We start from the raw sequence: 144,179 nt of genomic DNA on the forward strand, positions 1-144,179 counted from the left end.
AGATCGGGTCCAGTGAAGACCTCTGATGTGAATATCTAGTTATTTTCACAAGAATCCGGCCATTCATTTACAAGAAAACCTGTAAGGACAAAAGTGTTGGTCAAGTGGAGATAGAAGCTAATTTATATGATAACGAGAATAATGTTACCAAAATCATTGGGAGTCATCATCTGGGATCCATGGATATCCAGAACAAAGGTCATGGTAATCTGGACCAAAGTGTCTGACGGACACACTGAGCTTTGTGGGCACTGTCCCAAGCACCAGCCCTTCAGAACAGGGGTGGTGTCATTCGACTTTACATAATCTAAATGAAAACACAAACGGATCCCTCTCTGACTGACAGCATCTCTAAACTTCCAAGTTCCTTCACCGTGATGCATGTTCCTCGCCTAGCCTCCCCCTCTGTCCCCCAAACAGAAACCCCAGATCGGTGCAGATCGAGCAGGGACGCATCAATACTGAGGCCAGAAACAGGCTGAGAGTAGAGAGACCACGTGTGTGGAGGGAGAGACTCTGGGAGAACACTAGAAAGTGCTCAGTGTGCGTGTGTTTTCTGGATGTACGTGAGTATGTGTGTGTGATTAGTGTATGTACGTGTGTGTGTGTGTGTGTTTGCTCAGGGCAAAGGGTGTGTGATAAAGGACATGACCGTGAGTGTGGGGAGAAGGAGCGTTGGCTAAAATTGCTTCCAGCTTTAAAAGAGAAGAGGAAATACTCTTGTGAGAGAGAGAGCCTCTGCGTCTGTGTTCAACATCATTGTCATGGTTCAGGTCCGCAGACTTTAAGTTGAAACACCTGCTCAAAGAGACCCTGTCAAGCTGAACGGCTAGTTTTACCGTGGTCATTATTGAAGTTTGTCTTTCATACAGAAGGATTTCGACTGGAGAGAGCTGTCATGTAATGGCCTCAGTTAACCTACTGGGGCCGTTAGAACGGCAGGAACATTCCACAGACTAAAGCCCCTCGGCATTTTGAGGAGAAAAATCGCAAAGATTTCTCTTGTATTGACCATGTGCTGCGGTCTGAGTCTTGAACAGTTAACCCCCTTTTCAAGGCTACTCTAACGACTGTGCTGTTTTTACAACTGGATGTAGAGAGGTGGCTTTCAACGCGCTTCCATAATCCCAAACTGCTGAGCCACTTCCTCACTACTGTCGGTCCGGTCGATTTAACAGACTGCGTCAATGCACAATCGCAGCAATCACCTGGTGTCATTTCATGTGTTTCTTGACAGGAGTGTGATTGAACTGATTCACAGGTTGTAAGGCACAACTCACATTTAGCATACAGACGTCTGCATTGTGGTGGTGGCTGTGGAGGGTTTCACAACCTGATGCTGATGTTGTGTAGAATTAAATTTAGGTGGAAATCAGATAATAATGTTTAGTCACTACATCAACTTCTATTTACAGCCTCGGGCCTCAGGTGTAGTGTGTAACTTCCTGTCATGTTTTTGTTTGGTTGTTTGTTTGTTATTGGTGTGGTTGAATGAAATACACTTCACCACCAGCTTTGTTTCCTTGGGCTGCCTTTTACGCTTACATGGACACGTTTTTGGTAACTTTTACATTAAAATATAAGACCTATAGTTGAACTGACCTTTAAATAATTTCATTTAATTCTCCACACTTTTTTTGTACACAAATATAAACTAAAATTACTTTTTCTGTATATCTATAGTTTCTAAAGTTTTGTTCTGCTACTTCTACAGCAACAGTCTGGGCTCCTCTTGTTGGAAACTAATTCACCTTACATCTTAGTTGGACTAAGAAATGTGTCTGGTGATGATCAAACAGTATAACTACACCAGTAGGTCCTTTTTCTAAAAAACAAACAAAAAAAAAAGGTCAAACAAAGCAGGAAATCCCCAAATCCTATTGAAAAAAGCTACATGTAGTACACTGGACATCTGTATTTTAAAAATCCCTGCATACCTGGAATTCAAAAATCTGGAACATATTGTGTTAATTCATTCAGCTGAGCAAAGATTGATTTAAAGGAGCCATTGAAGCTCAGCTGATCTAAAGCACAAATGCATTTTTGTGCTAAAACATATAGAAGCGGCTGAAAGGCGAACTCCACTGAATAGCTCCATATAGGCCAAGAAAAAAACAGTCCGAAGATATTTCCTGAAAAGGTGCTTGTTGCTGAGATAATCAAACACAGGTGGTGTATACAGCACCGTACCAGATACCGAGTACAGATGTATGACTGTCACACTAAACAGAAAACCATCTGGGACAAATGTTCTGTTTTGGCCGATCACTGGACAGGCTTTGATGCCTTGTGATGATCACTCAGTGGAGCACAGAGTTCAGCCGCCCACCTGGTCTTATCTATGATTCTTTTCCCTCTTCAGCTGTATAGTGCACACGCGATCTCACCAGCGGCCATTTGGGCCCAGACTGCAGCGCCAGATGGATACAACAAAAACCGTTAAGACTGCGAAGGAAAAAGAACATTTTCTAGCCGGTGAGATAAGAGGCAGGATGTTTAGAAACATCCAACTACTTCAAACCAAATGTCTATTTATAAAACCAGCCTCACTTGTCATAAAAGATTCATTTTCATATACTTCAAAGAGAAAGGTCAGTCTGATTCTTTGCAAGGGCAAGGAGGATAATTAAGATTTCCCGGATAATATGATAAATGAATCACAGTGAATGTATGAAATGACCCTAAAAGCATAATTTAAAGAGTGAAGATAATAATGTCACAAATGCTGGAGGTGCTTGTGAGGGAGATGAATAAGAAGGTTAATAATGTGACATTGTCCTGCTCATCTTATGCTGTGAGCTATTTATGAGCAAATCACTGAATATGTGTTCTGTCATAATGCCCGTAGAGCTCAGGACTGAAATATCTTACCACTCAGCTGGAGCCATCTCAATTTTTCCTACTGTAATATGAATATTCCTTCCACATGAGATATGACCCATTCATTTTAAAATGTGTCCTATCTCATGTAGGGCTATCTAGTGGAAGAGGTTAGGTTTTTTGGATATTATGGTGTACGTGAACAGGTATCACACGCCAAGTTAGACAGGTAGGTAACATACAGAAGGTCAATGAGAGCAAAAGACACAACCTTTGAAAACAAAAACTGTGACAAAACATGTGAAAACTGAACGACCTGCCTGCATCTGCAGAATCACACACTGAATGCTCCCAATTTGTAAAACATTATCCTCCAACACCAAGAGTATATCTTCCTTAGAAGCTACAGTAGCTGCTTGACTTGTTGCACCAATAAGCAGCACCTTGCATTTCCATGAAGTCATGTCTCTGTTACCTAAAGAAGCTGGTTCTTAATTCCAGCCACAATCCCAGCGAAAACTAGAAAAGAAGCAGCAAAACAGTTGGGACAAACCAACTGAGGCAGCCAGCCCCATCTGTACCCTCCGCACTTTTATTATTTCTTATTTCTTTTTACCTGTTGTCCAGCAGCAGGTTGAATCCAAAGGCATTTTTATCATCTCCCAGTTGTCTTCTGTCTGCCTAGAAAGGCAAAATGTTTGCCCAGAGTGAAACCTCATATTCATTTAGATCCACGCAGAACTCCAGCTCCAGCGAAGAGGAGGAAGAAGAGCAGAACTGTGGCCTTGCCCCCGGACAGAGTAGACATTTGTGAGATCAACAAAACACCCTGAAAGATGCAAGCCACTGCTGGATAACAGGTTACAAAACGTTTCCCCTCAGATTTCCATATGTGACCGGATATTGGAGTAACAAACAGTCTGTTGCTGAGGTCACACGGGGGGCTCGTCTCCATCTAAACTCAGAAGAGTGTTTTGGTGAACACAGCACAAATTAGGCTCAAATTTCACTCCCGAAAACTAGACGGAAATTTTACTTATTTTTGTTAGAAGCCTAATAAAATAAAATGAATTTCAAATCAGTTGCCAAAACCAACACTGCTTCTCAGCCTCTAAACACCATTGTATAACCTTTGCTTGCCTCTGCAAAGAGCTGTTGCCATGTTGCTGCAAATAAAGCTCTTTTGTGTGACTTTTAAATTGATGTATAGCTACATCCTCAGTGTGTCCTCCTGTTCACCCCAAGGGGCCTCTGAATAGATGACATTCTGCAGTGTCTCCCTGAGCCAATCCCTCATATGAAGAATAAGCAGTGTGAGGGCAGTGGCACCCATTGGTGGCACAATTAACCTGGTGAGTCTGCAGTTATAAGCAAAGATATGAGCACTAGCCCCTCGTTTGGCCTCATGGGACTGCGGCTAGGTGAAGTGGCGCCTGTCAGGAAGACGAACGAAGTGTTAACAAAGTGAAAACATGAGGGCTTGAATTTGATCGTGTGTGGTGACTGGTCATCTGAAATGCTGCTTTCTCCGGGGTTTATGTGCATGGAGGCACTTAGGGGAGCAGCAAAAGAAAGAGACCAGGGGAGTGAGATGAGGTTCTGACGACAGGTCATCAGGAGTATGTCAGGTATAAGTCAAAGGCAGGATAAGGCTGCTGACAGGACTGTCATACAGAGCAGTGTCATGCTACACACACACACTTTGATTTACAGCTCACTCGCCCTTGACAAACCGAGGACTGTCAGGAGCAGAGTTTGAGTTCGCTCTGCAACAATGCAAGACCTCTCGACTAAAGGAAGTCTGAAGCTTATTTTTATAGCCAAGGCACAGTTTAGTGCACATATTGAGCTAGCTTGTAAACTGTCTCTGCTGACCTCCCTCTGAGAGTCACAGTTGCATTTCCTACCTGGTGAGTGCCATGCTAGTTGAATCAAATTATGCTCAGTTACTATCTCTTATAAGTGCACCATGACCCTGGGGAAAATATACATTACTGCAGGGCTCATAGGAGTGGGAGAAGATGGGACTCATTCTGACAATCTCCAGAAGAGTGTCTGGCGCAGATAACACCCACAACCCCACAGTGTGTCCAATTTTTCAAGGTGTGCCAGGGTTTGGACATAAAAACACTCCCCCGAGGCAATCATACTGACTTGATTTCTATGCCACAGTATACTCTGACTCTATAAAATCCTTGTGTCCTTTCATAACTGGCATTGCTACACAAGCAGCAGTGTATTAGGTTTTTATTGATGATGATGATTAGGTCTTTTTCTTTTCCTCCAGCCACTTTCTAGGCTCCTGCTTGCAGCAAGCCTCACAAACAATAGGGGGTTAATGTCTTTTCATAATAGTGGCTTCATAACTCCTTTCTGCGTATTAAGATTAGGTCCATTACTATTGCTCTCATAGCTGCACTGTCATCGTCAAAGTTTCCCCAATTTAATGATGCACAAGCAGCACCGATGGCTGTAGTACAGGGTTTCTGCACGTTCTGAGTGTACCTGAAACAGTTTGCCTCAAGGGGAGATAAAAAATAACTGAAGAGCGACCTGTTGTTTTATGATCCTTTTCATATTTGTCAGAAAAGAAACTCTGGATGACTTTCAGCTCTTACTAAAACATTATTTTCCACTGAATTCTGCAAACCAAATATTGCTGGTTACTGGAAGCAGTTTACTGGTTTTATTGGATCTAATGTCTAACTCCAGATTTTGTGGGAAGAGTTCTTCTGACGTCTTGAAAACATAATGCTAATTGGCAATCTTCATCTTGAAAATGCACTTTACAAATTTTGGTAATGTGGTGGTATAAAAAAAAAAAAAAAAATGAAAGGAGTTGACCAAGCTGAAAAGAAAAATCTCCCTCTGCATCGTCAAAAGTAGTACTGCAGCATGAGGACTATTGCTCAGGATTTCTCAACTACATCAAAGGTCATTTTGACCAAGGTCTGCAAGTGATTTTCATCATCGATTGATCTGCCAACCGGTGAATAATGCCAGACTTAAAGAAAATTCCATCCCACGGATATGCTGAAACAAATGGTTTCACACTGTGGGAGATGCGTGTTAAATGTGAAGCTACGTCCGGCAACTGTTTGTCTTAGTTCAGCACAAATACTGTAGACAGGGGAACAGCGAGCCTTGCTTCAGGTTTTGAACATGTTAAACCGTCAAGGTAGTACAACGTATTAATTAGTGAGCTTTAGTGGATTCTGTTACATCTGGACCGTGGACGGATTAAGACACAAGTAGACCTGTTAGTAATCCATCCCCAGACCCAGGCTAGTTGTTTCCAGTTCTTGTGCTAATCATGCTAACTGGCTGCAGGCTGAAGTTCCATATTTACTGTGCTTTGTCATTTAACTCTCAGAAAGAAGCAAATAAGTGTCCTTCCCAAATTCAGGCCAAGACCTTTTATAAAATTTTAACGGGGACCTGTCTAAACCAGGTGCTTTGCCAGAGGGCATTTAGCGAATGGCCTCCCATATTTCCTCCTTGGTAACCTAGAACATTTGGAGGAGCTGGTGTTTATATTCCGACACAGCGGGAGAGAGCTCCTGTCCAAGTGTGTCGTTAAATCTCCTCCTCAGCATCTTTTCACTCTGAGGTGAAGCAGGCTTTAAAAATATCCTGAAATGTGCTCCTAATAACCTGGGGAGAATAAGTCACATGGTCTCTGTAACAGGTCCCTCACTGTGATTCTGAGCTGATTTCAGAAAATTTTTTGCAGGGGTTGGATTTACTTCTCTGCACTTCAACAATCAACTAAATATGGAATCTGTCCAAACTTTTGCCTACAACTTTATGATATTAACCTCGAACAGTGTTGCCTTGAAGGCAACGCTTCCTATCGATTCATATTGTGTTACATTCATTTTTGGGTTACAGGTCATTTAAAAAAAAACAAAAGAACAAACGCTGTTCATTAAATCTTTTTCCTCTGTGTGGGGGTGTAAGCTAACGTCATCCTCTCTGTCCTGCTCTGCTCCATTTGGGTTATCAGCTGAACAGGGTTGTGTTAGAACAGAGTAACAGTCTGGTCACACTTATCATTCCAGGATTAAGAACAACAACAGTGCTTTTGCTTGATTTACATGTCTTGCACATGGACCACCAGCTGCTGAGGATCCTGACTTTTTGTCTGGACATGCAGCTTTAGTCTCAGTCTTTTAGCACAAAATCATGTCTGTATCCATCAGGTGCATGTTAAAGACTCTTTACAGGATTATCGATTTAAAACAGCTGCAAATAGTATAGTCATGCATTCAGACTTTACAAATTCACCTGGAAGCTTTTTTGCACAAACAGTGAAACGTTTAATCATCAGATCAAATCTAGAAACTGAATAACACAGTGTAAAGACTATAACATTTCCTCTCGTCTGTGACAGCCAGCGGTGTAAAATTGCTGTGTCCTACCTCGGGTTATAAGAGCTAAAAAAAGTGACATGGAAGAAAGCTGAAGTAACATTAATGTTTTTGATACACAGCCACCTTATAAACAAGCTGGTAGTGAGACACAACACTGTATTTCTCTTTTCTCTATAGACAGCAGTTATTTAAATAATGTATTTATTCATTTCCCATTCATTTTCAGTTCCAGTTTCCTGTTAAGAGCTAAGTAGCTTGGTGCGAATTCAAGGGAAACTACAGACAATATTTTTAGAGTTACTAGAGTTTAGTTTAGTTGTGTAGCGTTTATAAGCAGCTGTTGATTTCCAGATGAATTCTGGTAACAGCGTCAGTTATTTTAGAAATAATTAGAAATAATTGTAAGTGTACCAGTTCGAGGCTGTCTCCATTTCATTTATAATTAGAACCAAATCAGCAAGTCTTTTCAGGAAGCTTGCTGTGAATTTACAGTTTGTCATCAGTGCATTCCTATGAAATGATGGAACATGTAAAATAAAGTCTTACCCCGACCAGAAACATGCAAATAGATCCGACATCTCTCATGTCGGCAGACCCAAAGGTCTGGACGTGAGGTGAGGACGTGACGAAACCAGAAATCCTGATGTTGATGATGATGTTAGTGAACTCAGCTTGTTCTTTGCACTGACTGCTGGGAATGGAGGGCCTGGATTAATGCAGCGATTGACCCAGAATGCGGCTCAGTGCAATTTATGTTAGTGCAGACATTTGTTAACACATATGATAAACCTATAATGTACATGGATGTATTTAAAATAGGTATTTCAGCAAAAAAAGCATTGGAGGTCGGGTGTAACTTTTAACGTCAGCATCAAACTTCTTTGGCTAAGTTCTGTGCCTATCTGCTCACTCTACTGGGCATAGACTACAGCCCCTGGTGTTCATTGATATTTTTTCTCTCTTTGCCCTGCAGAAATTTTTTCTGCAAAAAGTAGAGCGCAGAGCTAAAGCCTTCTTCGCCTGCAACGGCTCCATCTGGGCACCGAATGATGAGTGGGTGGAGAGAGAGAAGGAGAGAGAGAGAGAGAGAGAGAGAGAGAGAGAGAAGTATGCAAAGTGGCGAGAGTCCCTCCCCAATGTCAGCTCTGTAAGAGAGACAGATTGCAGTGGGAGGGACATGTCCCATTTCTGAGTGTGAGTAACACTGAAAGCAGATGACAGCATGATCTCAATCAAAGAGGCTGTCAGGGATGGAGAGAGGGACAGAGAGAGAAAGAGGCGCAGGGCCAGAGATTCAAATGTAACACTGCACACACACATGAAAAAAACAAAAAACAAAAAAACAACAAAACACTGGCGGGATCTGAGATCTGTTGTGGTTTATTGGAGAGTCATGTTGCTGACTGAACATGCTGTTCTGTCCAATAATAACTTAAAGTCCAAGTGAAATTTGAATTCTCCGCACATGTTGTGTAGGGAAATCTAAACTAATGATACTGCAGCTGTCATACACATCGTTCACTTTGTCAAAAGAGGATGAATGCTCTTCGTTGACATGCCGTTTGTGGAAACGATGTCTAAAGCTCTGGGTGGGTGCTAGCGACGGGAGCACGTCAGACGTTTTAGTCTCGCAACGCTGATACCCTTCTTCTTTCAGTCTACATGGTGTTAGCTGGCAGCCATTACCAACAGACCTTTTACACAGCAGACATTTTGACTCGTGCTGTAGCAGGAAAAGCAGAGGTGAGGCGAATCTTATTAATGATGGCTCTTTTCCATCAGGTGTCCCACTAAGCCCTGCCAGTGAGCCAACATGCACCACATCAGGGCCCTGGAACCAGCTCACCCAAACGGAAAGCAGTCATTTTTAATGTAACAGTTACCCGTGCCAATCCTGCTATGAGCAGCTAAAACGTCTGCTGTCAACGAGGACTGGTTAGTCCAGACATTTGGGAGGAGCCACTGTGTTGATAGGTTTGTGCTCCACTCACAAAGCTGAAGCTAGTTAGCGTAGCTTGATACTATTAGCCCACCTTTTGTTCATGTTGTTTCAACACCCCAGAGTCATCAGCAGCTCCTGCACCCTCAGCACTGTGTCTGTCCAACGGTAAGGAGGGGACTAGCTAGCATTAGCTGTCTCTTTTTCACGGGTCCAGTTGTGTGATGGCAAATGACCAGACTGTCAAAACTCACAGCTACAGGTGGTCCTGAAACCTCAGCACTACAACTTACACGTCTTTCTTTTTGGTAATAAGCGCACAAATCAAAACTAACTCCAAAGGTCCGGTGCACAAATTCAGAAAGTGGGACAGGCCAATACGTCTGGCCAATGAGTCTGCTGCGAAAAAATGTATTACTATGTTAGAAATACGGAGACTGTTCACGATTAAAAAACACTAACCCTCTCTGACCACCCAGGAACCCAACACACTGGCATCCATGTGGTCCGGTGGCACCAGCTGAGGGATTGTGATGTTCCCACTTGGAACGTCTCCCCTGTAGCTGGCTACACCACTCATGGCCCAAACATTTATATTTTTTTACATTTTTACTCATGTTAGATTTTACGCATTAGATCACGCTTACTAATACTAGGTCTAATGGATAATACTGCAGCATTGATAGCATGATAGCCAAGTGATGCCAGCAGCTGTTTGGTTCAAAAGCCGGCCGCACTGGATTCGTTTCAACAGACTGGGAGCAATTGAACATTATAAATGTCAGATATCACTGTTTGCTTTTGGAATGGGGATTAATGATGATGATGAGCTCAGCAGTCCTCTTAAATCCATCAATTGAAAACACAGCAAGGTATTCACACAGACAAACACACAGACAAACACACACACACACACACACACACACACACACACACACACACACACACACACACACACACACACACACACACACACACACACAGACATATCCTAGTACATTGATTAAGTTGATACTAATTATATTGCATATTGATGAAATTAGTTCCTGCAATCAGGAAAAAGCAAGAAACCAAAGAAAAAAAAATCAGTGTAGGATCACAAACCTGCTGAGGACCTAAGGATCACTGTCACTCTCCACAGACAAAGATGAACACTGATTGTCTGCAGTGTGCCTACCCTCTGTATGTTCTCATCTCTCATGTTCTTCTGTTCAGAAATAAAGGGACTAATAAATGACAGTGTAAACTTTGGGCCTCCATCTGCATGCAGACATCTGTCTGTTTATAGTTTGTTCATCTCCTGGACAGGGTGTCCAGATTCAAATTATCCAATACATAGATAATGTAATATTGGCAAATATCTTCGGCTGTCTGTTTCAGACAAGTCCGATCTTTCAAATGAATACATCGTCAAATCATGAATACTCTTTTGATAGATTTGTTTGAACCTACGCTGCTGAATACAAACAACAGCGCTCCCTTTGGCTGAATTTATTTGCTCCGGCATTTTGATGTGAATCGCTTCACGTCACGAGACTGCACATCGAGAAAACCCAAACAGAGAACAAAAGTCTGCTCTCCCAACTGTGGTCAACAGTCCTCACAAACCTGTCTGGAGTTAGATGACTTTTTTTTTTACTGTGCAAACAGATGGTTCAGTGAGCTGCTGTCATGCTGCTCAACTCTTCTATCTGCCCCTCGGCTGAAATCTACCAACAACCCTGTTAAAGTCATATCTGCTGAAATGTAGTGATTTTGAAACATGTTTAGGGGTAAATTTGGCAAAAACTTTCAACATATACAACATCTACAGTACATATACATATATATATATAATTATCTACCAGAGTTCAATCACACTCACACTACACTTGGCTCTAAAAAAGGCCACGATGCAGTAAAAGACCAGACGATGTGACCTTTAACATCCTCTGTGCAGGGATCCAACACAGAGACACACTGTACATCATCCCTCGTCCCTTTTGGCAGTTTGGGTCATGAGTCAGGGTCAAAAGCAGCAGGTGAACTTCGAGTGATGCAATCACATGTGTGTAGTGACAACGAGCACACACACACACACACACACACACACACACACACACACACACACACACACACACACACACACACACACACACACACACACACACACACACACACACACACACACACACACACAATTTTGCCTTTGCATGCCCAGGGCCTTTTGCTTACAATTAACATATTTAAAGGGTTCTCATGTCATAACACCTTCGTTTTGATGCGATCGTTCATCTGAGAAGCATCTGCGTGATAATGGTTTCCACCTGGCATGATTATTATCTGGCCTGGGCCAATTTAGCTCATTCCATTTCCTACATTTCCATTTTAGATGTGTAGCCTGTGTTGCTTGTATGTGGAGCTGCTTACAGTGAGCACTGGAGAAGGCTTACTGACATTACCAGCAACGGAAGTATGGAAACATAATGAAAACGCTGAATGCCATTATTCATAAATCTTGCTGCAACAGTCCAACACTGATATCATCAACAATTGCCTGTAAAGATATAAGATGTAAGAGCCACTTCAGCTCATATTAGTAATTGGTCAACTGTTTGTGTTGTCATCACATGTTCTGATGTTATGTTAAGTTCATACAACAGTTTATGTACATTTTGAACAGTGTATTATAGGTGGACTGTGCTAAGCTGATGTTTATATTATCCTGTCTTTAACTGCCAGGGTACAGGTGGATACATGTCTATTTACGACAGGTGACTTAGCGCACATGGTTAAAGATGTTTGGGGACAACATGGCGCCGGTAAGATGTGGTTGTAAACCTTGGACTGAATCAAGCTTTTGACTGTGTAATACCCTTCTGTGAGAACACTGCTGGCTTTTCACAACAAACCTGGATTTAATTCGGTGGAACTCGACTCAAACCTGAGACGCTGTGCAGACTGAGTAACTGAGGAATGATACAGTGTATTCACAACTGACTCAGCTCTACGATCTTCCTAGCATCTTTCAGCTCGTTGTTTTGAGCTAAAGGAACCACAGCTATACATAAAATACATGTATATAGATATAGATATATATATAAACATTTATATATTGTATGCAAATCTTGCTCTGTCTTTTAGCCTCAAGGAAGTTTTAGGACCAAGAAGATGTGGGGTGATTTAGCCCTAAAAAAAGCAAGCCCCCCAGTAAAAAGTTCTTAATAGCTGAGGTTATGTCACCCTCCCCCCAATTTCATGTCATTTTTAATTGAATTCCGTATCAGTTTTAACATTTTAGCTTATCAAGAGGGGAGCAAACGGAGTTAGGGTTCTGAACTGACGCAAACTGTCAGTGTAAGATTGCCTTGTTGTCCCGGTACATTTTCCTTTTCATCACTTAAGATAAAGTGACAAAAACTTTCTGTCTGCGAGGTCTTGAACTGCTTCACACCACATAAACCTGCCAATTCAGGCACGTTCTAAAAACCACATGAGGCCCTGAGGAGCCTGGTAATCTTTGCCGACAGCTGGGTTACTGTAGTCACACTAAGAATAAGAACAAAACTCAGATGTCAGTGTAACGTAGCATTCATTCATATGCTAACTGTGACTGGTCTAGGCTGAGCCACTTCTGCACTCTGCAGTCTGCTTTACAATGTTCCTGTGTGAAGTGGTGCTTTGCTCACAGCTAAGAACCAATTCAATCAATCATAATTGCTCAAAGCAGGATGGTAAGTGAATTGCTCATCTATCTGCTGTGGCATTTCCCCTCACTGCTGAACACCATTCAGCTTTTATTCAGCAGTGTGTTGAGATGGAGACGGGCAGCGAACAGCAGCCACAATGCTCGAGGTGGTTGATCCATCACTGAGAGGATTCCCACCTTAACATCCGCTCCGTTAAAACATATTATGCCATAATGCTCACAGCACTAATATATACACACACACAACACACAACGTAACACACAAAATCTATATGTTCCCTCTGGGTCGGAGCTCACGTCCTACTCCTTATTTCTTCATCACACCGACATTTGAAGAGGATGGAGCAGATACCATTAGACCCTGACTGGTAAATTATTCATCAGTTGGCAAACACAGCTCTCTTTCTCTCAGTGCTTCTTCACCACAACATTTACAAAGAAATTACACTAACTATGAATAATGTATTGGTGGCAGTAATTCTCTAAACACAACACATGCGCACATGTTGCCTCCAGTGTTACTGGATCATTTGGAGTTATAGAAATGGTAATTATCACTACAATTTGCAACATTTTTTACAATTTCTTCCCTGACTCACACTTTCACTGCACTGAAGGTTAATTAGGCATTTTTGAAAAAAACAAAGCTAAACTAAACTAAACAAAGAAAAAAAAAAAACACTTGACCTTCTTGCCAAGAGAGAAGATACCACTCAGGTCAAATGCAGTAAATATGAAACCGCTTAACTTAGCTTTGCCTACAGGCTGGAAACAGAGGGAAACAGCTAGCATGACTCTGCCCAAAGGTAACAAACAAGCAGCTCTAAGGCTCACATTATATCCACTATTTATAACCACTCATTGACTGCCACTGATCTGGAGTCAGGCTAACCAAGTTAGTACGGACTTCCTTCTCCCCAGAAAACCTCCAAAGGAAAGCGCCTAGGAGGACTGTGATCAGATGTTCAAACCATCGCAGCTAACTCCTCAAAGGCTGAGCCCAGACGCCCAGCAAAGGAAACTCACTTCTGACACTTGTATTATCGGTCTTATTCTTTTGGCCACTACCTTAAGCTTGGGACCACGGGCGAGGGTTGGAGCGTAGAGTCACTGGTTTCATACTGGTCCATTACTAGTCACTTTACTTTTGACTCCGCCCCAATCTATGCTCCATTTTACCCTCACTCGTGAATAAAACCCTGAGATACTTGAACTCCTTCACTTGGGACAGCAACTCGCTCCGAACCCAGAGAGAGCAATCCACCAGGAGAGAACCATGCTCTCAGACTTGCAGGTGCTTAATCTCATCCAGCAGCATCCTTGGTCTGAAAAAGCCAAGGCCAGCACCAACTGGAAACCTCTTTGAATTTCTCTCAGGATCATTGATACAGCTCTCACAGTTTGTTTAGTCTGTTTAAAAACCGAAGCGCACAAACGACACATTGTGGTTTTAGCAGGGATCATACGTCGGACTATTCCGTGGCTGTATGCAGTAAATCCCCGTTTCCAGTCTTTATGCTAAACTAAGCAGAGGCTGCTGGATCTGGCATGATATTTACCATCCAGATATTGGAGTGGTATCAAACTTCTCATCTAACGCTCAGCAAGAAAGTAATTATTTTCCAAAATGTCAAGCTATTTCTTGGAGCTTAGAGTATGTCTCCCATTTCAGAAAAAAACTCAGATACAGACACTGTGTCTCCACACAAACTGCATGTTTTTTATATCTTGTCATTAAGTGTAGGAGATGGGACGTGGCCATTGCCTTCTTTAGAGGCAACACTGCCAATCGACTTACTTCCGATTTTGCGGTGAGGATCAGCTTCAGCTTTTTGGCCAGTGGGTGGCTGCATGGTACCAATGTTTACCCCATACAGGAAGGGTGGAAACGTTTTAGTGCAGAGCACAGACTCTGTCAGAGCCGCTGTAACCACAACCAATCACACGGGAAAATCTCCCCAAAGCCATCTGTGTGTGTGTGTGTGTGTGTGTGTGTGTGTGTGTGTGTGGAGTGAATTAGCTTCCATTGCTCCGACTTTGAAGCTCACAGTTTCTGGTCTTATCAGATCTACGGGGTGGCAGTGCACAGCTGTTTTTGACGTTGCAGTGGTCATCTAGAAAATAAAGTCAGTGTAATACTGTGTGTTCTGTGGTAGATAGCTGTTTGGTAGATAGGTGTCTACTGAAATTCACTTGGGGCAAAAGTATACAGTACACGGATATAGTACATGAGTATATAGAATATAGTGCATTGATTGACTGAACTAATTCCCTTAGAGACCAGTTTCTTGTGTAACTAAAATCATTTTGATGTTACCATAAATGCTATGATTTTGATGGTAAGTAGAGATGTTTAAAACGCGGATCATGTGATTCTTTACCAAAACATGATGTGTGAACTAAGTGTACTCATCTTTTGAGTCTTCTCTCCACATTGTGTGAATCCAAATTATTACCAGGCTCAAACATTCTTGTGTCCTCATGTCATGTGTCGGTCCAGTGGTCCGGCCCATAGAAATTTTCTTCATATTGGACTGTTGGGCACATTTAAATCCAATGCCAACACCAGCGAAGGAGGTAGTGTGTCCGACAGTATATATAGCAACATGAAGTAGAAGAAATAGAGTTGTGTCTTTTTGTTGTTGTTTTTTCCCCAAACCAAATTATGTATTTTTCAGTTTGTGTTCTACTGTAATTGTAGCCTTTGTGACTAGGGGTTATGTTTGTAGAGACTGAGGAAAGGCAGAGTTTGGAAAAACCTATATGAAAACCCTTAATGAAATCAAGAAATCATGTTCTCAAATTGAAAGACTAGCAAGTAAGATCCCTATCCAGTTAACTACAACAGGTACATCAGCCCCTGCCCCCTGAAAAGCTTCTATTCATTCGCAGGTTTCCGTTCTCAATAGGCTAATTCAAGCTACAGGTAGCTGTGGTTTTTGACACACCACGCTCATCTTTTACCTGCACGTTTCTCTCTCCGTCCCGGACACAGGAACCCTATTGATTCTGCAAGGTGAATCTGGTTTGTTGCTGGTTGTGAAGCTGCCTGCACCACTAAGCTTATTATGTAAGTATGTGGTCTGTTCTCAGCGATGGCAACGTGTGGGCTGTAATCGGGTTATTTTTATACCAAGCCGACCCATTTCTGCTGTTTGTGTCCACAGTTTAAACATGCCGGTGCCCAGCTCCAATGACGCTCCAAGGCAGGGACACTGGCATCGTGGCTGGGTTGACAGAGATCCACTCTCTGCTTTGTGTTAAAACTTGCTAGATTGAGGTGCAGTCAGATCACTGATGGAGCCAGAGACCCAGATGTGCTGATTTCCTTTGTCACTTTGTCCTGAGAGCTGAGCCAAGCCATGATTCGAAATGGCAAAATTAAAGGGTTTTACCTCAGTGCACATGCAGTGCCAAATTCTGTTTGGTGAAAGGACTTCACGTGTGGGAAAGCATGAAAACTGTAGAGGGACTTTCTTCAACAGCTGGCAGCCTTGCGTTAGATTATCTGTGTGAAAATGTGAAAGGGTACAACACAAGCAGTGATAGATGAGCCAAAGCTTTTCATCTTTTCTTGCAGTGAGTGACTAAATGTGCATTGGCAGACTTGAAATCCAAACGCCTATAAATCCTCTGAAAAAGGAAAAATCTGAGAGATAAAGAGACACATATGAAACAAAAATTTGAGTAGAAGTTACAACAACCACAAAGCCAAGCCTGGAGATGAGATTTTCATTGTACTCCCACATTGCTACTTCCATTACTACAACCCACAACACAACAACTAAGAAACATTTTTTAAGGAAAATATCTTTATATACAGTGTTGTGAGATATATAAAGTACCCGGAGCCTGGCATGGAATATACAAAAAGTAATGCTGATGAGAGCCGATAGCCCATGGTTTGGAAGAGTTTCCATGTGAAAGAAAGCAACCCCATCAGAGTGAAAAGCACCCTGACATGATTTTGGGTTCAGAATCGAGTAAAGTGGTCCAACTGTGAGAAAGGCTCTTGTTGGACTGGGGCAGTTATTTCTTACTGGACTGGATTTTCCTTTCAGTTGGCAGCAGCAGGCCATACGATAACACAGCAATCAATCTGAGACCTTGTTTAGAGAGCAGCCTCTCTCTGTGCTTCCAACCAGACCCCGTAGCTTCATCTGGACAGAGAACGTGAACGTGATGATCCCACCCAACCTCAGGAAGAGTATCAGCAGTTGAACATGCCCGGACGTGAAGTTTTACTCCCATTTTAACGTACCTTAAATGACACAGACATTTTGGGGCAAGTCTCTGTTTAAATTATCAGGCGGTGCTCCGCGGCACATTGCTGGCCTCTCTTCATTTTATCTTCTCTTTATTTCTCTGCTCAGAGAGAAGGGCAAACAGACGGGAGGCTTTGGACTCGTGCTGCCAGGAGATCCAGGAGGTCTGACTGGGAGCAGATGCAGCAGTTATGAGACAGTGTCATGTTTTGGAAGGAAGGCTTTCAGGATCCTGGCAAAGCTCTGCACTGGTGGGAGGACTAGTTGGGAAAGGCCCGAACCTTTCAGAAAAGGGGATTCAGGATTATCGAGTGGGAGAGGAAATCTTGAAGAGGAGGAGAGGAAGAGAGAATTGGGAAAGGAGAGAGGAAGCCAGGATGAGAAAATGATTCAACCAGCCAACAAACTTCTAAATGAGCACAGGGAGAACAAAGACGGGAAGTCAAACTTTCACACTGGCAAAATGACTGTGAACTGTTATCACAGCTAAGTGCAGTGAATGAATTCAGTCCAGAGGATGAAGAGAAGGGACACAACTTCTGTGTCACTGCTTAGCTGACTGCCCTTTTCAGCTGTGTTCATGCAGTTTAGTCACATATTCAACCGGTGTAATGCAATTTACACATCATTCCCACTAATGGTAAAGGAGTCCACATCTTGTCCTTGTGAAATGTGTGTGCACGTGGTGGGTAGAAAACACATGGGGAGATGAAAAGTTACTTTTTTGCCATAAACTGTGCCATAAAGATTTCCACAGCAACGGGTGGAAGTCTTCGAGAAGGAAGTCCACCTTTAAGCTGAGATCAGAATTAATTAGCAACCTGGTCAGAGGCCAGGGTTTTAATATGTTGGTGGAAACTGGGGAGGAAGAAACGCCTTATGAAAGGGCAGGCAGCTCACACTGTTACTGCGTGTTTATTGCCGTTTGAGGAATATTGAAAACATTTATCAGGCTGTCCGACCAACGCCGAGGCGATCAGTTTGATGTGTATTTAGACCTTTAGTAGCGGATAGATTTGGCAGCCTGATGGCTTTGGACAGAAAATGCCTCAAGTTGTCTCTTTTCATGATCCTGTGTGGCTGATAAATAATACTAATACTTATTAACATAGTTTCTTGAAGGAGAAGTTTTGCCTGTATGACTAGTGTCATCTAATACAGTATATCTAGAGGGTGGTTTATTTTGTTCAGAGCCGGACTGATAAATTAGCCAAGCCCATGTATTAGTGCAGTATAACTGCAAGTTACAGCTGTTTTCACAGAAATTAAACATTTCTATGGAATAATATTTTTTTTAATAGTAAAACTTTATATTATATATAAAAAATTGACTTAATATGTAGTTACTGCACTTTACCTTTGCAGGCCAGTGTCCTTCCCCCCCTCTGTTTTGACTGAGAGGAGGACACTGGCGTAATCTCGGCAGTGAGCAAAAACGGGAGGTTGTCACGCTGAGTCGTCGGTCTGTGGGGGAGTCTCTGTGTGATTTCAGTGTCTGTATTCTCATCAGCATGAGGTAAACCAGCGGTACCTGTGTCTTCCGTAAATCTCTACGCTTTTAACAAGGGGCTCAGCAGTTTATGAGTCGGCAGTCTGCCTCGCTCCGCACAGTGCGAACTAATGTGTGGGTCAGCAGACCTCTGCGTACAAACACATGCTTTATGCTCACAACCCGTGATGGACTGTGTCACATGTCGGCCCCGCACAGACACACACACACACACACAGTTTGTCACTTTATTGACGTACACTGATGTACACTGTATTGACGTATAAACTGTCTCTGACTCACGGTGAGAATGATAATGTCAAACAGATAATTGTGATAAACAGTTGTATTCCTGACTGTAATGTTTCTGATGTTTTTCAGAACTTTAAATTGAGTTTTCCATCTAGTTTGACAGAGTGATGTGTCAAACTGGTACTAACCTATTAATAAAGTACTTTAGGTTGACAGTCGCTACACACCTCCTCTCAGACTCAGCTGAGGATAATATGCCTCTTACATTTTCAGTACAAATTATATGGCGTGGGCCTCATTATAGCTGCTTACTCTCTGAATCAACACGGTTGATATGCTGTCTAATACGACCTGCAATAAACAGCACAGTGGTGCTGAAGTAGAGCAGACACAACATTTGTCCTAGCACAGTAAATCTAATTAACATCACCAGCTTACCTGCAAAATGTAATGTATTTTCCTTCAGTATATACCAAGAGTAGACCTCTATATGTATCCAGTATTCAAACATTTACAGTTTTCCACTATTGGGTGTTGAGCACCTTTCAAGCCACAGAGTGCAGGGCACACTCTTCTGTGTTCTTCAGTGTATGAGCTGCAGTTTGCCATGTAGGGAAGCATGGAGGGTAATGAGTCTGTACAAGAGCTGGTATGAGCAGCAGTCCAGTCCAGTCCGGTCCAGTCCAGTATACAGGGTTGTAGCACCGAATGGTCTCAGTGGAGAGAGCACGCAACGATGGTAGCCCCGAGGGGTCGGTCACCACTAGGGCTGTAGTCAACCTAAGAAAATCTTGATGGATCAGCCACAGTGCAGGGTGCACTCTACCTGGCAGCCTCATTAGCCTAAAGAATTTTCAATAAACATGAAAACATATTACATAATTTTAACCTAATCATTTTATACTGAAATGATAACAACAGACTCAGAGTCGACCAGTATGCACCTGCCCATATTCATATAATTTCTGAAAATAGATCTGTATCAGCTGCTGGTCCCAGCACAAGAACCATTGAGGAATATACACTCACAGTCTCCGGCGTTGAAAAGGAAAGCTGACGTAGCATCGTAACACAGACAAGTTACCCTACCGTTGTTAGATGATCTGCCGTGTTGGTAGTTCAGTTCAATTCAGTTCAGTTTTATTCATATAGCAGCCAAATCATAACAGAGTTTATCTCAGAGCACTTTTCATGTAGAGCAGGTCTAGACTGGACTCTTTATAGTTATATTTACAGAGACCCAACATTCCCCCATGAGCAAGCACTTGGTGACAGCAGCAAGGAAAAACTCCCTTTTAATAGGTAGAAACCTTGAACAGAACCTGGCTCATGATGGGGGGGTCTGCCCCGACCGGCTGGGAGCAGAGGGGGTGGGGGGGTATAGCACAGTACAGGTACCACATAAAGATGTATAATATTAATAATAATAAGATGAGACTAATCATACAACTAATCATCATAGTAATAGGGTGAATAATAGTACTAATAAAACTAAATATAATAGTAATGATAATCATAATAACTGAAGCAGTTGGTCTTGAGCAGGATCATGGGGCAGTAGGTGGTTTACAGTCACAGATCCAGACTCTCTAGCAGCAAGTGACATGAAGAGAGAGGAGAGAGATGAAAAAGTACAAAACTACAGGAGAGAGAAGAAGTCAAGTTAGTAACGAGCATTGATGCCATATAAATGCGTACAGTTGGACAGGAAAAGGAGGAGAGAGGAGCTCGGTGCATCATGGGAAGTCCCTTGGCAGTCTAGGCCTACAGCAGGGTGTACCACTAGGGGTGGATCAAGCCAAGCCTGAGCCAGTCCTGACTGTAAGCTCTATCAGAAAGGAAGGTGTTAAGCCTCCTCTTAAACGTGGAGACGGTGTCTGCCTCCTAGACCCAAACTGGAAGATGGTTCCACAGTAGAGGCCTGATAACTGAAGGCTCTGCCTCCCGGTCTACTTCTGGAGACTCTAGGAACCACAAGCAAACTTCCATTCTGGGAGCTCAGTGTTCTAGTGGGGTAATAGGTACCATGAGCTCCTGAAGATATGATGGTGCCTGACCATTAAGGGCTTTGTAGGTGAGGAGGAAATTTAAATTTTATTCTGAATTTTACAGGGAGCCAATGCAGAGAAGCTAACACAGGAGAAATATGATCTTTTCCTCGTTCCTGTTAGTACTCGTGCTGCAGCATTCTGGATCAGCTGGAGAGTATTTAAAGATTTGCTGGGATAGCCTGATAATAATGAGTTGCAATAATCCAGCAACAAAAGCGTGGACCAGTTTTTCTGCATCTTTTTGAGACAGGATGTGCATGGTTTTCACAAATTTACATCGGTGAAAAAAAGCAGTCCTTGAAGTTTGTTTTATGTGAGAGTTAAACGACATATCCTGATCAAAGAACTCCTAGATTCCTGACAGTGGTGCTGGAGGCCAGGGCAAAGCCATCTAGAGTAACTATATCATTAGATAATGTTTTTCTGAGGTGTTGGGGGCCAAGTACAATAACTTCAGTTTAACAGCAGAGAGTTGCTGGTCATCCAGGTCTTTATTTCCTCCAGGCATGTTTGAAGTTTAGCCAACTGATTGGTTTCACCAGGCTTCATTGAAAAGTACAATTGGGAATCATCTGCATAAAATGGTAGTTTATAGAGTGTTTCCTAATAATATTGCCTAAAGGACACACTTAAACCATCTTAAAGTGGTTCATTTAATCCCAATTAAATGTTGTAGTCTCTTTGATAGGATGTGATGGTCAATGGTATCAAATGCAGCACTAAGATCTAACATATTGATTATATCTAGTAAAGATGTGCTAAGTAAGGGTAAAACTTCCTTAAGCAGCCTAGTTGGGATGGGGTCTAGGAGAGAAGTTGATGGTTTAGATGAAGACATTATTGAAGTTAGTTGGTGAAGGTCGATGGGAAAAAAAATGTCTAAGTATACATCAGGTTGCACAGCTGTTTCTAAGGTTCCTGTGTTTGAAAATAAATCCCTCAAGAGCAGGAGGTTGTGAATTTGGTCTCTAATAGTTAGAATTTTATCATTAAAGAAGCTCATGAAATCGTCACTACTGAGAGCTATAGGAATACATGGATCAATGAAGCTATGACTCTCTGTCAGCCTGGCTACAGTGCTGAAAAGAAACCAAGGGTTGTTTTTATTTTCCTCGATTAAAGATGAGTAATAGGCTGCTCTGGCAACAGAGGGCCTTCCTATATGTTTTAAGACTATCGTGCCAGACTAAGTGGGTTCTTCCAGTTTAGAAGAAAATCATATGCTTTCAAGTTTTCGCGTAGTTTGCATTAATATGCAGGTTTGGGAGTTAAACCATGGAGCTAACCTCCTTTGTTTTATTATCTTGTTTTTTAGAGGGGCAGTAGAGTCGAGTGTCATTCTCATTGAGCCTGCAGCTCTATCAACAAGATGGTCAATTTGGGAGGGACTGAAATTAGCATACGAGTCCTCTGTTATATTGAAACATGGCAGTGAATTAAGTGCTGATGGAATCAATTCCTTAAATTTAGCTACAGCACTGTCAGATGGACTTCTAGGAAAGAGAGTTTACAAACAAAATGCAGCCACACTGGTGACTTCTTTGACATGGTGTCAATTAGTTTAGAGCCGACTGCATGTGACTCCATGTGAATGTTAAATAAGTTAAACCTAGCAGTCTCTCTTGGGTTGGGCGAGTTCAAAGTTGTGAAAACTACCCATTTTCACAGGTAGTCTGTTCTTCCAACAGCCGCAGTAAATAACGGATTAGTCCTGGAAGGTTGTTGATGTAGAGCTTTTTCCCCATATGAAAATAACAGGGGCGGTTGTCTGAGCACTGCGAAATTGGTTGGACGAGAGCATGTTGACCAACCAATCGACCGGCAGACTACGGGCCTAGTCACCACCCTCACTGATTAAAGCTAAACATTGTTGTAGAGTTTGAGACACTACTTAAGGTAGCAATGCATTTTCTCGTTTTTCTTCCAGCGCCAACTGACACCTGTGGGACTGGTACCAGTGACTAACAATGACAGTGGCAATAAATAAAACTGTCTCCTAAATTTTAACAATAAACAAACACAATTCTCCCCATTAACACACATAAACACATAGAAAACTCTTAAAAACCAACATTTGGAAAATTACTTGATTCAATAACTAACACATGACTTATTGGGCCACGTGACCGGTGACAGTTCCTCAGGGGAGGTGATGAGGTGTGTGTGTGTGTGTGTGTGTGTGTGTGTGTGTGTGTGTGTGTGTGTGTGCGTGTGTGTTTGCAATTGGATACTGAGACCTCATCAATAATGGTGATGCTTAATGCTTAATGGTGTGGCTCACCTAACTTTGCTGTGGCACACACTCACACACACACACACACACACAGACACACACACACACACACACAGTCAGACCAACACAGACACACACAGTCACACACACGCCGAGCACACGTACACACACACACACACACACACACACACACCCAGACACACACATGCACCGCATCCCTTGGTGTTAGTCCAAGTGGAGAATCATTGATCCGGCTCATTAGATCAGACTCGTCTCTGTTATCTGAAGAGATCAGAGAAAGGCTTTTTCATTAGTATTGTGGCCACAGGTCAGTGTATAGTTCTTTCACCAGGCAACAGCACTGACATGACAGATATTTACTGTTAATGCATGTGACAGTACCAGCAGCCTAAATGAATGTACAGAAGACTGGACCTTGATGAAATGCGTTCCTGTAAAAGCAACACATCAGCTTGTCTGCAGTAACTACAGTGACGGCCCTGATGGCGAAGTCATCACCTACCGGAAGCCGGGCTGAGACACAGAGACACGGAGCAGGATTACTAAATCCCACTGACGGTTATGGTTATCTGAAGGGAGCACCGAGCGTATCATCGCCCTCTGCTGGAGCTGAAGCATTATAAAATAAGCAAACAGTAAATAACACCCGCACACAAACACAGTGATACAACGTGCAGTTTTGTACCGGAGGAGAGAAAAAATGAAAAAATAACAATGAATGTATCCACAAAAAAAAACCCCAACCAATATAAAGAAACGATGTAGAACTAAAGCATCGGTCCTTTGAAGACTCTGCTGTATCCTCTCATATAACTGACAGTGTCTTTAACTCACTGAAAGCCGATATTAAAGCAGTGCTTCAACCACATTTTGTCCTGATGTAGGTCATGCTTGCTATAAACCATGAAACTAAGCCTATTTACTGCAGTCTTCCCGTTTTTAATTGAAAAGTATGAAAAATGGGCAGAATAAGCCAGGTGCAGCAGCTTCCTTTACCTGCAGCCTAATGTTCAAACTGTGCTGGGACAGCAAAGTTTCTAGCTTGTGGAAGCCTCAGAACTCCCGATTTGCGTGGGCTTTTTATTTGGCTTCGGTAGCTTGAAAATGTCGGCTATGATGTCCTGACAGGAAAAGCATTTCACACACAGACTGTCAGGATGAGGTACCGCTTTACAGGACTTTACAGAGTGGTCTTAGAGGACAGACTGGTTCTAGAGGAGGACAGACTGGCCTTAGTGGACAGACTGGTCTTGGAGGACAGACTGGTTCTAGAGGAGGACAGGTTTTAGTGGGGGACAGACTGGTTTTAGATGAGGACAGACTGGTTTTACAGGAGGACAGACTGGTTTTAGAGGAAGACAGACTGGTATTAGAGGGGAAAGACTGGTTTTACAGGAGGACAGACTGGTTTTAGAGGAGGACAGACTGGTTTTACAGGAGGACAGACTGGTTTTAGAGGAAGACAGACTGGTATTAGAGGGGAAAGACTGGTTTTACAGGAGGACAGACTGGTTTTACAGGAGGACAGACTGGTTTTGGAGGAAGACGGACTGGTTTATGAGGGCAGACTGATTTTGGAGGACAGACTGGTTTTAGAGGAGGACAGACTGGCTTTAAGGGGAGACTGTTTTTAAATGACGCACTGCTTTTATGGGAGGACAGACTGGTTTTGGAGGACGGACAGACTGGTTTACGAGCAGGACAGACTGGTTTTAGCGGAGGACACACTGGTTTACGAAGAGGACACACTGGCTGCGGAGGGGAACAGACTGGTTTTACAGGACCGACTGGTTTATGAGGGTAGACTGGTTTTAGAGGGGACAGACTGGTTTACGAGCAGGACAGACTGGTTTCAGAGGAGGACAGACTGGTTTATGAGGGCAGACTGGTTTTAGCGGAGGACACACTGGTTTACGAAGAGGACACACTGGCTGCGGAGGGGAACAGACTGGTTTTACAGGACCGACTGGTTTATGAGGGTAGACTGGTTTTAGAGGGGACAGACTGGTTTTAGCGGAGGACACACTGGTTTACGAAGAGGACACACTGGCTGCGGAGGGGAACAGACTGGTTTTACAGGACCGACTGGTTTTATTGGAGAATCGGGAAGACGGGTGGGATGGGGGCTCTCGGTGCGCACATGCGCACTCGGTGGGAAACACGATAGAAAACGGGCAGCTATGCCGCGCGGCGCAGGAAACGGGCTGGACTCGTCCGCTTGGAACAACGGCCGGTGTACCGGAGGACTGACCCGGGGACTGCGGGGCCGGGAGGCTGCTGACAGGCGTTGACAGCTGATCTTCCCCCCCGGGGATAAGCTCCTCCTGAAACCGCGGCGAAAGCAGCCGACTCCGCTCCGTCTCCCGCTTCCCTCTCCCCTCGTCCGCTCGAGAGACTCCCAGACTTCGGCTATGTCGCCGCTGAGCGTCTAGGATCTACTCTCGTCGTGCGTCGGTGTGTAGCGACCGTAGACAAAACCCAGCAGAGGCAGCGAGCGACGGCAGCGGGTCCACTATGGTTTTACTGGCGCTCCGCAACAGAAGATGTCTTCACGGCTGCTGTGTGGGGACGCTGTGTGCGCAGCTGGTGCTGTGGATTTTATGCTCCGTGAACGGAGAGGAGCAGCCGTTCAGCGTGGAGGTGAGAACCGGGGACGGTGTTTGTCTCGGCCTGTTAGTCCGCTTTGCGGGGGCTTATTTGGGAATAACAACGGAGCTCGGACTCAACCGACTCCGGTTTGAATCTGGGTCCATGTTTCAACAACAACGGGGTCTTTGTGAGATGCCCGGCTGGGCTGTAGTCCAGTCCCTCTCCCCACTCCCAAATTCTCTCAGACGGAATGTGTATCACAGATAATAATAATAATAATAATAATAATAATAATAATCTAGTTTCTTTCTTCTCAGAGTGGGCCGGCATCCACACAAGAAGCAGCCTCACTTCAGCCTGATATCGTTTGACAGAAAATGTCCCCAGTAGACCGCTTTCATTTGAGCCAACTCTCACACTCATGTCTCCAGGCATAAAAACAAACAAACATGTAATTCAGGACTAAGTCAACAGCAGCAAATCCTCCCGTAGAAGCCAAATATTCAGAGTGGCTCCACGGCCAGATGCTTGTGTTTTTAAGGGTCCGGGACTTGAAAATCTTGAGACAGGACGTGAGAAGCTCCAGCCCAGAGCATCCACACGGTACCACCTGTGTCACGGTGACAAAAGCAGCACACGGTCCGAGGGGTCGCAGGCAACAATGTGGGCAGACAGAGAGGGAAGACGTCCGTTCGTCCCGATCTGATATGCCAACATGAGGGACTGCTGAAAGCCTCGGGACCACAAGGGTCATGCCAGCAAACTTTAACGCTCAGTCAGCCTGTAAAAAGAAATAATGTTTATTCTCTGTGTCTGCGCTTCAAGACTCTGCAGGACTAACACAAGCTTTGCTCCCTTGGGAAAAGAATGAAACCTGGGTTTTTATCAGGGGGTCATGCGACTGTTTTGCATCCTCCCTCCTTTCCAGAGCAAGTCACGGCTGTTCGAGCAAAGCCGAATGCATAAAGCGGTCATAAAGGGCAACGCCGCACCCCACACAACCCCTCTCTGTCTCCCTCTCTCTCACACTCGGCTGCACACACACAAACACAGACACCACACGGGAACAACCTGGCATGTCTGCTGACAGTCGTGCACGTCTACATCCACGTATCCACATGATTTGCAAGATTGGCATCCTGCGCTGTTCCCTTTGGAAGGCAGAGAGGCAGCAGATTCAGTCCAGATGTTAGAGGTTAGTCAGTTAAAATGTCCGAGCTCACATGACAGAAAGAGGAAGACAGTCGGAGATATATGAAGACATTTGCTCTTTCTAGTCTCCAGGTGTATCGTAATTTATACACGTTAGTTGACTGCTTTTCTCGGAGCCGGTCAGAAGCGCCAAACCCCTGCTTTTCCATAAGACCCAGCCTCGTTCTCTATTGTAAGACATGATTCACGGTGTCAGTTAAAGTGCGGAATTCGTAAGATGGTCACCGTCGCACTTTAGAGCTTATTGTAAATTCCCGAGTTGATTTCACGTTTGCTCCCCCAGCTTTTCTCTGTTGTAGCTTCAGTGTAAATATGGTCACGGCACTCTGATCTTCGCTGTCCCTTATTGTCGGACGCGTGCCGAGGTCCGAGGGCGAATCGTGAAACCTCTGCCCTGAGATTAGGTTTTCCTACCGGTCAGCACGTTTCTGCGTGTCTGAGACTGAAAGCATCATGAGGTGAGATGCCCCGAGTGGACGTTGGAGGCAGCCTCCTGCCGAGAGTCACGGAAAGACAGGGCTGCGCTCGCACAGAGAATGGAGGGTTGACCAAACACTGAGCTTAATGTGGTGACGGTAGTTTCATATCTGTGATCGCTGAGATTCAGCTTCCTGACACGATCGAATGTGTGCAGCACGTCAAAGCCCCACATGTCAGCAGGCTTTCCTCTGTATAAAGTGGGCTTTTCGCTGTAATGTGAGACTTTTATGGCCCCTAAGGAAACCGTCCTGCTTGTCCTGAGTATAGAGGGGGTGAGAGGACTGTTGGAGCTGCTGGAGAGCGTGTGACTAACGTTTACCCTCTGTTACCCACAACTGTTGAGGTTGAAACTTTGACGGTTTAAGCATCGGGTTGGCTTTAAACTGACCAGTTGTTCCAGCGGAGCCAAAGGAATCAGAGGGAGACGTGGGCTGGGAAAGGATCACGGTGCGCTGCAAAGCTGGGAATGAACAGTACCGGTTTATCAGCGGTAACTGGAGTAGGGCAAAGTCTTAGGCTCAGAGCAGTGTGAAGAGTGTGGCGAAGCATGTGTCCCGCCTCGCAGCCCGGTCCAGTAGAGCGGTGCTGCACCTACGGAGCATTATGCAGCCAGTAGGAGGATGACTGATGTCTCTCCGTACGTCGTAAACAGCCGCTGGTCTGGAAGACCTGTGGAGATGGAACTGACTTCTGGACTTGTTACGACTGTGTTCATGTGTGTTTGTCTGTCTGCGCTTGCACCACGGGTTATAAAGGGTAATGATGAGCCGAGACATGAGCATTTACTCGAGATCACAGCTCTGGTTTGAGCTGGGAGGTCATCCTAAACCTGCCCAGTCCTTGCTGGTCCTGCTGTGGTCTTGACTGGTTCAGGCCACATGGATTCAATATGAAACGCCAATGATTTCATGGGACAGTGAAGTCCTTTTCAATGCATTCTCCGCGAGGCCACATGGTGTAGGTGGGCCGGGTGAGCTGTGGAGCTATCTTGAGTTGCTTCCATCATTAGTTTGTATATAACACGGAGTAATTAAAGAGAGATAACCGATGTTTTCTCAGACACAGAATTCCTGAACTGTGTTCAACCATCCTCTCGTGTTGTGTAGAGTGGTGGCTCTCAGCTCTTCTCTGAAAGCTTTAAAGCTTTCAGTTCTGGGCACATCACCACCTTCAAAATCTTTTAAGGCAAGTGAACTGCTGAAACTGTTGCCCCTGTGCGTTGGATTGATGCTACCCTACAGTAGCATCAACACAAAGCACCAATATGTACATTTTAAGAATCAGCGGTGAAACGGGAAGGTGTTCACCGTAAATGCCTTTGTTTCCATCTGTCTCACAGCTGTTTACGTGCTCTGTAGTTTACCGTCTCTTCGTTCTGCTGGGATTTGAGATATTTTATCTCACAGGGGATTTTTTTCTCACCACGGTAGCCTTCTCCAGGAACACGGCAACGACAACAGCAGCACCGCGAAGGCACCGAAGCCTCACGAGCAAGGCCCCGCCTGGGTTACACTCAGCATCTCGCAGAGAGGCATCAGGTGCAGCGCTGCGCTCTGAGTCACATTAAGTGTTTGACTCGTGCCACTGTGCTCACCAGAGACCGAGCACAGAGGTGATCTGCTGTACAACGGAGAGAGGGCAAAGACTCTGCACTGTACTCCCGTCTGTTAACACACCCTGTCTCAGGTGGAGGCCGTCTGTCTGTCTGCTCTGTCTGTCTCTGTTCTCTCTGTCTTTTCCAATTCTGTCTCTGTCTGTTCCATCTGTCTGTCTGTCCTGTCTGTCTGTTCTTTGTGTCTGTCTCTCTGTCTTTCCGTCTGCTCTGTCTGTCTTGTCTGTCCTTTCTGTCTTTTCCATCTCTGTCTGTCTGTTCCATCTGTCTGTCTGTCCCGTCTGTCTGTCTGTCTCTCTGTCTCTCTGTCTGTCTGTCTGTCTGTCTCTGTCTGTCTGTCTCTGTCTGTCTGTCTCTCTGTCTGTCTGTTCTTTCTGTCTCTCTCTCTATCTGGTCTGTCTGTTCGATCTGTTCCGTCTGTCTGTCTGTTCTTTGTGTCTCTGTTCTTTGTGTCTGTCTGACTTTTCCATCTGTCTGTCTGTCTTTGTCTGTCTGTCTCTCTTACTATTCCGTCTGTTAGCTGTCTAAAAAGTCTAAGAGCAGATTTCTATGAACTGTAGTGGACAGACCCAAAGGACCTGAGTCACAAAAGCAGAGCTGCTGCTAACAATTAGTGTCATTATCCATCAATCTGACGATTCTTTTTTCAGTTAATTGATTAGTTTTAAGCTTTTTAAAGCTTTTTTTTAGTTCACCGCGACAGGAGACTGGAAAAAGTGGCGAATCCTCCCACAGCAGATGCTGGAACCATCAAGTGTTTGACATTTTGCTTAAAAATGGACATAAATGATTAATCAATAATTAAAATAGTTGCTGATTTATAAATGGTTGCGTTATTGTCACGGCTGCCTACGTGCAGTCATGGGATTGTCGACTGATTTCCAAAACGATGACTCAATGATAGGCCTAATTAAAAATGGAGAAAAACTGACTTCAGGTGGATTATTTCCTCTCCTGTCCAAATCAGGGGTTTGGGATAAAGACTTTGCTTTGTTTTTGAGTTCGCTGATCAGACTGACACCACTCTCACGTGTAGTCTCACACAGTGTTGCACACCTAACATGAAGCTACAGCCAGCGGATCTTAGCTTAGCTTAGCATTAAGACTGGAAACAGTGGGGAGCAGCTAGCCTGGTTCTGTCCAAAGCTCAAGCTGCATTCCCCGGCACCTCTTTTCTCTTGTTTGTTCAATCCCTACACAAACAGAAACTACCAGTTGTGGCTTTAGGGGGAGCTATCTGCTGAACTTTTTGTTAACCACAGCAACCGCAAACCGCAAACTTGTGGCGTTTACATTTTCGTTTGTGTGTGGATTAAACAAAGGAGATGTAACAAGTTCATCAGTGAGCGTTAGAGTTGCTGCAGATTTTTTCTTAAAACTTCAGACAGAGCCAGGTTCCGCTCTTTATGCTAAGCTAAGATAAAGTGTTTCCCAAAATGGTGAACTGTTCCTTTAATGACTCCAAGCAAATTACATTTCAGAACCGGCCAAATTAATTTATTAAAGTTTTGTGTGAAAGGTATGGACAGAGCAACAGAGCTGACTGCAGGACCTTCAGGTTTAGTGTGTGTTTGTATATTAGAATATATAGACATGAAAAAACGTATTCTCATTAATATAAAGGTTTTAATTTTGGACACACAGCACTGTAACTACTGACGCTGTTTTCAGCACTGTGCCAATGCAAACTCCTCAGTGCTGTTGTCACTATGTGGGGAATGGTAGAGCTTCGTTCCTGTCACAGCTCAGGTTACCAGTCGGCACGCTCAGCCTCCGACTGGCATCTGGGTGATGGGAAGCGACTGGTCTGAACATGAATGTGTGAGCACGAGTGTGTGTTTTCTGCGTGTAAACAGTTGTGGCTTCTTTTCAGATTTTCGTTGCCACTTCTCAGTATTTCTGCATGCGTTCAGTTGTGTGTGCGCGCGCGCCCTCGGCTCTGTCGCCGGTAATCACAGTCCTGCAGGTCACCAGACCAAAATTCAAGTTTAACTAAAAATGAACTGCACACAATTCAAAACTGTGTTAAACAATCTGAAAGATCTTATTTGCTATTTTTGGTGATAAGCGCTCACTGGCTCACTGCTGTTTTCGTGCTGCATTTCCCAGAAATGGCTTGGCAGTCAAACAGTGTACACGGTGCTTTGGTGTGTTTTTCCTTGGATTTTTCTCTTGACGAAGTTTGAATGTTCCCTTTCTTTCCTGTGCCACGGTGGTTATCTGCACTGATAATAACTACTTAACTACTCCACACAATTGTCCAAAATAGCCTCAGATTAATAATGCATCACTTCCTTTGCAGCAGACGCATTTTCCCAACATTTGCCTCCCAGAGAGTCAGTGTTGTTGTAATTGCCTTTGTGTTACGTGTATCCACGAGAGTCTTTGGGCTTTTATTTACATGGCAATATTATTCCTTTATTTTCCTAACAATTATCTTTAACAAAGTAGATGTTAAATTGTTGCTGCTGTTTCTGCGCAGCCATATTTTCCTCCTGCAGACCCTTTGTATGAACGAGCTCACCTCCTGTGTCTGAGTGCATGCAGGCGTATTTGTGAGTGTGTTCCTCACACTGACTCGTTTCTCACTGAGCCATCATATGGATTGCGAGTACACAAACACACACACATTCGCGCACACAGCTTTCTTGACGTCATTTGGCTTTGGTATAAGAGCAGGTTTTCTGAGCCACTGGGGTGTCTGTGCCAGTGTGTTCACCCAATCCTAGAGAAAGACAACAACACCTGCACTCACCTAAATGATTCATAATCTCTCTCTCTCTCTCACTCACACACACACACACACACACACACACACACACACACACACACACACACACACACACACACCTGATTTTCCTCAGCAGCCTCTTGTTGTTGTTGTAAATCTTTCTCCCCGTGTCGTTCTCTCTCTGAGATGTGTCTTTGGTCACGGCTTACTGAGCTGTTAAATCTTTAATGTGGCTGACAACTGCAGCATTAGAAGATGCCAGTGGGGAATCACATGTGAGGCTGTCAATTAAGCTGTTGACAGATGTGTGTGTGTGTGTGTGTGTGTGTGTGTGTGTGTGCGTGCGCGCACATTTTTACACAGTTTTACACAATTCAATCACATACCATAAATATGAATTTGTGATTACGGTTCATCCCAAAATGAACATAGGTGGAAACCAGAATATCAGTCAGCCTTATGGAGGTTTTGTCTGTAAGACTGAGATCGTGCTGCCGAGAGAGTCTTTAAAACATCAGCCGATCTCAAACGTCATGATCCAGACATTTCTGTTAGTCATTTCTCCAACATCTTAAGTCTTGAAAATGCTTTGCAAAAGCCCCACAGATTATCCAGTGTTCTGATCAGTATGTATGATCAGGCTGTGACATTTTTGGGTGACATTTTTGTGACCTTTTGTCCTAATGGGGCCACTGACATGGTGAGCATTGCATGCAGAGAGCATTTCTTTAGTGCGTTTCCATGTGCGTATGTGTGTGTAGACGCTAGGGCCTCTGCACTAACCACGTTGCCGGTGGGTCACGAGGTGCAGCAGATAGTTTTGGTGTCATTAAAAGTCATGTTGAGTGTTGTGCTAATTCAAATGTTACAGTATGAGTTTAATTCCAGAAGTGTAAAGTGTATGTGCATGTGTGTGGGTTTGTGGTTACTGGTGAGGGCAGGAGGGCTGCGGTTGCCTTGACGACCCTAGCGCACCCGCCGGTGGTTCAGCGTGTAACCCATGAATAATTTAGGGCGGTCTGAGGCCGCAGGCTCTCCCGGGAGGCCGCGATCATGTTCCCATGAGTCACCTGGGCCGAGAGCTCCGGTCACTCCCAGCTGCTCTGTCCCAACTCTGCTGCTGGACAGATAGATCCACTTGCCATCCCCTCTGTTTTGTCATACAAACAGAAAGCTGCATGGCGTTCTCACAGGATGGGTCAAAGCAATACCTCTGCTTTCTTGAAAACTCGAAAATGTAGCAAGCTGCTTTTTAGATCTGAGAAATTATAGTTAAGTGAAAATGTTGAACTAGTGGCAACTGCTCATTGACTGCTCCTGAAAATGGGATGTGCTCCCTAGTGGTGCTTAGAAAATACTGTTACAATGCAAGAAATGTTTTCTTATTATTCTTGATATATACCTCAGTGGGAATGATTCAAAGATGTAACTTCTTTGTCAACTGCTTTTATTTGTGGTACAAAAAGGACTCGGGGCAAGGTCTTCTGCTGCTGATTTTCTGTCCTAGCAGGGAGCTAATTGTATTCACTCAGCATCCCTGTGTGTAAATCTATCACTTTAGATTAGATTAGATGAGGAGAATGGAAACCAGCGTGTTTAGTGCCTGTGGCCAGTACTGACAGGAACTCGCCTATAGCAAAGGAACCGGTTGGCATGTTGCATCCCGGAGGCAGTATTTCTGTCCTGCCCGCACTTCACCTGTCACACTGAGTAACACACCTGTGTCACTTGATGTTTGTGAAATGGTACAGAGTAGCCAATGGCTCATAATGTGACCACATCTGCTAAATTACTGTGAAACATTATCCTGGAGTTGAAGTTAGCATTCGCAGCTTGGGCCCATGGATCCTCTGAATTATGAAAGAATGTATGTAGAGACAAGATTTAAAATCGTCTGCATGTAGCTGTTTTCTGCTTATACCATACAAGGATAAAAATGGTGCTTGATTTTGGAGATAAATATACTACAATGCCAAAACTAATAATATGTCAGCTGAATGTTTGACAGATTTCAGGACAAAAGAGGCTGCAGCAGCTCAACTAAAAGCCAAATGCATGATGAGGTTTACCAATTCATTCTGTATGTGTCTTTATATATATATATATATATATATACACACTATGTATATATATATATATATATATATATATATATATATATATATATATATATAATTTTTTTATTTTTTTTCATTTGAATAATAAAATACACAAAACACAATGTAGTCAGTGTGTATAGATATATATACACACACACCAACACACACACACACACACACACACACACACACACACACACACACACACACACACACACACACACACACACACGTATATATGTATATGTGTGTGTTTGTGTGTGTGTTAGGCCTGGACTACTACTAAAAAAGGGCTAAAGGCTAATCTACCTCTGACCCTCCAATCCAGTGTTCCCCTTCCCATCTGGATTGAGTCACTTCGATCACTGAGTAACCGGGTTATCATTATCATTTCCTTTTAATGTGGTACTTTGCCTCCCCATTATAAAAAACTCTGTACCATCTTTTCTCATCTTTACCAGTTCTGTGCTTTAAAACTGTGCTCATTTCTTTGACTGTACACGACCACAACTCTGAAGGCAACGCATGTAAGTTCCAGCTGCCAGTTTACACCTCGCTTTTTTTAAGACACGAGGTGTTCTGTGTTGTCTGTGCAAAATCTTATATTTTTACTCCTTACATTTATTGCACGTAAAAAGAATGGGAAACCAGAAAACAATACTCCCAAACATCTTCTTCTCAAGCATTATGAAGGTCTTATCATATTATATCCATTACAACTCTGCAGGCTTTTGAAATAAAACCCTTACTCAATCTGATAAACGTTATAAACCACTTGAAAGGGTCCAGAAGAGCCAAATCCTGCATTCATTAAACATTTGTATGTATATATAAAGTCTGATAAACCTGCAGGAACAGTGTGTGTACTCAGGCTGAGGAGTGCTGATAAATATACAAGGTGATAAACCTTCTCTGAGGGGCTCGGGCTTGTTGACAATCTGTACTCTAATTCCACTATTGCTGTTTGCATCACAGGACTTGGGGTGAGGGACAGAAGGGAGGGACGTCACACACATTACATCCCCAAAAGTTGGGGTGTAATGTGTGTGACGTAATGGATGTGTGAACTCAGGACTTTGGTTAAAGAACATGCAGCAGGTCCAGAGTAAGAGCCACTTCAGCTCATATTAGTAATTGGTCAACTGTTTGTGTTGTCATCACATGTTCTGATGTTATGTTAAGTTCATACAACAGTTTATGTACATTTTGAATAGTGTATTTTGGTGGACTGTGCTAAGCTGATGCTTATATTATCCTGTCTTTAACTGCCAGGGTACAGGTGGATACATGTCTATTTACGACAGGTGACTGGGCCAAATGGCAGTTTTTTAGCGCACATGGTTAAAGATGTTTGGGGACAACATGGTGCCAGTAAGATGTGGTTGTAAACCTTGGACTGAATCAAGCTTTTGACTGTGTAATACCCTTCTGTGAGAACACTGCTGGCTTTTCACAACAAACCTGGATTTAATTCGGTGGAACTCGACTCAAACCTGAGACGCTTTGCAGACTGAGGAGCTTTGAGCATGGTACAATGGTCACTGCAGCCAGTTCCCAAAGCGTTTCATCAGGCCCAATTTATGGTAACCGTTTCCAAAAAAGTCTTATTGTCTAAAAGTTCGTGTAAGAAGAAAAGTCTGACAGCATTTTTTTAAAAACATGAATGTCGACCAGGTTTCCTGAGGCGCGTCTCATCCCTAATAGTTATTCCACTGCCTCGCAGGTTGGCCTTTTGATGGCACCCTTCGGCTAATTAGCCCGCCCTCTGCTCCTCGGGGAGTGGGCCAAGCCGACTGGTTGAGATGTGGTCCATCTCAACCAGTTCATCTCAGTTCAGTGCTTGTGTGAGGCACCTGCGAGACGACAAGGCCTCTGAGTCGCTCCGGTACTCTCCCCCTCTGTCACTGGGCAAAGAAGACGCATGTTACTCTCCCAATGTGTGGCGTGTAGGGATGATCCCTGAAACACAGGTCTACATTGGAACTGGTTCTAAATTATTAACAACCCGGTTGGTTCTTTTATCAGTACTAGAAGAAACCAGGCACTGATATTAGTGGACCAGTGTCTACCACACACACACACACACACACACACACAGCCACAGAAGGGAAAATGACACCAGTATGCTCATTACTTAAGTGCAATAAAACCATTGTGAGTAAAAAGCTAATGAGGGTAATTTATCAGCACCTGTTCAACAAGCACACATTTGAGGAGAATCGATATTTCCAGCTTTGCCCAGAGCTTCCACCCACCGCCGGTATGTTTTAGCCATAATGAGCTTGTTATGCTAAAAGTAAATTGTTCTGACCAATCTAAAACTAAAGCTGACTGACTGTATTCTAACTGTTCAACCTAATTAGTCTTGTATCTTAAATTCTGGCAAATGCTTCTAGACCCTACTTCTAGTTTTATTTCCTTGTGTTTGAGACTATTCTGTTCCCGACAGGTTTTATATGTAGCTGGATTAGAGCCTCAGCAAAAAGGAGACTGTATTTTTCGCTAGATGTGGTTGTATAAATGCACTGAAGTGTCCTTTGAGAGCAGCTATCAAGATTTTAAACCAGAGGATGTTTTTTTTTTTTTTTTTCTTTTCACCGTGACAAAGGTGAAAAAGAAATGTACTCTGTGAAGAAGAGTGCAAAGTGGTGAAATGAGACCGAGCTCCTCTTGCATGAGTGGCATGAGAGAGATCTACTTCAAAGTGCAGTGGACTCGAGTGTGGAGAACCCAGAAACCGGCACGGATGCACGTCAGACATTGTAGCCACCATGCTGGTGGACTCTAGCCTTGATTTCTGGACAACTCTAACCTCATTATAGCACTCTGCTCTTTCAGGAAGTGCTTAGTATTTTCCTAAGAACATGTTTATCAAATTACACATGAGACACTGTTTTAAATCAGCTGAGTCCTGAAGGTGAGATGAGAAGACTGACAAAACTCTCACGTTGGTCCTTTAAATATGAGCTACCACTGGATTTTTAAAATTTTTTTTTTAACCTTTGGTCAGAGCCGGGCTAGCTGTTTCCATGCTAAGCTAAGGTAACCAGCTGCTGGTTGTAGCTTCATATTTAACAGACAAACATGAGAGTGGTATCAATCTTTATCATCTAATTCGCGCAAAGAAAAAAAATGCATATTTCACAGAACATCAATCTATTCCTTTAAAGCTGTTATCCAGTTCCTCTTTGGATTTCTTTCGTAGCTCTTAGTCCTCTACTACTTTTGAAAACTTGTACGACAGCACTGACCCTCTGCTATAACTCTGGCTCCTTCTAGTGTTTGCCTCTTACCATAAGAATGTTCCCTTTCTTTAATAATCTCTCTAATAATATTAGAGCCCAGGCATAATCTATAAACTTTGGCACAACGACTCGATTTCAATCTTTGAAAGTTTCTGCAGTATTAATATTTCTGGGCCTTGGGCTGGTGCTTCTCTTTGAATCTTGTATCGGACTGCACGTGTGTTGATTCTGTGACAGCCTTTGTGCCTCTCTGACCATGGATGTTTTAGGATTTCTGTGCGACTGATGAACTGAGGAAAGGCACAACTCTGTAAGAAAATGCAAACAGTAACAAAATCATAGTTCTGGGAAACGCCTTGCTGTGATCTGAGCAGTGTTGCCGAGATATAGAATCTTTGACTGAATGAATGAAACAACGTCAAAAGGAAATTAAAGTAGCAATCATGGGCCTTCACCTGTTTATATTACTATAAATGTATATTGTTAATTTGTTTAGTAATAGCTGCAGCAATCATTATCATGATAATGATAATGATAAATAATCATGACAGTTTACAGTGGATGTTATGGGGGGAGGATATTCTCGTCTGTTGAAGCCCATGTTTCACTGAGGTCTCGTAATCTGTCTTGAAAGGTAAAACACTTTTTTCCCCAAATTGATAGTATCGATCGCTTCATTGATCCAGGTAGGTATAACGGGGCCGACCCAGGTGTTCATGATCATCGTTTTTTGTTACCATGCAAAGTGAGAAAAATGTGGGTAAACTACAGATTTCTAAGAGCAAGCAGAGGGAGGTGATGAGGACATTTACCTTGTGGGAAATGTAGGCTCCAGCATTTTTGGAGCTTGAGTCTGTTTCTGGTGAGTCTGCAAACTTTATTGAAGTTTAATACTAAAACACTGGAGTGCTCCTTTATCAATTAATCAGTCAAACTCACTATTCGTATAGGACTTTTGTGTACAGGTTAGTGCAATTAAAATAACAAAACAAAACATAAAAGACAATGAAAAAGTCGGTAAGAGGTAAAAGAACATTTTACAACATGAGCACAATAAAAGAAATTATTAAAAAATGGCAGTAAATTATTCTAATCCAGGCCAAAGAGGTTGAAAGTTTAAAGATATCAACACTTTGAGCTGCTCTCGGATCCTCTTCAGACTGCTCCAACGACTCAGAGCATAAAAACTTCAAGTTGCCTCACCAGATGCTGCAAAACCATGAAGTGCTTTAACAAGAAAAAACAATTTTAAAATCGATACCAAAGCGGACGGATGGTCGATGTAAGGACTATAAAACAGGTGTAATGTGTTCTCTCCTCCTGGTCCTGGTCAGCACTCGGCCAGCAGATTCTGAATCGGTTGTAACCGGTTTATAACCTTTGTGTTTGGACCAGATAGGAGAGCGTTACAATCAGAGAAATGGCAGCACTTTAACGACATATTTGAGATGACAAAAAGCAGATTTGGTGACAAACCCCATTTGAGTCCTAAAGTTCAGTTCTGGGTCAAAGATGATATCAGGGTTTCCTGCGTACTGGCTCTGGGTAAATCCTGGAGAATTTAATTTTGTGGCTCCTCTCTCTCTCTGAGCCTTAGAAGCTATAATCATAATTTCATTTTTATACTGGTTGAGCTGTGTAAACTTTTGATAGAAGTTATGATACCAAATATAAATTTAAAGGAGCATGGATAGACCCTGTGTCATCAGGAGACGGGAGCACATGAAGCTGTGTGTCATCAGCAGAGCTGTGGAAAGGGATTACATGTCTCCTGAGGACACCTCCATAGATTAAAAAGTAGTGGCCCTAACATCGATCCCTGGGGAACCCCACAAGTTATTGTAGACTGTTTGTAAAGATGATCATCAATTGCTATGAAGATCTCTGCCAGAAAGATAAGAGGCAAACCAGTTAATTGTCCTTAAGGACATAATCATCTACAATCAACAAGCACCAGTTGACATGACATATATATGTAATTCTGTATCCATCTCTGCACGAACAGCACATAGAAAACAGTTTCAGGATCAGTAGCCCCATTATGATTAATCAGGAACACGGTGAGCAGAAGGACCCGGCCGACTGTTTGCTGTAAGTGTAGAAAGTTTCACTGAAATTACTGCCTGTACTCTTCTACAGTATATCCAGGTTTTTGTGCTGTCTTGCTGTTTTCCCTGCAGTGCTGTATATAAAGAACTGATGTGACAGCTACACCCCCCGTGTCGTGTCTCCGTCTCTGCGCCTCCTCCTCTTATGGGACACTGAACAGCCCCTCACCGCCGTCCAATATCCTGTTAATGTCTGAGTGACAGACATATCTAACAACAGTCTCTGCTTTGTCTTTCTCTGATGGCTTTAATTCATATCTGTATCTGATGATGGCTGCATTGTCTGGAAGCAAGAACATTTTCTTCTGTTTTGAAAAATGAAATATGGATTGAGCACTGCGCAGTACATTATCTTGACACCTATCTATGACAACCTGACAGTCCAGTATACACAATAACGTTCAAGTTGAAAATCCAAATTAGATTTAAATAATAGACGCTTTCCATATGTTTTGCAACGTGTAAGTTAGAGCTGCAACTAACGATTGTTTTTATTATCAATTCATCTACCGATTATTTTCTCGATCAGTAGTTTGGTCTACAACATTTCAGAAAATAGTGCGTCGGACTGGGTGAATCTCATGTTGAATAGAAATGTTGCTCTAGCGGCACAGTCAGGTTGTGTTCTTAAAACACTGCTGGGTAGAAACAGCCTCAGTGCATTTGGATCTCTCTTTGGCGAAATATGCAGTGCCACGTCTAAACTGTATACTTTTTCATCAAAATCTTTTTTTCCCCTCCTTTTGCCGCCAGAAGCAGCCGGGAATTCACCAGGGCAGTGGTTATAGGACAGAGCCAAACGTGGTTACAATAAAAAAGAGCCCCAGAGTCAGAGAGGAGACGTGAGGGAGGAGGGACCCGGGAGAGGACAGACATGATTACAGGACAAGAAAAAAGAAAGTAGACACTGACATTAGGAGAAAAAAATGGCAGAAGACAGAGAGAAAACGTGGGAAAAGGAAACATGAAGCACTGCAGATGCATTGCATCCACATCTTAAAATGTGTGTGATACCTGCTGGTTAATGGGACTTGAATTAGCTTTATTATGAAGCTATACAGATTGTTAAGAATGCCTGTAATTGAGTTTGAATAGCTAATGTAAATATTGCCTGATGTATAATCAAATTTACACAGTGAGAAGTTTAAACCAAAGTTTAAGATTTCAAAGATTAACATGTCTGTAATAACTGCTTTACTGTTTGCAGTGATGCGAAGATTTAATTGAAGTTTGTGTGCACACCCTCCCCAGACTCAACACATTCTGCAGACATTAAAACGCACCCTCTGCTTTGCATGCTGGTATTTATGACACTATTTTAATGGGGGAAAGATCTGAAACTGAAAAAGCAGCTCAAAAACAACTCAGAGCAGAGTTGGCAGGGTGTAATAAGGGTCAGTCAGTCATCTGACCGAAATCATAGTTTATACTTTCAAAACCTTGCTTTCAGTTTTATACATGGGCAGGTTTACTCATACATTGTGGCTACAGATCACTTAACCATGCCAGATTACAGTGGAGGATATGAGTTTGTTTTGGAGAGAGATTTTGTTAATTGGCGCGCGTGTGTGTGTGTGTGTGTGTGATGTGGTCTTTGATACATTTGGAAATTCAGCAGGGAAATTGTTTTATGTAGGAAACTTTTAAAATTTAGGACTTTTACTAACGGAGTACTGCTCAGGACCCAGGTAGCTCATCCCTGCACCTCTCTACCCAGAGGTCTGTTCACAACGTAAAACCTAATGCACATCATAACGTTATCACCCACTCATGGGGGGGGGCAGACAGGAACAAGGAGGCTTGGGAAATCCACGACTTAGAGCAGAGCCACCCGTAAAGAAAGATAAAAACAAAACAAGAGAATGAAGGCGGGAAAAGGTGGAGGAAAGAGGTGTGAAGAAATGTGAATCATCACGCATGCATAACATTTTGACATCTGTCACACTGACGACAGTTGGACATGATAAGTCATTGCTGCAGAGTGTGAATCTGTGCACGTGCCTACCTGTGGTCCTCAGGGAACTGGAAGTAGGTAGGCAGACCGTCAGGGCTTTGTCAGTGTGTCAGTCACAGCACAGGTGAACTGCAGAGAGACGGTCTGAGTCATATACCACAGGTTCCTCTGTTTCTCCCTTCTCACGACAGCAGAGACTGTGGACTTGCACAGGAAAGAAAAGTGCTGTAACATCCCCTCAAACAATCTGAAAGACACTGCTGCAGCTAATTTGTTATCATTATCATTATCATTATCATTATTATGGTGATCAGACCGTCTCTGTGCTGCAGTCTTTGAGGATCTGCTCTGACCAAACCTCTCAGACTCTGCAGCTCTCTGACATTTCACAGACTTTTGAAATAGTTTTTATTCAGGCTATTCTTTTGAATAATAGGGATGTATTTTTACTTTTATCTTTCACTTAATATCTTGTAGCATTTGATTATTGTAATATTGACATATATTGGTAACACTTTTTTTTGTTTCATGGGTCTGTGATTTATTTATTTATGCTTTATAAGGATGTTTTCTGGAAAGAACTGTTTCATTTGCTACTCAGAAAAACAGACGAGCTCTGAGATAACATTTGGTTTGTTAGTTGTGCAGTTTGTAAGCAGACGATCGTTCACTAAAACAACGCTTCTAATGAAATCCAAGTAATTACTGCTATCATTAATTATTCATTTTCTATTGAAAAACTTCTCTGGGTATGTTGAGTTGTTCACTTGCCTGTGGACAAATTTTACATTTCTGCATGTTGAGCTGCTGCTGTGCACTGATTAAAGCATTGTCTTACAGTGCGTTTACCGGCCGAACACTCCCTCCATCTCCTCTGAAGTCGTATCCATACAAGTCTTTTCCAGTTCCTTTCTAGGAAAATGCATGAAACGATGGGAACCGTCAAATAAAGTGTTACTGGCATATCTTAAAAGTTGTCTTTTCCAGATCTTTCCCACATTTTGGGAAATACGCTTATTCACTTTCTTGCCAAGAGTTAACGAGAGGATTGATACCATATAAGGCTACGGCCAGCAGGCCAGTTAGCTTAGCTTAGCATGAAGACTGGAAGGAGCCAGTTAGCTTAGCTTAGCATGAAGTACCCTGGCCCTGTTTGAAGGTAACAAAATCTGCCCAGCAGCTGGTTGTCATTTGCTGCCTGGCAGCCATATGTAAAATCAGAAACTGTTGTTTTTACACCACGTCTTATGCTAAGCTAGGCTAACCATCTCCTGACTCCAGCTTCATATTTATTGGACAGACATGATATCAAGCTTTTTATCTAACTCTCATCAAGAAAGCATATTTCAGCTCTTTAAAGGCGGTATTACAGTTCAGTTGATTAACTTATTTGAGTATTGAATTTGAGAGTCTGTGTGTGTGTGTGTGTGTGTGTGTGTGTGTGTGTGTGTGTGTGTGTGTGTGTGTGTGTGTGTGTGTGTGTAATATACATATCACAGTTCTGAAGCTCTGGGCTTTCCTCTGCTCCATGTAGATCTAACCCTGCCACAAGTGAAACGTTATTCCTTAACTTTCTCCATTTTAGCCGACTACCGCCCCCAAGCTCAGTCTGCTTTCTGGGCTCCCAGAACTAAAAATCTCAAATGTTGCCGCTGTACCAGGCCTCTCTTTTGGCCCACGTTGTAGCCCTTTTTAAATAACCGCAAACAGCCTGTCCAACAGGTTTCGACAGAGCTGATTGTTGCCGCCTGGAGCCTGACACGAGGCTCCGTCACTGTGACAGAAGCTGCAGACTCCAACTTGCTCCAGTGCAGGGTAATGGTTTGCCTTTAACTGCGTTCTCCTCGCTCACTCTCACACCATGCTTCCCAGTTTAGTGAATGTCATTCTCAGTGTGCGTGCTATCCCGAGCAGCAGGCCTCCACCATGACCGAAGCGGCTCAACTACACTGTGTGTGAGAATAGCGCTCAGGTTTCACTTCACAGCGCCGCTGAATGAAGAATAAGAAGGTTTGAGGCAAATGCACAGCTTGACAGCTCTTTGAGAGTGTTGGCCAGTGTTTTTGTGTCCTTTCTCTACGCTTCTAACAATACACTTTAGCTCTCTTTCTGCGGTTTTTAATGGTTGGCTTTGTGCTGCTAAATGCAGCAGTCGGCGAATCTGTTTACCATTTTTATGATGAAGACTGAGAGAATACAGAGAGAGAGACTGAGACTATCCAAATCCCTAAAGCCTCTAGTGTGGGAAAGCCCGGCCGATCCCCCCCTCTCCTGCCTGGCCCAAAGACCTGAGTTGTTATTCCTCCTGGCAGGATTTTATAGGGACTCGGAAAGCTCCATTACACCAAAGCCTTTTCCCTGACAAGACGAATGACATGACAACAGATGACATTCGACTCTACAAACTGGTATAGAGAATTCTTTCTTTCTGCTCGTGCCCTTTTCCTTGTCTTCCTTGTCTTTTTAGATCCGTTGCTTTTTCTTTGTGTATCTCTAGCTCTCGTATAAAGTGGTATCTTGATGATATTTAAATGGTGTTGTATAGAACAGGGAGTAGTTTCTACCTTCATTTATTCAGAGAAATTCAGCTGAGTATATCTTCTCCTCAAAGTGCTTCTCATGCACAAATACAAACTATAAATTCACATCTGGTAACCTGCGAACTCACACTTTGGTGCTGTAGCCGCTCCACTGGACCAGGTGTGGTTAACTGCCCTGCTATATTGCACTTTAATGGCTGGTGTTTAAAAAAAACATTTTTCCCAGGTGACTGTTTGTCCACCTCATACTCGTTTCTTTAAAGGAATAGTTTGACATTTTGGGAAATAGGCTTCTTTGCTTTTTTTTTGAGAGTTAGATGAGACGGATACCTCTCTCATGTCCGTACGCTAAATATAAACTTACAGCCGGCAGGTGAATAACAGCATAACAGCTGGCCTGGCTCTGTCCAAGGGTAAAATCCCAAACTCACTTATGTCATATCTCGTTTGTTTAATTGTTAAAATTAAACAGACTGCGTGTAAAAATGGCGATGTGGTTTTACGGCTATGTGCCGCACTATTTCTTGGCATTTGGTCGTCACTGTGAACCAGCGGAGGCCGTTGACAGAGCCGTGAAGTGTGAGGAGTTTTCCCAGACGTTCCTGGTTCCCGTTCATTTTTCCTAGAGACGATGTTGGTGACTCACAGTCTGGATCAACGCGAAACTCTCCTGTTTCAATCATCAGAACAAATAATTATGGACTGCAGTGCGTAATAGATATAGAGGGTGGTTAACAGTCATATTTTAGGTGACAGTTGCATTGTTGTGGTTGAACGGAAGGCAAGAACCAAAGATTTTGCTGTTGAGAAAACTGAAAACAGAATCTGCAGCTGAAATCAGTTCGCCGTTCAATTCTGGATCAGTTCTGACAGAATTCGGCAGCTGTGCGACCGCGTTTTGTTGACTGCTGTAACGTTCACTACCGCTCTGATTCAAACCTCTGACTGGCCCCTTCCCCACGGCAACGGCAGCTAAGGCTCATGGGTATTGTAGTATTAACCACCAAAATGAAATAATTCAAACTTGAGGCCACAACATAACAACTTCTTGGTTTCACCTTCATGTTCACTGTAAAAACATGAAACTGGTTTCCATTTCCTCATCTAACTCTTTCCCAAAATGTTGAGCTATTCCTTTGACCACCTAGCTGCAGTCATCTTTGTGTGTTTACACTGACAACCATCCTCTGAACTGGAAACCCCTTTGCCGTGTGTGTGCTCTAAGCGTTCCTTCTCTGTCTTCATGTTTTTGTTTGTAGGCATGGCTCCAGAGGTACGGCTACCTCCCTGCTGCAGACCCCAGAATGTCAGTGCTGCGTTCTGCCCGAGTCATGCAGTCGGCTATCGCTGCCATGCAGCGCCGCTACGGCCTCAATGTCACAGGGACTCTGGACAGCAACACTATAGAGTGAGTTACACTGCTTTAAAAATATCCGGAAAGATGCCACTGTATGAGGTCTGCGTTCACTACTTCATGATGAGTTTCTTCAAAAAATAAGAAAGTACGGGGCGAATTTATAGAATTTGAACAGCATGGCCAGTTATTCAATGAACCTAGGTAAATGCAGTTAAATGTAAAAGTACAGCCAAGCAGCAGAGTTTAATTTATTAGTGTAAATGTTCATTTCTTGTGTTAGCTTGAGCGTCAGTAATTAGTGTGGATAAATTAACAAATGTTGTGAGCTTGTCAGTTTGGAAATTTAGTTTCTAGACTTCCGAACAAACAACTATTTCATCAGTGTGATGAATTACTGGAATACCAAAACACCAGCCAAAAGGGGCAGAGACAGGCTCCTCAGGTACTGGTGCTGGTGGTGCTATTAATGCTGGATTTTCTTCATCAGATAGAGACTGCAAGATTAAATTTGAATTCACCCAGGCCCAGATAGATACTTTACCGGAGCTGGAACAACAGCCAGGAGGTAAAAGACGCCGTAAACTGCGAGGCTGTGGTTTAGCAAAGGTCTGATATTGCTGTAATAGTCATTTATTGCTTTTTATTATTTAGACTTACAAAGTGGTCCAGACAGTAAAGATGGGCATAAAGTGGTAGATGAGTCTCTCACTCAGCTCCTGTTTTGCTTTCTGAAGGCAGGCAAACGCAAAGTTACCCTGACATGGTTTAAGTGGGGCGTTTTAATTTGATCAAAGAGGCCGTGTACACAGAGTGCTACTCCGCTGTCAGAACAAAGGCTGCAAAATGCCAAAGTGTTAATATTCAGTGGAAGAGAAAGTAGAGCAGGGACGAGGTCTGCTTTCTCCTGGCTCCATCTGTAAAGGGATACAGTGCAGGCTTAAAGCACCGGATCAGGACAAGATTATACATCTCACTGTGAGGTAATGAAATACTGCTGAAACAACAGTTACATGTTGATGTTTTGGAAACGAACGGAGCCCAGGTTTTTCCCTGTCTTAACCCTGGGGCCTGACCCGGATGTCACGTTACCTGCAGATCACTAAACAGTGACATTTGTCCCCAGCAACGCTGAATTACCAGCCCTGCTACAAGTAGCACTGAGCTTCGATTGGCGGCCCGCGGTGTGAACGCAGGCTAACAGCTGTTCAACCACTGTGCTGAGACCGAGTGAATGTGATAAGCTAACTGTATACCTGTTTGTTTTTCCCCTCTGCTTCTCTTTGTTGACGTAGCGATAACACGATAAGGTGAGGCGTCTTTTGTGTGTACGAATGCGTCAGTGTATGTTTGAAGTGTACCGTATGGGATTTATGAGCATGTTTTGTGTTTACACTACAAAATAACTTCAGTGCATTCACGCATTATCCTGTGTGTGTTTTGTATGTGCCTCATCCATCTCCTGCAGCTTTAAATGAATGATTTTGCTCCGATCGTTGTTCATAAATGGAAATATCTACATTGGATCAGATTGGATTGGATCAGGTTTCTGTTCATCGTGTCATTAGCCTACATCAATTTATAAAAAATATGCTGCTGATCATACCTGTAGCAGAATCATGGATATACCTTCAGTGCTGATCGGTGGCCTCCTCTCCGCTCTCCTGTAGGTGGATGAAGAAGCCCAGATGTGGGGTTCCTGACCAGATAGGGGGAGCGTCCAAATTCAGTGTCAGGAAACGGCGGTACGCCCTCACAGGACAGAAGTGGCAGCACAAACATATCACGTACAGGTGGGTGGATTCAGGTTCATCAGGAATTTTATGGTCAAGCCTTTTCACTTAATATCGAGGAGGAGTCATTACTCCAACTTCCTTCCAATCCCCGTAACCAACCCGACATGCACAGGAAATCCCAGCTACACACACTGACGCAGGGCATCAATGGAGCTTTTGTCAAGTTGTGAAGACATCCAGTCAATGAGATTAACCTGATGCAGGCCACCAGCCACAAAGAAATAACTGATATCGACACACACACACACGCACACGCACACACACACACACACACACACACACACACACACACACACACACACACACACAAAGGCCTGTGCAGACAAACAGGGCTTTGGGCCTGAGGCAGTGTCATTGACCTTTTCATTAAGATTCCCCACAGAGAGACAGACTCTGTCCTCATGCTCCGCCGATGTGGCAGCCTGTTTGAAAATGGAAGAACCTTGGACTATGTACTGTAGCTCCTTTATGTAGCATTTTGTGCTTGAACATTTCCACATTTCCCACCTGTGGAGCAGAAGAGAAACTACTGAACACATTCAGCAATATTTGATCTTATATAAGGTACAGACGGCTACAGAACCAAAGGTTCAAGCAATGTTTAGTTTCTCTTAAACCATGTTCTTCAAAGCTCGGACTGTAGAAGAAGCAGCTTTATCCCCAACATAACATGTAGCACAAATGGGAAAAGATTGTACCAGTAAGAGCCACACATGCACCAGAGACCTCATCGCCAATTTCATAATTCAAAAGCACTTTTTTTTTTTCTGACAAGTAATAATGTATCGGTTATGTAATATTTCTCTGTTGATTTAGTGAGGTCAGTGTCCCGGATTCTGCAATATTTTATACCTACTATACTGTCGCCTGCCCCCAGCTCCATGTTTCATGGGCTAATCCTCAAGAAGTGGGCCTGTTTATTTATTTTTGCTCTGCCTTGAGGATAAATGTATAAGTGGTATTACATGCTGAATATAATCTAGTGGATCAGTGACCTACAGCTGAAGTAGGACTGTATATCACCGATGGCAGAACTGCTCAGATTCACGCCTCTGCATTTTTCTTTTTAAAATGTTACGCTGGGATTGGGTTTGGAAGCCGTTTCGTGAGCACTGGGTTCGTCTGCGATGGCACAGATTTGAAGGAAAGAGGAAAATGAGCAAGCTTGATGAAGAGTGGAGGAGTAGGTGGGTGGAAATGAGGAGTGTTGGAGGAGAAGCAGCTGCAGAGAGGAAGAGATGAGCTGAGAGGAGGAAACCCCAGTGGAGGGCAGAGGGTGCTCTCTGACAGATTAGGCTTATGTAATAGGATGGGGGCATTTTCAGAGGGTGTGTGTGTGTGTGTGTGTGGTACATTGATGTGTGCCTGGCCTCCAGTCAGCAGTCAGATGTGCCTGCAGCTGCTCCTTTTATCTCAAATTGGTGCAGTGGAGGTAGTTAGAGAATGTAGCACTCTTTGGCAAAGCTTATTTTGCAGGTCCTGTATTTTCCTGCTAATTTCCTGGACAGTTTCCTCATAGTTTCCTAAAGATTTGCTGGTACTTATCTGTAAATTACTGGGATATTTCAGCCCTATGCACTTACGTACTAATGATAAGGGAAATGGAGAGAGTGTTAGTTGCTACAGTTATTAAGTAGCCGCAAGTCATCTGTAATGTGCAGCAGCTTTGACTCATGAGGGATCCAAATAAAGAATTTTTGTTTTTCTTCCTTACCTGCTACATCATTTTTTTTCTTAATAATCGGAATATAGACAGCACGAACTTAATAGCTGTAGCAACTAACTCTTTTTCCATGTCCCTTATAATTGGTACCGAATTGGCCTTTCTCATTGAATATCATTGATATTAACAGATAAATGCCAGCTAATATTTAGGAAATTGTGAGGAAAGTTTCCAGGAAATTAGCTGGAAAATATGGGAGTGAAAAATAAAGCATTACCCACATTTAATACTCTCTCATAAAGGTAGTGTATCGATGACTCATTACTGCAGGTATTTTAGGATACTAATATCAAAATGTTCAACAATACAAGAATTTGTACTAAACAGGAACCATTTCACCTCACAGTTAATCCAGATTATATGCTGGTCCCACTGTTCTCCCTGTTTTTTTTTGTTTTTTTTTTAACCTTGTCTGAGTGTAGACTGGCTGCCGTTGAAGTAGAAAAGGCTGTTTCCATTTCTCCTCCTTAAACAAATGCTTGCATATGAACTCAAGGAACAGCAACAATATGCAGTGTCTTTACTGCTTTGGGAAACTTTGTCTTAATTAAAATAAAATGTAGATTTTTTTACAGGATAATTCCATTGGTTAGCATAACTTTGTATCTGTGAATGGGGACACCACTACAAAAAAGAAAAAACAAGAAACCTAGCGGCCTAGCGGACGATCAGAGGGGCTGTAAACAAACCAACTGCTCAGTCGGATTATCTCAACCGCTTCATTTGGTGGGGACAGCGGGTCAAAGCTCGACCGGGGGGTCGGTCTGTGAACTGTGGTGGATGTTTAAATGTTCCTGTGGTAAAGGGGAATGATCTAAATGTGCTAGCTCCACCCTGTTGCTCAGTGTGTTCATGAAGGGTCTAACATTAGACGACACATTTAGATGTACTAGTTGACTGTACAGATAAATGCTTTTAAGAATAGTTTACCCAGGTTTCATTTCTTATCACTGTGTTGAAACTTAAATCTCTAAGTGGGAGAAAACTGCAATGGCGTCAAGCAAAACTCAACTCAGAGCAGTCTGATGCTACGCCGCACACATTTCCAGGCTGAAATGCAGATACCTTTTGATTTCAAGTTTTATTTTTGCTTTTCGCCAATAAAAGCAGTGTTTACTTTGATTTTTGTACAGATCAGGCTAGCTTTTCCCCCGGTTTCCAGTCTTTGTGCTAAGCCAAGCTAAATAGCTGCTGGTGACGTGACATCGATCTTCTCATCTGAGTCTTGACCAGAACATCCTCGAGCATTCATCTGTTTCTGGGTCTGTGTAGGGCCTTTTTACCTTCTGAAAAAATGCTCAGTGTCATCAGTATAAACTGATGATCTTGATGCTGTAATTAGCTACTTTTCTAGCATAATTTAACTTTGTTTAAAGTCCTTAACTGCTCAAAAATCTGTTTGCTCAGAGCGAATAAGTCAAAGTAGGTGGAAACACACTGTTTGTGTGTATGTATTGGGAATGTGGAGTTGCCCTCCTGGTGGCTCAGTTAAGGTAAGCTAGGGTAGGTATGGCTGGGAAACGTGTTTTGAATCCGGGTTAGAGCCTTTGTCGTGTCCCTCTGTCTCCTCCAAAAACTTCCTTCTTCCTTCGTCAAACTGTGAGTCCCAAAATAATCTTTCAAAAACAACGCTGGCATTTGGAAATTATAACAAATGCATGGTCTCCCCAGGCGTGTGCTAGTTTCCATGTAGCCACATACATACTGTGGGGAGCCACTAATTAGCTTTGGCATGCCCAATCTTCTCCCTGCATGCAGGTACTATTATTGCATTTGGAAGCATTATCCCCTCACAACATGGAGTTTAATATTTGATATGGCCTCAGAGCAGGTTGGATTCTTTCATTTTTCATTTTGCAGCTTCTCCCTGCATGTGTTTCTCTCTTCATCCTTCTCAACGTTAAAACAGGACACACATACAGCGAGATGGGCGACAGAGTCGAATGAAACCATTCCTCAAGTGGCTCCACAGTTGTTGCTAAGGCCTTTCGGACAGAGCCGGAAAGGGACATGTGCTCATGGGGACTCTTCTCCATTTTAGTCTCAAGAAAAACTTTTGGACTCTCTCTGGCCCAGCTGATGTTAATTTGAAAGCAGGATTGTTTCCTTGTGTTTATCACGCATGCACTTTGTGCGTCACCGTCAACTCTACATGAGCATTTCAAAAGACAAACGGACCAATGAGTGCTGCCTCAATGGGGCAGAGATGGTTTGCTTAAATATAACAATAAAGGGTACAGTCTGGAGCTGCTCTATATGAAAGACAGGACCCAGAGAGGACCTCTCTTATGATTCGGTGCTACATAAATAAAACCAAATTGAATTGAATTGAATTACTCAACAGCCAACCCTCACATTCACACACCACTTCAGCTGATATTCAGGACTGTTTCTGTAATTTAAGGGTTTCCAGTGCTCATCTTGAGATGCAAGCATTTATTGTCCAGACTTACTGTAGAAAAGTTGAGTTCACAAACATTTTGTTTCACAGTTTAAGTCACTTACAACACATCTGATCGCAATCAACCAGCCGTCAAAAGGTGGTTGTTGTTGCTTTCGGCTGCAGGCCGAGTTGGTTACGACTGATCGACTGGCTGGTGTGAAACCGTTGATCTCAGATAAAGCTGTGTTGAGAAGAGTTCGGGTTGATTGTTAATGGCATCACATGTGCACAGATAGTGGGATGTACCGTAAGTCTTATGGCTTTCAGTCAACCTACTATGATGAACATGAACGTAGCTTTGTCTGAGTAATGTTAAAATGATGCAGAGTTCATAGAAGGGTCATTAATGCTCCTCTGCACCAATGTAATGTTGCAGTAGGACATGTCTTACCCACCATGCTCAATATCTGTCATGTGAAAAGGTTTGACGGCTGAAGCATGAACACTGGATCAAATCACTATGTGTGTCTGTGCTGTAAATATTGGAGAAATATCCCTATTAAAATCACGATAGATTTAATACATGTCACAAAGCCCCAGATTGCTCTGCTGTGGAAAGGGCAGCGCATTTTCTTTGGTGAGGTTTGAGAAAGCATTAAATTTGACTTCAAGATGTGTGCAGATACCCTGTCTTTCACATTTGTAGGCTTACCTGCAGCACTGCTGTGGACTGTTACTCCACCATCCCTGCTGCTTAATTCAAATACCTTTTTGAGGGTTTGCCTTTTATATTCCATCTCTTCATCATATCTGTGTGTGTCTGCAGGGCTCAGCTCTGTCAAAGCAGAAAATCATTAGCTGGAAGTGAAAGTTTTGCCCAAACTTGCGAGAGTGTAATTAAAGGAAACACATATTTGCTAAAGTGGTAATCAGCTGTCAGCAAGTCAGTCGTGGAAGAGCAGATCGAGGAAGAGAAGCAGTTTGTGCTTTGGTATAAGCAACCAGAACGTCTTAAAAAAAGACTGCAGGATGTTCAGAAGCTCTGTACTTCTACTTTACAACGTCCCTTTTCACTGAATTTGATCCAGTAATTAATCTGAGCTCACATGCAGTTTAAATATGCAGTATATACTGCCTTGCAGCAGCCGACTCATGAGCAATACTCAAAGACAAAAGATGCTCTGACGTTTATTCCTGTCATGGAAAATGACACAGGCACAGATTTTTTTTTTTTTTGGGGGGGGGGCTTTAATCAGCTGGAAACATCTGAAGGAAGAAAAGAGGAAAAATCAGAGATTGGCTCAGTGCTGTTTTGCTGTGCACTTTATTTACATACTGCGCTTATCAACTGAACATCAGCCAACCAACTCTCCACCCAGCTCGGTGTCTGAGCTACCAGCACAATAACACACTGAGTCCTGTGAGTTTACAAGTGTCTCAGTTGGATGATGTAAACTATACCTATCCACCCGTGCCGGGGGAGAACGTGCGAGCGTGACACTGAGATATTTTTGAAGTGAATAAAGTGGAGAGAGGATTTCTTGATTGCCCGAACCAGGCTGGGGCTCTCAGGGGGCACTGGGCTGTTGATAATCCTTAATTAGAAAATAAATTCCAGAGGTAAATTCCTCTCCACACCTGCAGTAAGTCAAAGCCGGCAGGGGAGGCCTCAGCTGTTTCCTCTCGTAAATATGTCTGTTGAGCTCTCCGTTGGCGAACAGGATGAATGTGAAATGGCAGCGTGCAGAGAAAACAGTGATGGGGACAAACTTTTTGGTTTTTTCCTTTTTGGCATAGTGTGATCTCACAGATTGACATGCAGCAGCATCCTTCTTTTTCAGCCGTTGTGTCGGTAACAGTCACAAACTGACTGTATCTGAAGCTTCAGAGGAGCTGGAGCCTGTTTACTTTGCCTGATTAGATATTGTTCTTTCATTTTTCCTCTGAATGGGCAGAAAAGAAAGAAGAAGCTACTCTTAGGTGTGTTTATTTTACCAAACGCTCTGAGACTAGTGTACAACTGATTTGTTTTCCTGACAGTTGAAGGAGAAATCCTGATTTGAAGCCTTCCAGGCCTGATGACAAGAGAAAATTATCTGCCGGTGATGGACAGAGACTTCAGTCTAACTTTTCCTCCCTAACTTTCTTCCCTTTTCCCTGCAGTATAAAGAACGTGACGCCCAAGGTGGGCGCTGATGAGACCCACGATGCCATTCGGCGAGCCTTTGACGTGTGGCAAAATGTGACGCCGTTGCGCTTCGAAGCTGTGCCCTACAGTGAGCTGGAGAGGACCAAGAAAGACGTGGACATCACCATCATCTTCGCTTCAGGTTTCCACGGCGACAGCTCACCCTTTGACGGCGAGGGTGGCTTCCTGGCTCACGCCTACTTCCCAGGGCCGGGAATAGGAGGCGACACACACTTTGACTCAGATGAGCCGTGGACGCTGGGAAACCCCAACCATGACGGTAAGCGTGGACTGGTATTTTTATATACACCGAGTTCCATCGTGGATTCCCACAGGATGCTGTCACACATACTGACATGTGGCATCTAGGCCCTGACTAGAGGTATGGACCCGATCCAAGATGCGGTGGACCTGAACAGAGAGAGGGGGATTGAGAGAGAATGAGAGAGAGAACGCAAACACCAGCGGCAGCAGCAGCAGCAGCGTGATGATCTAGTCCAGTTAACTCAGTCAGTCAATTTACAAGCAGCTGCGGTGGAAAAGAGCAGCGATATAATAATAATAATGATGATGATAGTAATAATGTCGTAGTAGTGGGATGGTCACCGTTTGCCATGGTGGGATCTGAGAGAGGATCAAACCCCGGCTCCTCTCTCAGCGGCACACAGCTGACCAATCACTGTGCGAGTTGGCTGTGATGTCAGAGCATCAGTACGGAAAGTCACACAGTGGGTCAGACACAGACGCCGCTGCCCGACGCTGGGGCGGGCCGGTTCTGAGGCTCTCAGCTGGGACGGAGTATAAAGCCGACTCGGAGCCTCCAGGTTGATGTTGGCCTGGACGCGGGGCCCGTGAAGTCACGGACAATATGAACAGCAGCCTGCGGCAGCACAGGCATCAGGTCAGCGGAGCACTGACGGCTGAAGTACAACGCCACGATGAATCGGGTGCGTTGGATATATGTTTCAGTGAGAGGAATTTGACTGCCCGAACTAGCTCACAGGCTTAGCTTTGATAATGAAATATTATTTGTCATTCTAGCTTGTTTTAAAGCCTGTAATGTCATTTCCTATCACTCTCTGGAGATCTACGGTACTATATTATACTACACATTACACTGAGTTTCCAGTAATTAGCCTCAAGGAAAACAAACACTGTAGCTGTGAGACAGTATAATCTTAATGATTTTTTTTGTGTGGGTTTCTATTTTTGTCAGTTTTATTTATTTAGCCCCAAACCACAGATTTGCCTCGAAGGACCTTACGGTCTGTGCAGCAAGCAACGCCCTCTGTCCTAAAACACTTTAACATTACCTGTGACAAAATAATCTTAACAGAAAGATCAGCTTAACAGCAGCTTTCAGACTTTCAACCTCATCTCGTGGTCTTTATTAGCAAAAGACACAGCTGTCAGCATGTAGGAGCAGTAATTTGTTGCACCGCTCATCACTGGGAAAAATTGCCACGTTATCAATGCATAGCGCTACTCAGTAGACACTTTCTATTGGTCGTGGAGTTCTGAAATGTCAGCTCTTTAAAGAAGTCGGGGAATTCTTTACTCCATTTGAATATAGCAGAAAGGATTTCAGAGCTGGCTTCATGCATTTGTTGCTCAAAATTGGGGTTTTCAAAAGAACTGCCACTGTATAATATTTATGATCGTTTTGAACTGCACACCGATCGCTGTATACAGACTACTGTAGATATTCCCTCAGATGAGTGGTTCATCAAAGAATCCTTCGTGCCCTCTCTAACAGTGAAACGGTGCGAATGTGGAAGTGGAAGATATTTTATCATGATACAGGTTTTCTGTATTTACAGTATAGAGCACATCTCCTCTCACTGAAGCACAGCTTTTGATTCTCTGCTGCCAGGTCTGATGTACTGCGGGGTAACACTGTGTCTACGCAGAAGGGGTCACACAGCCTGTGTAGACAGCTGCACTGATGAAAGTGGGAGTGTATCTGCTCCATCAGACACTTGTGAGACGGACGGCTGAAACGCTTTATGCCGTGATGCCCGCCGGGGGTTGGGTTTGCTGGGGAGTGTACTGGTCTTTCCTGGCGTGGTTTGAGTCTGATCTGTCGAGGCTTGCTCAGTCCTTTCTCCCTCTGAAAACTGAACCGCTGTATAGTGATCACATCACCTCTCTCTGCACTGCCAGCTCGTGCCCGAGCTGAGCGATTGCCCTCTGAGCTGTACAGCTTGTCAGGCTGTTTGTTAGCCTCCAGCGGGCTCTGTATGTCAGTCGGTTGTGTGGGTTGCATGTTGAGCAGCTGTGTTGCTGTTTAGTGTTGTAGTAGTGAGGCTCAACAGATCCCTGCCAGTGTGTGTGTGTGTGTGTGTGTGTGTGTGTGTGTGTGTGTGTGTGTGTGTGTGTGTGTGTGTGTGTGTGTGTGTGTGCCAGTGGCAGCCAGTTGACTAAGCTCCCAGGTCGCCTTCTGAACCCTATGCAGCCTTCACTGCGGTGATGACAGGGCTTTGTAAGGGAGTAGATGGAGAAAGAGACAGAGGAAAGGAGGATGGAGGATGAACCAAAACACTGTTAAAGGAGACATAATACAGTTAAAGTTAAGTAAGAGCTACGGCAGTCAAAGGTAAATGGATGCCTGGTCCATTTCCTTCACTGGAATTTTGTTGCAGCGGATTCTCAAATGTGGATGTGCTCTCTCTCTCTCTCTCTCTCTGTGTCTCTGTCTCTCTCTCAACCCAGCCGGTCGGGGCAGACCCCCCCCCACCATGAGCCGGGTTGTGTTCAAGGTTTCTACCTGTTAAAATAGAGTTTTTTTCTCGCCGCTGTCGCCCAGCGCTTCTCCATGGGGGAATGTTGGGTCTCTGTAAAGACAACTATAAAGAGTCGGGCCTCGACCTGCTCTACATGAAAAGTGCCCTGAGATAACCTCTGTTTGGATTTGGCCGCTACATAAATAAAACCAGATAAAACCGAATTCAGCATCCATCTTTGAATTGCTCAGTAAATCTAAGGGGCAAGCCTGCCCTGTGGTCCACACAGGAGTCATGACTGTTACTGAGTATTGAGTCAGAGCAATGGCAGAGATGAGGACATGCTCCTGAGAAAAAAGACACAAATGAGAGAGAAAGAAGACGAGTTGCTAGCAGGAGGGAGATAAAAGAGAGAGAGGATAAGAGAGAATGGCAGAGTATCTCTAGACAAATATTGGAGGTTCAAGAGCTCACAAGAGAGACAGACGGAGAGAGAGAGACGGAGAGAGCAGCATAGCGAGAAGTAAAGAAAACATTTGATGAGGAAAGGGGAGAGAGGAGAGCAGAGGAGAGGAGTGGGAGCTGCTCGGCACTATGCGTCGGAAATAGAAGTGAGGAACTTGCTGTGGAAGAGTGAATTTTAAGTAGGAGCAGAGGGGGCTCTTGTAGGCTTAGATAATATGTTGTGAACGGTTTTATTCAAGGCTTCTGAGAATGCGTCGTTTGATCGAACTGACTCCTGCAGCTTGAATAACACGATAGACAACGATAACCTGAAGTAAACTGATGATGCATCTGCTGTTTCATTCGCTCACACGATGAACATATATCCACACACACGTGCATGTGTGCAGGTGAAGATGCACTCTGAACACACACAAGCCGATCCTGTGTTGTCATCCCTGCCGTCGTGCCTGGGAGGATGGACAAGCAGCTGTCATTGAAGGCTATGATTCACCCCCTTCGACACACACACACACACACACTCTGCTCTCCCTTCAATGCAGCATTAATATATTAATAGAGCCCTGCTGTGGCCCACTCCGCTGTGAAAACATCCCATAATGCATGCAGTTCTAATACACACTCTCCATCTGGCTTTCTTGCCAAATATGAACATGCACTGGCTGAATCCCGACCACTTGCTGTGGCCGGCGTCGCTCTTATTCCTGCATGATGACTAGTGTTACACTCAGATGAATTTCTGCAGGCGGATACAGCTGGACGCTACCTATAGTCAGCGCTTTGTGCTGAGATATTGAATATCTTGAAATTTTACAACCCTTATGCCAAAGACTACCACAGATATCAGGTACTCTGTATTCCTGCCAGGATGTTTCTCGTCTTGGCGCGACAGCAAAACCTCTGAGGCAGTGTGTAGATTTTGAGGAGCTACAACTAGCAAACTCCTGTAAGATGATAGGGCTGCCAGTAGTGCTAATGTTACTACTAATAATTAAACATAGTCACGTGTCAGTATGTGCAGATGCAACCCGTGTGGCTGTCGAACCGCAGGTATGTTGTGGCATGATTTTGATACCGAGTCAGCTTTTCTTATAGTGAGCACGTTTAAACTGAAGCCCGACTGATGTCAGTATCTGAGAATAATATAAATCCAAAATACAGTATTTACTCGTCTTTAATAGAAACACATACAATAACAACACAAACATTTTGTGGTAAAGAAATGTCTGAGTGAAATGTTTGATAAAAGATACTGACTATATGATCAGACTACTATAACTACTGAACGTTCAATTTAATTTTGAAGGGGGGGGGGGTCACTGACTGGCCAGCGTCAGATTTTTGATATGACGCCTTGCATCAGCGGTAGAGGGACAAACAGGTGGTGTCCAGGGTGTGCAGGGTCTTTGATGATGGTCCTGGCCCCCTTTATCAGATGGCTAGTGGAGACGCTGTCCAGATTAGATAGTTCTATCCTGATCACTCAGGTCTGTGTACCACAGAGCGGAAGCTCTTGATGGTGCTGCGGTAGGAGCTGCTGGGGTGGTCGGTCCTGTTTTAGCAGGCTCGGAGAGAACAACCAACGTTGAGCTTTTCTCACCAGCTAGGAGGAGTTGACAGTCCAGGTGAGATCCGTTGTGACGTGAACCCCAGGAGTTTGAAGCTCTCCTCTCTCTCCACTTCCTCTCTGTAGACATAGGTGGGAGAGTGGACAATCTTCTTTTTCCTCCTGAAATCCACAATGATCTCTTTTGTCTGGGTGGTGTCGAGGGGCAGGTTGTCGTTCAGACACAGCCCAGAAAGATGTTGAACCTGTCCCTTTGTCGTCCGAAATCAGTTCCAACAGTGGTGGTGTCGTCAGCGAATTTAACGGTAGGGTTTGTGGGGTGAATGTGGCTGCGGTCGTGTGTACAAACAGTGAAGAGTAGGGTGGATGAGGTCTTAGATCCAGTCGGGACCCTCTGTGGTCTGCATTTCCCTCTGTGGTCACAGCTTCAGCATCGGTCGAGAAGATCCTGAGTCGACTTGCATTTTGTCAAATCAGTCAAATCATTGCACTTTTTTTAAAATTTGTGTCATGGGATGCAGAGCAATTCAGGAGCAACCGTGTAGCGGGCTGTGAACTTCACGAACTGAGTCTCAAAATGACGGACCCACAAAAAAACCACAGAACTAACTGATGGAAGTAGACACAGGTGGTGGAAATGGAAGGCGGTGTGACTCGTTTTTGTCGGCCGCTCCGAAGCGCTCAGCTCCGGTGCTGACTGTCAGTGAGGTCGGCTAAGTTGCTTTGAATCCGACGCCGGTGCAAACTCCACCACCGCCGTCCAGTGTGGCTGAGTCCTCGGCCGATGGAGCTGTCAGCAGCCAGTCAGGGCAGAGGATTTTACAACTGAATTATGAGCGGTATGCACATTTTCACTTTCTTTGACTGCGTGGAAATCTGACGTTTTCACATCACAGAGGATGAACAAAGACGGTCACTCGTGGGTCTGATACAGGAGTTTAGTGTGGCGGCTGCTCTGCAGCTGAGCCGATGCAGTGTAACTCTCATATTTGTTGAAAAGACATCAGCAGGACCGAGTGTGTTTACATGTGCCTGAGTCACGATCAGGTTCTTGGAGAATCCTGGTCATGTGCTCCACATGTAAAACATCATATCCTAGTTTCCTTCAACTGAACAGCACCGTGCCACATGATGGGGTGGTGGCAGAAGTTGACCCAGACGACAGTTTTTACGGAGCTTTTTGCGTTGTCGCTCCCACTGTGTTGACACAGTGGTCCCGTTAAAATGAGAGGCTTATCTGTCCAGAACGCTGCCTTCGCGCTACTCAAATGTCTGTATGGAGCTGATGGAGTTAAAGAGCCAGTTGCCTTACGAGTCCAAGACCTCTATACACTGTATTCCTCAAGGTGCTTGGCTGATTTTTAAATGTCCCATATTCCACATGTGCAGAGATGTAATTTTTTTTCTGTCAGATCATAAGCTCACATCTCCAAAATCCAATATTTTCATAGGAACATGTAGGTGGATGTTTGTTTTAATCTAGATATTGTCTCAAAATATCTGCCAACAGAGGTAGATAATTTTAATGTATTTCCAGTGCAGCCTGTTTTAAGGGTTTGTAATCCGTCTATCATTCATCTCGTCTCTCTCTCTCTCCATGTGTCCTAGAACAGCTGCGAATGATGTAATTTTAGCTCAGAACAGCAGGTTATGTCTGGCTTTTCTTCTCATTTTCTCATCCTTCTCTCTTTTAGTCTCCTCTCCCTCCTTTTATTGTGTTTTAAAAGTTACACCTTCACACACACACAAACACACAACAGAGATGAGCTCCTGTCCGGTAAGATGCCCGTGCCGGTCACGCCTAATCCCCCTAAACTGTTGTCGAGAAGGATCAGTCGTCGCGGCGACCGTTCGCAGCATCGTGCCATAGATGATGTTGTTGTTTTGGATGGTGACGTCACCGAAGCACACTGGAGGATTAATCCCTGACTGCATGGAGATAAACACTTGCATACACGTGTTGAAGTACTGTCTCTGTGTCTCTCTCTCTCTCACACACACACACACACACACGCACATCCTTGTTTTATTATATCCGTGGGGACTGGTCACTGATACAGTGCCTAACCCGACCCTGACCCTAACCTGAGCCCTAAAACCAGGTCTTAACTCCTCAAACAGCCATTTAAACTTGTGGGGTCCAGCATTTTGGTCCCCACGAAGCTGTCGGACCCTGCAAGTATAGCGGGCTCCTGTTTTTTGGACCCCACGGATATAGTAAAACAAGCCCCGTCTCAGATGTTTGAGGACAGGATTACTCCAGAGCTGTTTTAGCGCACGCAGCAGAATGAGGTTCTTATTAGGATTAGCTAATGGTATTTTAAGAGAGACTCGGATATTCGGTGTACAGCGGCCACTTTCGATATGTGTGTGTCTTGATGTTCTTATCATGTACAAGAGAAATTGGTGTTATGTCTGCAAAGTCAAGCACACTTGGAAAAGGGATAACCACACTAACATCAAGAAAGAGGCATCTCATCTGAGGAATTTTTGGCAAAATAATGATGTAAACGAGTACATCTGATCACTTTTGACTTACTGCCTCCTCACCTTCATCGAACCAGTAATGTGACAAAAAAGCAAAAAATTCACTGGTTCCAGCTTCTCAAATTTGAGGATTTGCTGCTTTTTTGGGGGGTTTATATCTTTTCAAATTGAATATCTTTGAGTTTTTGCACAAAATTAAAGATTTGAATACATCACCTTGGGCTCTGGGAAATAATATTTACAATGGACAAAGTAATCGATTGAGAAGATAATCTGCAGATTGATTAAAAAAAAACACAATGGCTGTGGCCGACCATCCACTTGTTATCTTAGCTGTGCAGCATCAAATCACTTCATCATCTGGCTTTGAGATACATCTTTAACAAATACAGACGGAGGCAGAGACGTTTGGAGAAGATCTGTCTGACGGACAGGGCACGCAAGTCACCTACAGTCGGGTGAGAAATTAAAAGAAGAGCCTGTATAAATGAGCAGAGAAAGGTATTGATCACTGGTGCTTTTAAACACGAGGACACGAGGGGTCATTGAACGCTTCGATGAGGTCAGTCATTTGCTATGGCCGAACCTATGGGCGATTTTGGACCGACGCGTTAGACGGCGCTCTCCACCACCATCAACGTTCCTCCGAAAGAGGGGATATCTCCAGTAGAGCTCCAGAGAATCTCACATTCATCCTCAGTCAGGCCAGTGTTATCGGTTTCACACTTCACACCCTCCTCCGTGCTGTGCTTGTGGTAATGAGTGCGGTGGTTGACAGTGGACTCCATGATCACACCACACATGCCAAAGCCCAGCGCCAGAACCTTTTATGCTCAACATATCATGCCTGGAAGGAGTTCAGAGCACCAGCCAGTGAAGAGCGTTTGACACAGAGGTTTAGAGAAATCCTTCTTTTATGAAGACTGACGGATTTACTCGTGTCTGTCTATGTCGTGTGTGAGGGAGAGGATTTGTTTTAGCAACATTTAAATGAGACATTTCCAACAGTAGATTCAAGTTTTTTGGCTAAAGGAAGTTGTTAGCAAGTTTTATTTCATCATAATCAAACTCTGTTCATATCATTTTGGTGTTGGAGCTCATTTCCAATTGACAGAAAAAGTAAACTGGATATTTATAGTCTGACAGCTGGCAGGTGTGAAGTCGTACGTGACGTGTACATACAGTAGATAGTGTGTACAAAAAGGTCAACATCCTTGTTGATTTAACAAAATTGAGCGAAACGCCGGGTTGATTTGTTTGTTTTGTGTATCCATCCTGGAGCTAGATAACAACACTGCTATGTCCCAAAGCTGCTGGCACCTTCAAACAAACAGGCCGCCGTCTCTCTCTCTCAGCAGTTTCCTTCTCTCCCACCGCCTTTGACCAAAGAGAGACAAAGAGGAATATTAAAAAGAAACACACCGACTGTCATGATCTGTCCTTGGATCTCTTGTTCCATCTCATTTTATCCAAGCTTATTATGAGCATTCACACATTATTGTGTTAGGGATTATACAATGACAGGTGCTAGCGTTATTTTAGCCAGGGTGATGCACAGTGAGAGATGACAGGGAAGGAGTGTTAGGGGGTGGGTAATCAGCCACTACCCCCATTGAGAATGCAACATCCCTGGAGGCAAAACAGATAGAAGTGGTCCTGCAGCTCCTACAGCCGCCCTACATTCCTCGACTGCTTGGATTTAGAGACGGATGGATGAATAGCTTTGAGGGATGGATAGATAGATGGATGCATGGATGTGACAATGAAACAGGGAGAGTAAGAAACATCATGGAAAATGTTTCACCCAAAGGTAAAATCTGGATGCAGAGGCAGAGCGCTGGAGGAAAGTGAAGAGAGGATGTGGAGGGATTCAGTGTGAACACAGGATAGGGAAGAAAAAGCTGGAACTGGAGACAGAGATGATTGGATTGTCTTTTCATCAGACCTCAACGTGCCACGACCAATTTTGAAAGGGAGCACATTAGTGGGAGGTGTTTTTTTTTTTTTGTTTTTTTTCTCCACAGTATTCCATTTCTGTGCAACAAAAAAGGCGAACAAGCAGACAGTCATCGGCGCTTTATCACAAGGTCATCTTTGTGGGCTGAGGCCGTGGTGTTTTTCTTTGTGAAAAATCAAAGCAATGCACGCAGGAATAGATAAGACAGATTCCATTTTAACTGTAATGCAGACTGAGGCTGATTGGATTTTCTAAAAAAAAAAAAAAAAAAACTAAAAAAAAACATTACCACCACCACTGCATACCATGACTGTACACGCACACCCCGGCTCACCCAAGGGTGACTTATAAGGCCTGGTATGCCTTCAAGGACCTCCAGCCTCCAGTAGTATCAGTGATAAAACAAACATAACACTGCATGCATGCTAGACCTACACACAGGAAATGAGAGATTCCAGGGCTTTATTATTTTCCTCACCTTTGCCCCCAGAATGAACCAAAGAGGTTAGAAAAACACACTGTCACCGGGAGGAAAAATACACCAAGAATTTATGTTTCCAGGGATCGGGATTAGATAATGGGGGCTGGGTGGATGGGGCACTCAATAACAGAGTGATGATTGGTTGAGGAAGGGGATGTCAGGATGGGCTCCACATTGATCAGCTGATTGATTGATGGTCATTGGAGAAAGCTCGGCTCCCGGGCGTCGATTGGCAGAGCGGTTTATCATCGACGTCCGATCCTGTAACTTGACTGTACATTCAAAGCCGCTGTCGTTTTGGCCGTTTTTACCAGCAGACAGTGAATGGAAATCAATCTTCAGCTTCTTAGCAGTGGACAGTGCAGACATTGTTGCCCGGAGCCGCCTCTTTCGAGTCAGGGTATTGTAACGAAAGAGAAAATATAAGAATAGAAAAGAGAGAAGAGAAAATTGGAGATGTTAGAGCAAGTAGAGCACAAGAGAGGGAAGAGGCAGAGAGGCTGAGGAGTGGAAGAGCATATGGTGTCCTTGCAGGTTTATTTTTAGGTTACTACTCCTACTGGGTGATGAGGAGGAAGTGGTGGACTCTGTCTATTCCACCCTGCTTCTCTTCTCTTCTCTGTTGTTCCTCCCTGGTCACTCTCACACTCACTCTCTCGGTTAAGTTCAGTGGATTTAGTTGGTATGATGCTTCATGTGTTTCCAAAGCACTGCTTAAGATGTTGAAATGAGAACGAGTACAAAAGAAAGTTGCAAAAATGGGGATTAAAAACATACGCAGGTGAAAGTTTAAGTAAAAAGGTAAAAGAAGAAGCCCACTTTGTTTGCTTGATTGACTTGATGATATTTCCTGCTAGCTGTCCAACACTAGCCCAGATTGAAGAGTAATTAATCCTTGTTGTCCAGACATGGAAATTACAGTGTATATTTTTCCGAATGTTGGAAAGAATGTCTCTGTATGTTGTTTGGACAAAGTTTAGGAAGTTCAGTTCGTCTAGAGAGTGAGGTCCATCCGTCAGACTGTGGTCACTCGGTCTGTACATTGTCACGGTCTTTTTTAGGCTTCTTATCAGGTATTTCGGTCAGCTAGTCTGCCGCTGCATGTTATTCCAGTTCGTATTTGAATTTATCGTTCCGTTCCAGCAAATGATGTATTTTTGTTTTTCTTCGGTTGTAATTTGGTCTAATTTTCTAAGTGACAGTCTCCCCTGTGTCCTGTGGCTGACCCAGGTTCGTGATGTAGATAGGGGACACTAGGGGCTTGGTACTGTTATTGAGTAGAGTCGCTACTTTTCATGTTGCTCCAGATCTTTGTGAATGTTAAGGACTAAGGAATAGTGAGCTCCTACCCTTTAAACATAAGAGAGTGTGAGCTTTACTTTGGACGTTAAGAGCATGTCTGCAGAGCTCTGTACGCAACGTTACGGTCGTGCGCTCTGTGGTGCATTTTAAGTGGCTTGTTTTTACAACGTTCTGTCCTGGGACCAGATGAGGCTCTGATTTTCTTAGGAAAGCATTTGTTGTTTCTGAAGAAATGGTCTGAATGTAAAACCTATTCATTACTCTGTGGTGAATTTAGATTTAAATTTAATCCTCAATTGAGTTTCTGCTGAAGTTTTCTGTAAACTTGATGCTTGCTGAGTGCTTTTCTATCGGATTCCCAGCTATATGAAATTATACTTCATTTCAGTTTACCCTGGATATTTTTTAGAAAGTGAGTTTGTGTCATTAAGTTGCAGGGTGCAGGTCTGATAACAGTGAAAGTCCAGGCCTTTTTGAAGCCCTTATTTAGTGAAACAGATGTGTGTCATCTGCATAAAGGAGGATTTGCCTTCTGTGTCTTGATTTAGATTCGGTATTTGTAATTGTTTGTGTAATGTCACAACCCATTGACTGGAACAGTGACAAAGATAAAAACTGATCTCTAATCTAATGGGTTTTTGTCTCCAAGCTCCTGCTCAATTAAGGGTTAGTCCAGACAAGTTTTTAAAAAAAATCCCTGTTCTTTCAAGGTTGTTCGGCTTCTCAGAAAACCTTCCTCTGTTAACATCTTTCCTTTGTCCTTCTGTCTCTGTCTTTGTCCCTATATCTCCTCTGCGTTGCCGCTGCCTTCCTCTATCTCTCAGAGAAAATAAATGGGGAGAATCAGATGCTTTTTTCTTACCACAGGAGCAGATCTTTATCTTTTACTAGAAGCATGAGTATGTGTGAGTCCTGAGGACGTCCAGAGCGGCTACCTTGGGGCAGGCAGTAGGAACAGTATCGATGGTTGAGTTACTGTGAGTAGAAGAATTTGTGGGAGGACACAAGCGGTAAAACAGCAGAGAAAACCTGCAGCCACACACACACACACACACACACACACACACACACACACACACACACACACACACACACACACACACACACACACACACACACACACACACACTCTTCAAGGGTGCTGGAAGAACCCACAACCTTGCAGCCAGTTTATCTCAGGGATGCAGCATGACAGTTGACTTTACATGATGTAACGCTATGATATGATATAGTGCAACATTATACATCATGTATGATACTACATGATCCAGACTCAGAACATGACGAATATACTTGATGCAATGACATATCACATAATACATAAATATGTATTATACTATTCAATGTATGTCTGTGAGATATGGTATAATACATACAGCTCAGTATGTTTAATGAGCAGCAGCGATTGTGCTGTGTAGTTTCTTTTTGCCCGGGGCAATGCTTCTCAGGCAACATGCAGCCTGTCATAACCAGTGATTTGTGGAGGTTGCTACAGGAGGAGCTGCAGACACAATTCAGGGATGAAAATAGTACCGCAAACTGTTTATAAATGAAAAAAGGAAGGCACAATAAACAATGTTTAATTGATATGTATGGATGTAACTGCAGGTAATAGCATTGACATATATGTTTTTTTCAATTATTTATTTTTGGTTAAATAACCCCAGCTTCACTGTGTCCACCCCCCCTTCTGAAACTATAGCTGCGCCCTTGAAACCATTAGTATTATTAGAGACCGTTAGTGGAACGACTAGCACCCTGTACCTGCGCTGGAATATTTGCTGGATTTGCTTAACAGCACATAAATAAACAAACTGCTTCATGGTACAAGTCCGGAGCTGAAGGTGTCAGACTTTGCAGCACTGGCAGCTGGTTACTAGAGTTAAAGTTAAAGTCTTCCAGTGCGTAAGCTCTTCACTGAAGCCAGTAACAGGGAGGGCTGAGGTGCAGGAATCTGCATTGTTTTTATGGCAGGAGGCCACAGAGTTTATGGGAAACGTGGTCTTAAATGTCTGTTAATATTAGCTTTGAAAATAGCACGTGTTAGATGAAGACTACTACGTGTTTTGATTAGCTATATACTGGAGTTTAAATTTGCTAGATACAGCGCTTTTACTACCTTGCTTATTATATGTGAAAATATCTTTTACGGTTACACAACAGTGTTAGTTAAATTTCCAACTTTGGAGACAGATAAGGCAGTTAAATCATGGTTTTCACACTTCCATAAAGAAAATGAAACGGTGAGAAGAAAGCAGAGATATCATCATGTGTTCCTGCCCACCAGGCTGCCACTAGAAATAGACGGCCGCCTACTGACAGCAGCATCAACTTCCACGTGGGCGGCAGTACTCTCTTCCGCCCCCACACGTGAACACACACACGCACACAAATCATGCACCGGGGGAGGCTTGCCCTCCCACCAGTCAGTCAGATGCTCTCATAACCCCGTACCCATAATCCTTAGCAAACAAAAAGTGTAAACAACCTTGCCCAGGGTACATCTCGTTCCGAGAGCACACGCATTTTAACACTCTTCAAGGAATATCTGCACACTTTGTATTCAAAGCTGGAAGTAGCCATGTCAGAGTTCTGCATTTCTAAGGGGACATGTTTGAATCTTTTAGGATGCTTTGGCACAGGAAGCAGCTGGTACTTCAGTGAAGACTCGCCCTTTGCTACTATTTGGATCATGAAAGGAAACTGTGTTTTCTACAAACCCAGACAGTCGCTTGTAACCCGCTTACATCAAGACCTCAGGCTAGAAACTCCTAAACACATCATTGTCTGTAAATATCTGGTTTGTAGTGCTGGAAGAATCCTGCATCCTGGAAGAAAGTCTCACCTCATAAAGCTTCTGTTGGTCCAGCCATAATAAGCAAGATGGGTTTTGGCAACTGTTTAAACACAGAAAAAGACATAAAGCACTAGAAAAGACTAAATTTACCAAAGACAGATTGTGTGTGCTCGTTGCTGAAATTCAGTGGTCAAAGCATTTGAGATGGTTGAAATACTGAAAGAAGTGGAAATCGGGGTTAAAATGGAAGCTGAAGCTGAATTGTTTCAGTGTTGCGGTAAGCATGCACGGGTGAAGCGTCACGTGTTGAAAGGCAGTGAATATTTTGTTTTCCTCCACAAGAGGCTAGAAATGAGAAAACGTGACCAAAGACCGTGAAGGACCAGGCCCAGTGTGTGTAGAAGTTGAGGATATTTGGGGGATTGGTGCGGCTTTTCTTCTTTGCTGAACTTCTTAATGACGTAGGTAGGGTCCAAAGTGGGGCTCTTCGAGGTGTGTTTACCCAGACCATGCTAAAAGAGAAGCATGGCTGAACAAGTTTATCAGCTCTGTTCGGTATTTTTCTCGTTTTTGGGGTTTTGCAGCTTCATAGAAAATTCAGCAACCATTCCGTCTAGTTTACTGGTACAAGCTGACGGAACATCGCTGTTTGCTGTGTCCACGGACACAGCTGCAGAAGTGTGTACCGCCTGTCAGTGTGTGAACCTGTGAACAAGCACGTGCGCGCACCAACGCTCGCAAATGCATTATTAATGATTAATGATCACAATGAAAATGTACACACATCCCCGTCTCTCTCACAGGTGCGGCACAGAGATAAACATGACAAGAATAAAGGATGTCCCTTCCTTGGCAGCATCTTTCCCTCCTTTCTGCCTGTTTATTTAGCTGGAGTCCACAGAAATGGCTAATATCGGGATCCCTGCCAACGTTCCACCCTCAGAATTTCGGTCTGTAGCAGTCTCTGTAAATTAATAATTACTCCAGTGTACAGACTGTACGTTGCTGCGGTCTTGTTCTCAGACAAGCTTGTGAGAATTAAATGTAATAGATTCAACAGCACGAGTGTTGCTCAACCGGTGGCAGCAGCCGGGAGCGAGGGCAGAGAGAGAAGGGATGGAAGTATAGTGGAGGGAGGAGAGCAATTGGAACAGCAGACTGCAGAAGATAAGTAACCTCGGTGGGGGTAGTGCATGGTGCTGACTCCACCGCTGCAGGGTTTGGGCTTTGATTAACACCGTGCGTAACCACACCAGCAGTGGCTCAGTCAAAGTGTCCGCTGGTCATCATGGTATATTCCAAAGCCTCACTTGCACGGCTATGAGCAGCTCAGCTCTAGAGTACTGCTCGGTTCGTGGATGCCGTGTATAGTGGGGGGTCACAAGGGGCACAATGACAAGTTTTGCTCCGGGGCCCCCCAGGAGGTAAATCCGGCCACGACTGTATGACTGTATTGTTGTGCTACTGACATACTTTTTTTGACTCATTATCCTAATTGGCCACTGACGCTTCATGAAAAGTTAGAGCCTCACCTGGGTAAATGTGTGGTGGTCGTCTGTGTAACACAGACTGCTGAATATCGGTGGTGGGGGCCACATCTAATCACGGTTTTTTGATTTGGTGAAACGTACCAAATGGCTCGCTGTGTGAGGGAGTGTTTGGAAGCAGACGGAGTGTGAAAGGGAAGCGAGCAGAATGCAGCCATTGTACTTTGGTTACTTTCTTCACAATGGTCACTCTGTCGAGCCCGGCACGCAGCTCTGGTTTGACAGCCAGCAGAGCTCTGTGTGCCCGGGGCCCTCTGAGCCAGGCACTGAACCACTGGGCTGGGATCCAGTGCAGCACAGCAGTCCTGGGCGGCCAGAGCTCTCATTGACTCACACTCTGTTTCCCTGTGTGTGCTGCCTGTCTCTCCTTCTCACTTTACATACTGGAGCTCCAGCTTCCTTCAGGGTCAAGGTTGGTCTGATTTCCACCGACGTACTGGCTCAGAGAAACGACATCCAGTGTCAGCATTATGAACTTCTCCTCGGCTAGTGGATCGCAGCTGATTTCCTTCGTTTTCCTTTTCCAGCGCTGCACTGTTGAGCTCTCAGACACTGTTGAGCTCTTAGACAGTGTCAGGCACATAAAATACCTGACCGCAGTGGCACTAGTTTACTTTGCATTGTAGCTCATTGGAAACCAATACCTTTATAGCTGTTCAGTCACTTTTCACGTTTAAATTGTTTTAGATCATTTCTGATCAGGTGGCCCACGCCTCCTTTTCGATGTTACTGAGTTTCTGCATGTACAGTACTTTGACACAAATGAAAGATTTTTATGGACGTGACTGTAAAATACGATCTGGTCCTCTCTGTAGCGCACAGAATCCTGAACTTCATGTGTGTAGAACGGAGGCTGGTGCGATGTTACACCTCACATCGCTGCTTTCCAGCCAGGGGAAGGGCCGTGGATTAGCTCCACTGATGTGGGAAGACAAAGCAGAAATTGTGATTTCAGAAAATCTATCCGCATATTGAGTTAGCTGTTACACCTGAACACAACCCTACGTGTTGCAACTGAAAGGGCATGAAAAAGTAAACAAGCGAGCAAAGGTGTGTAAAGTAAGTAATAGTAATTAATAGTAATCAAATATAATTATTTAAATATCAGCCAGTTTACTATCCGGTCTATGCATCAGTGAAAGGTTGCTTTAGTTCATCTGACAGGGCTGTCTGGGTACATTCAGACAAAATGTTGGGAGCCACTGCCCTACATGTTCCCATAGCTCTACCAAACCACCAAACACATCGCTGAGATCAAAATTAACACCGTGCATTTACTGTGCAGCGTACACCTCTCCAGGCCCTTTCCTGAAATTGCAGTGTCAGCCACTCGGGGAGTTGTGGGAGCTGAACAATGGGAAACATTTGAGGTCCACTGGGACAAAGAGAGTGCTTATGCTCACTTACGCTCGCACGCAAAACAACAGCAATGAGATAACAGCAGTGAGAGCAGCGGCTGTGCTTTCTGAGGAGACGGTGTGGGAGTTAGAAATAGTTCATCTACGCCGGGCGTCCTCGTCAGTACAATAGGAGGAGCGAGAGTTGCGAAAGCTTGGGTGGTTCGGGATGTTGATGTGGTGCTAATGTCACGGGGCATGTTGTGCTTTGAAAAGCCTCTCTGGCTGGAGAGAAAAGACCCCGTGGTAGCGCATCACAAGAGTGATTATGAACATCTGAGAGCTGAGGGAAAACCTGCAATGGGTTTGAAGGATAGTGAGGCCAACAAGTGGACAGCCTGCTGGTCACCCCGGCTTGTAGCTGATGTCCTGTATCGAGTGAACCACGGGTGCTTAGTTAAACACTAAGGAAGCAGACAGGGTTACGGGCCCCTGGAGGCCGGCGCTGACAACCTGAGCTATTACTGCAATTCACCAGCCATGTCCAGGGCCCTGTATCTGATTTTTTGGGCCAGTGTGTGTTTATGTGTGTGTGTGTGTGTGTGTGTCTGTGTGTGTGTTTATGTCTGAAACCCAGTATTCCCACGTCACGTGTGCCCCCAGCCCGCAGACAAGCTGCAGCAGCAGTGGCATGCGCGGAGAGCCGGTAAATTATGGAGAAAGCGAAGGTAGAGGTTTCTGGTTTCTAATCCCAACCCCTGTTTACTTTACTGCAGCCCCTGTGGGGAAAGACAGAGAGAGCTACGTCTCATCATAAATCTCCAGTGACTCTCCTCCTCTACCCTTTCAACCCCTTCTTCCCTTTTTTATTTCTCTTTTTTTTTTCCTTCTCGGCTACACCATCTCATTAGCCGCAACCTTGACCTATCCGCAGGAGAGTGCCAGCAAGACTGCCGCTGCCGCGGGCTGCCACTCTGATCACTGCCCACTTAACATGGAAGAAAACTTTTAAATAATGTACTGGAATGGCATGCTTTGTTTCTTCAGATGTAGATTCTGTGCTTTATATAGATGCTTGAGATGAGTTATTTTTAACTAAATTACTGCCCAAACCAGCGAACAGCAAAGATGAGAATGATGAATCACCAAATGGGAAAAAACACGGGACTCACTGTCTCTTCTTTTTCCTCCACAAACCAAAAATCTGTTGCCCTCACAGGGCGTGACGCTTCCTTTTTTCCCAGGGGGCACGTGCGCTCCCGAGTTTAAAAATTTAGGAGAGCGTAAAGAACTTCAGGGGCTCGATGAAATTTTATCAAATCATGTCTTTTTCCTTAATAAAGGGACACGAGGAGACGTTTACAAGCAAAATGATTAATGAATGAATGAATATATTTATTTTAAATACAAAAAGGTACTAAAAAGGTACTAAATGATTTCTACTCCAAACTGTATTTATTTAATGATTATGTAAATGTTTATACTTAAAACTGCTTTAAACACTATAAAGAGTATGAACGTCTCTATAATAGAATGGCTCTTTTTTCAACATTGTTTTTTTAGCGCAGTGATCATTGTCATTGTTGTGTTGTGTCTTCAGCCTCGTTGTTGGAAAAAAAAAAATAGAGGCGTCTTGGGCTGAACTGTGTAAAACTTTTCATTCGCACACGTGCCCCTAAACACATTTACAGTTGGCACACATCTATTTTTAGTCTCCGATGCGAGTGACATGCTCACAGGGTAATCACACGAGCCCTGCGGAGCTTTTGGATGCAGTTCACCCCCCCACGCCCACTCCGTTTTCCACGTTATTTTTGTGTGTTTGGGGCTGAGATATAGCCACTAAATGAGGCTGATGTTACAAATGCCAAGGTCAAAGGTTGCAGTTGTATAATTCATAATTCGTCACCTCCGTCTTTTGTGATTGCAAGTAGATTGGAACGTGATAACAAATAGTCTGTCATCTTATAGTTTTCCTCACGTCAGCTTTTCCCCTTCTCTTTATCATCCTGTACTCCTTTCCTCGTGCAGCTATCGCTCCAAACGCCCCGTCTCCTCAGTTTACCGTACCTTTTTTATCGCTGTATTTATCTATGCTTTCGAATCTTTCCCTCCCTCCGAAAACTCTTTGTCTCGCCTTCAGCTCGCTCCTTTCCTCCTCTTTTTCGCTATTCCCTCACATTACCTCTTTGTCTCTTTCATCCTTCACTGCCTGCCTCATGCCCTCCCCGTGTGGTTGTACTCTTCGCCATCTCCTGTGTGGGCTCTGTATACCTTCCAGCTGATAATTAGCCAGGCAGCACACACTGCCTCGGCTTCGTTTGTGGCCCCGGGGCCAACAGGACGTCCCCATCTACCACAGCGCGACTTACATAAGCAACTGAAACAAAGTGACAACACTGACCTCAAATGGCCCCGAGGAGCGCAAAGGCTGGTTGAAGATTGAGGGATGGAAAAGACAGAGACAGTCCTTCCTTTTACTCATACAGCTGATGTGACCGGAGCATCTGTAGTATGAGGACCTGGACCGGTCCGGCTCTGGTGTGCTTGTGCTGCATTGGTCCTTAAATGAAGAACTTTGAGATTAGACATTTTCATAGCACAAGTAGATCAGTTTCATAGAGAAATGCAGTACTTGTGCTTGTTACTGTACTTTTTTTAAATGGAGTAACAGTAGGTGATACATGTTTAATCAGACGACGAAGCTCATATTGGCTCTTAAAACCTAGTATCTCCAAGGTGAAAGGTTAAGCAGAGCAGGAAGTAGAGGGATGGTTTCTCGTTTCCCCCTTTTTCATAGGTCTTGTAGCTGTGTAACGGCAACATTACCCCCATCGGGCTTTACATTAGTGATTCTCACTTCTTATGATTGTTCCTTGCCTTTTTTCCTTCACTTCATTCATTCATATATTGATCTGTGCGTAAGTTTACACAGTTTCCTGCATTTTTATAAACCTAGGCCTATGTAAGTTTGCATGTTTCACACATGACCACTTACATTTGACATATTGCATACATTTGCATATTTAATGAGCTTTCCCTGCCAGTTGTTACAGTCCGTGGTCACATTTGCGTACAATAACCGCACCAGCTATTGAAGCTCAGTTAAACTGAAAATTATATGTCGATGTTTAAGGCTTTGCTTCCACTGCCATCATAGGAAAGAGCCTGAAGGAAGTGTCTGCAGAGGAGCGTGACCCCGTTTCCTCCACAAGTGGTTCCTAAATCACTGAGCTGTTTCTCTCTTCTCCTTATCTCCCTCCTTTTCTCTGCCTCTCTTTATTTGCTATGAACTCTTTCTCCAGACACTTGTTATATTACAAGCTCGCATAAATTTTGCCTCAAGTTTCTGTATTCCTCCCGACTTTTACAAGCCGTCTATCTTCATTGGAAGAATTTGGCTGAAACGTGAAGTTTTTTCCACAAAACCCTGGTTATTAATTCAATCTGTTTCTCTGTCTTTTTACACCCGTGCAGTGGAGGACTTAACATAGTCCCATAAAGACTCATTGACATTTATACTGTCAAATATCCTGCACAAGGTCCCAATTAAGCCATTTCTCAGTGGTAGACTGGTCGGTAAATTCTTACGTATTGTACTGTACCTCCTAAGCAGGGATCTGAATCACCGTCTCTATCTGCTGATGCGTTATTCATGTGACAGATTTGCAGCAGATAAGTGCCTCACTTTGGTAGGAATCGCAATGAATAAGTGATGCTCTTTTTCATTCCTGTCAAGTCTCACACTGGGATAAGAACAAAAGGAAAAGTAAGACTGAAGAGAGATGGCAGTGGGCAGAGCATCGGTGGGACAACCTTGAAATACAAAATTTTGGATCCTATTTTCAGCCTCGAACCAGCACAATTCCAAACTCCTATTGAAAAAGACCACTTTTTGCCAGTGTTTAGTGTCTTCAAATGGGGTCATTTGTAATGCCTAAAAAACAGGGATCACCGTTTGCCGTAACTTTTTATTTATAACGGGGGGAAAAAAATTCCCCAGCAGTGACATTGTGAGGCATTAGATGTCTCATTGGAATCAGGTTAACAGCCTCCCACAGGCAGCCAGTGTGCTATTATGAATAAGACGAGACATAGCAGTCTAACCCTAATTGCATACCCGTGTGTTTCTCAACACAGACGATGAGCTTCTTTATGGGTCCAATTCGACATCTTGGCAAAACATCAGAGAGTGGGTTTGAGGAAGAGTGGACTCTGTTGTTGTTTGGTTGGCCCATGACGTAAGTTGTGGGACTTGAATGGGTGGATTTAAATCCCAGATATCTGGGCCTAATACAGTTGGGGTTGGGCTGGGGCTCGGCTGTGGGCCGCAGAGAGTTTCTGAGTCAAAAGGTCAACCCAGTGTAGTCATCGGCTCACCACGACTCGAAAACAATACAGAGAGCAGGGTTTTCTGTGCTCTGTGAGGGAGTGTGTGTGTGTGTGTGTGTGTGTGTGTGTGTGCGTGCGTGCGTGCGTGCGTGCGTGTGTGTGTGTGTGTAATAAGGTCCCGGTTGAAATTATAGGCACCCCTGATATTTTAAGTACAGAATTTAGAATATCTTCAGAAATAAATGCATATTAACCACTTTTTTATAATCAGAATATTTAATAAAATGTCTAAAGTAACTGACGAAAAGAAAAGAAAAAACAAAACTTGCATAATAGTGAAATAATACAAACACAAAATGTACCCCGACAGAATTATTACCACCGTTCACTGATATTTGGTTGCAGGACCTTTGGCAACAATGGCTGCCTCTAAACGTTTCCTTCTGGAAGCGTCATTGCTTCAGTACATTCAGTTGCTCCAGTACCAGAGGCAGTAAAGCAGCCCCGCAGCCTGATACAACCTCCACCATGTTTCACCGTAGGTAGGGTGAGACTTCTCTCATTGAGTTTCTTCTTAGCGCCACGTCCTGGAAGCGTCTCAACAGTTTCAAGACTGTGAAACTTCTTGATGACATTATGAGCTGTTGAAAAAGGGATTTCATGATCTTTGGCGACTGCCCTGCAGCCTTTGGAATTGTTCTGTTTTTTGATAATAGCATTTCTGATGCTCTCAGACAGCTCTCTTGTCTTGGCCATTGTGAAAAGGAAACTGGAAACAATCAGCCCCTTGTTATACAGTAAAACCATCATTGGTTAATTCAGGTCATGTGAACACTGAAAATTAACCACAGGTGAGTCTTATTGTGTTTTTTATTTTGTTTGAGGAACTAAATTAAATTCATAAATTAAATCAAACCAATAATTGTGTCAAGCGTACATTTTGTGTCTGTGTTTTTTATTTCACTACGTGAAAGCATTTTTGTTGTTGTTGTTCAGTAAATTTGGACTTTTGATTAAATATTCTGATTATACAAAGTTGGTTCATTTGCATTTATTTCTGAAGATATTCTGAATTCTGTATTTAAAATTCAGGGGTGCCCATAATTTCAAGCAGTGGCTTTGGCTTTCTAGGAGATCCACTCATTAGGTGCATAAATGGCTTAGTGATTTATCTATGCTCATACACACACATTCACATACATACTGTTGTGAGGGTCGTACATGGACTGTTTTAGTGTCTAACCATGAAGCGAACATGAACGTTTCCTAGAAAGGCTGCTGTTTATTTAAATCATCCAGAACAAAACTTAAAAAACTTGGCTTGATTTTGAAGGAACCACTTTGGCACTGCCAACCAGAACAGGCGCAACCTGACAACAGAGAATAACCTGTGGCTGACCAAGATTTTTACTCATCTTTGTACGCTTGTGAGAGACATAAATTGCTGCAAACAAGTTTCCTGTTGAGCACAGCACTGACAGACCTTTTCTTTCTTTACTCTCTGTCTGTTTCTAGGTAACGATTTGTTCCTGGTAGCGGTCCATGAGCTCGGCCATGCTCTGGGCCTCGAACACTCCAACGATCCCACGGCCATCATGGCTCCTTTCTACCAGTACATGGACACTGACAACTTTAAACTGCCCGTGGACGACCTTCTGGGCATCCAGAAGATTTATGGTACGGCCTCCTGGCTTCATTCAAATGCACAGAGTAGCGTAAATATCAGTCTAGTTAAGATCCCCTACAGAGTCATCTGTATCACGAATGCACTGGAAGGACCTGATGATCCCACATGTGTGTAATCTTAATGGCATATATATCCTAGTTCCAAGTGTGAAGTTTACTGCCTTTTATACATGTGAGTATGTTATTGTTTGACTGTACGGAGTTCAGTGATGACACAAAATGATCTGAAGTGTGTGAAATCTAATTTTTTTGCTCACCAACGAGCAAGACTACTGAGTATGTATTATCTAGGGACACGCTAACTGACAGTTAACAAGCTGCTTAGCTTGGTTGCTAACAACACAATAAGATCTTATTTCTTAACAGGACAGTGAGTCAACACAGTTTGTTCAAGAAACGTATTTTTACCATTCACTCCTGTCCCATAACTGCCCACTGACCACGTCTCTGCTGTGGAGCAGTGAATGCATGATGCAACGCAGCTAATAAGCTACGACAGCTTTCCCCATTTTACTTCTCCGCTCCCTCGAAAGTCAACACTGCCAGGTCGGGTTGCTGGTGGTCGACGGACTGGTTTGCGGGTCAAAGTTCGCCATAGCTGAATTTAGAGAAAAAGATTCAGATTTAATTCCCCCCAACAAGCAAATCCACTGACCGCAATGAACTGGTTTTGCCAGTTCAAATGCTGGTGAGACCTGACCTCTAGCCAGCCACCATAACTGGGTTTCCCTTAATAGGACTAGTTTTTCTGACCCAGTTACAGTACCGGATCCCTTTAAGATCACAGAGGCCAGAGCTTCCTCATCAGAGCACCTACACATTCCTCATTTACAGACGCTAATTGCAGTGCTTTGTCTTCTCAAGAAGATGATGCAGCTCTGGGTCGGGTCTATCACAAGTGTGAAATTCTGTTTGACAGGAACCGATTTATGTAGAGCACCAGCATCGTTTTCATTTTTACAGATCAGGGAGGTAAAATCAGTGTTTCTTGTGACGACCTCAGTACAGACATGTGCAGTTTGACGTGTGGTTCGATTGTGGTTGGTTTGTTGTGAAGGGACCCATCACTTTTGTATTTATCATTTAAAATTTCACGCTGTCGTCCCAACCTCAGTTTGACACATGAGTTAGGAAACAACTTGATGGTAAATGACAGTGTTGTCCCTTACAGCTGTCGGGGCTGTAAACCAGTCAGACTCTGCTGAGAGAACTCTGGTCTGTCACATGAATGGCTGCATACGCACACACACACACACACGCTAACTCACACTAACACAAGAGTCTGCCATCTGCTTACATGGTCGGGGCACGCCCCTCTGGGAGTGACAGACCAGGGTAAAGCGAACAAATCTCTCCTTATCCCTCTGGTGTTTTTCTCCTCTCTGATGTACCCAGAGGTGGAGGCAGCTCCTCGCTCAAACAGGGAAGCGTCTGCCCCAGTCTGTATTCACATTTGAGTTTGTTTTTTTTAAGGACCTCCTTAATGTTACTGAGTCAGATCTGAACCCAGAGACATGAAACACATGTTGATATGATTCAGTGTGACTTCCACTTCCTGAGAATATCATAATCTCTGATGTCCCTCCAGAATAAAGCTCCAGAAATCTACTTAGAAACCAGAGGAAAAAGAGGCTGCAGAACTTCATTCAGAATCTTCCTGTTTTTAAGTTTACTTCGGCATCACAGTGATCCAGTGACAGTTGTCTGAACATCCACGGCTACACTGCAAACAGGAGCTGATCACAGCTGATTCGGCAGCTTTAAATGGAGACAGTTTGACTGAAAGTGAACAAATATAGACTGAAATATGGGGCTAAAAGGAGAATATCAGTATCCATAGCTGACATTACAACAGCACATTTGATGAGCTCTTGTTCTCCTGATGGCTTTAATTTTCTCTTGGTTTGTTTGCCAAATAGACCCATAAATTGTTGTTAGCATGTTTCTATCTATCAAATTTAAATTACTAATTTAAATGACAGCAGAAGCAGCCAGTTCACAGAAAAGCAGGAGGTTACGGTGACCGTAATCATTAATGGGAAGTGGATTGAACTTAAGCAACATACTGCGCGTTCTGGACAGGATTAAAATCACAGACCAGCATGTGATGTTAAAATCACCAATAAATCTCCCCTAGAGAAATAAATCCGGCCCAGAGAGGGCTATATTTAACCTTTTCTCCGAATTTATTTATGTCCGCAAGCTTGTAGCTTTGACTTTCTATCAAAGGAGCAGATATTTTGTACTGCACTCGTTAATCCTTTGTACTGATGACTGAAGCAGGAGAGTTTCATGTTGATCCAGACTGTGAGTCACCAACACTGTCAATGGGGAAAATGAATGGGAACGAGGAACGCCTGAAATAACTCGTCACACTTCACAGCTCTGTTAGCTGCCTTTTCTTCTTTGTAGCAACAGTGATGATGGATGATGGAAGCTATACAGGGACGAAGGCGGGAGCCACTCAGTTTAGTCGAATAAGGAGGTGGAGGACTTACGGTTGAATGGGAAAAGGTGTGAAAAGATGTTTCCATAAAGGTAGAGAAGGGAATGGAGAGGTAAGGTGGTGTAAATGGGAAGGAGAACGTTGAATTTGATTTGCCAGGCAGGATCATGTGGTGAATTGTGGGGCAGAGATGGGTCTGACAGGGCAGGACAGAGCAGTTCTGGACATGTGGCTGTGCTGTTCCTATTTGTTACCTCATTACCAAGGTCTTTCTACAGTAGGGAAGAAGAAATGCCTGCTGGTTCAACATCATTTATGCTTCTTTTATACGAATGTGAATAATTAAAGGCTAAAACTTCACTGCATATTTATTGATGAAAAGCTTCAGCAGCAGTTACAAGTAATAAAGAGAAGCCCCATACAGACATAGATGTGGACTTCATGTCATGTACTCTGTGGTTTATTTTTCTTTTAATTCCTCATGGACAACCCACTTTTTTCTCTCTGAGCTTGAACATAATGACTCCCCACCCTTTTGAAGATAATAGCTCACTTCCTGTTGATGTAAGCAACAAGAAAACACATTACTGTGCATGATGATGGTAGAGTGAAGTGAAAATCAGCATGAAGCCAATCACATCAGTCACTGCTGCACTGAAGCTCATCTCTAGCCTTTAAATGCACCAAAGGACAAGTAATTAATAAAAATGAATCATGTGACTTTCAGGCAGCATAGTGCATACAATCAAAGAGCACATGAAAACCAATCGATTTATAAGTGCTCCTCCAAAAAGCTAGGAGGCCTGCAGGAGTCCGATTTATACACCATAAAGGGGTTTGTTGGATGAGTAGTATAACCTGTGAGGAGTAAACTGATCTTGATGAGTAAAATTGGTGGAATTTAATTCTCCCAAGAGTCATTTCCGCTGCTAATGTGCAACATCAGATACTTTTTCTTGGAACATAGCGTCACCCAAAGTACTTTTTTTTAATCAACATATTGAGGAACAACTTTTTAATGAACATACAGTATAAAATGTTCATAGCACACAAAAAAACATTCACTAACCAGGTATTTGTTTTCCTACAGTACCTTTAGGTACTCAGAGCACTTGGTTAAGGTTAAGGAAAGATTGTGCTTTTTGTTAAATGGTTTGTTGCCTAAATCTCAGGCTCAGGATGTGAACTCCGTTCTTGGTACGCCCAAGACCCATCTTGACCACCTCCCAATAATTTGTGTCGAGTACAAAAACATGGCACGTGCTACATTCAGAAAGGCCCCTCAGACAACTGCGGTCTTACCACACCACATTCCTGGGCCCTGTCATTTAAATGTGTCTGAACTAATCCAGACTAAGATGCTGTTATCAAGATAAAAGAATCCAAAGTCGGAGGATTGATTTGTTCATCCTGGATGAAGTTATCTTGAATAATATTATGCTCTTATTTTGAAATACAAGCAAATGAGTAGAGAGTTTAAACCATGACCAGCCTTCGTACGATTGGCCGCGTGCTGATCACATGACTGCAGGCACAGCAGAGGTCGGTGTGCTGGGAAGGCTCTTGGACAAAGCGTGCTGTGAAACGGACCCTCAGCCCACCTCTCAACCCCACCTCTTAAAAAGCAGCTTCATTTGTATGAACAACAGTCAGCAACATGAGTTCTGCAGTCAATCGTTGGGTAGCTTTTAGGGTTTCAATGACAAATTCCCATTTCGACAAAAAATGAAACAACACAAGTTTAAGTGAAGGTAACTCTTTATAGTGAGAGTTAAACTGATATCTCCACCAACAGATTGCATCAGTTTCTCAATGACCTGCATGTTCTCATCTAAAATCATAATTATATCAAAACTCTTTCATTATAAATCTCAGAAAAACATTTGTATCTGAAAGTGACTTTGTGTTTGGGATTCACCTCAAATCCTCTTGGTCCTGATCCAGCTAAAAGTCAATAAGCCGCGGTTCTACAGGTTTGAGTTTAAGGACTTGTTGCTCTGACAACAGCTCCAGATGGGTTTTAAACTAAACAATACAAACTCCAATCATCAACTTTATATTCTGGATAACTTGTTTCTGTCTGTGGCGCGAGCCGCTGTACTGATGGGCAGGATCAGCTGAAGATCTGCAGCTCACTGGGAAAAATGAAATATCGGATGCTAGTGTCTGATGTTTTTCTTCATTCAGTGATCAGCCAGTTCAGTGCAGGTCCACTAGTTTGATGGTTTATCTTTCTGTTTGATTGCTGGACTCATTCAGTTAAATGACTGGTGGCTCGTTAAGTCCTTTAATCCTTTTTACAGTACAGTAGCTAGGTCATTCTTTATGTGTGCCACCGTTACATATGGGGGGGGGGTCATCTATTGCTGCATCTGGTGGCTCCAGCTCATATTCTCATTTACACAGTTACACGTTGTGTTATTCTTGCATAGTCATGTGCTCAATTATTCATACACACAACCCACTCCCTCGCCCTGCCTCTGCCTCTCTCCACACTCTGCCTCTCGTTCTCCTTCTCTCATGTAATTCATGAAGGTTTAATGACACCAAGGCATGTCTGGACTTCCACTTAGGAGAGCATTTTATTTTTAACTCTACTATACATTTTTAAGCTTAATCCTGCCAAGCTTTTTTTATTCCCGCTCTTCATATTTACTGTTTTATTCATCGTTAGATATCATATTATGCTTGCTGAGCTGCATCTCTAAACTTGGCAGAGTCAGAGGCTGCTTTGTGCATGGCCTCATCTTGTTTTTCTATCTTCTCCTTTGTCTCTCGTGTACTCTTCTTTTTCTTTTTCTGCAACTATTTGTTGCCAGACTTCCTCTTCACTTCTTACCTCTTCATTTACCGTTGTGGTTCCAGTTACAGGTGAGAAAGTTAAACATGGCGAGAACATTTGACTCCCTTTAGCTCAGGTGGCTGGTTGGCTGTAATTGGCACACTAGTAATTAAAGCGGTTGCATGCATTTCCATTTAAGACATTATACGTGAACAATAAAATTTTAAAATCAGTTTGAAATTTAACAGGGAGCCAATGTAGAGAGGCAAGCACAGGGGTGATGTGATCAGGTCTCTTTATCATTAATTATGTTTTCACTGCATTGCCCCGTATAAATTTGCTTCATTTGAAGAAATAGTTTGACTTTTTGACATCGAGCTTTAGAGGTGCTGGAAGGTGGATTTTGTTAGTGCTATTGTTAGTGTTGTTAATCTGGATTTTGTGTCTGATATTTAACCTTTGTTGAAATCCAGACCAAGATACAGACCAAAAACTTAACATTGCATTATCAGTGCATGAAACTTTTTTTTTTTTCCATAACAACTGTCCTAAAGCATGTATAGTACAGCTCAAATGCAAAGTGATGGTATTAGTAAGTAGCCTGACTTATTCTGAAATCATATTGCATGTCTGGCTAACACATGTAGTGATTCTGCTAAAAGCTTGTAAGAAAAGAGAGAAAAAAAACAGCAGGATGTGTATACAGCTGTCGAAGGACTGTTTAGACTAATGAATTCCACAGTTTCTCATGCATTGATGTGCATTTCATGTGATGTATTGACAGTTATTTACGATGAGGTGTGGTCCGAATCTTACCCCCTCCCCTGAGACAATGAGTCAGGGGAGGTGACTGTCCTGAACCTTCAGTGTTGCCCCCCCCCCCCCCCCCCCATCGAAGTGGCTTTGGATAAAGGCGTCTGCCAAATGAGTAAATGTAAATGTGGTTCGGAAGTTGTTGTAGCAAAGGCTACATGTTGCAGATACACAGTACGTATCACAATGCGCTCCATGTTTTTCTTTTCCTTCCTCCAGGGCCTCCCGATAAGATTCCCCAGCCCACCAAGCCTTTGCCGACGGCACCCCCTCCCCGCTCCCATCCTCCTTCAGACCCCCGTAAGCCAGACAGGCAGACGCGACCTCCGAGGCTGCCCCCAGGGGACAGACCGTCCCACCCCAACGCTAAACCCGACATCTGTGATGGAGGCTTCAACACCCTGGCCATACTGAGGAGAGAGATGTTCGTCTTCAAGGTGAGAGAAGAGTTGGTGATTCAGAACGAATCCTTTTCACATTTGCATGCATTTTCACATTTTGTTTGTTTTGAGGGGGTTGTTTTAACCCCGGAGACCTGGTGAGACCTTGTTGGATGGGTAGTTTCATAACATATTTCCAAAGCAACAAGATACTCTATACCTGAAGAGATTTCTGGCGATAGAATAGAACTTAATCAGCTGATTAATGCAACAAAAGAACATTTCATCCCTCGATTCAGACCGGTGCAATTGGCCTGTAGGTTTGAAAAAACCCTGTGGAAAGGGAGAGAGCTGCAACCGACAGTAGTTGAATGGAGTATGGATTTCTTTAGCGCTAGAGGATTACCTAAATATACAGAGGATGGGAGCTTTCCTGCTAATCTGCTCCATGTACAGTATGGTAAGTGCATAGTTTGGAAAAAGCTCACTTGAATGTAATGTAAATTACTTTGCATTTTTTTCTTTTTTCTTTTTTTTTTTTCAGTTTTATACACCTCAGTAGAAAAGTTGGCTGGATTTTTTTCGGAGAGAAACATTTGACACTGTGGTTAAAGCTTGTAGAAATATGGTGAACCCTGTTCTATTATTCTAAAACTAGCGGCTGTGTATTTTATTACATAATTAAAGAAGCTATTATGTCTAAAAGGAGCTCTTTCCAGGTTACTTGAGGCCAATTTAGAAAGAATTTGGACAAACTGGATATTTTACTAAGGAGGAACACCATGCCATGCACAGTACAGCATAGTTTTCCTTTCTCCCAAACCACTCAGCCTGGTTTTCATTCCAGTACAAGAGAAAAAGCACACTTGTCCCTTAATGCATCTTTATCCTTGGTCTAAGCTTGTGAGCACAAGACCTTGGCAACATGTAGTAAGGAACAGAGAAAAACCTTGGGGCAGCACAAAGCTGTCCTGTGTTCTCCACAGAAAGGAGAAAGAGTGTCTCTGAGGCTTTATGTGAGTGTGACTGTATTTTTCTGAGGGGTATAAATAGATAGCGTTCATTAGTTAAATAAGAGGCTTGTGGAGCCGGGGGAAAAACCCTTTCTGTCCTCTGTCCCCCCCTCGATCAGTGTGTTCTTTAGACTCAAAAAACGAAATCTCGCGTGGTACCAGAGCTGCGACCTGTGGAGGTATTCAACTAAAATCAGACTCACGGTTGACACTGTGTCAGTATTTTGTCATAACTAATCAAACATCAGTTTGATGTTGTTTACCTTGGACCTGTTTTGAATGACTAAAATCAAATCATCTCTCCAAGGCCAAAACCCACCAGCTGATGCACAGAGAACTTGTCTCTTTGAAAGGTTTATTCAGATAGGCCTCTCTTTGTTTTGGTGCCAAGCCAGGGCAGGAAAATGAGCTTTTCTGCTGTTGTTCCTCATCCAATGTGTGAGCTCCTCATAGAGAAAGCAAAAATCTAAATGACCTGGTAACAAGACTTATCTGAAAATTCCAAACCAACAGGTAATAAAAACATTCGTAATAACGTGAAAACAAAAATAGAAAATAAAACGGTAAAGTTTCCGACAGCAGGTTAAGTCAGCAGGAGCACCTGTCATTGGTTGGCTCACGTGGGCATCAGTGCTGTTGTGGAGCTGGCTTTTGGCGCCATCACTTCGAAGGCCTTTTTAAGAAGCACCAGCTCACATTTTTCCAAAGGTGTGGGTGTAGATGGATGGAGGAGAGGGCTGACTGCAGAACACATGTCATTGCAGTTGTAAATCCACTGCGTTCACATCATTAGGACCACCAGTAACATTACGACTCGTGATGATTTGATCACCCTTTAACGTAATCCCAGTCTCAGCCAGTGAATCAAGTGTGGTTAGCGAAGTGAAATCAATAAGGGATCACAGAATTTGAGTTGGATTCACTCGATAAGTGTGTTTCACAGGAGGAGCAGGTGGTCCTAATATTTCTGGACTGACAGTGTGACTTGTGCCAGTTTTCTCCATGAAGACTGAGGTATCAGGTTAATGCTTTCTTCTCTCCTGGTAGACGAAGCTGCCCAGCTGTAAACCAGCTGATCTGGAATCATAATCAGTGATGTTTGTGTTACTGCAGAGCTTGATATATTCCCTTTGGAGCACGCCAAGGTCTATGCATGATTGTGGTTAAAATGATGGCTGACAGAATGATTTACAGCTTGTGCTTCCTCTTGTATCGGTTTATTTGAATTTTTGTCTCTTGTTACTGTTGTTTATAAGGCTGATTTCTTCTTTGCTTGATCGTTGGATTGATTGTCTGCTTGGTTACTTTGTGGTGTAGGTCCATTCGGCCTGCACAGCTTCGCTATACTCACCGTCCCACTTGATTTTTTTGGAAGAGTCGAGTGTAGTCAATGCCAAGTCATTGCAGCAGACATCTCAGCCGTCTCACAGGCCCCGAGGTCCTCAGGTGGTCCAGCGGTAAAAACTAGGGGGCCGTAGAGTAAATGAGAGTTATGAGAGTTTATCTGGTCGAATACGCCGGGAGCAATGAGGGCAGGTTTGTTGGAGCTGTCTGAGGTTTGCTCAGCTCAGTGAAGTCTGGTACAAAACAGAAACCAAAGATTTCGATCCATGTCGTCAACATTACTCGGGTTTTAATGGAACCTGTTGGTCTCGAAAAGGGAACATCAGGCAAACAGAAGAATATTATGGTCATTTCCAGTTGTGTGTTTACAGAAGAGCCCTCATTCATGCCACAAGGTTCCTTCTGACAGAACTTTGGGTGTGATTATGTTTTCTGCCTTTGAAAGGATTTGGAGTCTCTGTGTAGATTGCCTCCACAGCCATTTACATGTAAATAGAACATTTCTTCTCAGTCTGCCGGCTTATTTGCAACATCCAGGATGCCAGCAAGTTTCAACAAACATTTTTCCTGTGCTGGACTTTCAGTTAGTAACGTTAATGATGTGCACTGGGACAGCCTCTGGATCTCCATGGCAACAGAAAATGATGAAACCAGGGATCTTGCGTTGCTCTGCAGAGACAGAGGTTATTGTTTTCAAAATATTTAAATGTTGCACTTCTGAGAACACAAACGGGGGTTCGTCCAAGGACTGCTGTTCCATATGCAATTCGATACAGTCATGAAGGTAAATTTTATGCCCTATTACAGCAGATCACCATCAGCGTCAGTTAACACCTTAACAAGTAGTGTAACAAATTACCAGTTAGTATTCCACTATTACACAACAAAGTTTGGGCTCACAGAAGATACAGATTGACAAAAAAGCGCAATGGTCGAAATTTGTGCTGCAGATATCCTTATTTGTCAGTCCCTTGTATGAGTCAAGCTTCAAAACACTGGATCCTACATTTCCCATTATGCAAATGGGCAGCGACTTTTCATTAGACCCTCCCTGCCTCCCGAATGCCCTCTTCTTTCAAACCGCACACTTTTGTAATGCTGCCAACGTGACCCTGCTGACATCATCAGGGCTATTATGGCAAACTTCGAAAAGCTACACAAAACAATGTAGAAGTGCTTGTTGCACCGGAGGACTCGTGCAAACTGAAGTTTAAAATCAGTCCAGTGCCCCTTTAACTTCAGTCATTATACCAGTAAAGGTTAAGGCTTTTGTAGTTTTGTAAAGTAGAATAAGCAGTGAATGACTAATGTAGATGTGTTTCTCTGGGTACTACTTCAGTTATATCAAGTGAAAGACTGACATCGGACATCACAGCCGGAGGGTCCACGTTTTCGGAACAGAGCTACCACAGATGTTGGTGTATTACGGTAAAGTGCGGTGTTAAAGTCAGTGTTGTTCTGTATTGTTGGGTGAGAAGGGCCTGATTTTTAAGGGGCCAGTATCTCTGCAAAGCCTGGCTGGGAGTCATGCTTGTTAAGGTGGTTGTTTTACAGTCGCTCGTTTATCTCTCCAGTGAGGTGACAGAGGGTCAGTTAAGGTTCACAGATGACTGTGTACAGCCGTGTAGATCCAGTGTCACCAATAAACGTCCCACTAAAACTACACAGCTACCACTTTTATGACTGCAGTCACTTCAGGTTCAACTTTCCGTGAACCCACAAACCATATGTTGTCCCACTGCAGTTGCAGAATACACAGTCATACTGTATATGCATGTGTAGATAAGCAGATTTCCACTGCTGTCAGACAATGACCAGAACAGACATCAGCTGTAGGTTTGTTATGGGATGTTTTCAAGTCTGCTAAGAGTTTATGGCTGCCTGCCATCTTGTCAGTTTGTAGAGCTGGAAAATCGAAATATTCCCTAAAACTTTCTGTTCTTGAAGCCTTAATATTTTCTTAATAGAACACTAATTTTGCAAAAATAATTTTGAAAATCAGACACTCATTACAAGACAGTCATTACGAGAAGAGAAATTACCAACTGAGACTAAAAGTGTTTGTTTTTATTTCTAGGAAACAGATGGTGTTTTTTCCATTGACTTCCACGTCGTTTCCAGCCAGTTAAAGGCACGTAAAGGCGCACAGTTTGCTGTGACCTCAATGTAAAAAGCGTAAAGGGACACATTTAGGAAGGGTTCTGTCCATCGTTAGGATGAATGGTAGAAAGCTTCAAAGTCATTTTATAGAGTTTACCCCAGCGTTCATTTAAAGGTTCCTAATTATGATGCATGGTTTTCCTGCTCAAAGCTGCAGACCAGTACAGAGATGCAGTCAGAGCCTCATGCACTGCCTACAGTCAGGCATAACAGAGAGAGAACCACCTCCCCCTCATCAGTCCACTGGCCAGCTATCGTCCTGAGACAGGCTATGATAAAAGAAAGTGCCACCCTCTGGTATCCCTCATCCTCTCTCCTCCTCTCCAACAGTCCTAAATTCACTCACTGAGAGACACTTACTTCCATGATGTGGGCAGATTTAGAGCAGGAGACTCGAGGGTCCCGCTGGAGGGTCCCTTGCTGTTCAGGATCGATCACTCGGCCGCTGATGTCGGAGGCACGCTTCGATTCCAACATCCATTAATGAGAACCCAGTCGTCAAGGGAGCAGTAAGCTGTCCACCCTTCCTAGTGTCTGTTGCTGGGCGGAGAGAGTCGGATAGGGTGTCTGAGAGCACGTTTGTTGCCACCAGTTTAAGGCCTTAAAAAGTCAAATCTAGCTAAAAAAGTTACTAAAGGTCCTACACAGAGACAGATTCATGTCTGAAAGCCACAGCCAGGAGGTGATTAGCTTAGTTTATCATATACAGCCTGGCTCTGCCCAAAGGAAACAAAAATCTGTCCACCAGCAGCTCTAAATTTGACTAATTAGAGCGTTTTATATATATACCGTTGCTCATAATCTATACACAAACAGAAGTGTAAAACCAGGCGAGCTGTTTCAGTGTTTGTGCTAACATCTCCTGGCCGGCTTCTTATTTACCAGGGTATTGATCTTCTTATCTACTCTGAGAAAGAAGTTCCCGTAATGTCAAACGCCATATTAGGATGAACAATAATGGAAAGAGACAGCTGCAGGTTGAAAAGTTGAACCACTGTTTATAACTGTAGTGGCTGCATTACAAGGTCGTGCCTCATTATTTACAACCAGTGCAGTTATGTTCATGCCGTTCGGAGAACTTTCATTCCAGTCCGTGCGGAAGCTGTCAGCAGGTGCGAAAACCCACAAATACACAACTGTGCAGAAAAGAAAGAAATAATTCTGCAGTTATTTCCCTCAGTGAAAGAGGCGACATTTGGGCCCGAAGTCCTGATAAACACTGATCCGAGACTTCAGGCTCTGAATTATTTACACCTGCATGCGGCTCTCGGCCAAGCCCAGTGTGTACGTCACATTATCCAAGTGAGAGGTCAGCAGCACAGTCATCCTAACACCACCGTCTGTCGTACTCTCATCTCCTCATACGCACACACGGCAGCGGCAGCGGTTCACACAGGGCTGACCTGGATGACGAGGTTTTAGGTTTAACCTCAGGGTTACAGTTGTGCCTGACCCCGATAAACAAAATGCCCCAGTTGTTATTCTCTCTCCTTTGTTTGTTTTGTTTTTTCTTCTTCTTCTGACAAACGATGAAAACAATATGAATAAAGTCATCATCTCAGTGTGGTATCTTTGTTCTGCTTATTACATGCTTTCTCTGATGGACCTCATCTTGTGTGTTTTTCATGTCAGCAAATTTCTCATGACTTCATCCGGAGTTATATATTTAAATATCATAAATAACGTGAGCATAGTTGAATGACAAAATGAACAATAAAGCAGAAGTCGGGTAGATTCTTATGTCTGATCGTCCTCTCCGAACAGCCCTGAGGTTAACAGTGGGATCACCTCAGAGCTGCTCTCGAAGGTTACGTCTAGTGATTCACTTGATAGATGTGCTTTATTCTTCACTTTTACCACAAAACTTTTTGACTTTTCTCCTCAGTTGGCTCTTTTTTGGCATTTTGAAGTGGAATTTTTGGAAGGTGCTAAATCCGTCTCCCAGCCTTGAAAGGTTTTTTACTAACCTTTTTATTAAATCAAATCGAAGGTGATGAGAAGACACCAAATCATCCACCTTTTCTTCAATATATAACTGTGAAGGACATATAACAGAAAATCAGTGCGCAGTGGGTAAATATGTTATAGCTCATCCCAAGTTGTTTAAGGCCTTTTTCAGTGCAGGGATGTGTTGTACAGTATTAGCTCTCAGTTCAGTCGTTGGCCCTTCAAGTTCCGCTTCAGCAACCTTCCTCGACAAAACCTCATTGGTAGAGACAGTTTGTGAGAGCCTTCCAGAATTCACATTCCTATAGCGAGAGCATGGTAATTCGGCCTTATTGCCCTGACTGCATTATCATACACCATGACACTGAATGCATGGCAAACCCTGCGCCGCTCTCTTCTCTCAAGAACAAGTTGAGGTATAATATTTCCAACTTCTGCTAAGACTAAACCTGTTGTGATTATTCTAAACGTTCCTGCATTTGCAAAGTGGCGGCTGAAATGTTCTGGAAGTGAAGTCTGTTCTCCTGAGCTTTATTTTCAGAGTGGGAGTGGGACGGTAGGGCGGGAGAAAGAACATTCTCTCTTTCATAAAGTCAAAAGGATTCAAATGGGTCGGATTTCACAGTTTGATCTGTTTTCAATTACTGGGCCGGGCCGTGCACAGAAGAAAACGCTGAACAACTGAAATCTATGGAGGCAGTAGGTATAGAGTGAGCGAGGGAGAGGAAGAGAGGAGGAATTGGAATGAGAGATAAGGGGGAAATGGAAAGAAAGAGGAGGAAGAGTCCAGGGAGAGTCCCAGAGAAACAATTGGATTAGACAGAGAGAGAGAGAGAGAGAGCAGCGCAGAGTGTTAGATAAATGGGCTGTTTATTTAGCTTTCACTGTGAATGAGGCAGGGCGCGATGATGTGTTGTCTCCCCTCTCTCTGGCTCTGCGTCCCTCGCTACGAGGTCAGGCTTTTTGGCCCCAACGTTCGGTGCGTTCAGGAGGCTCAGTCGGCCGCTCATCCCTAAAGGGTGGGACATGTAGCTGCGTCCTAATGGCCTTCACAGCTGGGTCTCCCCCCGGCTCCCTCTGTCATCAAGTTTCATCCAACATCAAAAAGACACACCTTCCACTTGGCCGCACTCGGCCCCCCCTGCACCCGAAGAAAATCAGAGACTCTTGGCTTGTCATAAAGGTCCTGGCTATCACTTTGCCCCCGTTACTTGATGGTTTTCCCAGCATATATGTTCCTCTAGATCTGCGTGCATAGCCACGGTTGCCCGGGCTTTCCAGGCAACCTGAGAAAGTATATGTGGGTCTTAAAGGCATCGCGGCCGTCAAAGCAGCAGCCGGAGTTGATCTTCGCCGGCAGGTTTTGTTGTAAGAGCTGCAAAGCGAGAAGTTGGCCTGAATTCACCGGTATCAGATGTTATAATCTACTGCCAACTGTGTTACGATATGCAGAATTCATTATATGTTTTTTCCCTGCTTCAGGGCAGGGAGCTAATTAAAACATTTTGTACAACTAATGTCTGTTCTCCTACTTAACTCATTTATTGATCATCCAACACACAGACTGTACATGTATGAACACACACTGTCTCACGGTGTACGGTCATGTGTCTTGTCCACCGGGAGACAGTCCTGGGTGCTTCCCATAGAAAAGCTTTATCACAGCTGGTGAAGTTAACACAACGTGCATTAGTACATTCGCTCAACTACGTCTGCCAACAAAAATCCATGTTATTTAAAAAAAAACCTGTGGAAAACAAAATTGTCGGGAGTTCATCTAAGTATGATATTGGGGTTTTTGCACTTGACTTTATTTACCTTGTACTTTTACTCCTCTACATCTCAGAGGGAAATATTGTAGATAGTACTCCACTATATTTATTTTCAGCTGTAATTACTAGTTACTTTGCATTCACATTATTGATAACATAATCACCAAATGCCTACACATCACGCACAGTGCATGAGGCGGTCCCGTATGAAGTAAACCTGATATTAGAGCCACCAGCTTTTAAGTTTGAGTCATGTTTGACCTCGGTAATGCTTTTCTCTGCTTCCTCACGTTGTCCCCTATTCTCTTCCAGGACCACTGGTTTTGGCGGGTTAGGGATAATTCAGTAATGCCGGGATACCCGATGCTCATCAGTGTTTTCTGGAGGGGCCTGCCGCCCAGGATAGACGCCGTCTACGAGAACAGCGAGGGCAAGTTTGTCTTCTTCAAAGGTAAGGTTACTTGCTCGACCACCGTCGTCACTTTGTAAAGCTCCTTTCCATGGCAGGCACATCCAGGGCTTTCATTCATGCTCATCCTGCAGATGTGAAGCCCAAACCACACATGTGCCTTCACCATCCTGCTTTCCATTAGCTTCTCGCGTCATCTATCTTGTATTATAATCATCCACAGGCAGTCCTCGATATGGCCTGTTTACACGGATGTGGTGGTGTGTCTGAGCATGAACTGTAATCACATGCCTTTTTAGTATTCTGCACACATTTTCTATAGGTGTCTGTCTGTGCTCAGAAACAAACAGAGGTTTATCTTTAATAACTGCTGTATGATATCGTGCTCAGTCAAAGAACCGCCTTGATCTTATCTCTGTGTACGAGTCCAGTGTAAATCTGTGGAAGATTAAAGCAATGTTTTGCTCACTTGGTTGGAAAATCCGCCATAATCCTCCAGTTCTGACATCTAATAATACTGGTGTTAATGTTATTGCTGCCGGTAGTAGTAATATGTTACAGTTTAAGTCTTCAACTGTAGCTAAATGTAATTAGCATGAATAGCTTTTGGAAATGACTTCACTACTTACTGTCAGTGTTTGATGATCCCTGAACCTGATTTCTCTACCTTTCTGGAAAGATTTGTCTACATATTCAAATCTAGACTAAGCTGGCCCCAAAACACAGAGATTTAAAACTAATTATGTCTAAAGCTGAAAAGCCACTTGAAAGAAGCAGCACACAAACACAGCAGTCCCGTAAAGTCCTATTTGCATACGCTGCGGAGACGAAGAGATGGAGACAGAAAGACAGAGAGGGTGTTGATGAAAGACGACGTAGGTAAGCAATGAAAGTCTGCTGGGATAAAAGCTACAAATCTCCATCCCAAACCCATTTCTATTTTCGACCCCAAACAATTCCTGGAAATGCAGCCTACTGGTCCCGTGTGCGCCACAAGCTCTGGAACTTTGAGTTCTCCACCCTGCTCTCTTCCCGGGCCGGGATGGCACGCAGATTTAGAAAAATTCATACTAACACAATGCCATTCTCTCACACAGCTGATTTCCCAAAAGGCCTTATTCTGTCCGTCCCAATTTGGCATAAAAAATTAGGAGGGAAGTCGGAAAACAAAATGCAGCAGCGCTCAAGGTCCGACAGGCCGTTTTGAATATCCTCTAACAGCTGATGAATTCTCCTAAAATACAGGCGCAGATGGAGGCTTTAGAGTGTAGTTTGCACTGAAGTCGGGGCTGAGACACTGATTAGCTTAGTGCTGTTTAGGCATCAAAGAGCAGGTCGGTTAGCAGACACTGCTGGTATGCATTAGAAATAGATTTAGCATGTGTTGTTCATTCCTACAGTGCAGCCTGGTGCCAATACTCAGTCAGTGTTTCCCTGTTTCCATTCTTCTCAAACACTGGATATGCGAGTACAGCTCATCATATCAAGTATGCAACAGTAGAATCGAACCTATTGTCAGGTCATCAGACTGAATGTCTTCACACAGTCACCATTCACAGCTCAGTGACGGCATGCAGACAGATTTTGGAGAGTCACACTTAAAAGATTTACATGTGGAAATGCACCTATTTGATTTGCCTAAATCACAAGAGAGCGGCTGCGTTACAAATAAAAAAACAAAGTTAATCAAATTAAATGTCGGCACTAGCGGGAAACACGCAGAAACGCATGCACACACATGCAGCAAGATCTGCCGTATGCACTGATACGCATTTTCCTCCCGGGAGTCACGATCCAGTCAGAGCTCGATTGGTGCTCTTTGTGTCAGAGAACAGCCAGAGCTGCTCGCTTCATTTACCTCATGCAGACGTGACTGAGAGTGACTGATGAATCGGCCGGGCCACTATATCTGTCGGTCGGGTTAGCGCAGATATTTCAGTATTGGTGTGTACATGGGCAGGTACATTACAAGAAAGTTCAGTACTGAAATGCAAAGATATGCTTGAGGTCATTTAGAAACTGTGTCACCATTTCAAACAGTCATTTATCCTCCAGAGAGCACTGACTTTCCAACTGTAAAATGTCCTGCTCGTATCTTCTGACCCCTTCGCCACGGTTTGTACATCTGTCAAGCTTTCCGTTTTGGCCTTGGCACATATTGAGTTACGTTGATAACGGCAGCAGCTTTATCCCCTCGCAATACTTGGTAATATTGGACACGGTGGCTCCTTGATTTCGCACAGTAAACAAAAGCAGGCCCCTGGTTTGTAGTTGAGGGCTGAGAGTAAAGTTGGCTGAAATGACGACCGACGCCAGCAGATCTTATCGGGGCGGGCATTCGATTCCAAGGCTCTGGAGTAGGTACGTGTCACAAGACATTATCTAAGCCACGTTTATACATCCTGTTGAAGGGGTCTGAAAGCTAACATGTGTTCCTTTATCGTAATGTGATGACAATATTTTCTTTCACAATAGTCAAGAGCTATGACATTTGTAAAAAGTACAGTTCTGCCTAAATAAAAAGTCGGTTATGTTGTTAAATGTTTGTGTTTATGTCATTTAAAACCCCTGAAAGATGCAGCTGGTTGTTGACGTATCAGTCAGGACCATTATTGCATTGGAACAAAGAAATCAGAAGTTTAACATTTCTTTGTTTTTTTTGAGTGCCAACTCAGGACCAAGGAAAAACGCTGTCGCTTCATAATGTTATTTTGAATTTGGTAGTCTTGTAAACACAACTGTTAGTCCAGGAGATCTGAGAGTTCCCAGTGTAACAGTCGTGTTTACCAGGCTATCAGTGTACTTACCGCTGCTGTAAGATCCACATAGAAGCCGCCCATGTAGATAAGATAGGTGAAGTCATAGAAGAAAGGACAACAAAAGTGGGGCATTCCTGTGCTATCAGATGTAGCTAGTTTACATGAATATAATCATTTCAGATCCCACACAGTCGGAGACAGCTCTGTAACATTACCAGGGCCACTTCTCTGGAGGTCAGCAGAGTCCAGCAGGGTAACTGAAAGAGCAAAAAAACTACGAAGCAAAGTGAATCCGTTGGGGCTACAGCTCAGAATAGGACGTGGATGTGTAATGTCTGTGTTAAATATACTGTAAATTCCTGCACCCCCACCTCCCTCTGAGGAGAGGAGTCTACAATATGCGCTTGGTGGCTACGTATCTTGATGCTAAAGCTACCTGTCCCAAGCAAAGAGTCCTCACAAGCTGATGGTCCATGTTGAAGAAGGAGCAGCATTGTTACAATATCATACATAAAATGTTATTCATCCCAAACTAATATAGAGAAAGGTCACGGTGGAGGATAACCTTATCAATCCTTATCTAAAACTTCCCCAAAGCGAACAGAGATCAGGACAGAGCTGCTAACGTTAGCCTGTACTCGGATATATCGGCATTCTGACCTGCGGTGACCTGTAACTCAACATAACAGTGTCGTTAGCTAATGATATGCTTCTCGCCTTTGGAAATAAAACTAGTTTACCACTGTAGGTAGCGAACCAGTTTACGAGCCGGACGTCCTTCCTCCGTTACAAAGCCTTAAAAGACTCTCTTGTCTTGAGTGAGTGAGTATCACTGCTCCGGTGTGTGCAGAAAGTCAGTTTGATGAGCTGGGTGATGAAGGTCAGAGTATGTCGAGGAATTTTTCATTTTTGAGGAAAATTCCATTACTTCACATGAATATACCAGATTATATTTTTCAAATTGTTACACAAAATCTTTACATCTGATGATTTTCAGCCCAACTTTTGAAGCTTTTCACTTTTCAGCCCCTCAGAAAAAACAGGTCAGGAAGTGGGGAACAAAGATTTGGGTCATACACAAAATCGTGGAAAAGTCCAACAGTTTTTGCTCAGTGTGTGTGTGTGTGTGTGTGTGTGTGTGTGGCCTGTGTAAGTAGGAGGGGTCCTTTTTTGGAACAAATCTTCATCCTATACAACATCTTTATACAGTCTTCATGGATTAGTCGTTACACTGCAGCAGATGCCGGAGCCGCTGCTACATCAAAGCAGCCCTCCCAGCCCTGAAGACGAAGCCAGACTTTTATGTGGGGGGATATGCAAGTCAACTCCAATTTAATAAAAAAGAGGAGGTAGAAAGGAGAATCCCATTTTATGTTGGATAGAGAGGCAGAGAGAGAGGGAGCAGTGCTTCCACAGAACTCTACTGAGGATGCTGCTCTTTGTGTGTGAACTCTTCTTTTTAAGGATGAGAGACTCTCAACCTGTGCGTGCCTGTGTGTGTGTGTGTGTGTGTGTGTGTGTGTGTGTGTGTGTGTGTGTGTGTGTGTGTGTGTGTGTGTGTGTGTGTGTGTGTGTGTGTGTGTGTGTGTCAGGGCTGGAGGAAGTGTGACCCAGAATGAGTGGAGCATTGTAAGAGAAAGAGGTGAAATGACAGGAATTTCCTTTTCAAAAAGGGGCCGCTACAGGTCTGTCCTCCCCCCTTACAGTCAGCCAACACCCTGTCCTACTGTTCCTTCGTCCCTCCCTTCACCTCAGCCGTTCACTGGAAACACTTGTTGAGGGTTAAATGTCAGGTGTGTGAGAGAGATCATATCTGCTTTATTTCACCACCCATGTTCTGTATTTGTTAAAGAAAAGCGTGCGGGGCTGCGTCGGAAGACAAATATTCATCGAACTGTTCAGGAGCATAAAAACCAAGATTTCTCTTCTCAGTGCTAGAGTTTATCTACCATTCAAGTAGAGAGAAAAGAAACAATATACCAGATTCATTAGAAAGGACGGTTAGATATACACAAGTATACGTAACATATTGTGTTATGTTTCCTCCATCTGCAAAGTCACATAGACACGAGCCCTGTTTTCCCCATGTTCAGCCTTTTCACCTTCCTCCCTGCTTAGTGTCCATCTTTACTCAAAAGCACTTATTGACCTGATAGTTTAAAAAATAAATTAAAAAAAAAATATTTGATACCTTTGTTTTTCCTCTCTCCTTTTTCATCACCCCCCCGACCCAACCATTAAAACCGCACACACACACACATACACATACATACACACACATACTTCCTCCCAGCCCACCCTGCACCTCCACCAGTGACAAAGACAAACACTTCCTGAGGTCACACTGTGTCAGAAACGTGCTGTGTAAACTAATCACAGCACAGGAAGGAGAGAAGGAGGATTTACTGAGGAAAAAGGTGGAGAGAGGGACCAAGAAAGAAAACTCACAAAATCTAGTAAGATGAAAAAAATTGAGGATATTTCATGGATTTTAATATTTTAACAACACCGTGCTGCCAAAATATCCCGGTGTTCAGGTATGTGCTTGGCTTTCTGTGGCAAGGAAACTTAGAAAGAGAAAAGGTTTTAGTGTGACTCTTTGGTGGCCGATTTTCCCACAAGAGTCGCTGATGTTTTATCTCAGCTGAGCAGTTACCGGCTCAGTTTGCCAGCGCTGAAAAGTTCCCAAAGCACCTGTTTTAAATGAGGGAAACATCAACATCAAATACCGTAACACAGGGCAACAGGGTATCGCCTGTCGTTTGTTACAGAGATTGTGTCTGTCCTTGTAAATCTGCCCTTCTCATGTGTTTGGCTCCTGGAGGGTAATCCCTGCTGTCACTTGTCCTCCTTCTAATTTATTTTTTCCCTCTTTCCTGATGTGCAGGAAAGCAGTTCTGGGTGTTTAAGGACACCGTGTTGCAGTCTGGATACCCCAAGGACATCACCCAGTTCGGCCACGGCATGCCGGCCCAGAGCATCGAGACTGCTGTGTGGTGGGAGGACGTGGCCAAGACCTACTTCTTTAAAGGGGACAGGTGGGTGTGACTGGAGGAAGAGCACTGTTTTCACAAGACACCGGTTAAACAGAAAACGTAAATGATTTGTAAAATTTAGCAGCTTCAGATCCCTTAAACCTGCACCTGTCCTCTAGGACATATGACCGTGTATTTCTTGTGCGTATACTGTCATACGGCAGGTACGATTTATGCCCCATTTTTAGACACACAGACTAAACTACAGAACCACATATACCAGCTTAGCCTGCTTTAATTTGTCACCAATCTGTATGTCCCGGGTCACGGGTCAAGTTAAAGGAAGGATTTTGGCCTTCTATTAAATACTGTACGCTGCCCCGTGGCTGCCTTCCACTCCTGTCATAACAGATATCACTCAGTTTAATTCAGATATACTCATCTATGCGAAGCCCTTAATCTGACCAGTGGCATTAAGACACAAACAACCATCTGTTGTCTGTTCCAACCTATTTCCTCCAGCCTCCGTAGACATAAAGCACCTGCTTTGTCTTCCTGTTGCTCATAGTTTGTTCCTCTTTAGGTACTGGCGCTACAATGAGGAAATGAGAACCATGGACCCAGGCTATCCTAAAGCCATCACGGTGTGGAGAGGTGTGCCTGACTCGCCACAGGGGGCCTTCGTCGACAAAACCAATGGTACGATTTGTCCTGCCCAGTACTCTCATTTGGCAACAACAGCACAGTTCATGTGCCAGGCAGCATTGATTTCAGCCATTCACTGGCACACGATGTGCAGGGGGCAAACCAGGGTGGTATCGATTGAAATGTGCCCCAGTTACTACACTGAGCCTTAGTGGGTGGCATGCTTCCATACGCACAGTAGCCAGGGAAACAGACCGATAGAGACTGGTTGTGTGTTGGAAATTAAAGATGAAAAGAGGTCAGTGTATCTAGAAATGGCTTTTATGGTTTTTGAATTGTTTCTCAATCAAAGTGGTCCATAATCAGTCCATCCTGCTCAGTGAGCCACGAGACCCAGTTGGAGCAGGATTGTGGAAAGCTGAAAGGACAAGACCACCGCTGGGTGCCCATTCCGGTTTAAGCCAGTTGGGCCTCGCCAAGAGTGGGGAGGTGGGATTTATACCTCTCAAAGAGCTCACCCATTGGCCACTCTGATAGTGTGAAGAGGAAAACAGCTTATCCCATTGGATGTATTATGCCAGGTGGGTTTGGGCCTGGTCTTGGCAGCTCCGGTGTTGGAAAAAGCAGGGCAGGTGGTGGTGAACACTCAGGCCATCTGCGCTGTGGATCTGCTGCCAGATCCTTGGCCGGGCGTGTCTGCCGGTGAGGCCAGGTGGAGCGGGCCTCAGTCAGAGCATGAAGGGTGGATTGATATCCAAGGGGATGATGGGTGTTTGTGTGCATCACATGTATTTCCAGGGGTATGTGTGGCAGCCTGTGTTTGTTTGGCGTGCAGGCTGTTTGCAGAGACACTGTGTCGAGTGTCACGCTCGTAACATTGACCCAGATAAGCAGGCAGAAAGGAGTACGCTACTGCCGCTGATGACAGGCTGTGTGAGGGGACACGTTTCAGAGTGCAGGCCCCAGGGCCATGTTGACCCGGGTTTAACCCACAATAGCACAGCCTGTCTCAACCCCACGCCGCCGCCCCCCCCTGTACTCCCTATGCTGGTCACAGGACTGTATGTCGGTTTTCTATCTGTTGCTACATCGGGATCTTTCAGTCTCTAAATAACCACGTTTTCGCTTCATTTGTGTTAAATGTTGGAGAAAACTGTGGCAGAAGCTGCTGCCAGGCTAGAACCACAAAAATCCCAAGAGCAGTTCTATTTCTTCAGCTAATCACAACACTCAGCCGAGCTCTGAATGAGAGTTTGAAGGCCGCTGTGTGTAGAGTGGCTTGTGTTTCATGGCCGACACAACCACAAGTTGCTCAGACTGTAACTGTTCAAGTTGTGAAGGCCGAGCTGTTTGTGGAGCGAACATCTTGTTCAGCACTCTGCCATGAGCTCTCTTCAAACTCAGTGAGTTTTAAATGGAAGAGCCGCAGTGTCATTTTTATATCTGTTTTCCCAATTGAGCTCCCATCAGCAACGAGATTGCATCTCTCCGAGAGTCTGAGAGATCGATCCCGCTCTCGTGTCTGTGCGTTCAGTTTGGAGCTGGGGCTGGGACGCAGTTAGCTTAGCTTAGAATAAAGATTGAAAACAGGAGGAAACAGTCAGCCTGGCTCACTCCAGAGTTTACAAGCTAGCCTACCAGTCAATCGAAAGCCTGCTGATTAACACATAGTATCGCATTTGTTTAATCCGCACCAACACAGACAAGTCAAAACGACAATTTGTGGTTTTAGAGGGAGTCTAGTAGTGTCGCTAGTTTGATGAAGACTCTGGGAAGTCATTGCTCCCTGCTCATGTTTGAGAAGAGCACAACTCACTGTAGAAGATACAGTGCAAGAAATACAACGTGTCTTTACTGGTGTCGATCTTCTCATCTGACTCTCAGCAAGGAGGCAAAGACGTGTGTTAAACAAAGATGTTTAAGGATCTCTGTGATTTCCTCCTGCTCATAAATGAGTTGTAAGATGTCCCCTGTATGGGGACACAGTCTGCTGGCCGTCGAAAACACCAACAAACACCAAAAACAAGACATTATTACAGAGATAGGAATTTTAATTGGTTTTGCTGCTATCAGATTTTCTCAGACTTTGCTAAAACCAAAGCGTTACAGTTCTATCTTCTCAACACTAAATGAAAAGACGTGGAAGCCTTGTGCTGTTTGATCATTTCATCCCCTTTCCCGATGAATCTTTTAAAACTTTGTCCTGTGCTTCTTCACATCCTCACCGGAAACACCTCCTCCCGCCTGATTTAAGAAGCCCTGGCCCTGCTTCACTTCAGCTTTGTGACCACCTGACTCCAATTGTAGAGGGTTTCCCTCCCCGTTTTTCCCCATGTGCTTTTCAACTCGCAGGAAACAAGGTGTATATGGGGCCAGTGAGGAAGAGGAGAGCCTCAGAATTCAGCCAGGCTTTTAGGCTCAGTTTTACACACCGTACCATGTTTTTTCCCATCAAGCATTGCAGGGACAGTGACATGCAGGAGGCAGCAAAGTTTAGTGACACCACTAATGGACACAACCTTTGAGCAGTAAGTCAATATCATGGCACAGGAAACAATTTCATATTAAGACTCTCACATGTCACCATGTTCACCACTTCTTAATTCCTGTTTTAACCATCTGTTCATTGTTAAAATGTGGGCTGGAAGGGGGCTGCAGCTGACCATTATTTTTATTACCCATTAATCTATAGATTTTTTTTCTTTACATTAATTATTTTGTCTATAAAATGTGAGCAAATATTGCAAAAAACATGTTCTGCATCCCTGCAGTCCAAGAGATTTTTTTAAATTATATATGGCTACCAAAAGCATCACCTCTTCACATTTTTTGACACTGAAAACAAAAACTTTTTAGCATTTTCGATTATCCAATTATCCGATTATGTTTTTGTCGATCAACTAATCGATTAATCGTTCAGCTGTAGTATGTATGAATTTGATAAAGAAACATTTTTTAGCTTCGTTCACTATTTTTACTTCTCTCTTCGTATTCGCACACAGGGGGACAAGTGTTCGTAAGTGAAATAAGCCCCACTGACTCACCGTGTAGGTCGGGTTTGGTTCCTGATTGGGAGTGCTTTCTCTAGTATGACCAGATATAATGAGTCCTGAGGGACAGTCATCGGAAACAATGGCTCAACAGCAGAGCGACAGACACTGTTTGTGAAATTGTTTGAGGTGACCTGGTTTTTCCTGTGAAGAGGAAAGAAAGAAAAGTCAGAAAACGCTCTCCCTGAATTTAAAGTGAGCCGAATTCCACCCTGCTCGGCAGACACGTGAACAACCTCAAACTCAGACCCTCTGCTTGCCACATAAAGTCAATCAACTGATTTCACTCAGAAGAAATTTTTGGAAAGTTTGTTGGCCAGTTCGTCCCATGAATGCATGAAAACAAGTGTTTATCATGTACTGTACTTGAGAAGAACCGGTGCTGTGTTGAAGTATTTCCATTTTTTAGGTTACACTTTTACCCAGCTACATTTCACAGGGAAGTACTGTACTTTTACTGCACAACCTGGATTTGACACATATAGTTCCTAGTTACTTTACAGATAAAGATTTTAGGTCCAAAACATGTGATCATCTGCTCAAACAAGTTCCATGTTTAGAATAAACTGTAGATAAATTAGTTAAATTCAGCTCATTAAGATAACAACTATGGAACACTTTGCACTCACAGGTTTCTCTTCCCTCTGTTTCCTTGCCTCAGGTTTCACCTACTTCTACAAGGGGAAGGAGTACTGGAAGTTCAACAACCAGTTTCTCCGGGTGGAGCCGGGCTACCCGCGCTCCATCCTCAAGGACTTCATGGGCTGCGAGCTGGCGCCCGTTGACCCCGCCCGCCCGCCAACCGACGACGGCGACTCGGACGTGGTGATCGAGCTGGACAACGAGGCCAACACGGTGAAGGCCATCGCCATCGTCATCCCCTGCGTGCTCGCGCTGTGCCTGCTGGTGCTGGTCTACACTGTGGTGCAGTTCAAGAGGAAGGGTACGCCACGCCACATACTGTACTGCAAACGCTCCATGCAGGAGTGGGTCTGAAACGTCGCAGAGAGTTGGGCGAGGGTGGGAGGAGAGACTGGTGAAAAAGGATGACAGCCCCCACTTTCATAGAGAGGACAGTGGACTTTGGACATCTTTAGAATAACACACAGCCACGCCTCCTCCGTTTGGGTGATCTGATACCTTCGTTCAGACCCGCAGAAACAGCAAGAGCACCTGTCAGTGGACCCTCGTTCAAAAGGCGACCCCCGGACTCAAAGTTGACTCCGCTAACCCCCGGCCTTTTTAACAAACGGGGGGGGGGGCCAAAGTGACAGTTTGTGGGGGATCTTTGCCTGAAATGACATTCAGTCCCAGTCAAAACAAAAAAAAAAACAAAACAAAACAAAAAAACGGGGGTCGGCATCACTTTATATCTCAGACATTTGACTTCCTGTCCCCTTCATCTTCTCTAGCTCTGCGCGACCGCTCTTAATCAGAGGGAGGCTCTCTTCCCACAGGGCACTGCATTTCATCTGTCATATCAGGTTGTTGATTAAACAACAGTTTTATATTTTCTGATCTTGGTGCCCCCCTGCTTCACTCTGCTCTCAAAAGATTCACAGTCCCAGATAAACACATTACTAATCTTCAATCCCCATTCTGTTTGTTTTTTCCTTTTTTTAAAAATGTCTAATTTTTTTATTTGATTCTTTTGAGAAAGGAGGTCCTCACTGTTCCCTTTAACACGCTTCTGAAGAAGAGACCAAACTAAACCAAATAAAATCTATTTCTCTCCAAAGAGGATCACATCATTTTCTTTTTCTTTTTTTTTGTTCTCATTTCAGTTCATCCTTCCTTCTCTTCTCTGGATCCTTGCGGCCATTAAGAGTCGGGGAGCTCTGACTGTTGTGGCAGTCTGTTCGAGACACAGGGGCCAAATTATTCTGCAATATTTTAACTCGCCTTAATTATAGATCATACTACTTGTGCTTGATTTTTTTGGTTTTGTTTTCTTTTTTTGGTATACCGCTGTTTGTCTGTAACAGAAGCTAATTGAAAGCTTCTTGTGATTGGTATTTCTGGATTTTATTATTTTATTATCTCAGCACTGGCTTGCTGAGCTGCTCTGGACAGAATACACAGTAGGGTCAGCCTGTACTGAGAGTAATGTGTTGAATCCTAAGAAGATGTTGGAAGGGTCTGGAGTAAAGCCACTTTTTTGTGTGTTAAGATATTTGTAGCTTGTATTATTTCCATAGGACACAGGCTCATGAAGAGCTTGATAGTCTTGTTATTGGATTTGCTGATGTGATTTTTTATTTTTATTTTTTTTTTAAATTTCCTTTTTTGTACTTGGCCCATTGTCCCCTCAGTTTGAAGACACGTGCATCCAAAATGGTCATTGAATATGGTTATATGTGAATGGACAGACCGCTTTTTTTTAAAGAAATCCTGTTGACTGCCTTGTTTGAGAGAGCTCACAGTTCCCAGAATGCTCTTGTCTCCTGACTGATGACCCCAAAGTGAGACACCAAGTCAAGATCAGTGCCTGTGTCAACGTGCATGCAAGCATTTACTGTACAACCGGTTCTGCTCAACGTGGCTTTGGAAGCCCTCGAAAGCTGGGGAGGAAGTTTTCTCTTTTCTGAATACCGTTTGCTTTTATTTTTGTACATTTTAAGCGTACCCCAACCCCTCCTTTGCTCCCCCTTACCTCCAGGTACAGTTAACTCTAAGAAAAACAAAGGGTTCAGGTGGTACATCTTTGGGAGATCAGATGGGTGATTGGCAAATGAAATTGGCCTCAAAAACACCAACCAAGCGTCAGTAGTGTCCTCACTGTCCTGGCGAGCAGTCTTTGAATGTGTGTCTGTTTTCATGATCAAATACTGGTTTCTCTGTCTTTCCTGTTTTCTGCTTAACTGAAATTGGACATCTCACAGTGACTTCTTTGTGTAAGACTTTGGGACAATGGAGAAACGTGTCCTGACAGAATGAATAAATTGATCAATATATGATTAAGAGCTGCCTTCCAACTCTCTGCTCGTCTTTGAACTTGTATGTAGAGCATGTCTGTGCAGTTTGTCCATACGCGTTCCCTGTCTCCGACTCTGCCGACTGTTTGACTGGGAGGATGTGTTCCCTGCAGCGCTGTGGTAGGTTACTCGGTCTGGTTTGAAGACATTCAGGTAGAGGGAGCTGCTCTAACTGGCCTGAATTGGGCAGCAAGAGTTCATGTCAGGTAAAGCAAACAGCACACTCATCTTATTACAATTTATGATACAAGAAAGGTAATATAATAAGTAGGGTTTTATTTACTGAGCATCCGTCTCACCACAAATAAAAAAAGAAAAAAGACAAAACAACAACAAACCCAGTGTTTAACTTTGTAGTTTTATGTTAAAGAAAAACAACCAAAAAAAAGATACTTAAAGATCTGTTAGATTTGTATTGAGCAATTTCAAATTTAGCTTTAAGGAAACAGCTCGGCAACTTGGGAAATACGTTTATTCACTCTCTCTTACCGAGAGTAAAATCAGGAGTTTGGTGCCACTTTCATGTCTAATATAAATACGAAAAAAATAAAGGTTAAACTACTGCCAGCAGCCCGTTACTTCAGTTTAGCATAGAGACCGGAAATGGTTAAACGGCTAGCTTAGCTTAGCATAGAGACCGGAAACGGGGAAACGGCTAGCCTGGCTCTTTCCGAAGGAAACAAAATCCACGGACCGTACCAGTTCCTCCAAAGCTCGGTGATGAACACGTTCTAGCTTGTTTGTTTGATTGGTAGAAAACCAAAGTGTAAAACTTCCAGTTTTCTAGTTTCAGTGCCCTTGGCATCACAGCGAAGTTGCTCCAGGACTCTAGGAAGACACTCAGCCAAGACCTGCGACCTTTCTCGGTCTGAGTTCTTCTGTGTTCTTACTAAAGATCATCAGTCACAGCCCATGTCACTTTCTTTAAGTGTATATATGTTTTCAGGTGAGACAGAGACCGTTAGGATTTAAAGTATGTGCTCTGATAATTACAATAGGGAGGGTCCAACCGGTCTCAGCAGCTTACAGCCCGACTCCAGAGATGAGCTTTCAGTCAGAGTCCATTTTCTTCATCCTCAGCAGTCCTCTGGCTCCGATGTCGCTGTAGAGTTTAGACATGTGATTGAATTCCTTCTGGAAGATAAAGTTTGGAGTCAGACTGTAAATTTAATATTCAGTTTGTGTGAAGATAAAGTGAAGCTTCTCGTTTCTATCAGACACTTTAACCAGAGAGCTGCTCTGTGGAGCTTCGGGCTCCGTATATGTACACATATCACCACATTTCAATAAAAATAAACAGGTTTAATAAATGCAAATGAACACGGGCAGTGCAGTCGGTAGTTTTAATCTGCAGTGTGGTTGGATAACTGCCGTATCTTTTGATTGCATCTCTCTCTTGGTCATGTTACTTTTTCTAAGGATGAAGCCTGTCAGTGGAACTTTGAACTGAGATCATCTGGTCTCAGTACAGTCAGGTGCAGGTGTGTTGAGATCTAATCATCAGAGCTGAGCTGTTTTACCAGTAAAGACTCCCCCTGTCCTCTGGAGTATGGACTACTGGGGTGAACTTGCCAAGTGTAAACTTGGCATACTCTACACTGAGAAGGGCCTACAGTCCTGCACATAACCCCCAATAAAACCAAGTTTTTTAGTTTCATACCTTGGTTTTTATACGGGTTAAACAAATAGGATATAGTGTGTCAGTTAGTGAGCTTAGAGCCACTGGGCTTTGTTAACGTTAGAAAGAGCCAAAGGAGCTGAAGGCTCATCTAACCAGCTTCTGGTCGTAGTTTAATGTTTAGCGTACAGACATGAGGCCGGTGTCGAGCTTCTCGTACCTGAATAAACAGATTTCCCCAAAATATCAATGGATTCCGTTAAACGACAGTTGGCTGGGAGCAGTGTTCGCTGTGTCCTACCACGTAGAGCAAACAGTGCAGATGGAGACCGTCATACATTAAATAAGGACATCAGCCCGAACCACATTGAACTCCGAACCCCAGGGAGCAGCGAGCAGGGGGAAAATGATTCAGAGAAATGTGTGTCTGTGTTGATCTGGGCTCTGAGAGCTCAGCAGTCCTCTCTGTGTTGTGTGCTGCTGTATTTTTGGGTGGCATGATAAAAATCAGTACCTCCGATGTACGATCCCGGCGGTGCAGCGCTGGCATTTATGGTGAAGTAATGTGGAACAGGAGCCGTCCACAGCCCGCTGGTGTTTGTTCTAGTGTGCTGGGACACATTTGACATACAGCTACTGACAACAAAGTCGCTGAGGTCAAGCCAGTTTACTGACTGCGGTCACTGAGTCTGCGCGCGACGCGCGCATGTGTGTGTGTGTGCGCGTGATAAAATTACACTCTTAGGAATAACACTTGATTGCTTCTCATCACAGGACTGGTCAGTGGTGAAATTGCCTCTCTGCATTTAGACAGAGGCATTATACTGTATGTTCAGCTATGTTTAGACTGGTGCTTTTTCCTGAGGCCTTTACTCATTGTCTGTTCTCCCCCCATCGCTGTAAATACAGACCGTGAGTCTGTGGGATTGTGTTCACACCTCCCTGGCTAGTGTGGACTGTGTGTATCAGTCCTCTAGCAGTGTTACAAGCAGTTTAGTGTTAAAATGTCAGTTGGCACTCTTTCTTTTTCTTCTGGTTGTGTGTACATGTGTGAGCGTGCACGGAGCAGAGTGCAGTGTGGGTGTCTAAAGAAAAGAAATAATGAGTTGGTCCACAAACCCCAGATCGCTTCGCCTGCCACGGTCTATCTGTGTCTCAGTCTCTGTCTGGCTTATTATAAGTAAACCTCTTTCTGCTTCCTGACCCTGTGCATGCTTGCTGGACTTTGTGTGTGTGTGTGTGTGTGTGTGTGTGTGTGTGCGCGTGATAAAATTACACTCTTAGGAATAACACTTGATTGCTTCTCATCACAGGACTGGTCAGTGGTGAAATTGCCTCTCTGCATTTAGACAGAGGCATTATACTGTATGTTCAGCTATGTTTAGACTGGTGCTTTTTCCTGAGGCCTTTACTCATTGTCTGTTCTCCCCCCATCGCTGTAAATACAGACCGTGAGTCTGTGGGATTGTGTTCACACCTCCCTGGCTAGTGTGGACTGTGTGTATCAGTCCTCTAGCAGTGTTACAAGCAGTTTAGTGTTAAAATGTCAGTTGGCACTCTTTCTTTTTCTTCTGGTTGTGTGTACATGTGTGAGCGTGCACGGAGCAGAGTGCAGTGTGGGTGTCTAAAGAAAAGAAATAATGAGTTGGTCCACAAACCCCAGATCGCTTCGCCTGCCACGGTCTATCTGTGTCTCAGTCTCTGTCTGGCTTATTATAAGTAAACCTCTTTCTGCTTCCTGACCCTGTGCATGCTTGCTGGACTTTGTGTGTGTGTGTGTGTGTGTGTGTGTGTGTGTGTTAGAGCATGTCGATTCACAACTGGAACCTGGACAAACCCAGTGGGCCCAGTGGCCTCTTCCATGCCTGCCAGGCTAAAACACTGATGCTAAACGGACCTACACTGGCCAGGTACTGTTTTCGTCAGCCCCCGTCCCCCTGCCGCTCCTCCTGTCATTGGCTCAAAGCTTGAGTAATTACAACGTGAGCCAAAGCAATACATTTTCATTTCACCCTAGTCCTGTATGGTGCTCTGCCCAGTGCACTGCTTAATGGCCATATGACCATATATCCTAGTGTTGGTTATTAAAGCTTGTTGAAGGTCAGCAGGGGTCAAGCTGTTGCCTTGGCTTGGATAAAAAAGGTTAAAACATATAAAGGAGACACTCAGAGATTGATGGTTCTTTACTTGTACTGTGTTCTGCAGCAGGAGGCCAGTGGATCATCCGCACTTTCTGTTCTGAGTTTGTTGGATCATTAAATGAGTTGGAGGACATTTAATGTGTGTTCTGAATGTGTGTGACATTCTGTCAAGCTTTGGACTTTTGCACATGGTGCCGCTGTGCATGGGGCTGCAGTAAGAGCCCTGCATCAGAATGGTGTCCTTCTTTTAAGTCGCACTGAAACCAAAAAACACAGAAGCAAAAGTCTAAGGATTAGATCAAGCAGTGTGTTTATCTGCACTATCTTGAACTGCAGTCGTTGCCACGTCCGGCTAACGAGATTACTACCTACGGTGGTAATCAAGAGTTACTCACAAGGCCCAGGAAAACGTCATTACATTCTTTTTTGGGATTTTAAGTTACGTAAAAAAGTGAAGTCCCTGTCCAAAGCTAGCACATCCCCTGTGTTGTACATAATTTCTCTCTGTGCTGAAGCCGGTCCTGGATCGAAGTTTAGGCTGACGTTAGCAGAAGTTTACACTCCAGCAGTCCCAGTCCATCTCCTTTTCTTAAATTACGGTCGGCAGAATCCTAGAAGCTTCCTGCATTGTTAAAGTGTTCTGAAAATATGAGCAATAAGGAACTTGTCCAAGTGCGTAAGCCTCTACCCTGCACCGTACAAGAACGAAGCTGTTTCAGCATGGACCATCAGCCGGTGAGGATGTAAAGTGGAACGTGTGGCTTTAGCCTCAGTGTTTAACATATGTAGCCATCAAGTGCATACTTAAGATCCATTTTACAGAGGTCTCACTTTGCTGGAAACAATAAAAAGTCAGCCAGATATACGGCCCGCAGCTTTCTCAAACAACTCATGGAGATAACATTATCTTATTTAGATAACCCGCTGACAGAATGTGCCAGTGACAGTTGTTATTCTGCTGGAAAAATCGACAGTTGACGGCTAGAAATGAGAAACCTATTTTTCTCTACAAATGTTTGGAAGCGAGGACCCACTGTTTCAAAAATACGCATGGATTTCGATGGTAAATCTGCCAGTGTTCACACTGTAAACTGCAAATGCCCCCTACAGGCGTAGCAACACTAACTAAGGGGAATGGGGCCGACTGACCCGTTGAATCGTGTCGTTGTGTTTGGGAGGCACTCTGATGACACCCATTTCAAAAAACAGACATCTTTTTATACCATTTCTGCACTGAATGTCTCTTTGCTGGAGTTTGTCTTTGGAAGCTCCGCTCTGTGGATTAATAAACTCGTTTGAAAAGATCCCATGAATCCTTGTCTTGTTCACGCCCGTGTTCACGCATGCATGGTCCTGAGCTGCCGCCATTCCCCGGCTGGAGTATAGTCGGGCTCGCTCAGTTACGATGTGACGTGTTGACAGGGAAAAAGTTACAGATGAGGGTTTAAACTTAAACTAATCTCTAAAGGTATTTGAATATGAAACAGCCATGCCTGGCATCTGAAATAGATCTTTTTTTGTCAACTTTTCTTTTCAATTTTTTGCATTCCCAGTTTGATCATATGTCAGCCTTTAACGTCCCTCTCCCCACATCCATTCAGAAATCCCCCATTGTTCCTTCAAAGAAATTAACGGAGCCGTGCCGTGATTTTTCTCTTTTTTGTAAAAAAGTAGAATAGTTACTGTCACTGTGTGGAGTGTGACAGATGAAAGCCATCTCCCAGTCTGCCTCGGGTCCATTTAGAGCAAAAGAGCCTTTCTCCTCAGACCATCTTCATGTTTCTGCAACCATAAACCACCTCTGTAAGGACAGGAGGGCTCCATGGAGGAGTACCACGCAGAATCATACTGAATGAATGAATCAATGACACCTCTCTGCTGCAATACACAGGGCTCTACAAAGAAATACCCATTTCTGTGTCTGCTGCCTTTGAACAGGCTGCTTGGACCAGACGCTCTCATAATCTGTTTCCAATTTCTATCATTTCCATCACTGGTTCCAAATGGTTTTTCGACTGCGGTGCACCTTCTCGCTAAAATCTTCTTAGAATAACACCTCCATGCATATGAAAACATACTCAGGGCACACTGTACATTCCAGACACTCAAATGAGACACATTATGCTTTTGTTGAAAGTATTTCTGCACTGCTGTAACAGTATTAAGCTCTTTTTTTCTAATTGCTGAGATTTTGTTCAGCTTTCCCACCATGTTTTGACTGAAAGTTTTCTAGTTCCTGATTCTCCAGCTTTCTCTGACACTGCTATTATGTTTACCATGTTCACATCATTAATTTCAGTGAGATGGGGGTGATGAATTGAGACACAAAGGAACAGAGGTTTGATACAGAGCAGACCTAAATGAAGAGAAGAAATAGATCTTGGCTGTACTTTCACTCGCTACCCGTCGTGTCCCATTGGTATCCCTCCTAGTAAGCGTTAGCTTTAATGGTACTGAGGTCACAAGATGGGGCTGCAGGCGTTATCTTACCATGTAGGTAAAGGTTAATATAGACTCGGGGTAAGAAACTTAAGGACCATCTGCTCATCCATTAAACACTGAGACAGATTTTACCTGTAAAGCTCCACCACTTTCAGGACTCTATTATCGCTCCAAACCTCTGCCAACTACAACTGGAACTAATAATAAAGACAATGTGTCTTTAGTGACACTTTTCACTAAAGAAGGGTGACAGACTCCCATTGGTCCCACTTCATTCTTCAGTCTAGCCGGTGTACTTTGTATATAAATCTTGCCTTCTGCAGTATTAAACCGAGTTAAAGAGTCGGTTCAACCGAAAAAAAAACAAAATCTGGCCGTGCAGATAGTTTTGGTTTACTTTGTGCCAGAACCACGAATGTCCGTTAAACTTTTAGACAAAGGTAAAAATCTAGCACTATGCTCTTCATGAATGGACACAGTCTGTTAGTTCCGTGGTTAATGGAGTTATAGAGCTAAGCTGACTCATGTTGCCGCCCTCACACATCTATTGTAATGCTGTTTTTTTTCTCTTCTCCTGCACGGACCACAAGTTTATATTTTCGTCAGCCCTCGTCAGCAGAAGATGCTCTACTTATTGTCGCTGTGGGATGAAAATCTCCAAAATGTCAAGTTTACAATTGCTCAGGAAAACCAGCCTTGACCTTATGTTGACCTCATCTTAACCACAATACTTTTGTGTTCTGGAAGAGCTTCACAAGCTCTAAAGGTCTGAAAATTTTCTAAGCCCACAGAGAAAACCAATCAGAGCACTTCAACAGCGTAAACACATTAACAAATATTTTTTCTTTTTTATATTTCTCTGCAGGTTAAAGTGCTGGGCATGGGGTTCCAGTAGGAGCAACTTTATAAAGAGTATGGAGGGTGATGTCTTTTTTTTTAGCCTTTTCCAAAACCAATTCAATTCATTTTATTTATATGGTGCCAAATCATAACAGGGGTCATCTCAGGGCACTTTTCATATAGAGCAGCAAGACACCTGTGAAAGGAATTGGATTCAACAGTTTCTGTCTCTTCTAACAGAAGCTGCAAGGGTCAGCACGACCAGCCAACTACTTCACTACTTACTGGTCGTAACCTAACCCAGCATCACTCCCCTAGACCAAGGCATTTCATACTACTTTATTTTGTGGGGTTACTGGTTACGTTACGAGTTGTCCCAGACGCTCCTGGTTCCCGTTCATTTTTCCCATTGACGATGTCGTTGACTCATGATCTGGATCAACACGAAACTCTCCTGCTTCATCATCATTACAAAGGATTAACGAGTGCAGGGCAAAACATCTGCTCCTTTGATATAAAGTTGAAGCTCCAAGTGACAATCTTCAGTGGAGAAGTCAACTAAAACTCCCAAGGTGCATTTACGCGAGAAACATCAAATCGCAGAGCTTAAAATTCTGTCACATGACCTGCTAACGGCGGGCGAGAGCTGTCAAGAAAATTGAAAACAGAATTTGCAGCTGAAATCAGTTCACCATTGAATTCTGGATCAGTTCTGACCGAATTCAGCAGCTGTGGAGCCGCGTTTTGTTGAAAACTGTAACGTTCACTACCGCTCGGATTCACACCCCTGACCGGCTCCATCTCAACCTTTTTCAACCAACTCATGGATCTAAGGCTAGCTAGCTACAGCTACGGCCGATAAAGTCAGTGTGAACTGCATGTGTGCTGTATGAGAAGGCAAAGTTAACTGGTGTATCAAGCGTAGCTAATGGTCACTTCCTCTCCTGAAGAAAGAAAACAGAAAAAATGCAGACAAAACACCATTAAATGATTGTTAGTTGCATCCATATTCACATTTTAATTTTTTTGGACTAAAGCTATTAACTACCGTCATTTGAATTTGTCACCGAAGCACTGTTTTCAGAGGCTACACCTCAGCGTCATGAGTTACACTCATGGGACGTCAGGTCAACACTCTGTCAGTGGTGGACGCTGTGGAGCAGGTCGTGACTGTGGAAGCCGTGGCGCTGCTTTCAGATTGCATCTCTGTGAGCCGGGCTGCAGTCCCAGATGACTTGTCGTCCGTGGCTTTATCCTCCACTGTCCTCTGTCTTTCAGCAGGACTCTCATTAGTGAAGCAAATACATTATGTACGCTGACTTCCATATAGATAGGAGGAAGGAGGAGATGGAGAGCGGGAGGTAATGATCCACAGTGTCCAGGTAAAATGAGCTCCATTAATCACACCATTGATTGGTCGGCTCTGCAGAGGGCACTGCCCCTTCCCCGTCTCTTTCACAGGAAGTAGTTACGCAGTTTTACTGTGGAGACGGGCACGGATCTGTGGTTAACTATAAATGATATGTTTTGATTGTGGAGGAATAGTCTTTTTTAGAAACGACTCTTTTCTCACGCTGTTTGTGTTTTTCGGTTTTTGGAGGAGCAGTCAATACCTGTCTCCTTGTAGATTAAGAAGAATTGGGTTTGAAAACTTCCTCCATCCCGTGCTAATTCAAAGACGTGAGACTCAACAGCGATTTGCCCGAAAACTTTTAAATCGCACTCTCTCCACATCTCCACCTTAGTTCCTTCTTCTTCCTCCCCGATGGGTTTTCTGCAGCCCCTTGACCTAGACATCAGGAACTTTTTAATTTTTTATCAGCCTGATTCCAGCGGGGGAGTAGGAGAGCTTTCTCTTTGATTGATATCCACCTTTCAGAGAGATGTGAGATTTTAAAACGAGAGGCCAGAGAGGCCATTACTACACATCAGTATCAAAAATACCTGCAAAATGAGACAGCAGCCTTATTGTTCTTTTCTAAAAGTGTGAGAGATTGAAGGAATACAATCAAAGAAATGCAGGTCTGTTTCATAATGTTTCACTGCCAAGCACAAGCTGGGACACAATATTGTCAGTTGGGAATAAGAATCATTTCATTCAAGGATTAAGGAATGGCACTTGGATTTCAAATGTCTGTTTAGATACACATTTTACTTCAAACTGTGAAGTCTCTGTTTTTGTCGGTTTTCATTTCCTATTCAAAGCAGACAGCCCAGCACCTGGAGGGTCCGTTTTAAAGTCTGAACCACTGAACGTGACGCCATGAAACAAGTGCACCCGCAGTTTGCCTATCTTTGTTCTCACCACTCATTAGAAAATAGCTGGAAAGGGGATTTTCCTCACTGTCTTTTTCTTTGCCTAAATGGGTCTTTGAAGCAGCTTTTCTGAAAATCAGACGTGCAAACTTACATCTGGGTTTGGTGGAAGCAAACAGAGGGATGTTCTTCGGGCTTTCCTCAAACAACAGCCACCCTTGCAGCTTCCCCTGTGATGACAAACAAGATTGCTTAATATACTTTGGGCAGTGTGATCCAGTTTTCCTGCACTGATTTGATGCACCTCTGCCAATTGTGTTCCAAAATGCATTCACTTCATTTTGAATGATTTCTGGGTCTTTTCACACAATTATCCCATAGAAATCTGCATGGTTTGCAAAACATTTAGTAAAAAAGAGAAAAGGAGAAACAGCTGTGATGCGGGGGTGTGCTACTGCCTGCAGGCTTGAACTTGGCTTTGTGATGAAAAAGAAAATTGTTTGCCTTTTTGCTTGCTTGAATTAGGAGTTTTTGTTGCAGTATTTAAACACCAGTATGCAATCTTGATTATTATATGAACAGTTTTGGAAACACAACACCTTTTGGAGCATTTGCTGTTTTGCAAACTGGAGCAAAGTTTTTGTGTTTGCGTCACCTCTTCTCAGAACCAGGCTTTGTTTAAGTATAACCTGGGTCCCCCAAACTCTCACTTTAGGTAATAATGATAACTTTATTCAAAGAGCACCTTTAAAAACACAGTTACAAAGTGCTTTACAGTAAAAACAACAAATAAAAGTAATAAAATAATAAATCAACAACATAATTATCAAACAAGCAAAATAATTTAACCATTATAAAAAACACTATCAGTCAAACAAAAGATAAAGGTTTTAAGAAGACAAGAAGATAAGAGTTTTAAGAAGGGATTTAAAAGAGGGCATTAAGTTTTTCCCACATCTGAGGGGCCCGTCACCTTTAGTGATTTAGGAACCACCAGCAGGGCCCAGAGGACCTCAAGCAGCGATCAGGCTCATTGGGGGTTAGCAGATCGCAGATAGGCAGGAGCCTGACCATTCAAACACAATAACAACAAGCAGTAAACTCTGACAGGTAACCAGCGAAAGGCAGTGAGGATCTCTTAGAACGAATTAACTGCCTGGTAGCAGTGTTTTGTATCAGCTCTGGTCTTTGGATGTGGTCCTTGGATCACGTGTAGATACCAGAGTAAAGGGCGTTGCTGTGGTCCATTCAGGAGGAGATAAAAGCAGGGATGACCTTTTCTAGATCTGCAGATAAAAGGAAAACACTGATCCTGGCTATGTATCTCAGTGGGACAAAGCAGGACTGCACCACTTCAGTGACCTGAGCATCAAAGGACAACTCTGAGCCGAAAATAACACCTATGTCACAGGCCTCTTTTTAACATCATTAGATAGGACACCCGGACTAAACAAGAGATTGTTAATGCCGCTACTGCTGGGGCCCGGTGGTGTAATTATAATTGTTTTTGATCTGGAGTCACTCAACTGCAGGAAACCATTGGAAATTCAGCACTTATTTTCAGTGAGGCTGGACATAATAGGTGACACCGGGCTTTATTGGGACATACAGTTGCGTATCATCCACAAAGCAATGGAAATCAATATTATGTCTATGCAGGATTTGCCCCAGGGGTAGCATATATATACTAAATAAAAGGGGACCCAGAATAGACCCCTATGGGACCCAACAAAAAAATGATCAAGGAAGTTTTTCAGGCGGCTGAATGAGGCACTGTGGTCCACGTTGTCTGAGCTGAGGTCAAGATGAGTTCCAATGAATGCTCGTGCTGGGGCCAGTGTCAGCTGCAAGCAATAAGTCATTGGTGACCAGAGCAGTCTCAGTGCTGCGAAAACCAGATGGAAATTGTTTTGTTTTTTTAAATGGGATTATTGTTCATAAAAGAAATCAACAGTGTGGAGATAATTTTTTCTCTAAACTCCTGGACAAATAGGCAGCTTAGAGACGGGTCTACAATGACCTACAACAGGGAGGGCTTCTTTAAGAGGGGAGTAAACAGGGGAAAATGCCAGAAGATGGCTAAAACATCTGGACCAAAGGTCTTACGTTCTGCTTTGAAACATCAAGTGGGAATGCAGTCAAGATGGAGCATTAGCCAACAACTTAACGTGTTCAGTCAATCAGTGTTGTGGATCCCGTTTTTGGCTTTTGCTCACGTCTCTGCCATTCATTGGTCTCCTCAGTACGATAGATGAAACTAGAGTTCGTAAAAAGTTAGCCATGGGAGGCTTTGGCTGCTAAATGTCTGCATTTTGACCTTCACAGAGGTGGATACATGAGCGTGAGAACAACAGAGGAGCTAAACTACCAGTTTATTTTTTCCTGCTCAGATTTCACAGCTTCCTTTGACAGTGATAAAGCTTTATCAGCAGGAGACATGGGATACAATCTCTTCATGTTGAACACCACCATTTCTGAGGACCTCAGCAACAAATCTGCTAAATCAACACAGCCCAGACATTTTCCCCTTTTTTCTCACTCTCTCTCTTTTTGGTGATTATTTTCAGTGAGTGGAAACCCAGGCTCAGGAAGTGTCACACATTTCAAATAGGCCAGAGAGGCTGTCTGCACGGCTACCCGCTGGCAACTTTCCCTCGCTTTGTCCCAGGCCTCGATGTGAGGGTAATATGAGGGGCCTGCTCTGGACTTTGTTTTGGTACTACAGCCATGATGGACCCCTGTTTGTTTCCAAGCACAATTTTCTTTCCTGTGCTCAGCAGAATTTCACTCAAATCTCAGGCAGTTAGGATAAAATCTGTGGGATTTTATTAGCTTCAGTCAAACACATCCACATCGTTAATATCAAACAAAAACATGTGTCTCTCATACGTAGACTTCCTCAGGGACTAGGCCTCTGGGGGATATGTAAAGAGGAGGACGCGAGGGTTAACATAAGATGACAGCCAGCTGTATGAGACAAATGACTGTGGGAAAGACAGGAGCTCCATGAAGCAGTCAGCCTGATGTAAATGGATCTTTACACAGGAAATGTGGGCTGTGGCTTTGTAAAGCAAAGTGCATGGTATGTATGTTGTGCTGTATGATCACAAAGGAACGGACTAAGGGCAATGAAGGGTAACCAGAGGGTGTTCTACCTCCAGGATGTATGGTCTGTGGCCTGGATAGCCTGAAACATGTTTCCTTGTGTGCATGGCACACACTTTGTGTGTTTGTTTTGGTTCGTGTTTGGCTTCACACTCATGAGACTTCACTTGTTGGGTCACACACACACACACACACACACACACACACACACACACACACACACACACACACACAGACAACTTACTCATGGCCTTTAGGCTGTATTTACAGTATAGTGTATGTAAGATGAATGGTCCAGAGCTTCTAAATCAGGTCAACTCACATAAAAACTTCACATGTAATACAGTTGTGGTTGAAATTATTGGCACCCCTGAATTTTAAAGACAGAATTCAGAATATCTTCAGAAATAAATGCAAATGAACCAACTTTGTATATCAGAATATGTAATCAAAAGTCCAAAGTTACTGAACAACAACAACAAAAATGCTTTCACGTAGTGAAATAAAAAACACAGACACAAAATGTACGCTTGACACAATCATTAGCACCATTTTGATGAATTTGAATCAGTTCGTCAAACAAAATAAAAAACACAATAAGACTCACCTGTGGTTAATTTCCAGTGTTCACATGACCTGAATTAACCAATGATGGTTTTACTGTATAACAAGGGGCTGATTGTTTCCAGTTTCCTTTTCACAATGGCCAAGACAAGAGAGCTGTCTGAGAGCATCAGAAATGCTATTATCAAAAAACAGAACAATTCCAAAGGCTGCAGGGCAGTCGCCAAAGATCATGAAATCCCTTTTTCAACAGCTCATAATGTCATCAAGAAGTTTCACAGTCATAAAACTCTTAAGACGCTTCTAGGACGTGGCGCTAAGAAGAAACCCAATGAGAGAAGTCTGTGAAGGTTGATCCGGGTTGTGGAAAAAACACTACACAAGACATCTAAAGAGCTTCAGGCTGACCTGGATCAATCCGGAGTGGTGGTTTCAGCACGTACCAGAAGCCCCGCACTAAACCAAGTAGGGCTCCATGGGCGACGGCCAAGGAGGACACCGCTATTGGAAGAAAGGCACAAAAAGGCAAGACTGATGTTTGAAAAAACTTTCCTGGATAAGCCACAGGCTTTCTGGGATAATTTTCTATGACAGATGAAACCAAAGCAGAGCTCTTTAGGAATTAAGTGCATCAGTTTGTTTACAGGTGATGAAATGAAACCCTTAAGCAAAAGAACAGCCTACCTACAGTAAAACCTGGAGGAGCTTCTTTCAGGCTGTGGAGCTGTGGAGCTTTTGGGCTGCTTTGCTACTCGTGGTACTGGAGGAACTGAATGTATCAAAGGAATGATGTGTCAGAAAACTAGGTTTGAGGTGAAGGTCTTTGGTCTTTCATCAGGACATGTCCAGCAGCACAAAAGATTAGTTCAAAAGCAAAAGATGGACTGTGGAGAGAGCTGAAATCCGCCATTGAAAAAAGGACTCCTGCAAACTTAAAGGAGCTTGAAGGCAGAGCAGTGGAAGAGTGACAGAAACTACCAGCAGACGGGTGCAAGAAGCTTCTAGACGGCTACGAGAAACGTTTAGAGGCTGCCGTTGTTGGCATTGCTAGTTAAAATATTAAAACAAAACCAACAGGCTATCCTGTCAACAAACCTTTGGAGAAGGTTCCCATCAGACCCCTCAGCCAGAGGAGCAAAGTATTCTGTACACGAGCATCTGTTCAGTTTGCAGAATCCGTCATTAGATCGTTTGAAATGTGTGTGGGAAACAGATCATGGGTCAATCGAGGAGCAAAGGGAAAAATGTGTGGACATGGCCTGATGAAAGTGTAAGGTTCTTGCTAAGATGTGTCCTAATGTGGAAGCTGTAAGCTACATGTTCTAAACTTTCTAATATTTGGAGCTCTGTTTTCAAAAGTTTGCTTAGTATTTCACATGAGAAAAGCCAGGTAACTGGAGCCAGATGTACCGTCAGTTATTTTGCATTTTGCACGTACTGTAGGTTGATGTTGCCGAACTGGAAAAGCCCACAGCACCCGCTCACACTGTGTGGCTGAGGGAAGCGATGCAGAACCTTGAGCAGGAGACGTTCAGGTATGTGCTTCGTAATTCTCCAGGAAAACTTGAGAAAACATGGCAGAACTTTCGCACGTCTGGTAACACTATGTTCAAAACTGTCCAAGGTCATCATGTACAACTATCAACTCATCACACAAATGGGTTCTGTACAGAAACTATGGTTTACTAAACTCAACTGTCTTTCTTTGTTTGCTTGTTTGTCTTTGTTCATCTCACATGGGACCCTGTATTGTGTAATGTGTTCTGTGTATTATGTTGATGTGTGTTACTGGTTCAAAAACCAATAAACAAACAAACGGATAAATAAACTGACCGCAGTCTGTCAGCTTTGTTCTTTCTGTTTGTTTGTTTTACTTTGTTTCATTTTTTTAACATGGCAAAATACTGAAGAGGTAAACAGGCAAAGTTCCAGTATCATAGGTTTATCTTGAATAAAGATAAACATACAAAATCAATCAAAATAAAAGAACAAACAATAAAGGCAGTAAGAAGTTAGCCTGAGGCACATACACGAGACAAAATTCAATCAAAGCGTAATAATAAATAAAAATAATAATTGAGTCCTGCTGTTTTTCAAGATTTGCTCTTTTGAGGCAGGTTTAACAGAGGTGAGTCAGGAGTGTGTTTCTTCTGAGAAGGTAGATTTGGTAACACCACACCTCACCTGTGACCCCATCCACATGTGGAGACATATATCGAACACACCCTCTGTAACAACAGGTGTCAGGACATCTTCCATTAAGCTGCCAGCCACAAACATTGTCCTCAAGGTGGAGACCAGCACTTTCAATGACTCTTTAAGGTGGATACCAGCACTTTCAATGACTCCTCAAGGAATTATTCTCAGCTGGATGCCAGGACCACTGCTCAACTTGAACAAGGTAAGTGTTTGCTGCTTTTGCCATATTAGCCGTTGATGCTAATGTGGCGCTAGTTTCTTTAAATATGAGCCTGTGGGCAGTAGCTCGCTGCTAATCCCTCCTGCGCTTCGGAGTAACTGTGTGAAGCTCCTGCAGCTGAGCTCGTTGTAGTTGGGTTGTTGTTGTTGACCTGAGCATCACTGTAGGATAATTTCGTGTTTGATTGTCGGGACTGCTGATTTTTGGTCTGTTTTGGATGGTTCCCGTTGACTCAGTGGAAACTCCAGCAGAGTAACTCCACAGCTGGCTCCAAAAGTTTGTACAAATAACATGTTTAGTTGATTTCTGAAGGTAGAAGAAGTGAATCTGACCCTGCAGCAAACAGACATTAAATCATCAAATGACATCAATCGTTAATGCTCCGCTACTTTTCATTTCATCGACCTTAAAAATAGAAACAAATTCAACAGTAATTGTGGCACGTGCAATGTTTGGGCCCCCTACTAAGTCAATACATGGTGATCCCCACCATGGGGGGGTTGCTCCAGAAGCCTTCAGCTTGTGTTTTGTGAAGTGGCTCATGATGGATTCTGAAGTCTGCGGTGAATGAACTCAAAAGAGAGACATGTTGAGAAAACAGCAGTTGAATTTTTAGTGTGGTTTCAGAACAAATAAACTAACAAGTTCAAGTGCATTTTTCTCTCTGGCGTAACTGGACATTTACATGTAAGCATTGCAGCACTGCTGTTTTTTCTGCTGACAATTTTTGAAATCAAAAAAATGACTTTGACATTTTCCTCCTTGTCCTGGTGCTTTTCCTCTCTGCGGGCCTCCAATCATCTGTGTCTGACAGCCGACGGTGGCCTCAATGCCAATATCATATTTTCTTTACCAATCATGTTTTCACGCTCTCATTTGTAATGGGACCAAACAAGCAGCGTTGTTATTTGGATTCTAAGTTGTTTGGAGGGGTTAGTGCGCACGTGCTGCTCTGAAGAGGTTTTTTTCGAGAAGTTGAAGTGTAGCACGTCTGCCGCTTTCTGTACCTAATTTAACGAACCACCTGCCGTAACTTCGCTCAGGAGAGGAAACGACCGCAGAACATGAGTGTCGTTAACGAGGAGCGTCTCTCTGGTGGCTCTCGTTAACTACCCTTGTTAGAGCTCGTTAATGTATCCGGTCAAAGCGACTCAACGCGGCGTGACTTTTCTGAGAGTAGTATACCAGATCAAAATATGAAGCCCTCTGCCTTATCAAGTCTCAACTTTGTGCACCTCTGGGTGCAGCTTTATGAGTGGATTTAAGACTTCATAATGCAATTTTCATTATTAATGATTCTGCGGCAGGCGTGACGGAACTGGCAGTGCACCACAGACGACCCTTTGTGGAGAAACAAGTATCAGGTATCACAGAACAGTCGTTCACTCAGCCTCTGCTGTCAGCCGGCTGCAGCTCAGTGTCGTCACCTGTACAGCGAGGACAGACACACGTCTGTTGACAGTGTGGAGCGAAGACGTGCTGCTCAGAAGACGGTGTGTATTTATGGTATTTATAGCAGCGGAGTTAGTGGTGAGTAGCCGTGGCTCTCTGACAGAGTTACTTAGCAAACCCCTGTGGGCTCAGACTATCTATCCCTTTTACAGGGAAGTCATTATAGAAGTGGATTATACACGACAGCAGAATCTCATTTCCAAACCTCTCAGGAACGCAGGCTGAAACGTTTGGATTAAAATACTCGGCCAGACCTTATTCCAAATATAAAACATAAATTTGCACTCAATCTGAAATGCTCCGTGCAGTTTAATTATTAAGTCTGAGATCTGTGTTTATCAATAAGTAAGATGTATTTCTCAGTGGACACGCTCGACTGTATAAATTCAGCCTGGACTGCGAGCCGAAGCCTCGGACCTGACTTCTTGTTTGATAACTGAAGGCATCTCCGATTCAGATCGGATTTAATCTCTGCTCTAATCCCACATCACACAGGCACTTAGACATCCCAAATTTCTGAGACGATAATCCAGCAGTCTGATTCCCTCATTTCTTGTGTGCTACGGGTCTCAAGGCTTCACTGATGTCAACAGAGTGGATTACAAACAGTGGACTCGTGCTCACATTTAAATGTGTGAAGATGATATTTATATTTGTGTAAAGATATTGGTTTGGCAGAGCTGCGGGTTTTTATCATAAATCCAATATCAGCAGGTGAAAACCCAGGGCTGCCTTTAGTTTACACTGAAATGGAAATAATCGCTATTTAATGACTTTAACCCCAAAATGTCAGTTTTTTTTAACAAACTAAACGTCTTAACGTAATGGCATTTTTGACCCACTCCATTGTACTGTGAAAGGACTCTGTAAGAAAAGGGTCATGACACCAGGGTCAGAGTTTTGACATAAAAAGGATGGTGACAATGATGCAAAAGCCCCAAAACTGGAGCAAAGAAGTTACACTACCACAGCCCAGCTGAGTGCCGTCCGGGGCCACAGCCAACGAGTATTTTCATTACTGACTAATCTGATGATTAGTTTTTTCATTAATGGATTAACCGTTTCCTTTGTAAAATGACAGAAAATAAAGAAAACCCCAAAACACACTTTCCTACAGCCACAGGTGAACGTCAAATGTCAAACGTCTTGTTTTGTCTGACCAACAGTCCAGAACCTAAGGATTCACTTCACTTCACTGTTACAGTAAAACAGCAAAACCTCACATTTGACACACTGGACCAGTGAAGGTTTGGCATTGTTGTTTGAAAAATGATTCAACAATTAATCACTTTGTCAATCACTTTTGCCAATCAGCTAATCGAGTAATCAACTAATCTCTTCAGCTAAAGACCCGACACACGCACATCCCTTTTTCCCAGAAGTCACTGATTCTTAATGGACCCAGTTCTGAGGAATCCTCGGCTTGGCTTCTTGTTGTCGTGTTTCAGTGATATCTGTAAACCTGTAGAATGTGAATGTGGTGCGATGTAAAAATTGATGTCATGGGGCCGTGTGTTGAAAATGTTCATTTGAAAATGTTAGACTTTGTGTGTTTTAAAAGACGGACTGTTTCAGATTAAGCAGTTTAACATTATGCTGCTTATCATTTGGTTAAAATGCTACCAGAGGTGCTGTTATGATATTTCATATGGTCACAAGCCAACCCTGTGGGTCTCTTACGTTCGAACCCTGTTGCCTCAAATCACGATCACATCCATGTTTCCAAAAGTCATTGATTCCTGAAAAGAAGAGCATGTAGGTTGTCCATGACTACTGCAGCCCACAGGTCGTCTGTGCAGCAGCTTAATATGACCCATAGTTGCGTTTCATTGTTAGACGACCTCTAGTGGCCGCAGAAATTATGACGGAGCAAAGCAGGAAGTCAGGTGACGTAGCTTAAAGCTGGACAAAGTCTCGTTAGGAGGAGGTCGGGCTGGACGGACGGCTGGTCAAAACACCGGACTTTGAAACAGGAGACCGCCGTGTGTTTCCCGTGTGAAACCCATAGTGTCGTTTCCTTTGACCTTAACCATGTGTTTATTATGATAACCGTGACGACTAGGGGCCGGTGCGCCTCTTCGGGTCGTATCTGAGCGTCGGGGCGTACGACCTGTGTGGTCCTTCAGGTAGGAGGACCAGTGTCTCCTCACGAAGGCGTCATGTCCCAGTCTGGAACAGTACGAGAAGTATTCTACAAATAGTGACAGCAGTTACAGCCTGATATCTCAACTGCGTTTTCAGCCACATCTCGTGGTCTTCCTCAGGGGTGGAGTTGCTCAGTTGTCGTTTAACGGTTCAGTTGTTTTCAAGTGGCCTTGGTCTGGATTTTGCAAGGTCGTATACTGGGGGAGATCGTAACCCCCGTTCTTTGGACGTGAGCGTCCTGCTCGAGCTTTCTCTGACCGGTTGTTGACGCCTGGTGGATGACCTTTGACCCCTTCCCAGGTGATGCTGTGACTGTGTCCTGTGTAGTGTTCACAGATGTAGTTTTTTAATCAAGCTGCTGTTTTCAAGCTGCCTGTGCCCAGGTTCTGTGCTGACCTTTGGTAATTTCTACATTTTTCAGACAACACGTAGTCCAGGTGTTTGTATGAAGTAAAAATAAAGGCACAGTTCCAAATGAAATACATTCTCATCTTGCTAGATCAGATTAAATCTGTGAACTAATCCACCATATAAGAACATGGCTCTGCTTCTCTCAAGTAAAAGAATTGCTAAAGTGAGGTGATATTCATGAGCGTCGTTATAAAAAATGTTCCGGTAACAGCTGATATGTACAAAACTGCAGCTGAGCTCATTTTCAGGTTTTCTGGACCTGCAAAATAGCCATCACTGATCATTATAATGATGGAGCTCCTGGAGTATATTTGCTTTGGCCTCACCACTTCATGTTATACCGTTTCAATATTGTTGAGCTTTGAAATAAAGAAACTGCCTTTAACTGAATCAGGTCGATCCTTCACTGGAGCGCTCCCTTAAGCTACGTGCTGTCACAAAAAGGGCCCAACTCTATGAAAGAGGCTAATTAAAAATGGTACTAATTCTAACACTGACTATGGTTCTTATCTTTGACGATCTGTGCATTGCGTCAAAAGCAATTAAGGAAACTGGATGGGCTAAGTTGGCGCTTGTTCCCCAGTCACTTTAATTAGTGTGATGAATAGTGTAAGAACCTGGATCTGAAAGCCATCCAGCACAGAACTCATCAGACGAGTCTGAAAAAACAAAAAAAACGCTTTGTCCTTTAATTCAAACTCTGCAAACAGCTCTTTGGTAATGTTGTTTCATTCATCAAGTACTGAAGACACAGACAACAAAATAACCATGTGTGATTTTTCAGATCTCAGCTGTATACCTGTCATCCTTGAACAGCACGTTCCCTCCCCCTGGGGCCTGAATAATTCAGACTCGCTGATTCTGGAGGTTTTGTGGTCACTCTGGACCTGAAGTGGACTCATGACGACTGTGAGTCATTCCGTTGTGTCGTGGCTTTTATAACTACCCTCCTGGTAAAATGGGCATGAATGCTGAATGGATCTGTGAGAGAGAAACACAGGAGGACATCTCATTTCCTGGTTTCTCTAGAAATATTGATCCGACCCCGACCGCTGGAGTGGTTTCCGTATTATACTAGTAGTTCTGTGATTTGCCCAGTTCTGAGGAATCCTGCTCATGGCTTCGTGGCGTCATGTTTCAGTGATTTCCCCGCGGTGATATCTGTATAACGTGAACACGGTGTCTCCCGTGATCGATGCAGTGTGTTGAACATGTGTTCCTGTTGGTGCCACAGATTTACATTAGCGTTATGTTGCTCCTCTTCGTGAAACCGAGACACGCAGGTAAAATGGTAGTAAAATATGAATGAGCATTTTGTGAGGGGTGAGGTATATTTTCTCTGGAGGGCAAAAGTAGCTGTGGATGCTCTTGTGTCCCAAATTACAAAGTAAAGATGTTAAAGATACGAGAGTTGTTTGATGTCTGTAAACTCTATATCGTTAAAAAAAGAAACAAAACCCCACACATTTTGGGGTCAAAGCTCCAAGCTGAGAAAATGTTTGCCTGCTTGAAGTCAGGCGCAGTACTCCTTTAATCCTAAACTTGTACAGTCATGCTTGATGACACACTCAAGTTCATGGAGAATCAACAAAACACAAAAAGGTACCGGCAAGAGAAAATCTGTTGTAGCAAAAACCAGTATGTCCATGTAAAGCCTCCTTATGATGGAGCTGGATCCTGTTAGCTCACAAAATGACAACACACGTAAACACTGCAGACGAGTTAACCAGTTTAACGTCCTCAAAGCCTGAATCGGCACAGCGCGGCACAGTACTACAGGACAGGCACCGGCCATTACCTGGAGTTTAAAACTTCAGCCGTGTGCTTCAGTGTCTGCCGTGTCTATTTCAGGCCCGCTGCGTATGTCCTTACAGCACTCCTGTTAAATGATGCACGGCGCTGCAACAATGAAAGCTTTTGCCACATTTCTGCTGTGAAAACTGACTGAAATCCTTAAGCTGCTTAAGGAGACATATGGCGAGCAGTAGGTTCTTTTATACATTTATTGCTGCAGGCAAATTTTCCTCTCTCATTAGTTAGTGAGGCAGATATACAGAGAGGCTGAAACGGAACGGAGGCAGATGGGGTAATCGTTTAATAGCAGGACAGCTGCTGGTGCTCGTTCATACTGAGATCCCTCAGGCCCTGCGAAGGAGGAGTGCAAAAGAACATATAAACACACACAGAGTCCTATACAAAGTCATGTAGGACATCCACAGTGATAAATTATCTTTGGATTTTCTCACATCAGAGCTGGGATCAGAGTCCTTCAAGATAAATGATGCATGGTGATATCCAGCCGGCTACTCAGACAAGAATAGAATCGTGTGTTTGTTTGTGTGTGTGTGTGTGTGTGTGTGTGTGTGTGTGTGTGTGTGTGTGTGTGTGCCTCTAATCATCACAAACACATACACATGCAGAGCAGGAGAAGATAGATGATGCACACTTCCTTTTATCTGAAAACACGCTCACACACATACGGTGATAGATAGATGGCATTCTCTGGCCAACCCACTCCTTTCGAGTTGCATGCTATCCTCCCTCTCCTCTCCTCAGTCCACCGAACCTCACCCAGGGGGTCAACAACAATCTAAATTTCCATTAAAGTGGAAAATGCCGCTGATACAGACCGAATGAATGTTGATGTCTCTTCGTCTGAGGGGTCCAGGTTTCAGCAGCTGCTTGGGGAAAAAGCATTTGTGGCAATTATTTCATTATCTCCAATCCGCTCAGAGCGAGCATGGGTTGCAGCCCCGGCCGAGATTAGCCGGAACCGCAAATTATTGTTACAATTAGAAAGCAGACAGCGCCAGCGGAAGTGTTTGGCCCTGGGAAAAACTGAATGTCAACTTACGACTGTTTATTAGAAAGCTGAAGGTGAAGAGAAGACAGGGCAGGTTCGGGAGAGGTTTTTTTAATTGTCTGTGCTCCATGTCGCTCACAGGCTCCGGCATGCAATTTTTGCTTCATTGCAAAGCCTGAAGTCTGAGGGAGGATTTAATGAGTTGAAGAAAAAGCCTCACATTACTACATTTGGAAAGTTGAACTGCATAAAAAGTAAACTTTGCCTGCCACGGTCATGCATGTGTGACTGATCTGAGCACAGATTCACTGACAGTAGAAAGAGTGACAGAATAATATACAGTTTGTTGCCCGGGGACAGATGCTGAAGTTGGTTCCTCGGGAAAAAAATCACACTGCCAAACTTGTGTTCATCGACTACCTCGAGAAGAATAAGAAGAGACAGCTTTGATGCCAACAGCGAGAGGTGCACCCTGTACCTACCAAATCAAATTAGCTTTTGTATAACAAATCCTGCTGCATTTTACTTACATCATGCCTCTCCAATTACTGCTAACAAAATAAGGACACAGTGAAGTGCAGATCTGTCCATGTGAGATCAAAGAGGGAAAAGAACAAGATGTGAGGGGGGGGGGTCAGGAGGGACAGAGGAGGGACAGGGGGACAGAAGGAGGGACAGAGGGGGAATGGAGGGGCAATCGTACAGAGGTCTAGTAAATTCACTTTTGTTCAGTTTTTTTCCGTTTGTTTGTTTTCTTACTTGTAGTCTTCAGACCAACGCTGACTCATCTGACATCACCCGAGGACATTTATCAGACACAGCAGACACTAAAGGTCTTCACTCTCCATCACCTGGAAACGCACACTTCAGACGTGTTCAATCAGACGAGCACTTGATGGACGCACACGTGCTCTTGTGCTAAAAGACTGCGGCTAAAGCAGCAGATTATAAACACACTCTTTTATCCATTCCTTTTACTTTTGCTCTTGTGTGTTTTGTTTTTTGAAAAGTGAGCAAACAGTCAGTTGTGTGTTATTGGCATTCTGCTCTGTCTTTTTCTGCATCTCGATTAGAGGGAAAAAAAGTAAGAAATTTGTATTTGACGAGTGTTCAATCACTAACATTTGTTTGTTATTGCCGAGCTACTGTCCAGGCTGCAGGAGCCTTGTTGTTGGTTCACAATATCGAAACCTGTCAAGAAAACATTGAAAAAGGGGGAAAAGCATCTTGGAAAACAAACTGTTTTATCTCTGTGTGTATGCTGTGATGTAAATCCCCACCAAGCAACTGAAGGCCTTCACAACACACACACACACACACACACACACACATTTGTATCTCTATCTTTGTGAGGACGCTCATTGACATAATTCATAACGCATAAACCATCCTATCCCCTTACCCTAACCCAACCTGTAACCAGGTCTGAACCCTCAAAAGCCCTTTGAAGGATTAAGGACCAGACAAAATGTCCTCACTCTAATGGTTTAAAACTCAAACTGGCCCTCTTAATGTATAGCCATACAAGTGTACACACACACACACACACTAACGCTCTTTCATAAATATGAATTAGTTCTACTTAGCAGCGCAGCTGAAATGCTGTTAGGGGGAACTAGCATGACCAAGAGAATTTCTAGTGAAGGGAAAATAATTGGAGATCTGAAGAGGTTTTCCCCCCTAATGGACTCCAGCTCAGGAGTGGTTCCCAGTCAACACTTTCCTGGCCAGCTCCTATTGACAGTTGATATTAATGTTGTGCTGAGTGGTGGCAGAAATGGCAGCATAACTAGTTTTTGGTGTGTGTGTGTGTGTGTGTGTTTAGAGCTCTGGGAACACGTAATGATAATCATAGTCATAACATTAGTGTCTAGGCGAGATAATGTTTGAAGCAGTGGTGTTACTAAGAGCTAATGGGAACATAATGATAATGGGTGTGATTGCTGGGGGGTGGCATTGATTTGGTGTAAGAGGAAGGAAGAGGAAGCTGAATACAGAACAGAGACACCACTCTGTGTCATACAACGAAACTCCGATGCCATGTAACCTGCATTATTCATGTTTTCCCCAGTGGCTTCAGTTTAGTGAGAAGAAGACCGTACAACAACACTGCAATGTTATGCATCGGTGAGATCCTATGAATCAGTGATTTTCTTTGCAGATCGGCAATGAAGACACATGATGGTGTAGTAACACACGATGAGCGTAATGACGAGTCTTTACAAGTGTATTTTGACTTAGTACAGGTGAAACACCAAACAATGAGAAGCTAATGTCACAAAGGACAGAAATAACTTAACCGGCTGGCCACTCTAATAACTAAACCCCTGGCTGCGTCCCAGATCCACACCACACAGGGATTCTAAGCAAGTTCTCTAGCAGGAAAAGTGACAAAATTCACTCTACTCGCACCAGACATTATGGACACTTAACGTGGTCGATTGTTGAGCGTGCCTTGAGTGGACACTATTACCCCGCTACGCAACGCACAGCGGATACGGCCGAAGGAAAACTGCTCTTGTGGACTGGCAGCATTACATGGATTCTCATGAAAAAGAAGAAAAACGGAGAAGGTAAGAGCTGGACAAAACGGCAGAGGTTGAGGCGGCAGCTCCTCTCACATTCCCGTCTCAGAGCACAACGATAATATGAACAGTCCGCGTCTTCGGTTGACAACAGCCTCAGTTCCGTCTGAAACATTCCTTTGAGATTCTGGTCCGTGTTGCACCACATCATTTCTGCAAATCGGTACTTTCATAACACTACGGTGAAAGTTATTGAACTTGTTACAAGTACCTGTTCCGATGAACAGCTTTATTGGGTTATTTGCTCTTAATCCACAACGTGTCTTGATATACTGCATGCCATTCCTTCCGCCTTCCTTTCCATCTTAATTATCAGTCAAAGCCGTCATGGAGAAGTCATGCAGTGTTGCTCCGCTGCCGGAAACAAGTGCTGAGGATAATCGAGCTCAGTGGAAGCGGATGCAGGTCGGCGGGCGATCAGCTCCTGATGAGGAAGCTTTCTGAGAACTCATTATCAGACTTTACTAATATGCAGAAAGTAGTTGACCTCTTTGTTGAAAGGAGAGAGACTATTAGTGGACTGTTTACCAGGGTTAATGTAGGGTTGGATGATTCATTTGGTTCCATTCTGATGTACTATAGGTTAGTTTAGTTTACTCATGTTTAGCCTGGGAAACAGAGGTCCATTACCTGCCGTACTACAACTGCAAAAACCACAACACAAGTGATATTGTACTGGAAATAAAAATACCACATTTGCATCGGCATATCTGTTGGGACAGCCCGTAAAATTCAGACATGCACAAGTATGTTCAATGCTTTAGGTGAACTGATTTGGGTTTCAAAGGGCTTAACAGGTAACAGTCTGTGATTAAAGAGTACAGAAGACTGGTAAGGCCACTGAAGCTGATTTGGATTGTGCAATCAGACATGATTGATGCATGTCAGAAAGCTGTGAGTCAGTCCCACTTGAACCAGTCTGTACATGAAAGTAGTCTGAGGGCAACCGGTTGGTGTCCTCTGTTCTGCTTAGCCTGCTAAACATACTGCAGGTTGGAAACAAAACAAGCTCCAGATATTTCTGACCATTCTCTCTTCCCAGTTGACATCAACGCCCACAATAACATTACTGTCCTGACATTTAACGGTTTAAAAACCTGCAAACCAAACACTGCTCGTTGATGCTCGTTGATGCCATTAAATTAACCTCTACCCATTGGTCGAGGTATTACATGAATGACAGAACAGCACTGGCTGATTGTTGACTGATACTCTGTTTACTGACCCAAGGTCAGCATCTGATCAGCTGTGAAGTAAAAGATTCTCTGGCTAACGTAAGTGTGTTGACTGAACCATGTGACACGTCAGTGATCTCCATGTCAGTGAATCAGCCTTTTGTTGATTAACTTTTGAGACTGCAGCATGCCTGGCTCCCTCTAGTGCCTTACTGCTAATTATTTATAAGTCCCACCGATATGGATCTGAAGTGCTAATGAGATGGCACCCGCTGCTTTGGCCCACCTCCCATCGGCAGCAGCGCCAGGCCTTAGTGAAGGTTTTAAAAGTGTGCCATCGGCTGACACGTGCCGTGGGCTCAGCTGCCAATGAGGCTGCAGTCACTGATTCAATGTGGTGAAATGGACTTTTTTTCCTATTAAATTCCCCGGGTGATAAGTGCCTGAACTGGCTGCAGTCAGAGAACATGACTGTTTATCAGTAATGGCCAGCAGTTAGTACATGGGGGATCAGTATACTCCAATATAACCCTTCTTTTCAAATCTCTTCCCACCGTTACTCTCCTCAGCATAGGGGAGGGCGAGTTGATGATTTTATATTGTGATTGATCTTGAAGACATCCACAACCTACTTTTCAAGCGAATCTTAGAGACTTTTCATTAGGTCTCTTTCATGAGTGATGCATTTGAAAAACAATTCAAGGTGAGCTAGCGGCACGGCGGATGAGGAGCCGGTGCCGAAAAAAGGACTCGACGTCAGTAGTGTGCCAGTGGTTCTGGTATGCACGGTCAGATATTTCTCAAAGCAAAGTTATCCGTAAACTTTTTGTCGGGCAATGGTCGACACTTCCAGAGGTAATGCAACAGATCTATTCAACCACCTAAAAAGGGAACCTTCCGAAGGAAAGTACTGAGAGTGTTTCACTCTGGTCGGTACAACCCCAATCATCTATGTAACGAGGTCCAGAAAAATGAACAGTTTTCACTGATCGACGCATTAGAGCAGTTGAAAACGTACAATAAAAGCAGCAAACGATGGAAAGAGGGCACTGAGGTGGTCTATTTCGATCCAGCGGAGGTTATAGTGCTGTTCAAAGCTGTGGACAACGTGAGATTTAAGACACCGATGTACATGACCATTTTGAAAAGTGTTTTTATTGGAAAATTGTCTTTTAAATGGTGCAAATAGATGAGTCCGTAGGCTGGTTCCAGTCTGGGTATTCTCAACAGTACATGTCAAAATTGGGAAGAAAGATTGTGGATTGTGATTGTGTATTTAAGAGTGTGCAATGAGTTTTTTGGGAAGATCGCCCAGCCTTACGTCAACATCACTCCATCCTAACACCTGTGTTGCCTCCTTGCGGTAATCCTTCCTCCAGGTTTTCCGTCGTCCTACCTTTCCCTCCCTCTGCCTGCGTCCCTCCGAATGCTGCCATCAGTCCTTATTGAGGCAATTGCCCAGGCCCATCACACCAAGTGCCCCTGGCTGCAGCTGAATGCATCTCTACGGGCTAGCAGTGAGAGCCAGGGGACAGGCCGGAAGATACATCTGCCATGACACTAATGCGCTGACTCAGCACTCTGTGGCCTGGACAGGCCCAACAGGGGTCTGGACACATGCAAACATACGCGCACACACAGGAAATCAAGCCTGAAGACATGAGAGCATGTGCGTCCATAAACAACTGCGCTATGAAGTTGTTTGGATAGGTGTCTGGAGATTCCTAAATGCTGAAGAATATACACATACACACAAATATACAGAGAGAGTCAGGCATGCGTTGGGACGCCCGAGTCCCTCCACTGTCTCCTCTTAAGTTCAGATAGAAAGCCAGACCACAGCCCATTTTCCAGTGAGCATCTGGAATACAAAAACACCATCGACCCTCTGGCCGCCTGCTCTCTGCCAAGATAAAATTTGCTTCCTTCCAGCAGCGTTTTGTGTTTGCCTCTTTCCCCGAGCTTTATCTCCCTCACATCATCGCAAATTGCCTTCCATTGTGAAACATACAGTACGTGACAGACGGATTCTTGGAAAGAGACACACACACACACACACACACACACACACACACACACACACACACACACACACACACACACACACTTGGGGGATTTAGTGAGGATACTTGAAGTTTTGCAGCTGTCGTCCTAACAATGATAAATGGCAAAGAGACAGGTTGAGATGGTTTTTTTTTTTTTTCTTTGTTTTGTTTTTGTTTTTTTCTTTGTTCGACGCGGCATCAATTGTCCCCCTGAGCAGAACGATAATGCCTTTAATGGCTCAATCTCCATCATTTTCACGAGCAACACATGCACACGCTCGTCCATATGCTGCAATTTCCTCTTCCTCTTCCTCTTCCTCCTCCTTGCTCTCGGCTGGCCTTGGTTCCGCAGCTCCTCTCTGCTGCTCCCTCTCTCCAGAAAACATAACAAAACAAGTTACCTTTTTCCAACTTAGCCAAGGTAATCCATCACTGTGAGTGATAAACCGTCAATCACGTGTTGCAAAATTGCATCAGAGCACTTAAATCAGGCTAAAAACTTTGACTGACCAGATGTGGTCTAATCCCCAGACCTTGACAGTGTCTCTGTTAGCAACAGCTGCCATTGCCATATCTCACAGGTCACTAGCTAACATAAAAAATGCCATCACTACTGCCATTACAATCACATACTGTTTACACAGCACTGAATTTACAAAAATGTAGAAGAGAGAAGACGAGAATTTCAAAACCTAATAAATGCACTGAAAAATTAGTGACGATACATAACACAATATCATAGTATAAAATAATTAAATAACTAAAGGTGAGAAGGAAACGAGGGGAAATTTGCCATTGAGAAAAAATCCTGAAACATATTCTGTCAATAGTGATGAAATATTTCCACGCGTGTCCAAATTGAGAGCCAGGACCCTGCAACAAGCTGCATCACCAGCATGAAGAAAATGATCCTTCAGATCAGGTCTGACCTTTAGAGATGAACACGCTTAGGTGAAAATGGTCTTGTTTTTGTTTTTTTAAGCTGTTTTAAGAGAAATATCTGTTGCCAAGTAGAAGGGCTGTTACTTTTTTTAACATTCAAACTGAATTCCTGTCTGCCACTGCATGTGCTGTTGCTCTCAGTAATAACACCACTGTTCTCAGGCTAACGCAAAAGTAGCGTGTGAATAATCACAGTCATGACAACAAAACCATCTGAGAAGTAAAGTGTGGAAGCACTTTGGATTCGACGCAACAAATGGAAAACTAGTGGGTAAAGGTGAGGCTGTTTGCAGGCTTTGTAAAAACTCATCCGCCCTACGGTGCCGTTAGCAGAGGCACCGTGAAGGAACGGAACGTTTACTCTGCAGCTCAGTTCAGGATCAGGCTACGTAAGCTGCACTCAATGAATCTGAACAATTGACATGCTGGTTCAGATTTGTTCAAACTAGGTAGTTTTGAAAAATGACAGTCCTACTCAGTAGCAGATAAAAGAAGGCTGGATACCTTTTTTGCAGTGCAGACGACTTGGCGAGAACAAGAGAGAGTGGAGGAGGAAATAGTCCCGGTTGACCCCGTATTTGAAGCCAGAGAGACAGTAACAACTCATCTGTGTTTGTGGGCTTGGCAGCAGGCAGACCGTGTGTACACACAGCCGTGGAGGCCTAATAATATTTTCCAAAGGAGATGAATCTGTTTTTCTTTCTGTGGTTGCTCAGATGGACCTCAGACCTTTTCTGCTGAACTAATGGAACAGATGGGATGTGTGTTGTTAAGGCTGGCTCCCAGCAGCAGGTTTGCCCCGTGGTCCGTACTTTCAGGAAAGTGATGGTAGTTTTTATTTAGGAATGATGGGGGATAGGTGCATGGACAACTGGACACAGGGCTCAAATGCCTTCATTGTGAAGCGTGTATCATCTACACGTGCGATAGAAAACTACAAACTTTGTTAGGAAAACATTAAAAAAAGGCTTCACTGCAGGCTTTTTGGGACGCAGTGCTTGCTTTCTGCTGTTTAAAAGATTTGTCAGTGTTTTGCTGTTTAGTTTCAGTTTGTCGCTAACTGTGCTCCAAAGGATTTCCTTTTAATGACTATACAGACATCAGAATTTATTTAGGGCACACACTGCGGGGTGAATCTACAACATCACAGTGATGGGGGAAACACTGTTTGGCTGCAGCCCCTTTTGCAGTTAAGTCTGATAAAACAGCAGCATTTTTACTTCTAAATCTTCCATTCTGCAGTTTTATTATAGTTGAATTATCTGAGAGCTAATATAACACATTATTATATTATGTACATCATTGTCACTGTCTCCTATACAGTGTAACTTTTAAAAAGTTATTTCAATATTGATCTCAGTCAAATCAAAAGCATCTCTGCAATCAGATCATTTGGCAATTACAGCCCTATAATAGAATTTCAACCTCTCAAGGGAGCCGTTACATTGAATTTTGCCCAATTATTACGATTATGAGAAGTTCATCACTTGCCACAGAGTATGACCTCAGCGGAGATTTAGACAGCTGAGATGATTTCAGTGAGTCAATATTGTCTGACAAGAAAAGTTACTGCTGAGAATGAGGCAGGCAGATTTACCGCATAAACGCCAGCGCCATGAACAGGATGAGATCGTTTTGCCTGCGGGCATTCAGCCCATAATGCATTGGCTGCACGGTTCTGGTTACCTTTACTCGGCCCTGTAATGAGTCAGTGTCTGCCAGCTGGTGGGGAACAGTGGAACTTAGCAAAACGTGATTGAAAGTCACTGAAATAGAATGAGTCCTATTGATCTTTGTTGCAGATACACAGTGGGAGGGCAGGCACAGGCTGCCAAATGACCCCATTCAACTATAATGTGTAAAGCCTCAGTTACCGGATCGCCCGTCCACACACAAGTCAGTGCGCCAAACTGTCCTGCAAGTCAGATGGCTGGTGCCTGAGAGCGACGTGCAGCATAATGATGGTGGAGGCAGTTTGAACGCCCGTCATCTGTAGGCCAGTGGAGTGCAGAATCGAGGAGGGCTGCCTCGCCGGGCTGCGAGACTCACTGCTGTAACATCACTATTACATTCCGCCTTGGCTCAGTGGTTTTCATTTGAGGAGTTTAATTTTAAGGATATTGTTGCTGTAATCAGCCCCTCCACACTGTGCACTGATCTGAGTTTACCCAGAACGATACAGCAATGCTCTCAGGCCGCCCACCTGCTATTACGCTACATTTAACTGAGATGATAGAGTAGAAGTGGCACTGATTTAATAGCAGCAAAGGAGGTGGGTACCAAAGCGTACGGACATATACCAGAGTAGAAATGTATTATTCTATGGTATTTCTAAAGGTTCGCCATCTGCAAGAGGTCATTTTGAACCAGTAAAGGAACAATGAGTGAAATTAAGACCTGTGTCTATTTACGGGTCCATATTTGATGCTAGGTGGGCACATCACCTCTGTCTGAGAGTGTGTCCAGTCCAGTTTTTTCTCAACATTGATTATAAGCAGCATTTGGGCTTTTCTTGAAAAAATCTATTTCACTGTTAGGATAGTCCCTCCCCATGCCAAATACTGTTTTCTACGTGTGACACACCACTATCAAAGCTGCTTTCAATGTAAATCTCTTCACGTCCTTTGTGCCAGAGGATTTTTCCCAGAAAGGGAAAGGGTGCTCCTCTTTCTTTCTTATTGAACCAAGAGTAGTTTTGAATCGAGAATTGAAACACCAAAAATCTCAATCGAACTGAACTGTGAGATTGCCAAAGATTCCCACCCCAGTCAAAAAAAAACAGCTAATCCACCTCATCAGGACTATGTGGGTGTAATGTGTTCAGATGTGATCAACAGTAGCTGACGAGCAAACAACCCACCAACTGCCATTAAACTCTGCATCAAGTGCTTCTAAATTTTGATTGGTGCACAGAAGTATGTCACCTCTCCCACAAAAACAGAAATCTTCACGTAAAATTACTGGAACTGTCGTAGGTACACGTAGCACCTGAACACTCGTAGTCAGAAACTGGTTTAGAAAATAGGTTTTCATGGCCTTTCAAAATCAAATCAGATCGAATTCACCAAGAGGGCAAAGAATGAAATCAGCAAATGAAAGGCGCAAAGAAGTTCCCTCTCAAAGTTCCCCCGGCTGAAAATGAAAGCTGTCTGAACAGGATTATTGAAAGAGCATAAAGCAGGCGGCCGTGAGAGCTGTTTGTCAGACCCTCCTTGCCTCTGCCCTGCCTGTAGGTCGTGGTTGGATGTCTTCAATAACACATCTGTCTCCCTCTGAAAGCCTGGCCCCGCAGTCCAAAGAGCCGGCTCTGGTTACCTGAGGGGCCTCCCCAGTACTCTGAGTCCATATCAAAGCACGGAAGGGGGCTGCATTTCAGACGTCCAGGGGGAAGAGAGAGAGGAGCGGCTGAGAGACTGTTTTGCTTGTCTTAACTTTGGATATATCTCAATAGTCTGACGAAGTGCTCTTTCCACGAATCCATTCCTTCAGCTTTTCTCACTCTTAAACAAAGAGCTTTTGAAAAGAGGAAATGAGAAGGAGAGACCTTATTCAGTTGAGATGCAGCCAGCAGACCAAGAAGGTCTAACAAGTGACCTTCATCCTCAGTGTAATGGTTGGAAATGACCAGGTGTTGACAGTCCGTCATTAATAAGCCATGATGAGGTGACATGAGGACAAATTAAAGGGAGACAGAGGAAGAGAAAGAGGCCGATGAAGGGTGTACTAAGGGAAAATATTTCATCCTGTGCAGATTCTTCTATGGTCATTTTGTTGGGTGCAAGTGGATTCTTTTTGTAATTTCATGGCTCTTCATCACATCACTTTAATGGTAATATTAAACGGACTGCACAGTGCAAAATTATAAACTAATTAGAAATACGCTGCAGAGGCAGGTGCAAATGTACTATTTTCAGCCACGGTAGCAGCCTGGCTCCGTGAATAGTGTGGTCGGTCTGTTGGCCGGTTGGTCCACGTCCTGGTTTAATTGGATTGGTTGAATTGCTGTTAAATGTCATACAGGCCTTGATGTTCCCCAGCTGATGAATCCTACTTCCATTGGTTATCCCCTGATACTTTGTCATCCCTTTCTCGACAACCGTTGGAGGGATTGTGATGGAGTTGGGTTCAGACGTTCATGTTCCGCTCGGGATGAACTGTAAAAACATCACCTAACTTTTCATCTAGTGGCCACAGCCGATTAGTCGATTAACAGATTGGTTGATCGACACAAAAGTAATCATCTATTTTCATAGTTGAGTAATTAAGGGTTTTTTGTGTTTGTTTGTTTTTTTTCTTTTTTAAGCAAAAAACCCAAAAGATTTATGTTACTGAAATGTGAAAGTTTGCTTCTTTTTAGTTGGTGTTCCATTATAAAAACATTGAAAAACAAGACATTTGATGACATCCAGTTGGGCTTGACATTTTTCTGATGTTTATCCAGTAAGCGACTAATCAAGTTAATAATTGGAAGACTAATCGATAATGAAAATAATTAAGTAATGACATTCTCACGGGCCTCGTCTGTACTTTTGTGTTTAGTGCAAATTAGTAAATGTTAGCATGCTAACATGCTAAAGTATGCTGGTTAACAAGGTAAACATTCCATCTGCCAAGCATCAGCATGTTAAAGAGAGACTTAAAGCCCGGTTGAAAAGTCGTGTTTTGCTGCCCTCTGTAGTCGGACTTTTCAGACCCGTTTCACCTCCGACCATCACTGGTGGTTGTGGTTGGGCGGGATCAGAAGTGTGGTGTGTTGCACCTGTAACCACACCCAGCAGTGATGTCACAGGTTTTTAGAGTGCACCTGTATATTGCCACAGAAAGGTGAGAAGTTAAACCACTCGAGGTGTATGATTTTTGGGGGGTGTTAGGTTAGACTTTAACACACTGACATTAGCAATGTAGCCCCAAGCAGCACAGGCTTACAGAGCTGCTAACGTGGCTGGAGATTCTTAGTCTCGGGCTGGTGTTAGTTGGCAGTATATGGCCTGTCAGACACACACACACACACACACACACACACACCCTTTGTTTACTTTCATCCACTTCTGCTGTAGGATCTTGCTTTGCTGTGAGGCACCTTGTCAGGTGTTTTTCAAGGAGGGAAAGTACCATTCACTTCCTCACCAGCATATTTGTAAATGTCTTAGGGGTTTAAAAAAGCAGGTTTTTGACTGCAGGTGTACTTCTCTAAATTTGAGGCTATCACCAGCTGAATGCGAAGCCAGCTATGAGCTTATTCTTTGAGGATGAAGACATCCCAAGGGCAAAGCAATCTCTTTCCCTGCAGCCACAACACACCTCGGCAGAAGGATCATTTAGTGAGAAAGCAAAACACTTTTCTTCTTTCCTCATTTTGCTTCGCCTCTGTCGCTCATATCTCCAAATGACTTTCCTCATCCACATTCTCCTTCTCATTTTCTCCTTCAGGCTTTTCTATTTCTTTTTACCTCCCTGTCCATCCTTCCTTCTCCCCGCTGCTCCATCTGTGGTGATTGTCACAGGATGGTCATCGAGACATGCTCATATATCCAGATGTCTTATATTACAAAAATGCTTTTCAGAAGAATTGGCTTTCTCAGAAAACGTGCAAGACAGGGCTGAGTCGAACATCGTTGGTCATTTTGTAACATCGCCACCAGAACGCAAGCCGCCGTGCATTTAATAGCCCATTTGTCCTCAAAGCTGTCGGGGCTCTTGACATGATGGAAAGGTGGGCCACAAAGACAGAGGGCTACAGGGATCCCACACAGCATGCTTTCAAATGAATCAGCACATACACGGGCACCATAGGCAGCGACCAAGTAATACTAACAGGCGGTTAAATAATCTCAAAGACTTGGCAGACAATGAGAAAAGTCTGTTTGCTCTGTCTTGGAATGGAGTTGTATCAACACTGGTGTGCCAGTGTTTCCACATAAGTGCTTTGGAAAACGACAGACTTCTCAACAAATAAACATTTTTCATCATGCAGACTCAAACGGTATAGTTTCTATAGTTTCCACTTGTTAGTGACCCAAGGTGGTAGTGCCTAGGTAAATCTAAAAATGACGACTGATGTCCTCCAACCGTGCAGAGCAAGTCCATGCATTCTTGGATATATTTCCTCGTTCCTGTCTCCCCGCTGAAACAGGAGCACTATCTTTCAGGATGGAGGCATCCTGCAAACAGCGGTTTAATGTCGTGGAACAAACTCCTTCTAGGCTCAGAGTAGCAGCCCATTTTGTCTGCTCAATCTACCAGTCAAAGGCTGACAGAGAGATTTATGAGTGAACTAAAGGCAGCCATCGTGTCCGGGTAAACAACGGAAGTCAAAGGAAGAGGAATATACCTTTTTATTTCATTATTTTTAAGGGACAAAACACAAAGTACAAAAGCAACTGGCGAGAATAGAAAATGTTTTCCCCTCGATGCACCCAAAAGGCCTCCAAGAGCTGCCCGTGAGGAGGTGCTGAGTGATGCAGCAAAAGGCTGGAAAGAACAGTTGGCAGTAAAGTATGGAGTGTAAGGGAGAACTATTTAACAGCATGCTATTCAGACTGATAGGACAGCATATAAAAAGGAACATTCATTTCCCTGCCAGGAGCCATCCCTGGGACTTTCTCACCAGATGTGAAAAGTTGGTCTGCTACAAAACCAAAGTTTCATCCAGATGGGATGTAGTTTATGTCCACAGTCAGACACAGCACAGTAGGCCTTCACGGGACAGAAAGGAGTGTGTTGTAAGAAGGAAATATGAAGGGGGAGTCAGGCGGGGCTCTGACACCCTGACTGACTGTATTTACTGTATGTGAAACACATTCGAAAGGGCAGCACCAGAATTCAGCTAATTTTGGCAGATTTTAGCTCATTTTATACCATTTAGCCACAGCATTCAAACCAGTAACTGGTTTGAATGTTGTGTTCGGTGTATTTTGTGTTATTGGTCAGGTGCGTGGGAAATCGCTCAGAGCAGTGCTGAGCTGACTGGTGTAGGAAATCAGTGTGGATCACAGGATAAACTCAAAATGGGTGTAGCCTAAATACACTGGTAGGAGTAGCAGTGAGGGGTGGGACTCACCCCTGGCCGCCCCTGGAGAGTTTCGAGACTCCTCAGAGCTAGAGGCAGTTATAAACCAAAGAAGAAGAAGAACGGGACGCAACCTGCAATTACACTGTCCATAGTTTCAGGTACCACATCACTATTATTATACATTAATGATGTATGACAAAGAAAAACGTTAAGGGAAGAGGAGGGAAACCCAATGAATAACAAGACCAAAAGTCCAACAACCTTCTAATGATCCCTGAAGACTGCAGTGTTCGTTACATCCCAAAATACAAAAGTGTCGCATGATACAAACTGACAAGTTTGTTATCCTTACAGCTCCAGCACTAGTCTGGCAGAAACGATAAAGGCCACAGTGTAACTAATATCAAATGGGGAGCATGAATTTACTCATTGAATTTCAGTGCAATCCGTACCTAGATCACCTGGGGCTGTAGTCACAAAACAGCTTGAGGCTAAAACTGGCAGAGACAGGAGAAACTCCTAAACGTGTCAGCCCTAACTTTAACATTAAAACCAGGTTGAGAGGGTTTGGAGGTCGTCATTCAGCCCTACGTTCGTTCAGGTCACGTCACATCAATAATAAATAATAAAACCAAAAATGTTCTCCGTAGACCAGTTTGTTCCACACATCATTGAGTTTACATGCAATAATCACTAGCTGCCCTAAATATGTAAACAAGTGGTGAAATAATTAAGTGAAATTGGAACGGTATGTAGAAATCTCCCATCAGTATGAAGATTTGTTCAGTCGACTAGGAAAAAATTTCACAGTATCAGTGTGCAGATGGTGTTTTACATATTATAGTTGACAAGTCAAAATTTGATCTTGTTTCATGTATAAAATCTGTGGCGCAGCTTTTAAAATATCTAAATTATTTGGTAATAAAAAGTAGTAATGGACCTATACAGCTCGTCACGGTCCTGAGGACTGATGAATACTTTATATTCAGTGAAACAGGTCATCCTCCAGCAAATTATAAATTCATTCATGAAACTACTAAGGAGAAGTTGCTCTCAGCAGCCTTGTGACGTAATTTCAGATTTTAATCTTAAAACAGACACAACCGGTGTCATTTAGCAGTCAACTAAGTACAATTGACCCAACATGCCAATGACACTAACAACAGCAGATCCCACCCACCCACTCATGCTAGTGGGTAAATCCAATAAATAAATGCAAAATAAGTAAACGAAATGAGTTTATTTAAAAAAAGAAAATAAGGGTAATATTACTGATAATGGGAAACCTGAGGAAGAAACAAACACCCACAAACTGTAGCAATGTGCTTCAAAGCTTTCTGCATGAATGACTGCTTGTTGTTAGATGCGTCGTTGTCAGGTTCACTGCACATTTCAGAAATCTTCACATCTAGACGCGATTGTTCTTCTAAATGTTTAAGCCAATTTGCAGTTCTGGATATGGGTGTTGACCAACTGCCAGGCCTTATAAAGCTTATCAGTAGATCCCCTCAAATGGCTCTAACTTCTTCCGACTGTGAAAACCGCATTAGATCTGTTAGTCCAGTGAGTAAAGCTGGAGGGTGCTTTATCCTTCCACTTAGGAAGAAATGGGCGTCTAGAAATGAGAGACGCAAAGCAACGACATTTAATTCATATACTGGAGGATTAGCTTCTTCAGCAACTGCTCCTAATCTTGCTGTCAGTGGAGATTAGTTGAGAGAGATCTAAAACACCTATGAAAGTTTTTCTCCCCAGTACTAACAGAGTGGGGGGCAAGTCCTAAAACTGCGGATAAGGGACCAACTTGTCTTCAGTGAAGGCGGTGGAGAACTTTAAACTGTAGAGGAGCATGCCCTGCAAAGACGGATGAGGAGGTAAGAGGAAACTCCTTTAGGAGGACCCCTAGTGTAAGATAAGACACTCTGTGAATGAGGACAGCTCAAACTGTTGTAAATGAAATTTCATATCAGCAATCATCCTCTGAATATCCACGTGCATTATTTCGGCAGTGGTCACTGGACCATTGAGTTTAACGGGCAGTCGCAGCCTGACTGACCAACATGCCCCGTCCTCAGCAGGATGTAATGTCGTCTGTTCCTGAGGGAGAGGAGAAAGAAGGGAGTGGAAAAGGGCTCTCAAGTGAAAACAAATCCTGCGTGTGATACACGTGCTTTGAAAGTATGAGGCACATGTGCACAATCAAAAGGAAGTAAGATGAACAAATCAGAAGATACAGTGTGTGTATTACCCTCTGGCAGCCGCTCTCATACCATATTTGCATGTTGGTTTAACTGAACCTGGCTGGCTGGAGGATCAAACATTAAGATTTTTCTAAATTCTTAGCAGCAGATGAGACGCTCTCGCCCCTGGGGGAGCAGAAGTAGGTCAGGGATATTATTTGGATGCCTGGCCCATTATTTGATGAAGTGCTTAAAGTTTCCCGAGGGTCTAAGTTAAGATTATCTAATATGATTTCCCTTCTGGCTAATTACAACCTGAATAATTTGTAGCCAGTCCACCACTCTGGATATCACATCTGGAGCTTAGATTGATGGCGAGAAGTGCGCGTGCGTGTGTGTGTTTGTGTGTGTGTGTGTGTGTGTGTGTGTGTGTGTGTGTGTGCGTCTGGGTTCAAGCATAAGTGAGGGAGGAATAAAGAATTAAACAGAAGACAGAAGAGGATCAGTCTTGGTGACAAAGAAGTGCATGAGGATGACAAGGTGACTGATGTAATGTCAGAGCAGCAGGCTAAAAGGCGCCATAAAAATGGGCCATCCACTCGACTGCAGACCATAATAAGACAAGATAATGCATAGCTTTCTAATAAAAACTTTATGAGAGTGGAGCTCTTGGTGTGTGGATCAGTCAGCCTGCTGCTAAAATACAAACTGTCTGTATGAGCTGCCTGGTTTTTAGAAAAGCAGATGCACTAAGTGAGCAGAGTTAAAGTGGAACCGTGTGAATATCTGAATAAGTATAAACTGTATATCCTCAGCGTTTGTCTTGACTTGGGTTCGTACTTGGTTCAGACTGACAGTGTCTGTGCTGGCAACTTCATAGGTGCGATACCTGTGTGGTGCTAAAAACAGGCTCAGGCAGTCGAGCGGCTGTGCAGCTGACGATTTTGCATCAACGCAGTTTCAGCAGAATGAGGAGTCTTAACAAGTGTTCACACGTTATTCCAAGGTGTTAGCTCTCGTGCTAACCTTGTAGTCACAGCAGAAACACTTCACAGCAGACACTTGGAACAGTTTGCAGAGGGAAATTAAAGAATCTGTTTTTCCAGACTGAATCCGAGGCTATTGGAAACTCTCTGGTCAATGATTCCTTTAGCACTTTTTAGATCTTTTTAGCTTCTTAATAGTGACAAATCTTTTATAGCTTTCTCTGTTCTTCGCTCATTGGAGCCTTCAAATATTGTCACCCAGTGTTTAGTATTGTTTTATTTCTGTCTGAAAAAAGAATAATCGGTTAAATAAAGTTTAAGTAAATAGATAAACGGCCTAAATTCATTCATTTAGCTGTGTACCATATTTGTAGCAGTTTGTTACCAAGTGAAACCAGATCCAAACAAACAGCTGCTACACAATGAGCCGGATGGATCATGCTAGTGTTAATATTGGGTTTCATTGGCAGCCTTTCTGCCAACAGTCTGTTGACATGTCTGTGGCGGTGGGAGATATTGTCTCTGTCAGTAAATCACCATACTGTATCTCCGACTCTGAATTACAATTTGTAGGCTGACGTGAACGGTTGTTGTCACTCGGCTGCTCGTAATTGTGGTCCAAAGGATGTGACGTCCCACGTGTGATCTGAGCTGTCTCTATGTGACGGGGGCTGTGTACCTTTTGGATTTCTGATCGCAGGGTCATGTCCGTAGGGCTGAGTTTACAGGACTCCACATTACTGAGAGGTTTGACAGTCTGGTGGTGTGTTGTCACTATACCTGGAGCCATTAAGGAGAGACATCCTGTATCATGTTTTTTGACATCTATCTCCAAGGATGGTTTTATCTTCTTTTGAAAAATGGACATTATGCACAACAGCTACGGTCACATTATGTCTCATCTTTCAGTTTAATATGTGATATATATATATTTTTTTTTTTTTTTGATGTTTTTTCTGTTTGCTCATCAGCTACATTACTACAGCGTGCAACAGAGTGGGCTTGTGGGTAGGCTGCCTTTTCTTACGGTGGACAAATGTCTCCACCTCCAGTATAATTGATAGGATTTCGATTTTTCATCACACGTTCTTGGTAGAAATGATCAGTCCTACACTGGTTGCCTATGGGCAGCCGAAGCTTAGCAGCCACTGTTTAATACTTTTTACCCGAAAGAGAATATTGGAACAGTTAAAGATGAAGACGCTGCAGCTCTAAAACAAACGTGTTTGGGTTTTTTTGCCTGGGAATGATTGACTTGACTCATCAGTCAGACGGGAGCAGCTGGGAGGGGGTCGGGGGGGAGGAACTGATCTCGGGAGGCGAGCCGAGCTGTGTGAGGCGGATCCACCGTCATCCCTTTGGGTGTTTTTGACGCCGGCGCTGACAGTGTAATTTGTTTCCTTTCTGTTGTTTCATTTTGTCATCCATCTGATCGAGTCGCTGAGCCTGTGTGTTTTCTTCCCCGCGCTGACATGTAATTGGTTTGCGAGGCGGCTTTTTGTCTGTGACAGTTGTGCAGCATATGGTGAAGATTAATGGAAACTGTCCTAGAAATCCCTTGCAGTGTGGTGGCATTAAATGGGTGTCTGGTTCAAAGAGTTGCATAAGACAGAATCAAAGTGTGGTTTTCTATTTGTACTTTCACTGCCAGTTATCAGCTGTGCTCCTCTGTATGGTCCCTGAAGTATTTCTGAAATAAGAAACAACAGTGTTTTCACTACATGTGAGGTTACATGTTGGGCAGAGTGTGTTGGGAAAAATC

At 43.6% G+C, this 144,179-nt stretch overlaps 1 protein-coding gene across 1 annotated transcript; it reads left to right on the forward strand.

Annotated features, from left to right (window-relative positions):
- Positions 1-25,645: 25,645 nt before the first annotated feature.
- On the forward strand, positions 25,646-103,274 carry LOC120790153 (matrix metalloproteinase-16-like). Its single transcript, XM_040127503.1, has 10 exons — positions 25,646-25,771; positions 44,961-45,109; positions 46,726-46,848; positions 53,121-53,425; positions 75,656-75,817; positions 82,087-82,304; positions 90,796-90,934; positions 96,539-96,689; positions 97,210-97,325; positions 100,983-103,274. Exons 1-10 carry the CDS (start codon positions 25,646-25,648, stop codon positions 101,315-101,317), a joined length of 1,824 nt encoding a protein of 607 aa, XP_039983437.1. The 3' UTR covers positions 101,318-103,274.
- The last annotated feature ends 40,905 nt before the right edge of the window (positions 103,275-144,179 follow it).

The sequence above is a fragment of the Xiphias gladius genome, chromosome 5, assembly GCF_016859285.1.
Source record: "Xiphias gladius isolate SHS-SW01 ecotype Sanya breed wild chromosome 5, ASM1685928v1, whole genome shotgun sequence".
Classification (NCBI taxonomy): domain Eukaryota; kingdom Metazoa; phylum Chordata; class Actinopteri; order Istiophoriformes; family Xiphiidae; genus Xiphias; species Xiphias gladius.

Coding starts and splice junctions, on each gene's coding strand:
- LOC120790153 (XM_040127503.1), top strand. CDS start 25,646: ATGGTTTTACTGGCGCTCCGCAACAGAAGATGTCTTCACGGCTGCTGT. Junction 53,426..75,655: donor GGGAAACCCCAACCATGACG/GTAAGCGTGGAC, acceptor GTCTGTTTCTAG/GTAACGATTTGTTCCTGGTA. Junction 97,326..100,982: donor CTTCGTCGACAAAACCAATG/GTACGATTTGTC, acceptor TCCTTGCCTCAG/GTTTCACCTACTTCTACAAG.